The sequence below is a fragment of the Drosophila guanche genome, unplaced genomic scaffold (assembly GCF_900245975.1).
Source record: "Drosophila guanche unplaced genomic scaffold, DGUA_6, whole genome shotgun sequence".
In the NCBI taxonomy this organism is placed as follows: domain Eukaryota; kingdom Metazoa; phylum Arthropoda; class Insecta; order Diptera; family Drosophilidae; genus Drosophila; species Drosophila guanche.
Window position 1 is genome coordinate 3636687 of NW_022995747.1, and position 143863 is coordinate 3780549.

The window sequence follows — 143863 nt, forward strand, 5'->3', positions numbered from 1 at the left end:
GAAAAGAAAGGTGGGCAAACTAAGCAAAATGAAGCAATCACCTTGTTTCTAGTAGACAAAGGTAATTAGCATGAATACGTCATAATTTTTGATGCTTAATAATTATGCCATAAAAAGAAGAAAACAAGAGGCGAGGTCTTACTCATATCGGTTACCTATGCAAATTGTGGAACTCCTATCACAGCGTGACCATCAAGGTGGGGTTTTTGGCTTCTTGGAAGCTGTCGTCAGCTGAAGAACTGATTAACATCGAATGAGGAACGACCAAACGGCCACCACCGGCTCTTTCTCTTGCCTGAACTCTGATTTAAAGCATGCAAATTAGCATAACATTTAAGCAACAGTTCGGGAATGATTTGAATATTGGCTAGTTAGGCGGTCAGCGGAAACAGAGAAAGATTTACATCCATGGAATACTCTATGAGCATGAAAGATGGATGGGTTTACAAGGGAAAATACCAACACTCCACGAATAATTACAGAATTACAGAAATATGATATATTTCCCACGATATAGAGTTCAAACCAAGAGACATGTCTGCAAAGGGAAATATTCAAAAATACTTTAATTGAAACACATTCGTCCCACTATTTGTTTTTACCCAGAGAAACTTCCTTAAATAAATTTTTAAATTCACATTTAGTTATTTTATAAAAAATACCAATTTAAGATATTTCTCGGATGAAAACAAAACCATTTGGTTGGCTATAATTACAGCAAGAACCGGTTTATACCGTTCCAACCACAACCACTGCTCAGGCTCAGGCATTTAAGTGGGAGCGCAAAATATTTCTGGCTAAATCAATCTGCAAACTGGTAGCCCATGCCCAATTGTATCTGCTAGATGCGATCCCCTTGGCCACAGACACAGAGCCAGACCTCAGCACAGACCCAGCTCAAGCGCCCGCCACAGCCGGCGGCGTCGGCACGGCTGAACATTGCCGGCAAAAGCAATTTTTCTCGGTCACTGGCACAGAATTTTTGACAGGGTGTGGGTACAAAACAACACCACAACAAAACCCCAAAAAATACAACAAAATCCAAAAAAATAAAACAAAAGAGGGTAAAAACAACAACAAAACAACAAATACAATACTATAAACAATTACAGCACCAAGGAGGGGAATCTGTGAGGCACGTCTGCGACAAGTTTATAAAAATTCAGATGTTGTCCCGGTCTGTGCCTGGCCTGGGCGAGCTTCTTGCACTGGATTTACTTTTAATGGCCTGCCTTGACCGTATCCCAGTCTCACTCTCAGTCCCAGTTCCCTTACCATCCATAAAAGTCTGTGCCATTTCACTTTGCTTTGCTCTGCTTTGTTTTGTTTTGTGTTTTTTTGGCAATTTCTCAATAACAATTAATTGGGGAAAGAACTTTCTATTAGCCACTGTCAGCGTCACCGCCTTGGTCCTCATCAGCATGCATTTAAGGCGTTGAGCGGTGAAAGTGCTGATATGGTCAGATATAGGGCCAAGTTCCGCATTGTGTGTGGGCCTGGAGTGCTTAGTTCTCGATAAGAACAATTTTTGTGGGGGGTTTCTTGCGGGTTTCTGTCCCGAGTGGATTTCAGCGAAATAAAACATCAAAATTTACTTAACTGTATCTAGAGGGCTCGCTCCTCTGTGACTCTTGTTCAGGCATTCTTTCGATTTAATTTTATTTGTGTGTTTGGAGACGTCTGGAGAGGAAAGATGTCGAGAAAGCCGCTTCTGATGAGTCATTGTCAGCTGTGGACCAAGAAGAGTTCTCTTCTTAGAAATCGTTCGCTTATTTGTACTTTTTATTATATTTTATTCACCGCTCTGTTCTGCTTGTAAAACTGAAATGTTTATAGGCTGCATGAAATGGGGTTACAGTATTTTTGAGGCTTTTGGCCTTACTGTTCTTTGATGACACAAAACGGGGCTGACAGGCAGGCAGACTACCTGAGGATGAGGCGACACAGCAGCCAGACAAAAAATTATCTGCATAAAGATTCCAAAGCTCAAATCTCACAGCTGTCAGAAACAACCAGAAGTTATGGTATTCTTCCTCTAAGCAAGTATCAAAAACCTACCTTGAAATTAAATATTTCATTTCCCTAATGATAGCCAAACAAAAATAGGAAAATGATTTAAGCAGAAAAATCTGTGCAAATTAGCTAGGATAGCGCTAAATAATATTCATAAAAAATAATAACGCTGCTCATCTGTTCGGTCCCAGCACCTCTGTGTGGGGCCCCCACCGGGGGCAGAATTTTCAATTTTCGGAAAGCCAAATTGGAAAATCAGTGGCGGCAACCGACCCGAATCACGGGGAGCATCCACTCCTGCTCTCCATGTTTCTGAGGCGTGGAAATATTGAAAATGCTCGCATTATGATAATTTAATGCGTGTGATTATTGAAAAGCATAATAATATTTTTATGGCTCACACATTTGGCCCAGTGATGGGGGGTGGACGGACTTAGAAGGGAGCTCAGAGAGATGCGAGATGCGATACGGGGCTGCTCTCTGGGCAGTCGAGGGGAAAAGATGTTGCCAATGTCGTTGTCGCATTATTATTGTTATTACCAAGACACATTCTTTTTATCAGCGCAGCGAAAGTGCCAATAATTCGAGGCAATTTATTATTTTAGCATTTGTATATCAAACACTCGCACAGGCACTCATGAGTGCTGCCAGCCGAGTGCTGTCTTGGCCATTTGCGAATGCAAATCACGTGCGAGCATAAACCGGCGGGGCAGCAACAGCAACAGCAACAGCAAAAACAGAACCAGAAGCAGCAAGAAGTTGAGGCTGTCCGCCTGCTGGCGCCGCCTGACACCGACTACGACGACGAAGACACGACGACACCTGCGCTATGCGTCTTGGGCTTGAGATACAGATACAGATACCCATCAGCCTCCACAGCCGACGCCGCCTACCCCCATGATGCTCCATTGAACCTGACACCGATATTGAAATTTCTGCCGACTCTTCTAGGCCAGCTGGAAGTGTGGGCGTTTGCCTGCGCGGGAAGGCTGAGAGGGGGGAAACAAAATCAAGCCAAATTTAAATATTATACGCAGCCAAGGAAGTGGTTCAGCGGAAAGAAACCAAAAGCAAAACCAAAACCAAGCGAATTGTATTCTGTCAAAAGCTTTCACCGTAGAGCTCTCTTGGAATTAATTTCACTCAGATAAATATATATACAATTTTATCTTCATGTTTATGACAAAATCGTCGTGAGGATTTCAATTTCTCCCAATCGAATGGCAGGCGAAAATCAAAGCACGTTCATCGCTGATATGGCAAATTCAGATCCTTAGCCGGGGCTCAGATTGAATTGGCAATTGAAACATTCCCTTTTTTCGAGAGTGGGAAGTGGCAAGTCTTTAAGGGGACTGGAAGCTAATGAGCAGCTCTTGGCCCAGAAACAAAAGCATCCGACGAAATGGAGGCTCATGAATCACCTGTTGCTCAGCCCGATTCGGCGGGGGCCTCTGACAAACGGTTAACAAATACGAGAACTCGTATTTTCCGGCATAAATCAAGCAAATGAGCGAACAAAACAAAAAGCGCAGGGCCCGAACGAATAAAAAACTCAGACGAACAGCTGAGGGCAGCTCCAGTTGGCCAATCGTAAGAGACAGGGCCAAAAAAAGAAGCCGCAGAAGAACTCTTTTGGCCAAAAACCAGAATCAGACTGTGAGTGGCAGAGGGAGAGAGCAGACCGCGCAAATACAATTTTGCAAAGACAAAAGCGGCAGCGGCGTCGACGTCTGGAGAATCTCCCCGCGGCAGAGGTTCGCTTACAATTTATGCGACGTCGGCGGCGACGATGCCAACGCCGAAGCCGACGCTTGCTGGGGCTTTCATTACAGCGCAAATTCTGCCCAGAATCGGCAAAGCTCGCTCGCTCGCTGAGTCGCTGCTGGAGTAGCTGCCGTCGCTGCCACAATGGAACATCATCATGACGTTCATTAGCGGCTGCGGCGGCAGAAGAAATTCAGAATTCAGCTCTGCCACAAGCAAGGGACACGAGGGTATAAAAGAACCCAGCCCCACTGACCATTGCAGCAAATCTTTCTCGATTCGGTTACGCGTGCGCAGTCTGCAGCAGCGCTCAGTGAGAACTATCCTGACGGCAGGATAAACCCCAAAACTAGTGAAGTGTTCCGTTTAGGTCATATCAGCACAAATAACGCGAGTGATAAACAATTCGAAAATACGCCCAATCAAAAAACAATTACCAATTAAAAAAGTGGTGAGTGCCATAAAGAAGTCCCCGCTTGAAATATTTGTACATAAATATAAAATATTAAAAAACCAAATTTCAATGCAAAAATCAACAATTGCAAAATATGACTATACGAGTCATATGCACATATTTATATTCCAATGCAATCAGAGCTAATAAATTCGGTTAAAACCTGATATATAAATCAAGGACTGACAAAGTTATTACCAATAAATATAATAAATAAAATTCATATAGAAAATCAGTTTAAATTGTTGGCCATTGCCCATTGTTTCGAGGTTTTAAATGTTTCAACGAATTCCCAATGCCCCCGAAGTCCCTGAGAGCAATTTTGATTCATTTAGTTCCACTTTAGTTCACTAAAACAAGCCAGACAAATCACAGTTCGGTGAAGGAGGTTGGAAACCTCTTTGCTATTTTTATGTCACTCCAAGGCCTCCATCAATCCAAATGGCCAAGCAGTCCGAAAAGGGACTGGAGCAAACCTCAGCAGAGTCCTCAAGCACTTGACCAAAGCGCTTTATTGTTTAGAAGTGCACAAGACGAGAGTGAATTTTACGCACACGCATTCAAAATTGAAGGTCGCTTTCCAGCCCATCAGCTATCCGAGCTCCCCGGGCACCCACTGTTCCCGCAGCTGTAGCTACAACAATGTAAACTTTAATTGACACCATTGTTCGGGCAACACTTTTTGCTCCATTTAACAGCCATAGATTGCCGCCGAGTGCGCTGACAGGCAAGTGGGAGAAACGCACAGGATAGAAATTCAGAAAGAAACGTAGAAAAGATAACGAGCGGCGACCCAGTAGGGGGATGCGATGGATGACGGGGTTGGGTTCCGTCTGAGGCATGTCAGTGCACAAGTCCATCAGTCACTCGGGGCCGGCGCGACACTTCTGCATGGAGGAGCAGTGGCAGGAGCTGGAGCAGCCATCGCTGACCAGTCATCAATTCCGGGCACGTTGTTCAAATTATTATTATGCGCAAAATCGCAAAAGGATCTCGCACTCCAATCTCTCTGTCTCTCTTACTGTTTCTCTCTCTTTCCCTGACAGTTGTAGTAGTTACTGCTTGGGCCTGCCACTCGAGCACACAATCAAGAAATTTAAATTTGATTCGTTGCGCAAACTGCCCAACATCAACACCAACACCAAGAACAAGCAAAGCGCACTCAAGTGTCAAATGTAGGAAAGATAAACGAAAAAAAAGCATACAAAAAAAGACTTACACACTTGCACTTGAATCGAAGGATTCCCTCCTCCTGCTGCTCCTACTGCTCCTCGGACGCGCTCCTGTTCTGCATTTCAACTTGACTTCTTGTCAGGCTCTTCTGGCTCTCCCTTTTGCCCCCATCCTCTTTGTGCTCACTTTGTCAATTTGCTTGGCATTCTGCTTTAGTTTTCAACGATTGCCATAAATTAAATTGTTTGTCGCAGGACAACATTGACAGCGTCAGTGGCAGCAGTAACCAGTGCCAGTGCCAGTGCCACTACCAGTCCCAGTGGTAGCGTTAAATGCTGACAACTTTTTGCCCAGCGATTTATGTGCGGGCGTGGCTCTAATAGGCGGCTAAGTTCCGTCAATGGATGGTTGTTTTAAGCAAATAACAAAACAATGCATCAAAGTCACTGCACAGTAAAGGAAATCCTAACCTGTAAAATCAAGACCATGCTGTCCACTCTTTTGCACATACTCCAAAGCAAACCAACCCAGAGATATATATCTTTAATAATCTGTAACAATATCACACTTTCTTCACTCTCTTTACTTTCTGTGGGTTCGGCCAACCATCTGCAAAGATAAGAATCGCACAGACAACACCCAAAATTTTGTGAAAATTTGTTAATTTAAATTCCATGCATTAACTTAACAACAACAAGCACCATCACAACAACTATAAATATTAATAATATTTGCACACCCCAAAGAAGAGAACCAGAAAGAAAAGTGAAATGATATCGTTTGTTGGTCATTATGCATTCCGATGGCTATCGCCGGCTCGTCTGCCTTCTGACCAGTTCACTTGCTCGCAAATTATGCTAATTTTATGTGTCAATTATCTGCCAATAAGCAGAGAGAGAAAGAGGGTCTGGACAGGGGGGGTATGTGTGTATATATTTTTTGGGTTACTTGGTCAAATGGGGACGAACCCTGAAGTGGCTGCTGCTCATGTGTAAACATGATTTGTGCCAGTCAAGTGGTCAAGTTCTTTTTATTTTTCTGGCTCTTTTGCCCGTCATTTGCATATTTTGTTTGCTTTATGCAAATCGAGGCGAATTCGGTTAACGATAATAAAGCAGGAACCTTCACAGACAACGCCAAGCAACGCCACAAATTAAGTAAGACCATAAAATGCATTAACTATTGTTCGCAGATCGACCTACTATTCTGGACCACTATGATATCATGGCTCCAGCTAAAAATAGAACAGAGTTTTTTGGCAAATCCATCAATAGTCAATAGAACATTCCGAATACGTGCCAAGTTTCACACATTTCACACTTTGGCACTTGGCATCGAAAGGCTTTCTCTGCCTCAAGGCAGCAAGGCCCGAGCTGGGTCCCATGCCTCCACTCAAGATGCAATTTCAATTAAAGGCAAAACAAACGAACAAACCGTCAAACAAACAATGACACAAGTAAGAAAACAAAGTACAAAAATGTTAGACAAATAAGCAAAACGCTCGAATTAAACAATTCAACTTCAACTTGAACTCCACAAAACTGGAGGCAGCACGCGAACTGCTCGCTCGCTCGCTCGCTCGCTCGCTCAATGATGTAATCGATTAGATGAAGCCATTATCCCAGGCACAGCCCCAGCCCCGACTCCAAACAGGTACTCTCTGTATCTCTGCGAGCACTTTGCTAATGGGCGAAAGTCAAGATCGCAGATGAGAGGCAAACTTCTGGTCATGTAATTCGCATGCGGTCAACTCAGACAACAATTCTTGCCTCATGAATCAGCATTTCCAGCACACAAAGGGAGAAATCAAAATATAAATAAAAAGTGTTACACTTAAATCTGCTTGTGGTCTGCTCGGGTTCGTAAAGTGCTGAAAAGACAAGCAACTCTCTGCTGCCGGCTCTTTGCAGAGCTGAGCAACGTCTTCGGGGCAAAGCCCCAAACTTATGCAACGAGCTGTGGGCAAATCTGCCAGCCAAATTACCATACAATTTACATAAAAGCTTCCGTGTAAAATTTATTTAAAACAAATAAAAAAAGCTACAGCTACAGCAAGAGGGAGAGGAAGAAAGAAAGATTCTGGTGGAGGTAGAGGTAGAGAATGCACAAAATCCTGTGTGGACACTATATCTTGTGCTAGGCGGAAGCCGAGAGAGGTTGTCTTGTCAGGCAGCGCCATAAACATAAACATAAACTGCCGGCAGGGCCCCACCCGTCCCGGCCCGGTCCGGTCCGGACAGACAATTGGCAACAGGTGTAGGCCAAGCTATGTGTGAGCCAAGAAAGTAACAGACCTGGCCCTGGCCCTAGCTCTAGTCTCAGTCTTTGTCTTGTTCTTCTTGTGCCCTTATCTAATAACAGCAACGATTTGACAGCACAAAGAACAGAAACACACAGAGGAAGAGAGAAAGAGTCAAGTGTGAAGCGGATCCCTGAACACGTGCCCCTCCAGTTCCGAACAGGTCTTAGCTTGGCTTTGACAATTTTCGGTTGCCCAAAAGTCGGAAACGGTCTTGGGTTGTCCCCAGTGCCTGATCCCTGGTCCCTATTGCCCAGTTGTCCTGTTCTGTTCTGTTCTGTTCTGTTCTTTTCTGTGCCGTGCTGTGCTGTCCGAGTTGTAGCTCAAGCCGTTGGCTTTCGTCTGTCAATTTTTGTGTTATTGTCCTACGGTGGAGGTTGCTACGTGCAGGGTCCCGTGCCTCTTAAGTCTTGTCATTGTGCAAATTTACAGTTTTTCGCCAAACGTATTGGGTTGAGTAGAGCTGTTTGGGGAAATCTTCGAGATTGTGGCATCAAATTCGACACTAAAAAGACAAACACGATTTGTATTGAGCCCCCCGAAAATGCCCCCCGAGAGGGCCAGACTCAAAATTAGCCGAATGAAAAGGCTGTAAAGTAGCCAGGCAGGGCAGATGATAGCCAATCGGAGTGGGGAGGGATGGCATCCAGCTTCCACTATGGCCATGTGTGACCGAAATAAGCCTAGAGAGGAAATTAAGTAATTATGCACTTGACTTGCCATTTTTACCATTGCCCAAGCCCAGTGTGCATTCCTGGCACTCCATTTAAGCCGGCTCTGGCCAGCCGGCACACATTGTTTCAGTCCCAGTCGCCAGTCGAGTAGTATTCACAGTCGTAGGTTCCTCAGTCCCTGGCCTTATGCAGATACCAATACCAATTTCAGCTTAGGCCAGCTGTCCCCAAAAATGGCCAGTTCAAACACAAGCAGAGGAGCCATTGCAAGCTGCCATTGACGGAGGGAATATTGGCCCATTGGCATCATGTTCGATTTTGCAGACACAGCGTCGTTTTGTCTTTAACTAAATTATAGCTACTACATGGCCAGAGACTCTGGATTCCGAATTGCTGCTTCTCGTGATGCTGCTGCTCCTGATCGGAAGTGGAACTGCAAGTGGAAGCGGATGCGGATGCAGAGGCGGAAGGATGGACAAAACGGGGCAAAATGGCTTAAACTGAAATGTGCCAAAAACTTCAATGCCTGCAACTGACGTGATATCTCCAACCTCAACTTCTGAGCCGGGGTCGGTGCCGAGTCTGGACCGTGCCGGCAGTGAAGTGGATACTGGCTTTGCCTGGCAGTCAATAGTCAACTAAACTGCATCAAACTGCCTGCCAAGAGCGGCTGCTGCTTCCACAGCTCTCTGCCCCAGCCTCTCCCTCGTTCCATCAGTCTCCGTTTTAGTCTGTGTGTTTGGCTGTGTGTTTCGACCGATATCGATATAAGGCATTACCTGCTAAACTGTTTGGCAGCATCACAGGTAGAGCCAGGCCGGTCTGGGTCTGGCTCTAGAAACAGAGACAGAGATAGAGACAGAGCCAGCATGTCAAACAGTTTTGCAATTGTTTCGGAATTGTCTCTCGTGCAAATGCAATTTTCTTCAATTTGATTGGGGCGGAGGACACACGGAACACAGGACACGGGGCAGTTTGCAATGCCAGTTGGCAGTTGGCCTGGCTCAGGTATATGCCATAGGTATTTCGAAGAAGAGTTTAATCTATTACATAAAACAAATTGCAGATTTGCTTGTTGTTGCTGCTTCTTTTCTTTTTGCTTGGCGTTGCCTTTGGAAATGGAAGCATGACATTTAAGTTACTTGATTTTGTCATTAGTTTGTTTGTTACTTGTACGAAAACCCCTCCCTGCAAGGGCCAGGTGGCAATGGTCACATTATTGGCAGGCCGTAGATAAGCCTGATTTTTGTTCTGTCAGAGGCTCCACTTCGATTTATGTCCATTGACATGAGTCACCACAAAATGGATAGCCTGGGACCAGATGCACAGTTTAGAGAGAGGGATTTCGATGCTGTTCTGCTACTAATTTCCGGCACAATGAATACACGAATAAATAAAAAGAATAAAGAAAGGAAATTGCCTTACCTTGGCAGCAAGAAGTGTTGCCACATGGCAGCATGCTTTGCACCATGAGAATAAACATCTGCAAATAATTGAAAATATTTTTATTATTTTTTATATATTTATAAGTTCTTTAATTGAATTTAACTTAAATGAAACCAATTTAAGCCAAATGCCAATGCATTTAATTACCAATTTTCAAACAAAATCAAGCTGCATGGCTTGTGATGTGATTAAACCTTAGCGAGTTTATAAAAAACGGATAAAGAAGTCACATTTGACATGTCACATGTGTACCCTTCAGCCACTTATTTTTATCCGCCATTTTAATATCGCAGGAGTATTCATCAAAATGCACTCCATCAACCAGACAATTACGGGCTCAAAATGCAACAATTTTATTACATAAAGCTTATGGTCAGACTAACAAATATATCAAAGCTAAAAGCCTGGAACATTCGCAAAATACCAGAAAAACAGCTGCAGGGAGCCGGCCGAACTGAACCGAACTGGGGATAGACTCATCCACGATGATCCCATAGAGCTCCCCTTTACCCCCGGTGAACAATGGCCCGATGTTGACATAATAAAACGTACATAACTAGCGCACAAAAAGCAGGAGCAGGACCAGAACGGGTCAGAGGATGGGATTCAGAGGACACAAGGCCGCAGATGCCACAAATTCCGATTTTCACACAAACACAGAAACATATACACACACAGAAACACACAGAAACACCCATATATGGTCAGTAAAAAATGTTATTAAAAAATATATCCCATAAAGAATGAGCGGAAAAGAGATGGAGATGGAAGTCCGGATGGAAGTGAGAGAGAAAGAGAGAAAGAAATCATATAAAAGAGAAATCAATGCAAAACTATGGGATTTAAAAGCGCTTTAAATCGCCCAAGAATATGCAAGACCATGGGTCATAAAATTGCGGTTTCATTACACAAAAACCTCAAGCATGACATGGGAAATGGAGTGAGTTACTTCTCGAGTGAGTATGTGTAGAAAAAAAGGACCAACTAGATAGACAGCTGGAGAAAACTGTGATATTAAATCGACTTTGGCATGTGCCTGACTAGATCTGAGCCAAAAATTATACCAACTAACTTGTCCACCGCATTCCAAGGAGCATCTAAAGAGGAGCTGAAGCAGCCACTCAATACGTTTTATGGCAGAGTAATTCAAAGTTAACGATGTGTAAATACTTAAGGGCTTAAAATGCAAAACCAAAACTCACGAGGAGTACGACAACGAGGCTGACAGCCGAAAACCGCAATTATGAGAACAGAACTGGACTAGAAAGGAGACTCCAGGAGATGGAGTCATGGGGTTGGATTTTGGGTAGGATAGCAAAAACCAATTACTTTACGTAGGTCCGAGTATCTGCTGCCTGTGAGCGAGTGCTGCCTCAGAGCTATGATTTGTCCTTGGGTCCAGAAATGGTAACAAAATTGCAACCTCGTTTGTTGCACAAATGAGCCACATTGTGAACAAAGACAGAGAGACAGGAGATGCGGCCGAGACGAGATACAGACCTGCAGCCACAGAACCACAGATCCAGGACATGGGCAAAGACAATTACCCGCCAGCAATTTGCGTGAATTAACACCAGCCGAAGAGCTTGCGCACAGAAAAGATAACTTTTATAACTTCTTCAGTGCAGAAAAATGCTCACCGTGCTGGACCCGTCTGGACAAGAGTCCCCAGATGCAGCGGCAACAACAAAATGCATATATTTATTATCGCCGCGGCGAGATTGCAACGACCACAGCAAATACGACCTTGAAGAGCACCTGGCCCTGGCTACGTGATGCCCTCTGGGGGAATGTATTGTTGTTCTTCGGCTGTGCTCTGCCATCATCCTCATCCTCATCATCATCATCATGGCATGGCCCATAACTTAGCAAAAACCAAAGCGATTTGCTAAAGTTTTTATTGTCCTGGTCCAGCAAGATGAGCGGCGGCATCAGGTGTGGATGGTGTAAATTGAATTAAACTCAATGCTCGGGCCACTCAGCGGGCATTCATCTTCGACTGGTGGTGTTGCATCAAGTTTGGGTTCGTCCGACCCATCTCAGCGCACTCAGAGATCAAAGGGAATGCCTGAAACACCATAAACTACAAAAAAGATACGATTATGTGTACTATTGTAGGTCCCTAGGGGCGGACATACATATCCCGAGGACCTCTAGGACACGCCCACTCCATTGCTAACCGCGTGATTTAATGAATTTTACAGACACTGATTTATGCCTAATGACTGAGCCTAAATTGTTCTCTTGCCGCTCCGAAATATGTGTACAACGTATGCAAATTAAGCAGCTAAAACAAATGCAAAACTAAATTGCTTGAAATAAAACTGTTTGGCAGATTTAAGCCCCACAGCAGCAAGGCATTGAGGGTACGGGTATGGGGCTGGGGAGTGGCACCAAAGAATGAGAATCACATCAGAAGTGAGCAAAACAGATTTGTCACAAAACCACAACAGCCAGTAAATCAGCATAAAAGGCGAATGCAAGTCAAAACATTTCAGAAATTATGACCCCGGACAAGGGCCCCCGAAAAGGGTCGTCTGCCGCAAGACCAAGCCGCAAACTGAACGAGCCTGGGAACCCAGTCGTTGAAGGGGTTTCGGGATTCGAAATGGAATATGCAGAGAGAACAAGTGTGTGTGAGGAGAGGGGGGCTACTGTGGGGCAATGATAATTGCCCCGTCTGTGGGTGGACTGGATCAACCAAGCGTGCAGCAAAACGAAACAAGAAAAAAGGGCTGGCTTCCGGGGGCCGAATACCAAGATACTCTGGCAAATCGATGATAATTGTAAATATCTAATTGGAAAACGTAGATGGGAGATATTGAAGAGAAATACTTCAGGCATTAGTTGCCATAAATCTCCGCGATAAGTCGTAATACCTTATAAGTTTATCCAAAGTAGAAGCATCCACAAGTTACATACTAAAGCGAGCGAGTAACTGTGAACTTGCAACAGCAGCAGCAACTGAAATTCGTAAATGCAATAATTGCCGCTGCATCTGTGCGTCTGCCTGTTCTATGTATGAATGCATGCAGAAAAGATGCAAATCAGTCAGACATCTGGACACATGACCAGACGACTGACGGCGGCAGCCTCTCCTCTTACCCTCTCGTGAGCATAAATAAGTTGTCTGCTAGGGGCTTTGCCCGGCCCCCCACCTGAATCCAAGCGCCTCCTGCCCTCAGCGAATGCACAATCTAACGAGGGCGTATTCATTACAACAGAAAGGGAGGGATGGCAGGGGCAGACACACGAGTTCTTTCTCATCTTTGCCATACTTGGGGCTCCCAAATGTGTCTGCTGCAAAAACAAAGGGGTGAGAGAACAGAGAGTGAGGCACAAGAGCATAACAAACAGCTTTTTGTTGCTGTATTTGTTGCTGCTGCCTCTGCTGCTGGCTCCTCAGTTGAGCAGACATTAGAGTAGCCCACTGACACTTCCGTTTAGGCTTTGTTTTTATACCCAGTACTTGCAGAGCTAAAGGGCTTGTGGAACTAGTGAACTGCTTTCAACCGCATAAGTGAAGCAAGGAAAGAAATGCTTTAAGGAACTTCCTAAAGCGTATCCTCTAGTCTTTAGTCTATATTTTCTCTCTGATCTTTTCTGTGTTCATGAAACGGTTGCAGCTCATGCCTTAAAAAAGATATGTGTGTGCATGTAGAGAAGGAGCAGGAGCATGCTGCAGAAACAAAGCAATTAAAAGCTTTAACTTAAAGTAGAGAGAGCCTCACATTTTATTTGTTTGCTCTGGGCGAATGTGCTCTCAGAACGTTTGAATGTTTTAAGCACACTTTTCATGGCTTTATTTATTTATGGTTGGCTAGTTTGATGCTTATTAAATAGTTTTGCATTTGAAATTTATTTCAGCACAAGCCCACATCTTTTCTGCAGGGCAATAATTTTTGGCTTTTGCCATCTGAAACACGCACAGGAATACACACATAATTTACAAGCTCTTGACTTTCACACACAATTCATGTTCGTTTCATTTTCATTTATGCATATAAATATTTCTTGGAGTTTTATCTAACATTTCAGACATTTAATTGAGGCAAATTTCATTTAAATGGCAATGCGAAAACGAGTATTCAAAGGGAATTAGTTGATAAATGTTAAACATTCTCTGGTTTTTTATTGTTTATTTATTTGCACATTAAAATGTATTATTAAATGGTTTTGATAAGTCAAGAACCATTCACGAGCAGCTTTCGGGGAGCAGCGCTTTGATTTCTTACAAATTTTCTCGCACAAGTCCTCTCAGATTCAGTGCAAATGACAGGGCGTGTCATGCACTACCCCAAAAACAAAACCTAGACATGCGTGGAGGTTGTCTTTCCTGCTTCTCCACAATGTCTTACAATGTGTGTTCATGCTACTTAAACTTGAGCAAAATGTTCTGTCATTTTGACATCATTACACCCAAACACATGCATTAGTTCTGCTTTAGTCTTATGGAACCCATGGAACGGCGAAGAACGGGTGGGGGTGGGTGAAACTATCATGCTGAAGCCCGAGTATTAGGCGACGTGAGTGAAGAAAAAACAAAGGAAAAAGCGCTGGAAAAATGGGAAAAATAAGCAAAACTAACATACTTTGGTTGGCATAACTGCGGAGTGGAGCTCTGATGTCAGAGCTGCTGGAATAATAGATTCACGCATACTCACTCTGGCCATGACAATGAGAGATGGTTTTGTGTTTGTGTTGCCTGGAAAGTGCAGATCAAATGCAGTTAACTAGCTTGTTGACATCTTCACACACAATTTCCCCGCAAAACGCACAAAGACACACAACCAAATGAATTTTTGTGGGTTATTTTCTTCTTTCAACAGCATTTACCTAAGCAAAAAACTCAGCATCCTAAGCACTTTTCTCAGCACACGACGGGGACACCTGACCAAAGATGAAGATGAGGCAGAGAAAATCCAATATCAGACACCGACCCAAAAAGGCAACATATAATAGAGATATATATATATATATATATCTCTGTATCTGCAGAACACGAATATATTTTTCATAGGTTAAGAAAAATGAAGAAAAATAATGCTGTGGCCAAAAGGATTGCCAGGTACAATTGCTACGTGTGTTTGCAACAAATTGCAGCATAAACACTAGAAGCAGCATCACTCTGCCCCTCTCTCCACCCTTTGCCGGGCGACTGTGCTATATGTGGGGGGGAATGGGCAGAGAGTGGGAGAGTGGCACTCATGCAAAAGTAAACGATTTTTAAATGCAATTCCACAAATGGCCCGACCAGACGAGACCTGGCCCCCATTGTCACAGCAAAGTTGTCAAAACATATTATATGGTCCGGTTAAATTTTAATGTCCGTAGAAGATGCAATTTTTAAAAGCATTTTCATTTTGATTTGCTCTGGGCCCACTTGGCCAATCTTATGGAATTCCCAATGAAATATTTATGCCAGCAGACGAGCAACAGAAAAAACAAACGAAACCCACCCAAAAGACTGTGTCTGCACTCATGTCCCCTGTTCATGCTCGTTCCAATTGAAGCCGAAGCCAGATTTTGACCCTCATCGAGGCACACATGTACCTTTGGTCAGTGATCCTCTTGACTCCAGCCTGCAAATCCCAGATGCTCAAGAAGCTCTTCGAGTGTGGACCAACGCGCACGGACCCTGTGCCCGGGTCCAGTTGCTGCGTGCCACAAGGCAGACAAACTATTTCACCGCACTCGCACTTGCATACTTTTGCGGCCTGCATGCCAAAAGAGTCCTCACCCAGACTCTAAGCATTTGAACAGAGACGCATGCTATAAGAAATACACTGCAAAAAATTTATGAAATACTCTAGGAAAATATTGCTTTCATTTAGGGTCGTGAATACCATAAGAATATAATCTTGATCCAGGATTTTGGGTCCCTTTTTCAACTGTTAAAACTAAGTTCTTTGTGTGTCATTATTTTTCAAGTGTAAAACATTTTCGAGAGTGTCTTTTGAGTGGTGTTTGAGGTCTGGCACATACGCTTAGGTCAACGAAATTTCAGCGAGGAAATTTTAAGGAATTTTCAATGAGCTCTGAGTCGCACTTTAAACTCCTTTAAAATATAGTTCAGAGGTATATATTTCGCTTCCTTTACAGTGCATTCCCGAAGTCACGAGTTCTTTCTATGTTTTTCCCTCAGTATTCTATCTACACCCTCACCATTTAAAAATAATCTCAGTCTCTGGGTAGCTTCGTAGCAATAGCTTCATTGCATACTTTTGCCAACAGAATGTTACAAATATGCTTGGCATACGAACGATGGCATGACTACTCATGCCTGTGGCATGTGGCTGTGTGTCTGCGTATCTGTGTATCGGTATCTCTGGCTGTGGCTGTTACTATATCTGTATATCTTCGTAACTGCCTACCGAAGCCCATTTATTGTTCTTTCCGCACAGACGACAGTCAGCCAGTCAATGAGCACAAACAACACGGAAATGGAACTGGCAAAAAAAAAAGAGAAGATGTTTCCAAAAGCCAAAACAATGCAATAAACGTAATTACAATTGAAACGTCCCTGAGTGGGCGAGCGGGTTGGGGCCAATAACGAGGACAACATGTTTGTCAACTGGCACACCCACCCGTACATTGGAATTTATCAATAATTCCCATACGGACAGCTACGAAGTCCTTTTCTTTGCCAATTACACACGCACACTGCCTGGCCCAGGAGACGGACTTGCACTCCTTTTTTCACAATACCCGCCCAATACCCGTACGTGCTGGTATCTCTTCTCAGTTTGCATTGCTGTCCGGGCTTACTTCATTTCATTGCCCGTAGTAGTTATGGCATCCACAGTGAATCAGTGCTTTTTGTGTACCCACTAGAAGGGAGTCCCTTACTGTGTGTAAGACAGTGGGGCTATCGGGTTTGATAATGTTTATATAAGGGGATAATTTGTAGGTCCATTGACCAACCCATTGGTGGGTTTATCAATATCGAGCATAAATGATTCAATGGGCATTCCGCAGTCAGGACTGCAGCATTCCAACATGCTCAAAGATTTTTGCTTAGATGGAAATATTTAAATCATAAACATTCTCTTGTAATTTGTAAAATGTTCCATAAGTAATGGTCAGCAAAGAGTTTGGCACTCGGATTAGAGATAGGAGATCGGAGTGCTGTAAAAATAACTTCACATGAGAATTCTCAACCAATTTATTTGAATACATAAATGTTTATTTGTATTGTAAAGGAAGTCTTGGCCCACACACAATGTATTGGCATTTGTTCCTTTTTTTTCTCCCAACTCAACCACATTTAAGCCAGCAAATACTTTTTAAAGTTCACTCAAAGATGATTTGGATTTTGTTGGCCTCTGGCGGTATTTACTTTGCTGCATTGATTCTGCAGGAAATTCAATTAAAATTGATGCTGTCAGTGCTACTGCTGCCAATTGTTTGGTGGGATTAGATGGAAACAAAGAAAAGGAGATGGAATCACTGTCGAGTGTCTTCGGCTTAAATCACAGTTGAGGAATCCTCTGGCAGCCACTCGATAACTTAATTCGAAAACGCATTCGCCTTCAGGCGCACTTACAGTTCTCTCTGCGATATTGTTGTTTCGGGAGGGGCTCAGATCGGGGCTTCCTTCAAGGTACTCCAATGTGCCACAACAAAAACAACTAGCAGCTGTTGTCCACAGCATCTGCTGTTACCATTGCAGCCGCCGGCAAGTGACAGGCAAGGATGGCCGGCAAGGACCAGGACCAATCCCACCCAGCGACCGCACAACACCCGGAGGGAACACATCCAACTTTCGGGCAACGGGCCTACGTCCGACCAAGTGAAAACAAGCGTGAACAGATTCCACTCTTACCCCAACAAAAAACAGGATGCAGCACGGCGCATCCTGCGCCTTTGGCTTTTCGGCGGCCCAGCAACTGAAACTGCAACTGCCACTCGAATTTTGAATTACGGCCAGGATGGGCTGGCCGCGTGTTTAGATCCACTTCCTGGTTGCCTTTCGCAAAGTTTGGCGCCGCCACTTCCCTGCCCCGTGTGCAACTTTGCAACTGTACATAAATTTAATTTCATTTTATGAGGCGGCCCAGCAACATCTTTGAGAACTTTACCACACACTATAAAATCTACACGGAGCGAAAATTACTTGTTTCCGATAAGATAATTCGAGAAACAAATGTTTAAAAAATATAAAATAAGGTGCAGATATTTTCGAAGAACTGAAAAAACTGAATTAAGTCTTGCCTCTGGCCCATATTTAAGTTTCAGTGTATGCGCGGCTAATGCAATTTTATTTCTATTTCTGCCATTTTTCATTGCAGCCAGACTTGCCGCTTTCCACTTGCCACTGCCGCTTTTGTGGGCGTCGGGAAACTGTTTCGGTGAGTTAAGTATGAATTATGTTGTTTTAGCGCTGCGTTCCTGAGTTCGAAAACTTATTGAAATATGCCGCAGCAGCAGCAGCAGCACCAGCAGCCGGCCACTACACCAACTCCTGTGTGTCCTTTTAAGCTTAATTGAAAGTTCGGCCCTCACCCAGCCCACGCAGGCCACCAAAAGTTTGGCCAGAACGCACTATGTTCCGACCAGCCAGGTTGTAAATTAGAGACAGCTGGCAACTACATACATATGTATGTTTGTATGTACATGGGAGAGTACACTTTGAGGCGTTTGGAACTGTTAACTGCATTTACAAGGTAGAGATTTTGCATTTACATTCCTGTGGGCTGGCTGAAATTTTAATTTAATTACGAATTTAGATTCAATTTGACTATTAAATAGTTGTCAATCAAAAAAGTTGTGGCTGGCTGACAATATTTTTACATTTGTGTCAGAAAGTTGCCACATGCAAGTCAAGCCCACACAAATGTCACATCAAATCTCACATATACCAACGGAGATTGATGCACACAAAGATAGAGAGACAGTTCTCTGAGAATTGCCCAATCTATACGGAGAAATTCTGCACAGAACTTTTCACGCACAACAAATTTTGCTGGCGGTAAACAAGACATGGAGAAAGCCAGCGGGAAAAATTCAAACAACGCCAGAAATCTTTTGCAGCTGCTCATAAAAATGTCAGACATACACCATCCCACCACATCCTCTGTCCTTACAGACTAGTTGCAGTTGCGTTTGTGAGCAATTTGTTATTCGATTTTTATATGGCCATGCAAAACTTCAACTTCCAGAATGACAGTCACTGCCATGTCAGCGGAGGAAACCCTACTCCATTTTGTCTGTGAAAGAGGAGGGCCGGTGCCTGGGAGTGCTCTGGCTGGCACCACGGAAATGGCTTGAAATTGTCAGCTGCGCAATGATGCACATTAAGTGTCAAGTGCCAAAAGTTGTCGACAACAACAAGAGAATTTTCCTCAACTTCTTTGAAGAGGACGGGGCCCGGGCACTCGCACTGACGCCGCCTGTCATTGTGAACCGGAAAGACATACTCGTACACATTTATTTATTTATTTATTTTCCGTTAACTCTTCGTCTTCGATTTTGTGTGGCTGCAATTTTCAAACGTGCTGCTGTCTCGTCCTCAGCTTTACGTTTCCCATTGTGCACAAACGGAATTTCAAAGGCCATTTGCGGTTAAAAATTCGGTGAGCGCTTGGAGCTGGGAGGGTGAATGAGTGCATGGTGCATCCGATCCTTATAACAATAGTGCAATGAGGGCACGCTGACGCCATATTCAATATTTATTTACGCTTCAATTTCTATTTGAGAGAACGAGAGAGTTCTCCACCCACCCAACAGTACGGAGGATACTCGTATTTCACAGAGTTTTCAGTTCCGGCTCAAGTACGTGCTCCGCTTGATTTGCTGTTCTTTCTCAAGATGTAGAGTAAAAAGGGGAGTGGAGTGGCACATATTTTGACGCATGTTTGTCAAATGTGCAATATGTTTTTATCACTATTTATAACTCCTTTTGTTGTTGTTGTTGCTTACCCAGCAACTTTAGCTGCATTTGAATTATCTATTTGCTGAGCAAATAAAGAGCACAATTTACATCTCAAACTCATGCATTTTCATCAATAATTGAAAAGAGAGTGACAGGCACGGCGTACAGTGAGTGGAAATCCAGTTTCTCCCCGGGGGCAAACACGATGCGAACCTTCCCCCTGCCCTGCCCAAGTGCATCCAATTGGAAAAGTTGTAAAATCAACAAGTCATTGGCAAACAGCGACGGCCCAGACGACAGCGCAAAAACATCTCTGTTAAAATGTTTTGCTTATTTGCATATAAAAATACACAGTCAGCGAGAGAGGCAAAGGGAGAGTGAGTCAGAGAGTGAGAGACAGACAAGTCCGTGCGCAAGCAAACAGTTGCTCCTGGGGGACTGGGAACAAACGGTCTGAGTGGGTGGGCAGGCAATCGTCAGGTGCTGGCTGCCGATGCTGCTCAAGTGCATGAAAGAGTTGCAATGGCTGCCAGCGGTGCAGAAATAACTGTATTTAGAACCGGAAACGGAACTGAGCGGACCCATATGTGTTTCCCTGTGCCCCTGCGAGCGAGCAGAAGCTTTTCTGGAAATTGAAACGGTCGAAATTTTATTTCCCCGGCAGCTGCCAGCCAGCCATTGCGAAATAGGAGACACAACTTCAAAAGGTTTAAAGACCACCCCGGAAACAGCTTCCTGTAGCGTTGTCTATTCGAAAACCAACTTCAAATGAGCTGCTCGAGGATTTGTGTGGTCGTTCTGAAGCTCAATCGACTTCTTTGTTAATTTAATTTCCTCTGCGAACGGCAGACCTTGGCTGAAAATCCAACTGCCATTTTAAACAATCGATTCTAAGCCGAAAAATTACGAATTCAATAAGCCCCACCAAATATAACGTGTACCTAAACATCTGCACACAGTTTAGTTACACCAAATCGAACAATCGCGAATGCTGTATAACAAGCTTAATTTCCACCGGGGATCATGGAACCTGTATCGTGTACCCTGCCCGATATAGAAATGTAAATTAAATCCAGTCCATCTCTCACATTGAAATAACTACAGTGGCAAACGTCTAGCTCATAGGGTACTCCAGCTAGTATCTAACAAACGGAAAACAATATAATAGTTAAAGTTTTTGACAGTTTAAAGCCGAATCTGGCTGTGTGTGGTGGCTGGAAGCGGCCAAAATGGGAGGCAAACTTTTTGTTTGCATGGATTTTTCCATGCGGTGTCTCTCTCTCAGCCGGACGGCGAACATTTTTGCAATTCTCGTGCAAATGATGCCCTCCGGAAGTGCCCGGACACATGGCTCAGAGCGTCCAGAGCGTCGGCGACACACCAGCCCAAAGCACAATTCTGGCAAGGGGGATGGTGGCTGTGGGTGTTGGGGGGTTGGCTGTTGGTGACTTTGCGTAGCGTATCCGCAAAATCAATGTTAAGCTTGTAGCGTGCAAAAGTTAATGCCGCAGTCCGGCCCATTCCGACCACACGGGGCCAACCAGAAGAGCAACTAAAAAGCCAAAGCGGAAAATGGCTTCAAACTCAGATACAAATGCAGGCACGCCCACCCACAAAAAAATGCAAAACATTTCAGAACAATCTGGTGGAGACTGCAAGATACCCAGGATTTCAAATTATTTTCTTGGGTTGCATGAACAAATTCAGATTACCTTTGGCAATGGAGGACATTGGTTAGGAAGGTACACCAGGGGAAGGTACATCTGGGGGTTACCAAGTGACTTCTCTGCCTGCTCTAACCTTAGTTTGTTCGCTATTATTTCAGACACATAAACGCTACACTTCGCCCCGAATATAATCAACGAAACGTAAAAACGCTGCCATATTTATTGTGAAATTTATCTGTGAATGCGTATGTGTGTGAGTGTGTGTGTGTGTGTGTATGTCCAGCAAAAAGAACAATACAATCACTAAGCGCAAGAAAAACAATGAAACTAAAATTATAAATGCAAAAACGATGCTCAGGACGCCATGAAAAGCAAATTAAAATCGAAAAACGAAACAGACTATGAATAGATATTGCCTCCATATGTACTCATATGTACATATGTATGTATGTGTTTGAACATGTATGTTTGTGGCCTGACACTGCCCAGAATAAGGGACTTAAAAAGAAACAAAAATCCGAATTGGTTTGTATGTTTGAATATTGTGCAGCATTTTGGCTATTGTTGCATTTCTGTTGTCATTTTTAAGCCAATTTCCGTTCATTTTGACGCTTCCGGTGCATACACACATACACACGTATGTATGCATTAAATGAAGTTTTTTGTTTAGTTTGGCTTTTGACTTTTGGTTTTTGGTTTTCTTCTGTGGCCGCTGCTGCCGCTTCTGCTGCTGTCGTATGCCACACACCAGAGACCCATGCGCTTTGATCTGACCAGAGAAATGCACATTCAACGGAAGCACAACTGGGGAAGCCACCAATCCAAACTCGAGAGTTGTCAATTGTTTAGAAAAATAAATTACATTTCATTAGAAATTTGATATCTGATAAAAGTCGACGGAATTGTTCATTTTTCGAACACTTGCTAAAGTGTCAACAAAAAGCCTTGAGCCATGAAATATTATGCAATTTTATGTATCATGTTCACCCTTAATTCAAACATTAACCTACATTCCAAATGAAAAACATGTCCAAAGTTAACACACCAAATGGGATTACTTCTTTTAATGGCATGCAATCGCATGCGAAAGTTAAGTGACTTTAATTGGAAAAAGGCAACTCTAATCTTTTACATCAGCTTACATGTTGCATTCATCCTGTCCGCGCTGCCCACTTTGATTAATGCCAGCAGATCGTGGAAGTAAATCCAAGCAATGAACGGCATCATTAAACAAAAACCGAAATACACAAACACAGAGAGCAAAACGTTAAATGGCAGCTCAGCAACAGTTACAATCACACAAAACGAAGCAAATAAAAACGGAGGCAGCCACTTTTTTCGCATCATTTCCACCTCAAAATTGTATAGACAACAGCAAATAACCCATTGCCAGACCAAACATATACGAATTTATTCCGCAAACAGTATGCACAGCAGATAAATATGAAAAAATTAAATTGGTTTTACACGATTGCACATAATAAAATCTAACAAATGCCAGAAAATAAGCAGATGGAGGGTTGCTGCCGATGCTTAAACGATTTGAAGACGTTTATTTATTATTTAAAGAGGGTCAGAAAGTTGCTTTATATTTGTCCATTCCTTTTTGCATGCCAATTATAAGTAATTTGTATCTGCTTATAAATGCTTTGGCTTACATTTTCTTGTCTGTAAAGTTTTTGTCTTTGAATTTCAAGCACATTTACTTAAGCTTCCTTTGACACATATCCTGTCAGGGCACAAACGATTTGATAACAAATTTCCAAACAACTTTCAATTATTTCTTAAAGCCCATCTTTTCTGTGGAAAAATTTCCATCCGTGCACACAGATATGAATCCATATACAGTATTTACTGCTTCACGAGTCCTCCACCAATCCAACCCCCCGCTTGGGGCAATGCAAATAGGTGACACAGGGAAACGGAGGGAGCGGCAGGAGGTCATTCATGTTGTAGGCACAAACAACAAACAGGGCAGGAGGACGTTTGTTAATATTTTGCGTCTCGTTTTCGCCGACAGTCGATGACAGTTGCGCTGGGCAATGTCCACATGGCCGATGAATTGCATAGGTCGCTGAAAACGGCAATATGCGTGGTGTGTGCCAAAGGGGCATCGGACAAACAGTTGTCACGCTGTTTGCCGGATAACCGTTATTATATCGTACTCCCCACGAGTGCGGTGTGTCTATGTATGACTGTGTGTGTGGCAGTGTGGTGTGTACTTATTCCAGGCCCCGTTTGAGCCTCGAATCCATATGACATTATGACGACGCATCATCGAACAGAGCTGGCAACATTTCCGCAGCTTACGAATATGAGTATGATGGGGTGGAGGGGAGCGCCATATAATTCTCGATTTCCCCTAGCACCATGACCCATATCCCGGGACATGCCCGCCGCATCACCGTTCGCTGACCAGGGCGACTTTTTAATATGCTCGATTTGGTGCGTTTTAATTAAAAATTGTGCGCTGGTGTTCCTGTCTATTTTACAGGGCCAGCTGTTTGTATTTCGGGGCAGAATTAAAGAAATTTCATTATTCTGGCAGAGGCAGAGGGTACACAAAACTGCTGCTAGGTCCAATATTTGCACATCCCAAACAGAGATACATGGACACACGGATACGCATACGAACAATTTATTATGCCGCTTTTCGTGTGAAAGTTTCTCCAATTAAAAGCCAAAGCGCAGCATATGCAGGTCACATTGTTGAATATTTACATAAAAGCAGGGAATATTAATAAGGAAAATGAGCTGCAGCTGGAATAATCGCACTTTATTGAGAAAATCGCGCAATAAAAAGGCACTTTGGTAGACAACACCAACAGCGAGCAGTAGAAGCGGAAGGTGCAAAAAGTTTATTCATTTTGGCAGCGAAACAGAAATGGTTTCCAACTTGTGGACACACAGGAAAGTATGGCAGGTTTTATGAACCGAAGCTATAGACACCCTTGCCGAACCAGTCCACGATAACTTGCACATTTTCTTTAAGAAAACAAATACTTTAGTTCCCTCTTTCTCATCAGCAAGCAACAGCAAAGCAAACATAATAACTTTTGTGAGGGCATACAACATACAGTTAGTGCTTGCCCCCCCACATGTTCCATAAATATTATTGCCCCGTATTTCATTTTGATGTTGACTTTTGTCTCACTTCTTCGACAACAATACCGTGGAAAAAATGTTTATTTGGCGTGTTGCAGCAACACAAATAATTGTCGAGCAGCATGTTGCAGCAAGTGTACACATGCGTGTGTATTTTGTGGTTGTTATTTACGACCTGGTCCTAAGCAACTGGTATAAATATTAAGTATACGCAACATTGTCACGTCAAAAACTAATGAATAACTGTGGTAGAAGCTGCCGCCATGCTCTCGATTTATGCTGATGGAAAACTTTAAGCGACAAAGCATCGATAAAAACCAAACGTTATCCAGGGCTCGCCCCTTACCGCTCACCCCTCCAACACACACACACACACACACACACACATTCAAATGGCAACAGCTGGGCGGACAAGGCAGCCTCTATGCATATATCGGGCTTTCTATGTCGTATATATGGCATGTATATCTGTCTATGTCTCTATGCCGTTCATAGCTGTTGAAAAAGTGGGCTTTCCAGGGGAAAGGCTGCTGCTGCAGCTTTTGATATCGCATGGCCTGCATGGCTGTGGCCATGTGCGCGTAAAGTCCATTAACATGAAAGGCAAACAAACAGGAGTCCGAGCCCATGGCATCCCATCCCATCGCGCACTTTTGGACACTCCATAAACAACGATGCATCGCATGAAAAAAAGGCCAACACTAAACAAACCCCACAAAATTCCAGCTGTAGTTGCATTCAAAAAAGTTTCCTACGGTGGTGGAACACAAATTGTGTACCGGAAGTTTGAGCTGAAATGTGATATTTTTCGGTAGAAAGTCCCAAGGAAACCAGTAAACCGAATCCACATCATATTAATTGAAGCATTCCAAGGGGAAACGCCATCTAATAAAGTATTTTCCTCCCCAGATTTGATTATTAATTGCAATTCCGGACTGGGAATGCGAGGCAAACAATGCCAAACCCTAGGACTTGATTAAATCCAAGATACAGTATCTTTTACTCACTTCCTCTCTCTCTCTCTCTATCTCTCTCTATCTTGCAGGAGTCGAATCTGATTGGAGACGAAAGAGCACTGAAGGAGCGAAACAGAAAGGTAAGAGCTGGCTAATTGAATGGTTTCGAGCAAATAGCAAATAGCTAGGCATCCAGACAATTATTGTTGGTAGCATTGGTCAGGTCACGCCTTTAAGCCAATCAACTAAATCAACAAAACGCATACGACATGTATTCCCGACACACATCCGATACACACACACACACACACACACACACACACAGGGAATAGGACCAGGACCAGCACCATGACTACGCTTGTTGACCCACAGCGCCGACACAACACGAAAATTCAAGGCTTAAAATCTATACAAATAAAGGGATTGCGGGGATTGGGTGGTGGCAGCCGACAATTATTACTCGTATGGGAGAATGTTTTTCGGGGCGTTGAGGGGGCAGAATTTTCATTGAATACAATGGTATTAGCTACAATAACAAGATGCGCCACACAATTGAGCAAATATTTAGTGATGGGAAATAATTTCTAATAGGTTTTCCTTCCAATTGAAATCGGATATTATGTGCTCGTGTGATTCTGATTGTGTTTGCGCACTATTTGGGCAGAATTAAACAGAAGCCTGGTCACAAAACTCCACACAAATATTTGTTCTGCCTCTACGGCCGACTGTGGTTCGCCCAGAAGTTTTTAATTAAAGGAGGCCCGTACGAGAGTAGGCCAGAGCTGGGGCTGTAACTAGAGCTGGTTAAGCGATTGCTTAATTATAAAGAGTTTATTGTTTTGCCATTAAACTTGGCTCAGTTGCCTAAGCCATCCCCGGAGACTGGAGACCACTCAATCATTAGTTATGCAAAACACATAACAGCAAGTATGCCGGACCCGTCTTGGTCTCCGGCTTGGAGCGTGCTAATTTGCAATGGTGGAGACCAAGGAAGAACCAAAAATTAAACAAACAAGGATGGAAAGAAACTTGAAGTTTGCTTTGGCAGCTAAGAAATTAAGCTGTTGTTACAAACTGAGCAATCTGGTCTAACCCCCGGAAGAAAAAAAAAGGTTGTGAGTAAATATTCCGTACCACACTACATATCTTCAGCTCCAAGAAAGATTGACACACACAGATACTGGCTTGTAGTCGTAGTCGGCTCTGTATATTCAGGTGCGTGTGTGTTTATTTCACACCTGAAGTGTGATGAAAATATGACAACAGAAGCACATCCCACGAGCAGACAGACAGGTAGGTGCAGAGTGAAAATTGTGCTCCTCTCTTGAACGTGTGACTGTGGGGCATTCGTGCTTGAAGAGTTTTCTTTAGCTCTACACAAACAAACATAACTCGAAGCTCTTCGTCGCCTTTACACATTGCTTTTCACTTTTTGTCTAGCAGTCCTTGCCATCATCATCGTCATCGCCATCGTCGTCGTCGTCGTAGTCCTAGTCGGTTTGTCATCGATATTGTTTCCCTCCTTCCACACGAAGACTCTGATTGAAAATGCAAATTGCAAATACTAGTTGGAGGAGTATTCAGAATTAGGTCGGGGCTACATTTGGTTAGGTTTTTCCCTCATTCAATAATATTTAGCTATACCCATCTATCCCACACGAATAAACACTGCGCCTCCTACGCCTCATGATAATCAACTTAATCGACAGGATTCCATTGCAGGCATCCGAAAATCTGTCAAGTCAGCAAACTTTACTCAACTTTGACCGCATCTCCCCACTTCCCACTCACATTCATAACCATTTGCGCCATCATCCAGGGAGAACCAAGCGTGTATACCTGTACAATAATAGAAGAATGTTCATTTAATGCTGTTTGTGTGGGAGGGTAAATATTTGTGTGGCCTTGACAAATCAGTTTTTCTGGTATTTTTTATAATAAGCGGCATGACAAAACGCCAAAACATTCAGCTACCAGCCCCAGCCCGAGCACAAAAACTCAATTGATTGGGGAGATGAAATTCCTTGGGGCCGGAGGAAGAGTTTGATGGCAAAAAATAGAAGCCGTGCAAAATTCATACACGACCCGGATTGATTTTGGGCATGACAAAAAGCCAGTTGGGACCACACACACAAGGATCTATACATTTATGCTTGGGTATATATCAAACACACTCATGTGGGGGGACAAAGAAAAGAGCAAAATTTGGCTTGCTTTGTGCGCTGCCTTCCTGTTGCGACAACGACACGGCATTTATAAAAATCATACGCACTGTTGTACCAGCAGCACACGGGGGAAAAAATGTTGGCACGACAGGAGCCGAAGCAGAAGCAGCAGCAGCAAATGGAAATATATTCTTATGGCTTGTCGGGCAGCATGTTCGCGAACGATTCTCGCATACATAATGCCAATTTTCGACAAAAACTGTCACCTTTTTGGCGTTTTTGTAGTTGGGCGGCTCATAAAAACGTTGGACTCTATTCGTCAGCCTGAAAGCATGAATAGTTGCGATCATTCTTAGATAGAAGCCTCGTCATTAACAGACCTAATCCACTTGGCTGCTGTGCGACCAACTGTGATAGATTCGCCCAGTTAAACAAATCATTTGAACATTGTCTGGGCTCTGATTTTGCCAGCATAGAAGCAAAACTCAAATTAAAACTCCAATTTATATGCCCGTCGTGGGCGGAGTGGGGAAAGTCGAGCAAGCAATGAGCAAAACTTCTGTCAAAAGAAACTCATTGAAAGCGAATATTAAGTAAATGAAACAATGCATAATGTATGACATCAAAATGTAAGTAGAATGCTGATTTTATATAGAATAACCACCAGAGAGGGAGCTTATCACCATGGAAAAAAGTTATGGCTTAAGTCGCTTGAAATATTTTCAACTTTTTGTTAAATATGAGGAAAATAAACCAAAGCTTGTGGAAACCTTTTCATTTGTAACTAAAAACCGAAATCATCAGAGCTATGAATTGTGTCAAAAACAGACCACTTTAACAAGAACTATTTTCAATATATATTGATGAGTTATAGAGCTGTCAGGAACACCAGCAACTGTGATTCGAATACAAGAAAAATAAACCAGAAAACACCAAATTGTGATGGCGTGAGAAAATCATATAAAATACCTGCTCAAAGTTGAAGGAAGTTGTCATTGGGCAACACTTACGAGACGAGCACACACACTCACACATGAGAGACATACGACAACTTGAAAATGACAATTGGGGGGGCGTGCGTGGAGGCGTTTCCTCAGACAAGACTTTCAATTGCTGCCGGAAAAACTTTTGGCCAATTTAAAACGGCAAAAAGAACGGCAACAATGTCAACGAGAATGAGAGAAAGGTAAACCTTGAAAGAGATCAGGTATTAGTCACGCCCTGACAGATTCCGGCCAAGTTAGTTGGAGTGGAGCCTGCTTGCATGCAGGCGACTCAGAGCGGATCCCTCGTCACTTGGAAACCGGAGCAATTGGCGAATTCGAGAGACTGCCTGTCAATCAGGGACGAGAGCAGCAATGGCCAACAAACCAACTAATTGGTTGAAATGCAAAGCAGAAGGAAAGCAGAAGCCGAAACCAAAATTGGGGCTGCCGAAAAGTTTTACGCTTATTACACACAAAAAAAAAACAAAAAGTACCAGCTAAACAAAGCCAACTGATGTACAAAAAATGGTGTTGAGAAATTCATGATTCATTAGCAAAGCCAGGCCTGGACGGCGCCAAAGACGGGACCGTCCGTCCCGACACAAGTGGGTAACTTTACAGCCAAGTCTATTGCACCGACACCGACACCGACTCTCAGTCAGTGCTCTGGCTAATTTAAATTCTTTTGGCGCCGTCGCCCCCAAAGATGCCACATCTAGACGAGACGCAGCGACGAGGTCCTCCTATTAGGAGTAGTCGGGCATGACAGCTCCTTAAGCGCCTGAGTGATTGACATCAAAAAGGTCTAGGCGGCGCCAGATACGAGTACGAGCACGCGTATAAGTGAGTGTGTCTATGGATGTATTGGGGATATAATTAAAATTTCGCATCATTAGGAATTTGTACATTTGCCCGAACTTTTCGCCAAAGTTTAAGTTGAATGAGCGGGCACTTTTCATATTTATTTCCCCAACTGGTTTATTGAATGAGTGAAGCGAGTATTGGAGCAGATTCTTTAAAATCCCACAAAAGAGAAGTTCCTTAAGACCACTAATGATTCCAGAAGCTTTGTCAGTGCGTTGTTGGCCGGGACAACGCTCGACACTCGCTCAAAGTTAATTTAATGGAAATGATAACAAAATGTTAACAATCGCTCAGAATGTATGTCGTCCAGGACAACAGGCAGAAGGCTGTGCTGTGCTGTGCATTCTCCACAGTTGGGCAATCAAATGTTGTGTGCAATGAGAGCGGATATGCCAGGACTAGAGCTACGCATCCAGCCATTTCCATCTCCATCTGCAGGTCTGACAGCCGTCTTAGGCAACTGCCTAACAAATCTCACTAAATGCCAAGACAAAAGTAAATGAAATTGCACTAAATCTAAAGGGAATTTGTCTTCAAAAAATTTCAACCTTTTGGCCCCAGGCGGAACTGGGTCTTAAGTTTGGGTCTGAACAGGGGTATGGGGATGCATGGGGTAGCATCAAAAAGGTACGAACAGGCCTAGGCCAAAGTGATAAACCGTTTCCACTGACATTGCATATAAATCTGCTACAAAGTTGCGTCTGCCACGGCGGCACGGACAGCTCCAAATCGTGCCGGATTTGTCACGCCAAATCGTTGGAAATGCTTTTGCCTTGTTTATGCGTCTCTCCGCAGCGCACAGCACAGCACACCCCCCTCAGACCCACTGCTATTTTAGTCAAATTTCGCACAACAGCAACAAGAACAGCATTATAGAGGATAGTAGCAGCAGCAGCGTGTCTCTCTGACTGTGTCGTAAATCTTTGAGTAGCTTATCTACAACAAAACTGTGCGCTTTTTTAATTCGCCGGGAAATGTATGCAAAACGGAGCCAGCCGAAAGCCAGAGAAATCAAGAAGAAAAAAAATGCTACAAAATTTTAGAGCAAATCAAGAAGAAACAAAATGTAAAGAAAGTTTAAACTTTTGCATACCCTTATAAGGATCGAGCTGTACATTTATTTAATTATAATTTTTTAATATTCAGTTCCCATGGCAGCCATAGAGGATTGCCATCCGATCGGTTGGAAGCAAAAAGAGGAATCTATGGCAAGCACATCGTAAAGCTCATAATGTCTAACGGCAGCAGGGTATATTAAAATGGTTTTAAATGTGTAGGGAAAATGTTAAATGCTTATTTAAATCGAGGCACATGTTCGACCAGCTAAGAGAAGAGGATATACATATTTTGTTGCTTGTTTTTTGTGAGTTTTCCAAGTCGGGATAACAAATGACGCACACAACTCGCAAAAGATGAGTCTGAAAATTAGGTTAGCAAAGACAATGTTTCTCTTTTGGTTTCAGGATACTTCTTTGACCAACATTCAGATCAAACTTTAAGCCGCTTTGCTTGCGACAACCGGCAAAACAAAAGGCAAAAGACCCTACCCGGTCTCCCATCTCGTGGGCCATTTATCATAAACTGCCAACACAATGCTACAAGCGATGCGGTGCGGTGCGGGGGAGAGCAACCCCGAAATCAAAGATTATGTCCTCAGCTTGATAAACGAGATGCTCCCACCGAACAACATTCTGTTGTTGTGGCATTAACACCTCAGCGGATCCCAAAACAAATTGGGGTTCATTGAAGGGGCACAGAGACATCATCATCAAAGTCAGGCAACTAATTTGCAATTGTTTTAGTTGGTAATTAGGCTGTTGGCAGACACTGAGGTAGCGGGAGAAGTTGGACAAATCAAAACCGAAAAAAAATAAAAGAATTACAAACAAATCTGCACCCAAGATAATTTTAAAAATTTGATGAGACTTTGATGTGCCAAAAATAATTGCATGCAAATTTATTTTAATGCATATTTACCCGCGTAATTGCTGCAAATTTACGTTTCATTTAATCGCTATTGTAGGAGGGACCAGTGGACCAGTAGATCCCAAAACAGACCAAAGCACAACACGAAAAATTAAGCGAAAAATTGAATTGTCGAAGCGGGAAGTACCCTAGGATCATGCTGAAACAAAAGAAAAAGGCATGAAGCGAAGCACCATATAGACTTTATTTTTTAATGTTAGTCCACAAATAAAGGCACATATTTTTATGTTGGATTAATCGCCAATTGGTTTACAAAGCAAAATCTGTCTCTCTACCTTTTCCACTGTGACAAATGGCACCACAAAACGCATATACCCTTAGCTGCTGCTTGGGGTCCTCTGGGCAGTCAAATGGCGACCGTGAAAAAGCGGCAAACAGATTATAACTCCCAACTGACATTTGGGGACTTTATTATTTGGCCATTGAAAAATGCGAGACTATCCGCGGGTTGGGGTTGGCTGGTGCTGGTGGTTGCTGGTTTCTGGTAGAACGGTGGTTCGAGGGGTACCAAAGTGGATTTTAATTTTTCAAAGTTAAACAGCGTCGTCGACCCTTTTTTTTTGAGCCTGCCCGCTTGACTGGACACGATGGAGGGAGGACTCTGGATGCTGAATGGCGGTTGGTGGATGGCGGACAGTGGACTCGCCCCGGACCAGGGCCATGTTTGTATAAATGTCGACGGGATTTGGCCATGCAGCGTTTTATTGTTCACCTTTTCGACTGCGACTGATTGATCCCTTGGGTGGGTCGGCACGCCCGATACTGTTGGCGTTTTGGGACTGGGGCGGAGTATAGGACTGGGCCTGTGTGTAATTAATTTTGCTTTTCGCTTTTTGATTTGTGATTTGTGCATGGCAAAGAGCGGGCGAAAAACCATCAAATTGTCACGTAATTATATTTACGTTAATGATGTTTCGACCCGGCGCGGCACGACCATCGGAAAAGTCAATTAATATTTTGGTGAATGAACAACAATTTAGATTGTTGTGTCGCTGGCGGACTTTAATTAAAATGCTTTGGCCACAATTTGAATGCATGCTGGGATTTTTAATTTTCATTGATGTCGTGACACTCGCTTTTTAGTCTTTCTGTCTGTCTGTCCCTATCCTTCATTATTTCTTTTCTTGGCGTGGCACGCGACTTTAAGATTTCCAGATTTGTCCGATAAACGGCTACCAAATTGACCATTAAATTATATGTTAAAGCCGTAAGTGGTGGCTAATCGTTTTTATAACTGAAGCAAAAACTTGTTTATTTGCATTTGCCAGTGTTCGAGCGACTACTGGGCAAGCAATTAAATGCAAATTTTCAGAACTTGCTCGAGAGATTATGACGACAGCGTTACGGTAATCAGAATAACTGGGGAATCGGTCTCCCCGTGCTTGTTCCAATGAACATGACTGACTCATGGTTGCATTGTTGCACGTGGGAATTGAAGATGTTCAGGAGAGCCCATTCAAAGCTCATATTAAATTAAATTAACAAAACTACAAGCATTTTGCCATAAATGACCAGGAGCGTTTGCCATATTAGAATTCCTGAACTAATCTCGAGGGAATAATTTCATTTTGGAGCATGTCAGTGGCAGACATGCAGCCATTTAATGGCATTACGCATTTTCAATTTCAAAGTGCTACGGCATTCTTCGGACTTGTTCGAGCTGCTGCTGCTGCTGCTGCTGCTGCTACGACGACTGTCCGCTGATATTGTACCTATGTATTATTCGTATGTACCTATGTACATTACATATGCGGACGTGCTGAACCCATTCACACTCGGTCGAACGCGGCAGACGACGAACCTGATAGCCAGCCTGCCTGCTGCCTCACGTGCTGCATATTCATGTCAGGGCTGGGCTCGACTTGACTTAACTTGAGTGGAGTGCCAGTGCCGCCCGTCATTGGAGGTGGGTTGAAAACTACCTGCTGATGATGGTACATTGCTTCAGTATGAATTACTATTAATGGCGTGCAGTATAAATTGAATTTCATTACATGACGACGTCAATTAAAAGCATGTAAAACTCAATCGGCAGTGACGTTTTTAAAATGCAGCCAAGCCATCAGCCATCCATCCGAGACAGGGCCCGGACCGGAGCCCGAGTCAGAGCCAAAACCTGGGCCAGCAGCGTGGCCCCAGGGAGAGGCAGGCAGATGGCAGCGGACAAACAGGAGAAGAGCATTGACGTTGGCTTAATGAGTCGGCAAATGGCTGATAAAAATGCACAGTGAATATGAAAATCGCTGGCGCTGACACTCGTGACGTTGTGACGTGGCGCAAAGTTCTCGAAACTGACAGGAAACATTGATAAAAGTGCCAACTGACATTGCGTAATGATGATGCGACGGGCTCTCGCACTCCCTCTCTCTGGCCCCCGCCTTAATAGCCAGCTCATTAAACCAACCAGGCTGGTTGACGTTCTCGCAAAAAAAAGATGAGATATCATATAAAAAAAAAATAAGATTCAACATATATCATGCATATAGCGAAAGTTTTTTAATCAAACTTACTGCCTGCCATATCTCACATTCGAAATATTAAAAATCTAATTAAAACTTAAACAGAAATGTATTATTTTATGCAGCACACACACATACAGACATATGCATGTATTTTTGCTGTAAAAATTCGTTTAAGCTGAAAGCCCATTAACAATTATGACTTTCCTTTGCCGCCGAAGTAGTTGAAACTTAAAAGGAAGAGCGCGCGCGAGCTGCCATTGACGCAGGCCTTCCGTCTCGCTGCTCCCTCTCTGCCCCGCTGCCTTCCCCTCTCTCAGCTTTGTTATAAGTCGTCGACAGTTTTGTACGGCTGCCGCCCAGCTACCCTTATCCCCCCGACGCGTAGCAACGCTTATGCAACAGCAACAGAGGAAAGGAGAAGCTGCAGCGAAGGCGATGGCGATGGCGATGGCGACGACGGAGACGCTTTGACTTTGCTTCATTTTCAGTTTTACTTTTTAAAGTTTTTAATTCCTTGCATCTTAATGACTTCTCGTAATAAGTTTTCATTTCTCATAATTTCTTGGGTTAATAGAATCTTTGCCGGCGCTTTATGTGTATGGCTGCAGCAATGCTCCCCATGTAGAGCAACTGTATCTGAATTAACAGTGGGTTAGATTGGGGTACAGTCAGGCTGGAAGCAACAATTATGCAGCATATTAGCCAAGGATGTTCAGGTGACAACTGGGCACAGAGTTAGTTTACTCTGATTGACACGAAGCGGGAATGGGTTCATGAACTATAATTTTCTGAGAAAAACTAAAGTTGTGCCACGGGTCAGTACACTCGTGATCGAGTTGATAAAGTTTTGGCAGCTGGAAACGGAAATCTCAGAGTGAAAATACTATGAATTCCCCAAACATTCATGTACAGTCATGCAATCATCTCCAAGTTAACAAATAATCATATAAACAAACTTATTGGACACCAAATCAATATACAGAAACTTCATACATACACTTGGGCAACAACTTCTTCTATCCACTGTGCTCCAAGCTGCTCATAGAAAACTTTTGTCGAAAAAAATATAAGAAAATAACAGAAAACTATAATTATGAAGTTGACACAAAGTCAGCCAGTGGAGCGGCAGCAGTAGCAGAAAAAGAGGCAGCAACAGCCAGTAAAAACGCAGACGACAATAATGACTGGGAGGACATTTGGCCAAGATGAGAGAGCGGAATTGGATAGGAGGCAGGGCAGGGAAATGGGACGTTGGCAGCCATGAATTCTATCAGAGAGGAAGCGAAGCACTAGAAATGCATAAAAGTCGGACTACATAAAGCGCAGCAGGACCACAGCTGACATTTATGTGGAATGTCAGTGCGGGCTTAGAGCAAACTTACCAAGACAGGGGCGTTCAAGCCGCGACAGGAAAAAGAGCGAAGAGCCGTCTTAGAAGTGGGCCCAGACCCAGTCCTCGAGCTGAGTTGAGCACTTGGCTTCTCGCTGCGGCGGTTGTGGCTAATCATAAATTCAAAAGCGGCAAAAGTGCAACAGTAGTAACAATTAACTTATTAAATGGGCTTTGAGAACGAGGGTGAGGGTGAGGACTATGCAGAGCCAAAGGAACACAATGTCCCCCGCCTGGGGAAAGCGCTCTAGCTGACAAAGGATATGAGCATGGAAATTGTGGAAATGAAACCGAACGAGCCGTGAAGATGCCTCCCAGCAGCAGGAGGAACAGGAGTAGCATGAAAAAAAGTGAGCAGCATTGGCAGGGAATGAAACAAGGGAACATTTCCTCATGCATTGCACCTTCCTGCTCGCTTTTCCCCAGCTTCCTGCTTCGCCAGGGTAATTCATTTTACTGTGGCAGAACAGCGAGGGGACCCGACCACCCCATAGTATCTCTCTGATTACTTGAGACGTTTGCTAATTAGCGAAATTGATTTGAATTTTATGGCGCGAAAAATTGCCTCGACTGAATGATATGCGGGGGAGGGAGCGCGGCTCTAATTGAAACTAAATGCCGTGCATTAAATTCACTCGAAGCTGTTAAAAATCAAACTGTTTTGGCTAGCGGAAGGAGCCAGCGAATACTTCAGCAAATATCTCAACACTTCTACCATTTCTCGCCACTCTCTTTGCAGCTGTTGTGACATTTTTTTGGCAAAGCAAAACGCAATGGCGCCAAAGATGCCACCATTTTCGCAGCTCGACAAAATGGCGACAAGGACATCCAGTTGGGTCTGCCGCCTGCTGCTCGTCAGCCTCTGCATTGGCGCCGCTGCCGCACGAGGTAAATATCCATAAACATTTATATAAATTCATTCGATTCCCCACCGCCATAAAGTACCCCACACCCGACCCAGACCACACTCATAGACAGCTCTTACGGGTTTCAAAAAAATATATGTGCACACACACCTACTCGTATGTGGAGTGTTGTGGGTGTATCTGTGTTTGTAGCAGCCACTGCACCTGCGGCCTTTGGCTCTGCAAAAACTAATTATGTATCTGTCAAAATCGAACGAGCACCACAAAAACATTGCTATCCATTTCTCTCTCAGTGTCCACATCCTCCAGCGCATATATATTATCAATTAATATAATGGTTCACTTTAAAAATTCAATTAAATTAATATTTTGTGTGGGCTAAAAAAAAGAAACGCAAAGTGGTACACAATTGGGGTGTGTGGCAAAAGAGCAGCGATTGAAAAAACTAGGTTTAATACGGGAAATAGATTTACAAGAATTAAAAACATTTCGCATAGAGAAGCATTTCGTCAGAAGCAGCAATTTAAAAATCGACTTTAAATATACAATGTTCAAAGTTAATTCGAGACAGCAGCTCAATCGCATAAAACATGTCAAACCCAAAAGAATGGAAAGCTGCGAAATGTAAAAAAATAAAATCGAGTGGGATAACTGACGGACAGCGGCAGACAAACACGTCGCTGACTAAGTTGAACAATTTAAATATCAGTTACAAAATCACACACAAACAATGTCACACCGAGCATTGATGCCACAGACTCTGTCCCTCTGCCCCGAGAGTGTGGTGCATGTGATAGCCAACAACAAAATCCTCCATTGAACCACGCCATACAACCGCGACAAACCCAAAGGGGAGCAGAGGCAGAAAGGAGCGAGATACATTTATCAAAAATAGTATTTCAGTTGGCGTTTGAAAAAATGCAATTGCATTCGATGGGGCAAGGAAAGTAGGGGGGAAAACGAAACGTGATGGCCATAGAGGGTTTAAGGATCAGAATGTGGATGGACGAGGACGAGGACGTAGGAAGAGGCGCGAGCAATCATGCAATCATTTTATTGCAATATTGCGACAATTTTTATTAAAATTTTTAGAATTTTCAATTTATTTAGCACTCGGGCATGGTCCTGATGCTGCTGCTGCTGCTGCTGCTGCTATTGCTGCTGATGCTACTCTCAGAGGCAACATTTTGCTCTTTGATTTGTTGCAGTTGCGTGAAATTGGTCAGCAGATATTGGCCAGACCACGGACGGAATCTGTACGTGATTTGATTTCTCTTTACATACAAAACTCTTTCCGTTTAGTCAGCAATATCAAAGAATTTCAACAATGTTGAGAATTCGAAGGATGCAGAGCATTTTGTTGCACATTTTATGCACATTTAAAGGTTTAAGTTGGAAGTGAATTCAAGATCGATTGACTAGTAATATAATTTAAATTGAACGAATGGGACCGTTCTGGGTATCTATCTTTCCCCATTAAAATATTAGCAACCTTTACCCGCAGTGTATGTCCTTTCCTGTTTATCGGCCAGACAGGAAACCATTTCAGAACACCAAACAAGGCGTGGCGCATGGAAAAGCCCAGCGAAAGAAAAAAGAAATGGCAACGGAAAGGAAAAAATGTTAACCTAGGCCCTGACCCAATGGCTGCTCCCTTTGCAGGTTGCTGGCTTGGTTGGTTGGTTGGTTGGTCTGTCAACACGCTGATAAGTCTGGCTGCCATTCCCAGTTGGCCTGCATCCTGGGCTCAGTCCTGCCCATTCCCTGTCCTGCACTATGTTTCACCGTCTCTGTTCTGACTTGGCTTGCTGCTGTTGACCGAGGCAAATGCTAATTTTATTATGACAAATGCGCAGTCAGGTAAAATGGTAGCAGAAACCTTTGGTTTTCGTTTTTCACCTTGCAATCACAAGTCTAGACAGCCCCAAAACTCACTCCGTGGCCGAATGCAAACTAATTTATAACAAACGCTAATCTAACAACAATCTGTAAGTGCTTCCAGTCATTGGTTCGTTAAACTTGACTTTATAAACGATGCTTCCCCACTTATCCCCACTTGTCCCGACAATCAAGAATCAAGCTACCGTCTTACCTACAACAGCGTATAACTCACGCCCCAGATGGTCGCACTAATTGAAAATGATCACCTGGCTTCCCGTGCCAATTACCTGGAGCAGCCATTAGCCCAGCAGCCTAAGCTTAACCTAAGTAGACATTTTGTTGAACAACACCGACCCGCCCCCAGGGGCAGTCTCCAGAAGAGACTCCCAGCAACAAATTGCCACTGAATGAAGATCTTGCAGCCAGTAGAGCTTGCATCTAGGTATCTGCGCCTGCGTGCAGTCTCTCCATCCGCACCTGGCTCTCCCTCTCCACCACAGATGTCAGCTCTAATCTAAATAAGCGATTTGTCTGTGCATAACTTCTGCCTTGACCAGCTCGCCGGACACAGCAACAGGATGAGGCTAGCATGGTCGTGGTGGTCGTGGTTTTAGATACTCTTTCAGCTATGAAAGATATCTCTTTCCATGAAAGAGTATAGTCCCGTCTGTTAGGGACACAAAAACAAACATCAACTGCAACCCAAGTCGCTTGTGCAGCTGAAAGTTAAATAATAATTTGTATAATTTATAGGTGGAACTCTTTTTGGTGGAAGGAATTTACAAGCAGATAGCTCCTTATGGCCTGGCCAGCATATTTATCGGGTTGAGTTGGGCGTGGAATGTCTCCAGCGAGGACTCGAGCATAAATAATTAACACGTGCATAGTTTGAATTGCAGTTTGTATCTGGTTGCCAGCATTTTTATGGCAAACTGTTGACTCTTTGATTGCTGAGAGTTGAAACTGGAGAGGCTTGGAGACTCTATTCTCATCTCAAGCACTTCCGGAGTGTGCTCGAGTCTGAGATGAATCTTTTGTCTTTCACGCACACACTGGAATGGGAATGGGAATGGGAATGGCGGGGAATTTCTTAGGAAGTTTAACCTGTCCGGTCCGGGCTGTCCGTCTGTCCCATTGTCTGGGCCTGTTTAGGCATTTGCTTTGTAATTGTTAAATTGCTTATTCATGGCTTTGTTTTTCTGCTAAATGAATGTTAATGACCTCGGCGAGTGCTATAAATATTTGATGGGGCCAAAGTGTTGACCGAGAGCTTTCCAAACTCAAATTGAACTTCTGCTCTGCCCAGCTACAAGGCGTGGGCACAATTAGCATGCCAATTGGGATATTGGAAATTGTTGCATTGCACACTGATATTTTGGGATACCCAAATGAATCTGAATGTGCAGCTTTATTCGTCACTGGACATGCGAGCATCTGGCAGATAAGTGGAAGCCAGCAAATATGTGGCCAGTGCTTTGGCTGGAATTTAATTATTATTCCTCGACCGAACTAAGGCCATACAAAAGTTTTGTCTGCCATAACCATAACCAGTACAGTATGCACACCAATGGACAAGAATCCAGCAACGAATCAAGTGACGCCTGCTGTGGTAATTCCATTTGAATCTCCTCTCCCCTGGCTGACTGTTCAAAGAAGTTCAACTCATTGTCAGTTATTAATTTAACAAATGATTATATGCAGATACGTAATTTGGCCTGCTCCCCACCCGCTCCTCCTTTGGCAACAGTTGGCGCATAAACCAGACCACATGTACTGGGGATTGTTTGACCAAAACTAGCCAGAGTTTAGTCAGATTGGTTAGGGTTTGCAAGGAAGTCGTCTGCAATGCAAAATTAGATGAGTTTTAGGTTCCTATTCTGACTATCAACTATCGATCCAAGAGACAATGGAAACATCCCACATTAGAGACTCCTTAACGAGTACTGGACGCTGCCTTTAAAGCCTTTTGCCCCACTGGTTTCCTTGTAGATGTTTCAATCACACTGGTTTCCTTGTAGATGTTGTAATTGTTATTATTCCTCTGGTATTGTTCAAGCTTAATTGAAAATATTGTGAATGTACCGCAGCAGTGCATGTAGCAATGCCTCGACTGGACTGGACTGGGTGCTTCGGGTGTATATATTTTCTTTTGTTCGGGTGTATTTAGCAATAGCCGGGAGCATCTTTGTGCGCCACTCTCTAAATGAAATTAATTGAAGACCCCCGGCAAAACACATACTCTCACTCCCACTCCCACTCCCATTGCCACCAATTTGCAGGGAAAGTTTTGGCCCATACATATACATACATATGTAACTTTTTATGCGCCCAATGACTGGCGGCTATTGTTGCAGTCTTGCGGAGCCTTAGCCAAACAGTTAAGGGGTAATAGAACTGCGCCTGCGGTTGGCCATGGCGTTCCATTTCGATACGATACAACAAAGGCTGGAGCTGGAGCTGCGACTGGCATGGTAAAGTTTTCTCTTCTCACATATGCTCGTGTCGGAGTCGGGCTTGGGGTCCTTTAAGGTACATTTATTGGAAATTTGTTTGAGTTGGTGCAAGTTGAGGGGAGTGCCGCAGCAATTCATTTACCATGCAAAAGTGTCAGCGACAAAAGGAAACCACTTTCTGAGGAAACTGTAACCTAGTTTAATGTCAGCCAAAGATTTCGCTTTTGATTCAATTTTGTTTCGAAATAAAGCCTAATCGAATTTTAGTTTTAATTTGTATGAGTTATGGAGAGGCTCACATTTCATCCCGCAGATCTTTAGTCAAACTTCAAACTTGTCAGACAATTCCAGACAAAACTAAACTAAATACCAAACAAGTCGAAAGTCTTCGGAGACAGACACTAGTGGGGCAGGCATTGACATACAATTTTATGTTGGATTTACGCTTTATAGAAGGAATATTTATATATGTATGCATGTTGGCTGCCAGCACGAAGGCTCTTCTAATGACATTAGCTTTCACGCAATGTGATTAACTGTCCTGGCAAATTGAGCAGCAAACAAAACATCAGGCTGCCCGACACACAATTCATTACACGACTCCTCCTGGCCCAGTCCTTGAGTCCCTGGCACTGTCCTTTCGAGGGTGGGGGCACAAACTACCTGCTAACACGCCATAATCCCATGCCAAGGACATAATATAAGCAGTCGGCAGGCAGAGTCAGGCAACTCCAATGATAATAATGCAGCCCCGAAAGAGGTCAACGCAAAATGAAGTAACTAAGCAAGTCACTGGCTGACCAACAGCACCACATACAGAGTGTGGGAATATCCACGAAGTTAAGTCCGGACTAAGGCGAGCACGTTCCAGTTTCGAGGCAGGAGGCTAAAGACTGACCTTCACCTTTATGGCTTTGTGCGAGAGTTGGGCTAAGAGGTCTTCCCACCTTCTGCCTCCCACGCCATCATCCACTAACTGTATAAAAGCCTTTGGCTCCGCCTTTTGCCACTGCTTTCATCATAATTTCAGTGAGCAGTGGAGCAGTAACAAAATGGCCAACATTGTCACAGCGCGTGTCCTTTTATGAGGCACATTGCTGCTGCCGCTGTAGTTGTATGTATATATGCAATTAAATTAAATATTAAACTTAATTACACCCAGGCAAACTAACACGCCAAGACAGAAGCACTAGAAGAACCAGGCACCAGCAGCAGCAGCAGCAGCACAAAGGAGTAAGACATCGCCAGCTCCTGGGTCTCTGTCAAATATGCCCAGCGCCAGGCCTCAATAATGCACCAAGGAATGTAGGAAATAATGAAAGTCAATTGTCAGTCAGGCCATCGCTAGATTTTTGCGTCTTTAGTCTTGGCTCTGGTGTCCTGGGCGTCCTCAGTGCTTAGTCTTTAGTCCCTTGGCTGCTTGGTTCTGGACAAAAGCCGTTGGCATAGGCAACGACATCGGCCCTAACCGTAATGACAATGTTGCTTTCATTTCGTGTTCTTGTGTTCTGCTAATTGAATTGAATTTAATGTAGTTTAATTGAGACGAACGTGATTGTAACTAAAAGCGTTTTATGCTTAATTTAACGGCATGACGGCAGGCTCTGCTGCCTGCCTCCTTCCAGCTACATGACACGATGAGTGCTGCTGCTTCTAAATAGTTAAAATTCAACTTAATTGCTACAAGTTAAAGGCAATTCCCATCGAGATGGTTCGAGTGATGTGGCAGACCGGAGCGGAGAGGACATTTAAATATTTAAGTTTTTCATGGCAGCTGTCAGCAAGTTTTCTAACAAGTTTATCTACCCCAGCCGCATCGGAATGAATAATGCAAAATGGTAATTGTGGCACACGCTGCGTATGAGTAATGACAGGCCAGTCCACGGCCAGTCCACCAATCGATGCCTTCAAGGACGTTACCAATATTAAAATCTGCTCAAGCGCAGCGCAGCGCGAAATTCAAATGCATCTGCCGCATCGCATTCGAAAGCAGTTTAGCTGAAGGAAAAATGAGTCCAAAAAGAAGGAACGGGAACATAAAGCCGGACAGATGCCAGAATTAGCGAAAGTTTCACTCATCTTTTTTTATTTTGTACTCGTTGCGACTGTCAGAATTACGAAGCAGGAGAAGCAGCAGCAATGGCTCGGAGCTGAAGCTGAAGCTGGAGCTGGAGCAGCTGTCATCTTAGAGAGAGAATGGCTAAAAACTGTCAGGCTGCATAATAAATTGAATTTCCTGTAGTTGGTCATTTTGCACCATGAAAATTCGGGGCAGGGCGGGGCGGGGTGAAACAGAATGACCTGGGCGTGGCAAATACATGCACTTGAAACTGAAATCCGGGCCGGACCGAGCCAACACGTACGTGGTAGAGCATGATGCAGCGGACTAAATGCCACCAGAGGCAAATGAAGTTACGGAGCTGCCAACCAGACGTTGGGGCAGCAGCTAAAAAATCCAAATATCCTATTTACAACTTGCCACTAGAGAGTGAGGGATGCGATTAAAGGATGCGACAACTGGAGCTTGCACAGGACAGATATCAAACTGCCAACTGACATTTGAATTTAACTTTTTTTTTGTAATGGCAATGGCAATCTTTACTGCATCATCTTTTGCCCTGACTCTCAGCTCAGACAAGGTAATTGAATCAAGTCACTAAAAGCGTTACAGGATAATGCGGATGGGAAGCAGAGGGAGAAGGAGATTAATCTTGATCAGCTACAAACAGGTTGTACACATATAGTTTTGTGTGTTCTTTTTTGCTTAAAAATGTCTTGTCTAACGTCGAACAATTTAAAAACAAAACCCCGCTGGCACTACTTTTGAGCAAATTCAACCACAAAATGCCTTCGGCTGCAGGAGGAGGTTTAAGAAGAGAAACTGAATCGAGCACAAAAAATATAATGACGAAACTTTTAATAACTAATTAAGCGACATTTGCCCTGCCTCCTCACAACAACAAAGCAGCCGACCCCGCCCCAAGCGCCAATGAGGAGTCCCCAGTTGGCATTTTGTGTGTCAGCGGCAGAGCCGAAAAACCTCGAAATAACTATTAAAAAAGTACAAGACACAGAAAACGAAACTTAATTACAGTTGGCCATTTAAGGAGATTTGGCAGCCACAGAACAGACCAGCACAGCAACATTTACAATTTATCAAATTAAAATTTAAGTATCGTCCCTCCCGCTACCGAAGTGAAGGAAATTCCCTGACAGTTTGTTGCCATCCAAACCACATAAAAAACAGCCGCTCAATAAATATTTAACTATCAAGAGGAGAACTGAGGGTAGAAGTATGTGGAAATTAAATATTTGTTATACAGTGTCCACGATAATTATGCCTACGTATGCCGAAAAAGAAGTGCCAGCAGAGCAGGCAGCACTGAGGGAAAATTCCGCACACAGGGACGAGTATGTGTAAATGTTATGTTATGCTTTTATAACTAAATTTTCGTAAACCGTAACGTGCTTAAATGTTGAAAATTGAAATTTTAATGCAGCAACCCTAGGCGCAGGGTGGGGCGAGTAGGGGGGTGCGTGGCAATGGCATATCCCAAACTATTTGCGGCCATGCTCTGCGGTCAGATTGTGGCTAACCATGTTACGCCCTGATCCTGTTCCCCCGAGCTGTCTGCACCCATATACCCGCTTTGGAGGTCTCCTAGTCTGGTCGGTAGAGGAGAGTGTGGTATACTGTGGGGTAACGCATAAGTTTGTGGTCGTATTGCCGCGCTCTTCTTGCGTTTCATTTTGCATAAGTTCTAAAGTACACATCATATATAATTAAAATCGTAAAACGGTCAATTTTCCCCAAAACGTTGGAGAGCGACGACAAGGATACGGGATGCTCCTGCGTACAGCCTTCCGTTCCCACACAGCTACCATCTGTGTAATGGGTTTAGCATTTTTGGGCTTTCGTGTACAAATTGAAACTTTATGTTTGTTTGCCTTGGCCACGAGCCATCCAGGCAACCCACCAATCCAGGCCAGTCCAGGCCGTGTGCGGTGAGGCGTTCTATTAAATTAGTTTACTAGATTTTTGGTTCCGCTCTGCAGGGATTGCTGCTGCAATTTAAAATTTAAGCCGTTTTCAGGGAATGCAAACACTCCAAAAATGTCAGAGATCATCTGCCATTAAAGTGGAGTTTTTTTCACACTTTTCGAATTATTAATTATATTTCTCCCCACAGTAGTTTCATGCCTAAAAAATATACAATTTAATTTTATATATTCAAAGATAGAATTCAAATTTCCAAGATAAACCTCATCGTATTGCTTTTGCTTAAAAATATTAATGTTGGTCCTGCTTAGGCACACTCGATATAATTACATTTTATGGCCATTATATTTGGCAATTTTCAAGCGGAATATATGGCTCCGGGCCATTTGAGCCATAAACCAGTGGCCAGGGCCACATGCTCCAATAATAATAATGTGAGAAAGAGGGAGAAAGAAAACAAAATCAAATATATCAGACTGTGACTGATGTAAATTTATGCCTAGACCCGGTCTAATTTTTAGCCAGGCATTTACAATTTTCCCCCCAGCACAACTCGCCCCCCTTCCTCGATTTACATGCCGCAACAGCAATTCGGTCTAGCACACAACACTTACCATACAAAGCCCAAAAAAAAAGGTCGGGAAAAACCACTGTAAAGCTGAATGAAAACATACCGAAAAAACACGCCCCCACACACCCACAATTCATTTTGAAAATGAATTTGTTCCGCTGTAACGGCCATAAATGCATTTAAATTTATTGGAAGCCAGCGCCAGGGCAGGAATAAAAACAAAGCCAACAAAAAAGAGAGAGGACTCTCTCGCACATTGAATGACAATAAATTATCAATTTTATTTTGACAGCGCGAAAAATCCCGCAACGAAAAACGAAAGACGAACACACACAAAATGTCAAACGAAATTGAGCAAAATATGTAGATTTGTGTATGTTCAGCGGAGCATTTACATACATATGTACATACATATTTACTCGTACTCGTAATAATGATTGCAGATGCGAGCATTTCTGACAGGAAGTTTCAGTTCAATGGTTTGTTCCAGCGGGCGATTACAAATTGCCTGTTACAATTTCTATGATACTCGTGTACATAATATGTATGTACATATGTAAAATATAAACTTGTCTGCTGCTCAATCATTAATTGACATTTTTGGGAAGTTAATATATCAATAAAAAGACAAATAATAAATGTTTCCCATATAAATTAATTGGCTTAAAAATAGTATCCGACTCTCATTCAGGAATTCTAAATCCTTAACAGCTATGCCCCCCTCACAAAGTTAGATATATTTACACTGCCAAAAGAACTATCCACAAACTGAAATTTTCCTGCAAAAATCTTTGAATTGTTTCCCACTTCATCTTTCATTTTTCACCCCAGTGTAGCTAATTTAGTTGCACTTCATTGCGCCAGTCCAAAACTTAACTGTTCATCCGTTGACTTTTATTACAGACATTCCATCTTCATCAATCCGTGCGAACTCGCTGACTGAAAACGTGGACGTGGCCTTCTACTGTCCGGGCGAGGGACTGTTTGCCGACGACTATGACTGTCGCATCTACTACCGCTGTGAGCAGCGCTCGGAACAGTATATCCGCCCGTATATGTTGGCCTGTAAGGAGAACACGGTCTTCTCGCGCACCCTTCGCATGTGCCTGCCTCCATCGATGGCCGGGAGGGACGAGTGCGTGGACCAAATGAATGAAATTGACGGGAGCATGGGGGGTCTGGGTGACGGCTCTGATGGGTATGATGGACTCGTCACTGATGGCCAGCATGATGACCATAATGCGCTGCTTAACGCTGCCGTCACACCAGCCGCCAATGAGCTGCGCACCTATGCGACGGCAAATCAGTTGCCCACAAATTATGGCCTGACAGGACTCAATGGTGTATCGGTCATATCCTTCTCGAGTTCCAGCTCATCATCTTTACGCGCCGCGCTATCGGGGGAGGAGGGTGCCGATGAGGTGGTGTGTCGGGATGATGGATTTATGAGTGATCCCAGTGACTGCACCGTGTTTTATCGCTGCATCTCGAATGGCAGGGGCTATAATAAAATCGGTTTTCGCTGCTCGGACGGCACAGCCTGGGACGAGTCGCTGCAGTCGTGCAACCACATGTTTGATGTACGTGCTAATGGCGGGTGCCGCAATCAGGCCCAGACTGAGCCCCAGAACGATGGCTATTATGCAGGCCAAACATCAACACAGTCATCACAGTCCAGCAGCCACCAGAACTCCACGTCGTCCAGCACCCAGCAGTCCAGCTCATCGACATCCTCCAGCTCCTCCTCCTCCTCGCAAAATTCATCCACATCAAGCTCTAGCACAAGCTCCAACCAGGAGTCGTCCACTTCGAGCAGCAATCAGCAATCCTCGAATCAAAGCTCAGGAAACAACCAATCCAACGAAAGCTCTAGCAACAATCAGAACCAAAGCTCAGGCGGTAGTCAAACTAGCCAAAGCTCAGGAAATAACAGCAATGAAAGCTCGAACAATACTCAAAGTTCTGGCAGCAATCAAAGCTCAAACAATAATCAAAGCTCTGGTTCTCAATCCTCCAACAATAATCAAAGTTCTGGTTCTCAATCCTCCAGCAATAATCAAAGTTCTGGCAGTAATCAAGGCTCCTCCAGTGGCTCCAACAGCACATCCAACAAACCTGAAACAACTGAATGTGAGAATGAAATGACCTACATACCGGACAAAAAGGATTGCGCCAAGTTCTACAGATGTCGCCTAGATGTTGATAACAAACTGGAGCAGGTGCCATTCACATGCGGACCCGGAACTGTGTGGAACCAAAAGGACAAAGTCTGCGATCTGCCCACGGAAGACCAAAAGAAGGAATGTAATATACAATCGGGATCTAGCAGTGGCCAACAATCAAGTGGCAGCAATCAAGGTTCCTCATCGAGCGGCAATCAATCGGCGGCCAATTCCAGCTCCTCCTCCAACTCCAACTCTAGCAATAATAATCAATCAGGCAGCAGTCAGGAGAGCACCACCACGTCGGGCAGCAGTCAGCAATCTTCCAGCAATCAGGGCTCATCTAGCAATCAATCTGGCAATCAAGGTTCGTCCAGCAATCAAGGTTCATCTAGCAATCAAGGTTCATCCAGTAACCAAGGCTCCTCGAGCAACCAAGGTTCTTCCAGCAACCAAGGCTCATCCAACAATCAAGGCTCATCAAACAATCAAGGTTCATCCAGTAACCAAGGCTCATCTAGCAACCAAGGCTCATCTAGCAACCAAGGTTCATCCAGTAACCAAGGTTCATCCAGTAACCAAGGTTCATCTAGCAACCAAGGCTCATCCAGTAACCAAGGTTCATCCAGCAACCAAGGCTCATCCGGCAATCAGGAATCATCAACCTCGTCAACCTCTAACAATCAGCAGAGCTCGACATCGTCTTCGAACCAAGGATCGTCATCATCAAACCAAGGATCTTCGTCATCTTCAAACCAGAGCTCTTCTTCATCCACAGAATCCAGCACTCAGGGATCATCCTCTAATCAGAGCTCTTCAGAGTCATCCTCGTCTAACCAAGGCGCTTCCTCATCCAACCAAGGAAATTCATCAACAACAACTCAGAAACCTTTCAAACCCGCAGAAAAGTGCGAAAGTGAGGAAACTTTCCTTGCGGACAAAGAAAATTGTGCGAAATTCTATCGGTGCGTGGACAATGGCAAGGGAGGATTCACAATGGTTTCGTTCACCTGTCCGCCCAACACACTCTGGGACCCAGAGGCCAACAGCTGCAACCATCCCGATCAAATTCAAAGCCAGCCGTTGAAATGCAAAAAAGTCACATCCTCCTCCTCATCATCCAACAGTACAAGTTCTTCCTCCTCTTCAACAACTGGAGGGGGTTCGTCGTCCAACCAAGGCTCGTCCTCTAACACTGGCTCCTCTTCCAACCAGGGATCATCCTCAAACAGTGGTTCCTCGTCCAACCAGGGATCATCATCAAACAGTGGTTCCTCATCGAACCAGGGATCATCCTCTAACACTGGTTCCTCGTCCAACCAGGGATCATCCTCAAACAGTGGCTCCACGTCCAACCAGGGATCGTCATCAACCTCTTCATCCACCAGCAATAATAACAATACGCAGGGCTCATCTTCATCTTCATCGTCCTCAAGTGGTTCTTCATCTAGTGCGACTACCAGTCCTACCCCAGCAAATCCCTCAGAGCCATGCAAGCAAAATGGACAGTTTATTGGGGATAAGACAAACTGTGCCAAGTTCTATCGGTGTGTAGATAACGACAGAGGTGGCTTCACCATGATTCCCTTCACGTGCGGTCCTGGCACAGTGTGGGATGCTGACATACAGAGCTGTAACCATGCTTGGGCAGTGAAGGGCTGCGGTGGCGCCGCTACGTCTTCGTCGACACATAAGCCAGGCACAGGTCCGATTACAAGCTCAACTTCTACAGCCCGACCTTCGACACCACGACCAACATCAAGCCAAACTGGTACCACATCGCGTCCTACGACATCACGTCCTACCACATCCCGACCTACCACATCGAGACCCACATCCCAACCATCTTCATCCTCATCCACCGCTCGACCCACTCCAACAAGTTCCCCCAACACCGATGGACAGTGCAGAGCCGAAGGATTCATGGCCGATCCCAACAACTGTTCCAAGTTCTACCGCTGTGTCAGCAATGGCAAAGGTGGCTTCACCCAGATTCCATTCCAATGTGGAGCTGGAACTGTGTGGGACCAGGACCTTCAGACATGCAACCACAACTTCAACAATTGCAACACCAGCACCGCCACAGAAGTTCAAGAGAAGCCACCGTGTGAGACGACGACAAACAATGGAACGACGACTGTAACATCGACGCCATCGACGACCACAATGAGCACAACAACTCCCTCCACGACCATCACAACAACAGCTCTACCCACCACAACGGAACAGACAACAACGAGTATGTCCCCGCCCAGCACTACCACAGAAGTGCCCAGCACAACCATGACATCAACAACCGGATCGGGATCGACTGGCAGCACAGAAAACAGCGAACCTGTCACCACCACGATGACGCCGTCAACAACCACAATGAAGCCACTGCCAGCTGGCACGGAATGTGAGGGCGAGGGTTATATGGCTGATCCCGAGGATTGCCGAAAGTACTACCGATGCATAAGCGCTGGAAACTCCTACAGAAGGTACAACTTCACATGTCCCAAGGGTACGGGATGGAACGAAGATGTCCAGACATGTGACTACATGGAGAATATTCCGAGGTGCGCGAATCTGCCATCGACCACAACGGAGCCACCAACCACCACGACCACGATCTATACATCCACTACACAATCTGAGACGGAGAGTACGGTGACTGAGAGCGCTAAGGAACCAGAGACCACACCCACAAAGCCAGAAGGTCCCACAACCACTCAAGAGCCCACCACAAAACCGACACCAGAAACAACAACAGCAACTGATAAACCCACCTCAAAGCCGACACCTGAACCGGAAACATCAACAGTAACTGATAAACCCACCTCAAAGCCAACACCTGAACCAGAAACAACAACTATAATAGCCGAAAAACCCACCACAAAGCCGACACCTGAACCAGAAACAACAACAATGGGAGCCGAAAAACCCACCACAAAGCCGACACCAGAACCAAGCACAGAAACAACAAATGTTCCGACTACAACAACGAGTCCAGGGTATACACCCACCACATCCCCAAGCATCGATACAACTACCATGACCCAAGAAACTACCACAACGGACAATCCAGCATCAACTACCAATATGCCAGAGCCAGCACCGAACTACAACTGCACCGCCGAGGGCTTCTTCGCGGACCCCGAAGACTGCAGCCACTACTACCGCTGCGTGGATGGCAGCAAAAATGGCAACTATCAGGTGTACAGCTTCAAGTGCCCCAAGGGCACAGTGTGGGATACGTCCGCAGAGACGTGCAACTACGCGGATCAGGTATCGGGAAATTGCTCCAGCTCTACAACAGGATCCCCCACAACTACTGGCAGACCGACTGAAACAACAGAAAACCCTGGAGAGACCACGGAAACGAGCACTGCACGACCCACCGAGCCAACGACACAAACTCCAAGGCCAGAAACCACAACGTCCAGCACCCCGGTGGACACAACAACAACTGATGCTCCCATTGATACCACAACAACTTCATCTGCGCCACCAACCAGTTCGAATGGCACTGAGCCATGCCCGTCCACAGGGCCGGGACAGGACGTGTACGTTTGCCCCACCGGCTTCCGACGCCATCCGCAGAACTGCGGCATGTTCTATCAGTGCAGCGAGAACGCGGACAGCAACGACCTAAACATTGTTGTGTTCCAGTGCCCCAATGGCACAGTGTACCAGGACAAGTCATGCAGCTGCGGCAAACCTGAGGCGGGAGACACGTGCAGCAAGGGTCAGAAGAGAACTCACCCTAACCTATTTGAAGATCAAACGCGTCGCCAAAATATGGTAAGTCGCTGACATACATACCTATACATACATAATTATATTCATATTTTAATATTTCGTTCTTCACTTACCGTCCGATTAGGTGCAAATCAGCTCCACATCTCCACTTTGTCCCGACGTGGGACACTTTGCCCTGAACGAGGATGAGTGCAGTCAGCTGTTCGTCAAGTGCGGCTACTCTGAGCAGACGGGCCGCATCGAAGGCCAAATTTACCGCTGCCCGCAGGGCTTTGCCTACTGGAATGTGAGTCGCCGCTGCGAGCCAGCCAGGAAGCTGATGAATTGCACGCCCACCACGTACAATGTGGCCGGCAACGTGCCGCTGGAGTGGCTTAACATTGGCAATCGTCGCCGCAGTCTCCGTATTTAAGTAGCACTAGTTTAGTTTTTCGCGAAAGATCCGAATTTGTTTGCTGCGCCAGCGACCGCGTTTTACTATATGTTCAAGCAGTGCAAACTGCGCAGCTGGCGCAGCAAGTGATGGGATCGGATAGAACCGTTAGGTTAAGTCGTAGGAAAATTACAATACATTAAGCTGGGATTAATACAAAAAGTCTGGTGTCGGTATAGTGAGTGATAGGCGAAATCACAGAGTTGTGAATTTACACTTACATTTTTGTAGGCCTTTAAGCATTTCAATAAAATATTTTTTTTAGTTTTCCTCCTAAAGTTGAAAATATGTTCAGAAAGCCATATAAATATACATGCATAAGAGTAAGCAACGCTTAAAATTAATAATAAATTTAAAAGTACATACATTAAAAGAAAATTATTGCAATTTAAATTGTTTTCTTCAATATAATTATTGGGCGCCAATAGCAACACTCAATAGATAGCTATCGCACATCTCTAGAAGTTCTATGGAAGCCTATCGTACACAAGTACTGATATTTTTGTCAAGCAATATGGGCATGGAAATCTGATACCCCTGATGTGTTTGACATGCCAGGCTCAAATCAAATCCAGCAGATATAAGAATATGGATGAAAATCAGGATATTTATACAGAACACATATTTGAATAGGTCTAAAAGTCATTCTTAATGTTTGAAAGCAGCTTGTAACACTGAACGTTTTCATAATTTATATGAAATAGAGTATACAAACTTCATACTGGTTTGTAAAGCTTCAAGTGCACAAATGAACTGACATTTCATGTCCATTCATGTTTCGTTTGACGTTTGCTTTCGTTTTTGCTTTTAACTTTGTTCGACGTTTTCGGTCAAGAGGGACTGCTAAAACTAACCAATCCTTTTAAAATGTATTAATCTATTACGTCAAATTACGTACTTAGTGCTGAATATCCTAGATAATTGGTAATATTAAACAGAACATCAGAACTGAGGAAATCGATTTCCAGACATGGATATTGTTGCGATTTTGTGTCATCGGTATATTTGCAGTATATTTTGAAATTGAGAAGGTATATAAAGGGTATATTCCTGCAGGTCAGGCAGTATATTTGTTAGATAAGTCCGCGGTCACACTGCTTACACTGCTTAGTTTCGTAAACAATTAAAATGTCGCAAACAAAATAGAAAAAATAGGCAACCAAAATAGCAAAATACTCGGCCAAGCATGGAGGTGTTCCAGACTGATTCGCACTATATATTCGTGAAGCGCGACAAGAGTTTGTGGTGGAATCGCAAGACGTCGGAGTTTGCAATCAAAGCGGGTAATGTGATAAAACAAAAACAAAAGACGCAGATGAATAAGTGCTTAAAGTCATTGAACGAATTATGCATTCATTGTTTCATTAACAAGTGCAAATAATGAATTGAAAGCCAGTTAAAGTGGAAAATGCTGACTGGCCGTATGAGTTGTGTTGAGTAAGCAGTGCAGCTGCCTTGTGTCCCGTTGTTCGCTTATCGATGTGAGCAATGGAATGCTCCACATTTTGCTCAATGTCAAGGCTGTTGTGGGGCTGGATGACTCCGTGCACACTCGAGAGGATTCATGGTCGGATGTTTGAGTGGATGATTAAACACGCAAACGGTTCCTGTAATCCGATTATACTACATATACGGTGCTCCTACATGCACATATTCGAGATGCTATTATCTCGTTTATGCCGCTAATGGGTTCGCCGTTTCTAACGCTTTATATTTATCATCCGCTCACTGCGTTCTATTAATACGTTTTCTCCACAATCTTCATCAGAATCGGTGTCTGCCCCTGCCTGTGGCTGCGTCAAGGTTGGGGGCAAACCCACGCCCAACCACTGGCACAGTGCAACCTTTTCATTGGCAGCTTTTCGATGGTTGTTGCGTCTATTAATACCCTATAGAAAATCCATTCAGAACAGTCAATAATGTCAGTGCGAGTGCCGTCGACAGGACTATTCCCCGCTAATTGCTTGTTTATGGTGCAGTAATTACACTTGGATCCATTCCGCTGGCACGCAACTGTCGCGCTCTCTGGTGCCGCGTGCGTGTCGCCTTTAATGCCCGTTTTGATTACACTTCCCAGTGCTTGCAGCAGTTCCTTTGTGTCCTGTCTGTTGGTTTTGTGGATCCCCTACACACAATCCATAAATCCTTGTCAAGGTCAACAGTCTGCGGCCAACAGTCAGTTTTCGTTTGTTTTCCCAAAAATGTTTTGTGGTCTGCCGGCTGCCTTCCCCTTTCAACGAACTTGACATAATTTATTATAGTCCCCAACTATCTTTTGCTATTGATTTTTGGGCTGCCGCAAAAAGTTTTCAAGCTCTCCCAAATTTGTTTCTATTCAGACAATGTCCGGTCATATCTCTGTGTCTGAAAACAAGATAAACCTTAGCCAGAAGATAAGATAGAAGAATTGTCGCACTTTGAGGGAAAGCCAGCAAATTTTAAAGCCCTGCCATAGAGAGGCACTCATCTACAGCACATGGATACCCAAGGATGCGAGTAGGTGACACATGTCAAGTGCACTTTCTCACACACTTTTTTCTCGCTGCTGTTTTTAGCTTGCAGAGTGGGTTGGATGGGCTGTACGAGTAATGAGCAGAGCAGTAGTAACCTCAAGGGTGGACAATGGAAACACGCAAATGTGTACACTCACGTAGCAGTCCCAACCACTTACGAGAGTTCCTTGGGTACGGATATTTACATTGTTCTTCCCTCGTTATTAGTTATTTGCGTGCCACTGTACATGGACAGCAGAAGATTGTCGCACACACAATGAGGGGGCGTAAACGGGGCCCACAGCTAATCAAATATCAATAAAAACTAACGAGCATAAATCGGTCATTGCCATTAGACAGCGACAATTAGATGTAGCTTATTGTTGACACTTAAATTACAAAAGAGGACTCTCTGTCCCCTTTCCCCTTTCTCCTTGTAGGATGGGATCTTAGCTCTGTGGATGATATTGAATGCATTGGAGTCACGCATGGAATTGTGGGCGTCATCTCGCTGCCCAATGTCTACGATCCGCACTTGGTCGTCATCAAGGAGGCGACTGCCGTGGGTGTGCTCTATCCTCCGCATTTGGTGTACAAAATCAAGTCGATCTGCATACTGAGTGCGGAGGAGCCAGACGCTGAGTTGTCCAACTGTACGAAGCATACTAAGTAAGTCCAGAAACCTAATCCACACGCTCGTGCATCTAGTATTCATTTATAATTTGCAGAAGCAACCAGTCTACGCCCACTCACAGTAGCGCTTCAACAGCAGCACAGAATAACAATGCAAGCGCCACGTCGGCTGCTGGGGGCACAGGTACCGGCTCCGGCTCATCGAAGAGCACCAAGCTCTTTGAAGGCATGAATAAAACCTGGGGCGCTGTGAAGAGTGCTGGGAACACCATCAAAAACACCACACAGCAGGCAGCAAACATGGCCACCAAGCAGGTCAAGTCCACAGTGGGCATACGGGAGCCGAAGCACATCGAGCGACGGATTACCGAGGAGCTGCATAAGATATTCGATGACACGGATAGTTTCTACTTCAGTTTCGATTGCGATATTACCAACAATCTACAGCGCCATGAAGCCAAAGTGGAGGAGAGTCAACCGCAGCTCGATGAGCGTTTCTTCTGGAACATGCACATGATTCAGGATATACTCAAAATGAATGTAGGGCAGCTTAAAGACATATTTAAGAATGTATCTCATAGAATTTACTCTTTCCCTTAGGATAAAACATGGATACTGCCCATCATTCAGGGATTTGTGCAGGTAGAGCCGTGTGTAATTGGGAATGAATGCTTCACATTGGCCTTGGTTTCGCGACGCTCACGTCATCGAGCGGGCACACGGTAATAACCATTCAAACGCTCAATCAAAAACAACTGATAACTAATGTATTCCCCCTTTATCCTCTACAGCTACAAGCGACGCGGTGTGGATGAGAAGGGAAACTGTGCCAATTATGTGGAGACCGAGCAAATACTCTCCTTTCGCCACCATCAATTGTCGTTTACGCAGGTGCGCGGTTCCGTACCCATTTATTGGAGTCAACCTGGCTACAAGTATCGCCCACCGGCGCGTCTTGATCGTGGTGTGGCCGAAACACAGCAAGCATTTGAGCTGCATTTCACCAAAGAGCTGGAGACCTATGGCCGAGTGTGCATTGTGAATTTGGTGGAGCAAAGTGGCAAGGAGAAGCTCATTGGAGATGCTTATGCCGATCACGTGATTAAATACAACAACGAGCTCATGATCTATGTGACCTTTGACTTTCACGATTACTGGTAAGAGAACATGTTTGAAGTTGCCTTAAACACTTACTAACGCGCACCTTTTGTTGTTCTGGCAGCCGCGGCATGCGCTTTGAGAATGTCTCGGCCCTGATTGATGCCGTCGGACCTGAGGCTGGCGCCATGGGCTTCCACTGGCGTGATCAGCGCGGCATGATTTGCAATCAGAAGTCTGTGTTTCGTGTGAACTGCATGGATTGCTTGGATCGCACGAATGTGGTGCAAACGGCCATTGGCAAGGCAGTGTTGGAGTCGCAGCTCGTCAAGTTGGGCCTCTCGCCGCCCTACACGCCCATACCCGAGCAGCTCAAGTCACCGTTCATGGTTCTGTGGGCAAACAATGGAGACATTATAAGCAGACAATATGCAGGCACTAATGCCTTGAAGGTATGCATTGATTTGAAAACCACAGAATATATACATTTCAATGCGTTTTTTGGTATGCTTCACAGGGGGACTACACACGGACTGGGGAGCGTAAAATCAGCGGCATGATGAAGGACGGCATGAACTCGGCCAATCGGTGCGTACACAACTCAAATTAAAGCATTATTTTTGTAATTTTTGTTGCTGCCCTTATCTATTACCATTCATCCCCACCCATTACCGTTTTGAACTTGATACCCAATTAAGCCATTTGTGTGTTTTAATGCGAATTGAAGTTGAAATTGAGTCTTGGCCATCAGTATAAATTCGTTGCCCATTTTCGGCAATCAATCAAAGTGAAATTATATGTTCTGCAAACCAGCCGCACATTCATTTTGCATTCAACTAGTTCTCTACTAGATTCAGACTTAATAATGCTGCATGCTTTTTTCCCATTTTCCTAACTAAACAGACATAATATTTGTATGGAACCCTGCCATGGTTTTATGAACCCATATGTACTTGCATAGACCCATAGCTAATGCCGTGCCCACAACTATTCTTCGTAGCTTTTTCATACAAAACTTTTCGGACTCGTTTCGCCAGTGCATCATCGATCTGATGCTGGGCCAACTTAAGCAGGCCGATGAGCTGCAAGAGGATGAAGTGCTGGGCACGATACTGCAAATACTCAAACCCGAGACACGTGCACCGATCAGGGGTTATTATGGTGTGGGCGTGCTGGCACCCGAGCTGAAGTTGCTCGAATCCATCGTCACAACCAGGTGCGAAGCTGCAGATGAAATCGATGGCCAAGCTAACGAAGTCAGGCAGTTCAAGTTACAGTTTTTAGTTGCTCCAATTGTTACAGTATCTTTTTTTATTATTGCACAAAAGGTATTATTCTTCCCATTTATTTTTTTCACATTATCCATCTGCTTTTTATCTCTCTATCATCCGCTCGAGCTTTATTAACCAATTTATCGATCTTTTAGCTATTATTTGGCACGCTTTAAGGACTCTTATCGCCAGGCCACCATCGATCTGATGCTGGGCAATCAAGTCTCTTCGGAATCACTAAGTGCGCTGGGTGGACAAGCCGCTCCGGATGAAAATGATGCCGCCGAGAATGCAGAACATGCCAAAATGCTCGTGGAGGATTGTCGCCGCCTGCTGCTGGGCTCTGCTCAGTATCCCGTTGGTGCCTGGGGTCTCATCGATGCAGATCCAAGGTGGGATGAATCTTCCCAGCCCCAATTATATAATAATGTTTCTTGTTTCTTGTAGTTCTGGCGATGCCAGCGAAACGGAAGTGGACTCCATATTGCTGCTCACCGATGACTGCTACATTGTGGCCGAGTACGACTCTCATTTGGATAAGATTGTGCGCTTTGAGAAGGTGCAGCTGCAACAGCTACGCATCATAGAGCTGGGCATGCATCAGCAATCGAAAATGTTTCAAGGCTCTGCCCCGGCACATCTCTGTTTGCGTCTGAACTACAGCGTCGACGGACAGGAGGGATACTTCCACATGTTCCGCTCGGCCAATCTGCGCTTCTTCAACAATATGGCGTATGTGATCAAGACGCAGGAAGAGCTGGCTGAATCTCTTAGCTCCATTGTGGAGATGTTCCGCATCGCCTTGGACAATGATGGAAATACGGATGTCCACTATATCACGGGCGGCGTGCTGCAGCGGCGGAAGAGCAAAGTGCCCATGCTGGATGTACCCAAGAGCGGGATGCCGCGCAACCTTTCCGAATCTCAGCTTGTGCAAATCAGCTCCAAGGCGCTGTCCAATGTCGCCGGACAGTTCTCGAAATTGGGTCAGACCTTCAAGAAGCCCTCATCGAGCGCCGCACAGCATCAAGGCCATTTGGCAGCCACAATCAATCCTCAAGCAATCGAAGCTGGGCAGGAAGCGGCGGAGAAGGCTGTATTCACACTCGGCGGCAAGCAACGGGCCACGAGCACCAGCAGCACGGATACAGAAGACCACGACAATAGTCTCTACGAACCCGAGGTGGACTCTGATGTTGAGATAGCCCTGGACAAAGGCAACTACAATGAGAATGCCTTCCTACCCTCGGTGGGCATTGTTATGGGCAATCAGAAGGGCGAATCACCGGAGGAAATTCGGCAACTAGAGCAAAAGGACAGCATGTGCAAGACGGCCGAGGATGTGCTCACAATTTCCATTACCTCGGTCACAGATCATGTCAGTCTGCCGACAGGCCTGCTGGAGAATGCTCCACACATACGACCAATTACACCCAATCCTCAGATATGTGTGGAGGCGCACGAAGCATTCGAGGCGCGAGAGGCTAAGCCGCTGTCCAGGTCGGTATTCTACAATTAATTTTTATGCCAGCAGTAGATGTTTCTTGATTTGAGCTTTGTGAATTGTAATCTCGTTTTTAATTTGTTAATTAGCGAAACTGTTTGTACACTCGGAGAAACAAAAGTAGAAAACAGAAACACACAAATATTTCGTTAAAATATTTCACTTTTTAAATACAAACATTGGGAAAGGCAACTCAATTCACTTTGATTTAAATTAATTAAAAATATTTTTGATACGTTTCATTATCGATACGTAAAAAACACATTGAATATATTCAAGTAGGTAATTCATATATTTATTCTGAATGTTAAAGTATTTAATTTAAATTTGTTTTATATTTATTTTAAATGGTTTTTGCCTGCTTTTTTCTCTGGTTGTTGTAATTATTTTTGTATTGTTCATATGTTTATCAACTGCAAACTTTTTTTTACACTATTCAACTCGAAGTATTATTATAAACCTGATATACCGTTTAAATAATATATATCTACATATTGTACGTACCTAAGACTAGCATGTATTATTGTACAAAAATGGAAACATTTGTGCCTGCTCGATACACAACCGCATACCTTGGGGCACTCACTGCCCGCAAAAAGTGCTCAAAATAAACTCGTATTAGCAAAGATAATTTTGTGTGTTTTGTGTGACGCGTTTCTAGTGCTGGGGCCAGGGATCTTAGCCTGCCGTTGGGATTGCCAGCGTCCCACTCCGAGGCCAACAAACTGAAGCAGCTAACCAGTCCCCTGTCGAAGCTGGCCAAGAACATTGGCATGAACCTGGACCCACGCAAGATAGGCACTAAGGTGAGTTCCATAACTTTTTGTACTATTATCAGTCACTAACCTTCTTTTGTAATTATCACTACAGAGCGGCGTTCTCTCACCTGTCAGTCTGTCGGCCGAGAACTCTCCGCCCGAACGGGGCCCCAACTCGCGCGATCATCTGCTGGAGCTGTGGGATGCCGAGAAGTGTAAAACCAAATTGATAGCCCTATAAGCCCATGGCAATAATTCAGTAATACAACACGTTCGACACCTATTAATGTATTAGTGCAAGTGATAAACATATACTTATGATAACGCAGCAAAGATTTGAATTGTTCTACTTGTTGTACGAGGCACTTCCATGCAGAATGCAGAAACAATAATGTTTTCAATATACTTAGATGATGTAGACATTAAAATATATATTTGTGATTGGTATAGCACCGTGCTGTAGTCGTAGGAGTTACATTTTTGTGTGTCTATATTAAAGCTACCCAAAATTGAAGTTTCGCCATACAAATAATCGTCAAATATGCTTTATGCAATTACTCACAATTAGCTACTGTCGAAGACTTTAGGGCACCTTGCTTATGAATGCAAACAGTTATACGTACATTTGGGTTGGTCAACATTATATATAGCACATGCCACATACGAAACCAGAAAGACAAACAAAAGACTTGGCGCATGCTAATTTTTTACACGAAACACAAAACCAATAACCATTTTTTGGATAGTAACTAAACAAAATACATAAACGAAAGTACACTTATTATATTTGTATTAGAAACAATGTATGAGAATTGAGAGGATTTGGGCACTGTCAACGAATAATTCAAAGTGTTATGCAATTTTAGCTGGGGTGCGCGATTATATGTATTCCCTGTAGTGTATTTGTATATAGTGTGTAACAGTAATAGTATTAGCATAACATATGTACTCGCCACCGATTATATTAAATAAATATGTGTTTAAATGCTTAAGTTGAGGCATTGATTGGTTGCTGTATTATATGAAAAATTAACTACCAAAATCCAAAAACAAGACTGCTAAAAGCTCCCTAGAAGCTCTCAAGGAAAGCCAATACTGACTCGCCAGTCGTGGGAATATTCCTGACGTTCCTGACGTACCAACGCAGCCAAAGCGCAACATGTCAGTGTCAAGTGGTGTCCCATAGCTAGATGAGGCTTGTTTACATAAGCGATAAACAAAGAAACAAATGAAGAAAAAATGGCATCCAGCCAGCGTCCCCTGAAAACTCAGCTCTTTGTGGAAATCAAAAATCCATTAAAACGCCATGGAAACGTTGGACCCTGTTGGGAGTCGAGTGTGCTGTCAATCAGCTTATACATACACATACACGAGTGTCTGCTGTGTCTCTATATTGATATTGGACTTTATTTATGCGAACTTTGGACAAGCTAGAAGCCATCCCTGTGCTGGCCCTGCCCCCGGCCCACTCTCATTCTTCCCATCCGGTGTTGAACTTTTGGCATGTCAGCTGATAAGAGCCACACGCTCTTGGGTTCTGGTCCAAGCCTTGATCCAATATCATGCTAATGTGGCCGCACAGTTGCATCAATTGTTTTTCAATCAAAGTGCCATCAATCTTATTGGCTGTTTGTTTAATTAACGCACGAGCCGGGCATTGTCTATCTCACATGTACTGGAAGTGGAAGAGTGGGATGCTCGGGTGGCATCTGTGAAGAAAAAAAGAGCTCAACGTAAAATACGTACGAATATTTCATGCCATGCCAATCCATTTGACCCCCGGTCACGCCTGATTGCCACACATCCGAACCGAACTGAACCGAACCCCTGATGCAGCCAGCTCCTCCTGCCTGTTCTGCCTGTTCTGTGCCATTTTTCTTTCGCATTTCACTTCTTAACTTTGTCCATGTCTTTTGCGTCCATTAAGTGTGTCTGTGCTAAGACTTGGAAATTGTCTTTTGAATGTTTCAATTACACGCCTTCTTAAGCACAGCTTCTCTTTCAAATTGTGCCAGCACCAGCACCAGCACCAGCGCCAGTGCCAGTCACCAGTCAGACTCCAGGACCCCGGAACTGGCTGCTTGCTGGCTTCCATGTTCGGATGGGTGGACGGACGTATGGAGAGAAGTCGGATCGGATCTGGGTTGCCTTTCCTTTCCTTTTCGTATCTTTTCTTTTCCCTGTTCCGTTCTGTGCTGTTCCGTTCGGTTCGGTTTTTATGCGCCAATACTCGTAAAGTGAAATACAGAGATAGTCGAGGAATTTACTGCCTTTAGAGTAGGGCTACATGGTTTATCGTGTGCACACTGTGCATGTGTGCTCGTTCTTTCGCTCGCTCTACTTCTCCCACTTCCTTTGACTTCGTACTCCATCCGTCCATCCGTCCATCCGTCCATCCGTCCACCCGTCAGCCAATTTCGTTAAACACTTTTGCCTTAAACCATTAATTTCCTATACGTTCGACTTGTACGTGCTTGCTGCTGGGCTCCCCGCTCCCAGCTCCCAGCTCCCCCCGAGCTCAATGGAAAGTTAATTTTATTGCTAAAAGCGGGTTAAGTGCTTGACGCACAGCTGAGTGCCTCTATTCTGTACCAAGGAGGTGGTTGGTTGGACTTGCCTGATGGGGCCAGATGGATGATAGAAATCAAATTTGCTTTATTGTATGTATGCTAATTTGGTGTCTGGTCCAGACTATGACATGGTTCAGAGAGATTCGGATGGGGGAATTGGACCAACATTGCATTCAATGATGATGTTGATGATGGGCAACTGATTTCAAACTGAGCCATTAGATGGTGAGATATGGATGCGTACACTTGGAGAAAAATGGTAGAGGAAAAAGAAATGCAACCAAATGGTGGTATTAAATAGAATTAAATAGAAATTTCTGTATGTTTCATGATAGCTATGGGAACTCATTTGGATGTCACTGCGGGATAACCTCATAGGAAGGGTCTCTTAGGCAAATCTATATAAAACCTATTGCAAAACTCATAAATTCCCACATTTTCCTAAATTTGACCCACTCACAGTGCAATGCTGGGGGAAACCCATTGAAATATATATGCTGAAAATTTTAAAACCGAAATAAATGTCCGAAAGTCTTTTGGTGATAATGCGAATAAATCAATCGAAATAGCCGCAAAATCAAATGATGCATGAATAAAATTCGAAAAGCGTTTGGCGTGCCAAACAATATTTTCCAGAGCCGGCATTACCTCGAGGTCAAAGTGCACGTGCATATGCTGCGGCGGTCATTCATGTGTGCGGGAAGTTAACACTTGGGGGGGACACAGAGGGACAGAGAGAGGGAGAGAAAGAGAGAGAGAGCCAACCGACATGACACTTGAAAGCAAATTAAATAGAAAATTGCGTTTTTCCCAAAAGTCATCCCGGAAAATGGTTGTGAAATTTTATACATAATTGAATTTTTGGTCAGGCACAAACAGAGAGATTTGCGAATACACTCGATCTGTGCATACAATTACCTAAACACATAGACAGTTGAGGTCAGCTCGGGTCGGGTCGGTTCGGGTCAGTTCGAGTCGGGTCACCAGGGGGATGGGATGAGATGAGATGAGATGAGAGGCGTGGCCCATTGGCCTGTGGCTGCTGCTGCACCACACGCCAAACAATTGGAAACCGAATGTCATCTTCAATTTCAAATTCAATTATAAAACAAATTGGTTTGAGAGCAAATACAGAACGGCATTGCCATGGGCAAGGAGATGGGTGAGGAGTGTACAGTACTCATCCTCGAGGCGAGATCAAACGGCAAAATCCATTCATCCACTTTGGAATTGTGTCCAGTGTGGAATAAATGTAATGAAATGTTAACAAATGACAACAGGCTGGCAAACAAGTAGCAAAAACCACAAGGGTGGCTGCCCAGGCCCAGGCACAGGCCCAGGCCCAGTCACCGCAGACTTACTTCCGTCTACGTCCCCTAAGTCCTACGAGTCCTTGCTGACCAGTCCTGCGCCCACACAGAGCGACGAGTCAGAGAGAGAGAAAGCCACGCCACGTATCGAATTAGTATGATGAGATTTATTGGCTCAAGTCCCACTTGACCAACGGCCAGACAATTATGGATTAGTCCCATTTGTTCCAGCTTTGTCGAGATTTGATATTTCACATGGTCGCCTGACATTGATGATGCTGATGCCGATGGCGCTGCTCCTGCCGATGGCCATGACGATGACGATGGCGATGGCGATGACGATGATTATTTGGCATAATATGGCACCGATTTTCCAACGACTTTGATTGCGGTCTCTCTATTACCTAAAGGGCATTGGATTACACTACCATCCCATCCGCAATCCACCCCCCAAACAGAGCCAAGTCATGTCCGTGTCCATGTCCGTATCGGTGTCCTGGTCCAACCCACGCATGTCAACGCCAGGGACCGGCCCCCTTCTTTCCTGCCGGTCCTTTGGGGGAATTTGTCAGAGCATCAGAGCAGCGTTAAGGTGCCAATTAAGGGCTTTTTAGTATCAATTACAAAATCGCACGTTTCCACACCTTTCCTTTATCAATGTGCGAGGCCAGCCTTCGTGTGTGTGTGGGCGTCCTCGTGCTGCTGTGATACCAATGCCACTTCCTCTTCCGCTTCCCTTTCCGATGATGCTGATGAGCTTGGGGGCCTTCTCGTATGCCTCTTGTTATGCTGCCGCCACTGACATGTCGGTCAGCATCCTCCACACATGGGTTTTGCTTTATTTTCTCCAACTCCTTGCCACGCAGATGGTTTGGGGGCTGTTCTTGTGAAATTGTTTTGTGGCATTGTTTTTATTCCTTGTATTTTCGCTGGTTTACTGAGCTTCTTTTTTCCTCTTCCTTGTCACTCGTACTTTGACAGCGTCGTTTTGCCAGTGATTTATTGTCCTGTCATTGGTCATTAAAGTTCCGGGTTTGCCGATAGAATAATCGTGAGGTTATTCAACTAACGAGGAGGATATGTGATGGCTTTTTATATACATATTCTGCTTGAGTTTTAGATTTAATATCGGAAGTTAAAATAGTTTCCCAACCCATTGAACTTTTCTTTCAATCATTAATGCACTGAGACTTCTCGTTTTGGTTTCATTTCATTGGAGGCTTAATCATAAGATTAGAGTTAACCCAAGCCTAAAAATACAATTTACTGACACTTAGGAAATGTCTCCACTCTCCGCACTAACCATGCCAGAGGCGTACGGAAATTGGGGTCCATCAAATGCACTTCAAGTGGCTTAAGTGCCATAACTTACCCTCTCGCAGTACTCACCCAATACACAAATCAGTGAAACGATAAATTAGAAGGGGGCACGGCACCGTTAAGCTACCCTTAACAAGGCCCAATGCCCAACGCCTTGACGCAAATCCAAGACAATTGCTTTCCAATCCCGTTGGCTGGCAGACGGAGGAGGACCGGAAAATTGCTGGAAAATCAAAGCGCGACATTCACGCAATTAAGATCCGTCCGCTCCCACTCTGTCCGCTGCATAATCTCAGCTGAGTTTTAGCGAATTTGAATTCGATTTCGGATGCTGTTTTTGGGCTTCGTTTCCTTTCTGGTTTACGCTCCGCACGAGAGGAGCGCTGCTTCTTATGCGCCTGAATTGCTTCAGATTACGCATACAACACATCAACATCAACATCATCATCATCGTGTCGAGTGTGTGTGTGTGTGTGTGTGTGTTTGTATTTGTGTGTGGTGTGAGCCACATTTAATCTGCACCATTGACTCTGCTGCAACAGAGTCTGTCCGACTGACACACCCTTCCATAGCCAACCCTCCTGCTGCTGCTGGTTGGCGCTAGTAAATTTTATGCGAATATTTAGTTTGTCTTCTTTATCAGTGCGGCTTTATCGAGAACTTATTGTGTTTGTTTAATTGAATTTGGATTGCTGCTCGACGCCGGCGACAATTTCGCGTTTGAGTGCGCTCCAAAACCCACTGCCGAAGTGGAGATAAATGGGAACTGCAGGGACAGAGAACCTAAGCGACAGAGAACTCCCCGACTAGGGAGTGGGATGATTATGGAGACTGAGAGCCGGAGAGCCGGAGAGCCGGAGAGCCAGAGCGAGACTGCGAATGACATTCGCATGAGCAGCCAAGTTGGATGTCTAATTGTGAGTGGTAGATAAAGTCGCGACTTAGTTTAGTTCATTTAGTTTTGCCATTTGCTAGTGTCTTCGGCACACAATGCGGGTACGAGTATGCGGCACCCTATCCGATGGCAATTAAAATTTAATAAGTATGCCACGCCCACTGGGACATCTCAAATGCATACATATGCCAGTGCCGGGACAGTGGCAGGGGCACATATAAATTATGGCCAGAAGTTGACATAAACAAGCTCCCAAGAGTCCTTTTGCCAAAGTTATATGACAGATTTGCGCAGGGCATTTTGATGAAGAGTACGCGGGGTGGACAGAGACTTGGCCAGCGGGGAGGGGAGTGGCCGGATACGCTAAAGTGTCGCCAGGGAGCGGGATGGGTGGGTGGTTGTGTGTGTGGGCCGCACATGTGTCTTGAGTCAGACCTGCTCGAGGGGGGTGGATTTTTCTTTGTTGTTTTCCAAGCGAATCACATTTTGATGATTGTCAATGTGACTTTAATACCATTTTTCAGCTTGACACACGCCCTGTAGCCGAGCAGAGCCGGAACAGTGGCCATAGCCAGAGACATAGCCATAGCCCGGGCACGTGCAAAAGGGCTGAGCCAGAGGCAGAGACAGCGACACTGATCGTAATGCTGACATCTGTGGATTAAATTGCAATTTGTGCTCATGTAATATTGAAGCTGAGCAGCTTCCGAGCTAGAGCTCTGCCAGTAGGAAGTGTTACTCGCTTTTTTTTACCATTGTTTGTCCCCGGAAGTTAACCGAACTGCGAGCTGCAACTGGTTCGCTTTCTGTTTTTTGTTGTTCGGCGCTATTAATATTTGAAATTGCGCATGGGCAATAAAACTGTAAACTACCTTTGTGCTGGAAAATTATATTTGCTGTGCTTATGGTCGATTAAAGGCGGAACACTGAGACATATAAAAAGGGTGTGGAGCAGCAACTAGAACATATTGGAACTATTGGTGGAACATCCGCCTTTAAAACATTACATTTAATTGTCATTGCTGGTTACGCCCGTACTCTAATATAGTATTGTTAAAAGCTATATTTGATACAGATTATTGCAGACAACTTCATGGACATAGAACCAAACATTTAGGATTACTTTTGTATCGAATATTTGACATTTTTCGATTTTGTATCTATTAGTTTGTTCAAACTACACCCCGTCAAAATATACCTAAGATTCCAATAGTTACTCCTAGATTTTGAAAGCAAAGTAAAATATTTACGCAAATTGTGAATGCATTGTCCATGCTCTGATGAAAGTTGTTTGTATCAAAAGGCTCTTGGACTTAAATTTGTTTCCATTTTCTGTATTTAAACGAATGTTAACTATGTTTCGAAACATATATTTAACGTTAAAACGTTTTGCCATAAAAGTGTAATACAATCTCATTTGGCAGCCCTAAAATTTTCGCGAATTTGATATCGTTTCTCACACTTGTTTTGCCTACTTGACTGAGCAATTGGCTTACATTTAGTCAGCACGCGTCCTCAATTCATCATCATCATGAGAATAGGCAGCCTCATCCGTTTGGGACCAATCACCTGTCAAGCGGACTTTCCCTTTTTGAAATGCATTGCAAATTCAACGAAATTGAACGTGTGTCCTTGCCCAGTGCCAGCAAAAGGCAACGCGTTGCCTCATCTGTCCAAAATAATTCGCAGTTAATTTCCCAGAAAGCGTAGCGAAATGAGGAACAAAGGCCAGACAGGACAGTACAGCCAAGTTAGAGCCGCACAAACCATCGCCAGGCTGCCAGGCTGCCAGGCTGCCAGGCTGCCAGTTTGCCAGTCGGACGTTTTTATTTGGTGAGAAAACATTTACGCACTAATTTCTGGGCATTTGACTGGGCCACCCGCCGTTGGGCCATCCCATTAGCCCGCCGTGACCAAAACCAGTTGCATGCCAATTGGTTTGCAATTTGGTTCGCTTAGAACGGAAGGCTGATTGAAGGGGGAAGGGCAACAGGAACAGTAGCAGGGGCTACCAGGCAGAAGAGTTTCGAACGGGCAGGCGGTGATGGTTGGCCACAAATAGCGCACGCGTAGCAGTCCGTGGCACGTGGCTCAATTACGCGGTTAAATGCATTCAAATTGAGTTGTTTATACTGTGGGCGTGTGCCTCGGTCAACTGGGGACCCCGGACCGTGGCCCGTCTTCCAGTTCTGCCTCCTCCTGCTGCCGCTTCATACTTATGTGAACGCCGCTGGCAAATCGGTTACAGTTGTTGCCATTGTTTGAGCCCGCAAAGAGCCACGCGGCCACATCGAGCATTGTTCACAAATTTTGAGCAAGTGCCTGGACCCCCTCGCTCTTCCCAGCTTTGTCAGCAACAAACATAAAACTATCAGCATTCGCAGAGGCACAGAGTGGGGAGAGCTAAAGCTTCGCTGGTTGATTATTTATGTCACTGCTACCCTTTACTTTGCCACTTTCTGCGCAAAATCCTCTTAAGTGTGACATTACAAAGCCAGCACATAATTAAAGGAGACGCAACGGCAAATAACTTTTTGGGTGGCAGGAGTCAGACATTTGCACCCGTGTTTTCTTTGGCCCCCAGGAAGTTTTGGCCAAGAAAAACAGCATGAAGAGGGCGAGTGGGGGAGGAGTTTGTCTGTCTCTGTGGCAGACAACAAACTACAGTAATTATAATACGCGAATTGCGGCAGGGCTAAGCAGCCACAAGGAGCCGAGCAGAGCAGCCCCAGCTTGAGAAAGTATCTTTTGATGTTACATTTACAAGGATTAATTTATTTGCATTTGTCTGCTGTAACTTCTGCTTAAGATTCACGCTACATTTGGCTTAAACCATCATCGGGACACTGCCACTACAGTGGCATCAATTTATTTAATTTATACCAAAGCCATGGAACACAATTACGGAGCATCACCTTTCATGTTGGCTCGGTTTCATTTGTTGCGCCAGATTTTTCTCAATCACACACGGGACAGAGCAAGGATCGGCCCCAAGGGACCTCCTCCCCTCACTCGGAAACTAGTCCCCCACAAACACAACTCTGTGGTGGCACTCGAAATGTCCAAAGTCGGAACAAAGAATCGCCCCAGCCACTCGGGCAGGACATTTGCAAATGGCTTTGGTTTTCTCGGGGCTGCTGCTGCTATAATGAGGAAATCTGTTTTAATAAGAACGAGACGAGACGAGAGGAGACGGGGAACTAAGCTTTGGGTTGGCCCTCACTTGGCAGTTTTAAAATGAGCAGCCCGACCACCGGCAACTAATTGTGAGCCCTGTCCTGTCCAGGTCGCAGCATGAGGTGGGCTTAACAAATCGCTGCAGAGCTGGCTGGCTGGCTGGCCTGCTCCCCTTGCCACACCAAAGAATGAATGCGACTCATTCCGGGGATGTTGCTAATGTGCTCGTTAAAGTTTTACGCTGGCAGAAAGTGAGCAAAGGACTTGCAGGATACTGCGCTGCGCGGCGACACCTGCACGAAGTTACACGCATCTGGTCGCTATGACAATGCCCCGCGCATCAATTTGATTTGCCAAAATTGCCAAATAATTATTACTGGTTGCTGTCAACCTCAGAGCGCAATGTCGGGCTCCGATTCTATAAGGATTTCAATGCCGCTCGTTGCCAGGACTGTCGTCGCTAATGTGCTTGCCGTTGCTAATTAGTGTATGGGCTTCAGGACGTTATATCTATTGGTTTTTATGCCATTCACATATTTGTTCTTCATTGTTCGATGTTCGATTTGCTGGCAGCAGCGTGAAATGGGATGGCAACCCGGGATGGTGCCTGGTGCCTGGTTCCGTGTCCCTGGGGCGCAAAACGAACCCTTTTGGGCTGGTTCCGCACGCAATTCAATTTTAAACTAACAACTTAATCCTTTATTCAATTTGAAACCCATTAAAAGGACATTGCTTATCCTTTTAAGTGAATGCAAACAACTTTTAATGTAAATAAGAAAACGAGATCGATGCCAGCTTCTGTAAGGTTTGCCAATCTCTTCGGCAGACACAGAACCTAGACGTAGAAGCCACAGCAGGAAAGGCATTTGCCCCAAAGGGAGATGGAAAATTAAAATGCAATCGGTTACCGGTTCGATTTTGGCCGAACGGCCAATTGACATTTGCAAACCGCACTTAAGAGCTGTCGATGCTCCGTCCTGTCCCTGGCTCTGGCCCTGGAATCCTCTAGCTCTCCCGGTCCGGACTGTGTCTGGAGTCGCACTCGAGAACAAATCGAAGTGTGTGTGTGCGATTGAATTCCATTTGAATATTTCATGCTGCTGTTGTGGTGGCAGAAATTTTAAATCGACTCAAGTCAAGTGTACGGATGCCGAAATCAATCTCACTTTGTGTAGCAACCAAATTAACATACGCCCCTAGCCCTGCCCCTTCCTGAGAGTGCTGGCAGGATGGTGTAAGTGTAAGCCACTTGCCACAGAGTCAGTTGCATTTGCTACTTAGTGTCCCATCCACTCGGCTTTGTCTTTCTGTCTGCTCTGCTGCTGATGCTGATGCTGATTTCGATTCCGATTCTTTTGCTGCCTGTGCTCTGCATTTGCTGCTTAATACCTAGAAGTTTACTTTTTTAAATGTATTTTATATTTGATTCCGGTAACGCACCACCAACAGCCACACACCCCACCTTATGCCTCGTACCCAAGCCTCACTGATGATGAGACACTAAGTAGAGTTTGGGAATTTCACCATGTGCACTCTCACGTAGTATAATTTACCCTCAACGGCCATGAAAAGTGGAAACTTAGCTGCAAGTATTTCATTTCCTTTTCCGTTTTGTATTTTATTCTATTTTTGTTTTACTTTAAGCAGTGCGCCTTTTCTGATTGCCTTTTGTTTTTGCTATTTCGCATTGTTGTTGCCTGTAATGGGGCGTTGCTTTTGGGTGGGGACAGGAAGGCCTCCGGTTGGGTTCGCAGCATGAGCCCAAAGGAATTTGCCGAATGCCAAGTGCTTATACGAGTTGTATCTTGTCTAGGTAGCAATTTTTGAACTAAAAGTTAGCCAGGCAGAGAAAGGGGAATAATGACAGCAACGGGATGTGGTCAGAGCTTACAGAATTGAAAGTTTGACAGAGGAAAGTGGCGAAAAAATGCACTACTCATGGGACTTCCTTCACAAAGAAAACACCATATAATACAGCTCAAAATTTGAAATCTTTATGCTCCTTAAGCCTCAATTGTATTTATATATTTTGTTATAATTTTAGTGATTTTTGGTACTTTTACTTCGGTCCAAACTGTCCTCGTGGAGGCTGTGTAAACAACAATATTTGGACACGTGACAAGTCATCTCCCGGAGAGTCACTCGAGAAGTCCACTTGAGCAGAGTCTCGAATGCGAAGTTGACAGATTTCGGCAGGGGACAAACAGACAAACAATTGGGCAAACAATCGGGGAAGCAAACATCAGCGGGTAGAAATGTCAGCGAGAGTCAACGCTGGACAAACAAATAAATGTAAATAAAGGCATATTACAAAAATATTAAATGAAAATTAGTTGTTGGTCCGTGATCTGACGCTGATTCTGCCTTTCAGCCACTGGCCCCTGCAGAAAACTTGGCAAATGTTCGCCTGCAAAGAGAAAGGTTCCTTTGCAGGCTTATGCCCACTTATCCCTGTCGCAGCTGTAGAATGGTCAGGGGATTGCGGACTGGGGACACAGTTGGCAGGACACTAATAAGCAGCCACTCAATCGGGTCGAGTGCCAGAGCTTTGGCAATTTTCCGAGCCACCTTCTTATCTATAAATGGCCATAAGCCACGGCCCAAAATGTTTGCCTTTTTGTCCTTTTTTTTTGTGGAGAAACATTTCAGCAACATTTTTTTGCTACAGTCTCTCTTTTTTTTGGTTGGTTAGCTTGGCACTTGGTCTATCATTAAGACCCGAATTTCAACACATTTGTGCGCATAATCCCTTAAGGCTCTTTAAACTTTACACACTTTTTAGATGACGACGACGACGATGTCCACCTTTCCAGCCCAAAAAACACGACAAAAAATTGTGCAGAAAAAGAATCAAAGTAAATCCTTTTTTACAGCAACAAAAAAGGAGAAGAGATTCGAAAAGGTTGTAACATCAAGACTAAAAGGCGCAGGCATTATGATGGGTCTTGAGTTTTAATTGAGTGTGTGGCAGGCAGAGTGAGGGAGTGGGAGTGGGAGTGGGAGTGGAAGGACGAATACTCCGGCAAAAGGTTTGTCCCAAACTGTGATAAAACAATTTGCAACGTTCTGCTCGTGTGTGTCTCTGTATTTTGTGCCCAATTAGAGTTGCAGCAGCAGCAGCAGCAGCAGCAGCGGTCACTTGAAGGACGAGAGAGCCTGGGAACTAAGGCAAAAGTTTGCCGACTGTCCGAAACTTTTCCATTCACGCCTCAAGTATGAGTAATTGAATCCCATTCCGACTCCCCTCTCCCATTCCCATCACAAAATGCTAATTATCAGCTTAGGCGCATTTTTCAATTAGGACTGGCCAACTTTTCGCCCCGGCAACAAATTAAATTAATTAATACAAAAAACAATTGCAGGAAGTAGCCAGACACAGCCACTCGCAAGACTGAAGACAGAGGGAAAGACTCTCTGCAATTGGAGCTGCCGGCGCCTTGGGGCAGAGCCAATCGTGACCAATCGAAAGGTGGTATGTAAACGGAAGCGCACTAAATCCAATGATGATGATAAAAGAGATGCCGACACGACTGCGTGACATAATTGTGTCGGCATTTGCCATGCTTTGTGTCCTGTAATAGGACCCGTAATTTACGCCACAGCATGCCAAATCACAAAATTAGTTATGGACTGACTGTCAGTGTCGAAGTCAAAGTCTGTGCTGGGGAGGGTAGGGTAAAACACTGCTCACAAGTCAATTAAACAAATAACTCGGAGACGAGAATTCACCCCGCAGCGATAATATCTCAGTTCTCCCACCATAATCAGCGCCTTCGCAATTGATTTATCAGTCGACAATTTGGCTGGCAAACAAAGCAAGGACCCATAAAATGATCCATCCGCTGGAGGCAGTCCTATGGCAGGGACAGAGGCAGAGTCAGAGTCAGAGGACTCTTATATTGTTGACAGCTCGTCAGCTAATTACACGCCACAATAACTTTAATAACTTTGCAGTCGACTCGTCTCTGGCCCCCGTCTTCTCCCTCTCCTGTCTTGTGTATATATACATATAGATTGTCATTATCAACACTTCGGCAGGCTAAACATTTTAATTAACTCGAGGCAGTCTCTGTTGCTGTTGCTGTTGCTGCTTCTGCGCCTGGAAGTTTATGACTACTTAACCGCTGCTCATTTCACACTTGCCGTGGCAGCACTGCACAGAGAGAGCTTCATTGGAGAGAGCGAGAGACTGCTACCCTCCATGGCATACCCCCTAATCGATTTCAGCTTTCATCGCAAAGTGCCAAACAATGTTTCATAATTTTAACGCTTTGCCCGGCGGCAACGTTTCCTGTCTTGCCTTTCGCCTCATGGTCTGGTCTCCGGGTGCATGGTCTCCATCGTTTTTTCTTGCAATTTATGACGCATAAATAAACTGAATTTCAAACTAGAGGCGCCAGCCGTGTGCCTAGCAAACACAACAAAAAAGTGCTCAAACTCATTAATTTAAACGAGATTTGACGTGAGCTTTGATAAAGCCGCAATTTATATTCGCCAACGTGGTGGGGCAGGGATACCACTACTCTGCCACACTCGTACATAGAAAATGTGTCGGCTGGAATTGGGGGTAGCAATCTGCAATTGCCGGGCTTAGTTTACGAGAACAATGGCCGGTTTAGTGACATGGCGGACAAGAAAAAAAATTATGATTCCATATGCAAAGCTCACACACAGCACTGAGAGAAATGGCAGACAAGCTCAGGATAAGGTTAAAATATAAAGAAAATATAATGAACTTTGGGTTAAAGCTCATTTTGGAGCATGTTTCGGAAATTCTTTCTAATCTATCGGATATGTAAATATTATTTACAGACTCGATAGCTAACTAAAGTCATGTCCAGTAAAAATATAAATATATTCAAGTACTTTAAAGGTGGAAAGCCTAACTAGCATTTCGAAACCTTTTGGATGTTCCCTGGAATTCTTTCAGTTTATTTCTAGCGGAATTTTTCGTTCGTGGCTTAAGTTTTGCTTGTCTCTGTCTCTCAGTGTATGCCTAGCCAGGGGCGGAAAAAATGCTCTCCACTTATGGCCGGAACACAAAAGGCCAAGTTACCAACTATGTGTAGTACTAGCTGGTCAGCGCCATTTTGGATAGCGCACTCCATTTGCAAAAGCAATTAATATTCTCTTTGTTTTTTTTTTCGGCTAAAGCGTTCCCTTGCCCAATGGCACATAAATTTCAACCAAGTTGTCGTGTTCCTGTTAGCGCATCTCGTAATCGAGTCAAGGCGAGAGTGTAGAAAGAGAGAGGCAAAAGGGGTCTGCTCTGTGTATGGGATCTGGAGGAAAGCCAACAATTTGCATGCATTTAAATGATGGGCGACAATGTGGTGGTGGTGTGGCAGGGCGTGCCTAAACTAAACTGATTGTGGTGTGGCCAGAACTAAATAAATATTTACGCACATGTGGCCAAAAAATGTGAAAGAGACACAACAGTGGCAATGGCAGTGGCAGTGGCAGTAGTAGGAACGAAAATGCCAATTTCCAAAGCAAACAAACCAAAGCCAAAAGCAATCAGAGCGAACCGATTCGAGCGACTAAAAGTGAAAATCAATTTGTCAAATCGAACAATTGAAATGGGCACGAAAGGATTACACATGCGACCAGGACGAGAGCTCTGCCCCACTCTCCTGTGTGTGATGTCGAGAGATGTCGAGTGCCTGTCTATATAAATCAAAATATTTCACAACGCAGCGTAAACAAATTTGTTTCAAGAGCTCGCAGCTCAGGTCCACGCCGTCAAAGGGTTCGTTTTCGTTCTATGTTTGTCAAGGATTTGTTTGCCTTTTGTTGGCAATTTGCTTTACGATTCGTTGCATTCGCCATTAGTTGCGCCAATTAGAATAGTTCCCGACACTCTGCCATAGTGCGTTGAGAAATTTGAATTCTGCCACATCATTTAATTTTAAATAATTTAACAAATGACACACTACACCCCTTGCCTTAGCCCCTGTGTATTCAGTACCCCTCTTCATTTTCGGGGGGTGTGGAAATTTGTAAATTATTGCGCTGCATTGCCAGCGGCTCGACACTTCCTCTATGGCAATCACAACCCTAACAGTTGATGTCCCAACCCAACCCATCAGATCTCATGCCTTGCCATCCCATACGATCCGTTCTTCCCGTCCGTGTAACACGCGAATTTGAATAATCTTTTGTTGCTGCCTCGCAGCCAAATGATAAATTATTAAATTAGCTGTGGCAGCAGTTTTGCATGTGTATTGTATCGCCTGCCCTGCCCAGCCCCGTCCTGCCCTGTCCTTGGTGGTGGCTGTGATTTGTGCGTGCCTCAACCGAGAATGCCACAGCCGAGCAGTCAGGCACTCAGGCCTGCAGTGTCAGTGTCTTTTTTGCCTTGGGTAGTTAAATTGAATCGTCTGGGGACAAGTTTCTAATAGAGTAAAAGGCAGTTGAGAATTGTCTCGACTCTCTCTCTCTCTCTCTCTCTCTCTCTCTGCCTGGGTCTGGTGCGGTGGCCCAAGAACATTTTATTTTAAATTGCCGGGCTGGTTTTTGCTAATTTGCCTTTTACATCGAACGACCCCGACCCGACTTACACTTAGCAGAATGCGCCAGAGGAAATTGAGTTGGAGTTGCCATTTTGTTTGCATGCCTAAGTGAGTGCCAGAAGGGAAGATGCGAAATGCACTGAAGAAATAGAAGGAAGTTCTCGGTAGCCACAAAAGTTCTCTAAATTCGAATTGCTTCAACGCATTTTCTTTTAGCTTTTTAGAATAAAATATCTGCTCTTCCAGCTGCAATATTTCTTCGAGTGTATTTCTGTATTTTGTGGGGTCTCTGCACACTTGTGTACCCATTTGCCATGCCAGCAGGACAATTTACAATGTGTTTTGTTCATTATAGAACTATTCCCGTTGACCTCCACGGCCCGCCCTGGAAAACCAGCTCAAGGCGCAAATCAACGCACTCAAATGTGGCCGCTGTCGCCTCTGGCTTTGGTCCTGGCTCCTGCTGATTCTTCCTGCTTCCGTATCTCGCCACACGAAGTTTTTTGAAACAAGGGTAGCTGTGTATACCCCCGACTGGGATGCTGTGGCTTGGTCCTTGTTGAACCTTTTTTTGTGTGTAAGCCCCTTGCCGCTTGCCTGCCCCTTGGGGTTAGCTAATGAATAGTTCCTGTTACCGTTTGCCCAGATTCGAATACGGATTCGGAGTCGGCGGCGAGCAATTTTCAAACACATTTGTTGTGAATTACATTGTTTGTAGTTTGGAGTGTCGACTTGATGCACTTTAATTGATGTCAATATGCAGCGATTTTTCCCTCAGTGTGCCCGAGGGGTGGTGCGGCAGAATGGGTAAACAATTTGGTGGATTGCATTTTGTTTGTTAACAAATATTTACACTTTTTATGCGTGTACGCGATATGAACGTGTATCTGATAAGGGCATCTGGCCATATCGAGCCCGGCTGGATGGGTGTGCACTTGGCAGGGCTCGGAATATGCAAAAGTATTTGCGCATATTAAAAACTAATTTCAAGAGTCAACATGCCAATAAAAACAACAAAGTTCCAGCCGGGAGGGTGAATGTGGATGCCAGCCAGCAGGTACTCAAGACGCACCCCTTTTGCATGGCTTTTGCCAGGGGCGGCAGTTGGGGGAGGTACACCCACAAATTAAGGAAAAGGCACTCGATTCAGACTCCGATTTCCGAGACGACTCCCCCATGGCTGGCGATAATTTAGAAAATATGCTTAGGCGAAAATGTTAAGGGTTGCTTTGCTCTGATTTTGTGATGCCAACCAACCAACCAAAATGCGGGTGGCCCTGGGAAAATGGTGGGGGGTCTGGCTCTGGGGTGGCCTGCACAAACAAAAGCCAAAAGTTATGCCGAAAATGATATTTTTCATTATTAAACACAATAATGTGGTTATTATTTTTATGATTGCGGTGGCCCGACAGCCCACAGCCCACAGCCCGCTCCTGGCGTATTCCTTGGGGAAGGACGGGCCCCGGAACTCTGCTGCATTCATTCAGTTAGTTTGTTTATGTTGGGCTTGTGGTCTTTGGGGATTTGGGCACGCTTAATTTTAAGTGCCCCGTCGAAATGGTTGAAACGGCAACAGAAACAAAGCAAAAGCGCAGCATGTAATGAAATATTATGCCTTGACCAAGGAGTAAAAGCTGCGGCAGTTTACTCTCTTATTTGCCAGACGAACAGCCAAAAACACAAAGAAAAACATTTGCGACAAATGGTTTTTCTGGTAATTAAAGAGGGGGACAATCGAATGGAATGGTACGTAACGGAGCTGTTCTATTTTAAAGTATTCTTTACAACAAATCATAGCACGCTCCCTAGACTTCCCCTCGCCGCATGGCGTAGAATTATGATCCATAACAGCAGCCGCAGATGGAGATTCGATTCTCACGCCTAAGGCCAAAGCGACGGAGAACGACTCTAATAAGGCAATTAATCAATATAATTACCAGCGATTAATCATAAATCCTAGGCTGAGTTTTCCCAGCCAAACGCGTTGCCACCGTTGACAGTTTTGGGCGTTTAGCAGAAACTTTAAAAAACTAAATTGGGAACTCGAGGCAAATAAATCAATCGAGACACGGGCCCCGCCAGGATATGCTCACTGAACTGTGAGTGTAGAGCAGAAGCAAAGGCAAATCCATCAATCGCCTCCTCTAGAAAAAAAAAACTGTCAAAGCCACAAAGCAACATCTAACAAATTCCTGTAAATCCTTGCCGACCGTCGACTCCTTCCTCCATTCGAGAGAGATTTTTTCGGCTGCTGAGAGGGGAGAGTGAAGCTGCTGCTTAAAAATTAAACAATCTTTTTGAAGGTTGCTCCGACGACACCCTTTCAATGCTTGTCATACGCTTAGCATCTCATTGACCCGTGGCAGTCTAAGAACCCAGCCCCAGCCGCAGCCGCAGTCGGAGAAAGGCAGCCCATCTCATAGTGTCAGCTAATCAGTTTAAAACGCTGTCATGCCGCACTCTCACCCTCTCAATGTCCGTGGAAATGGGTCTTCCTTGCTGTCTCTCCGTCTGCGTGCCTGTCTGTGGGTTGCGGCACATTTTAATTTGTAATACGAGTCGAAATTGGGTGTAACTTAGACACGCAGCCATGGGATTCGGGTGTAGATTACTCCCAACAATGTACATCCATATGTAGGTGGCTGCTGTCCGGATGAAGTGACTCTCTGAAACTGCCACCTGGGGGTCTGAATTGGAGTAGCTGGAGAAGCGGATCAAACCACAAACAGACACATGTGTGAAAGTGTGACTAAGGACTCGCTGTGGGAAAATGTGGCGTCTGAGAAAATGCCAAATGAAGGACATAGTTATAGTCGTGAATAATCAGACAAGTGTCCTGTGATATATGAGATCGGGAAAAACCTATCCAGACTCAATTTCGATTTCATTTCGATTCTGCAATGCTCAAGATTCCCACTCACCTGTCGTTCCATCAGAACTGTTGTGGCCCAAAACGAGTGTGCAACTAAAATTAGCATTTAAATTTATGCAAATTAAACAAGCAGCTCCCACTTGTAGCCCAGTCCTGCGCTCTGGCGTGCACCAGCATTTGCTCACATGTCTCACATGTCTGCAGCTGAATAATTTAGCGACTTACATTTGCAGAAATTAACGCACACCAACTTATTCACAGATACACAAGCGAGAGTTTGCACATACTCGTAAATGTATATGTGGGTGCAAATAGGATTTGTGCGACTAATTGCAAAGTACTTAAGCAAAAGCTTCAAACAAATGTAAAAGCACCAAATGTTTAATAATTTATTTAGCGAGCAAATGCAGTGGCCAAGAACCAAAGAAATTCCGAGTAAAAGCAGCAGAAAGAAGTCCAGTAAAGGAAGCAGAAAGAATTCCTGGAAATGTTTTCGCTTATGCAACTTTTCACAGAGTGTCTTTGTCTATGGTAATAGACATAAAGGGATTTTCCGGGGGTATTCGCTTGCTGTTCTGTTCCCTTTGTGCACCGCTGTCGCTGTCAGCTCGCAGTCAGTCGCAGTCAATCCGCATTGAGCATCGAGCTGGCAGCGGCCATGCATGGATTTCTGTTTCAATTATACGCATCTTGGCTCAGACCTGGGACGTGGACAGGCAATTGCGGTGCTGTTCCGCTTCTGGCGATTATAATATCAATGGGTGAGGTGTGCGCGCGTGAGTTTATTCATTTGCTTGTCACTGTTTTGACAACCTCTTCCTCCGACCACCCAGAAAAAGATCTGGCCCCGCTCGCTTGGCATTGTATCACACAAATCGGATTAAGAAATTTCGTATTCGCATTCGTTTGCCACATAATTGAATGGCCGGGCGAGTGACTGACTGAATGAGTGTTTGGGTGGTGTGCTCAGAGTGTGTGTGAGTGCTTGAGCCGCTCATGGCAAATGAGAAGCAAATTTAAAATTTTACACTTGACTTAGCATTGTTGTCCTGCCATTTCACACGCCTCTGTTCTGTGTCCTCTGCATCCGTATCTGTATCTGTGTCTCTGTGTCTCTGCTGCTCTGCGATAAATTGTTTTATCCCTCGCACCCTCGTGAGTACAATGGATATTCGGCAATGTGATTTAAGGATACGCTTTGGTTTATTTTGAAAATGTTTATTTTTCACTTGACATTTATGCAATTTTTGGTTTGCTCTGCTTTTGATTTTGCTTGCCACTTAAACGCTACAAGTAATATTATAATTTAATTCTAGATATGGCATTCGAGGTTCTCTAAGCGCTAGCATATCATATCATATCATATCATATCGTATCTATGGTTTATGTTTATTTTTCAAACGAACTATGTACAGCAAAAATACAACTAAAAACTAATGTACTAGAGACACTAAAACACACACTTAAAGCAGTTCGACATTTACAAGATTTATCTGTTCGTTCCCCCGCCACTGGGGGTCCTCGTCGCCTCGGGCGGCTTCCCTCGCTTTTCGAAGAGTTGCAACAAACGCTGTTGCATCTTGCAATTTTATGAGTGCGAGTGGCTCAGATGGTGGGCGCCCAGAGGATGGAAGTAGGGTCCATAGGGTGGATATGGCACAGCGTGCGGATACAGCAAACTGCTCGCATAGGCACCGGGTCCATAGGAGCCGCCCGCTGGTGGCGGTATTGTCGGACTGTTGACATCCATGCCCGGATTCTGTTTCTTCCACTTGGTGCGACGATTCTGGAACCAGATTTTCACCTGAGCAAGCAAATTTCAATAGAAAATTTAACGATCTGTGGATATGTTTGATTATGTCCAAGGGGAACGGAACGGCTGCTCACCTGTGTCTCAGTCAGGCTCAAGCTGAGTGCTAGATTCAGTCGCTCGCAGACGCTCAAGTACCGCGTGGTCTTAAATTTGTTCTCCAGCGACACGAGCTGCTCGTAGGTGAAGGCGGTGCGGGCACGTCGTGGCTTGGAGCCGCCACTGCCGCCGCCACCACCACCACCGCTGCCAGACTTGCCATCGCCGTTGCGGCTGCCGCCCTTCTTGGAGTCCGTCTCGCTGCTGGGATCATCAATGTCGCTGCCATCATCGCACATATCATCCTGATCCATGTCATTAAGATCCTGAGCTGCAATGCAGAGAGAGTGGGAAAGAATGATAATTTTTGCATAAGTCAACAGACCTCGAACGAGTGGCCATCCATCAAGGATGGCCAGTGTCCACGATTGGCAAACGGATATGAAATCAATCACCTCTGAGCCACCACCGCATCATTGTTGAATTAATTGGAATTTTTCGGCGCACATGTGAATGGCTGATGGACCGGGCAGTAGCTTGGGATTGGATCAGAGTTGATTGCAATCGATACGGCAATCAAAATTCAATTAAGGCAGCGCCCACACTGACCAACTGGCGAGCACTGTGGATGTTGCCACATAGCGTAATTCTCTTATGGAATCTCTTGACTGCACCTTTAAGAAACCAAACCCAACCCAGACAACGGATCATGCTTAAGGCCATTAAAACTTTGCTTGTTAACAAATTTCGCTGCGGGGAGAAAAGCGATTGGGGGCAACATGAAACGGCAACCCCTTGAGCAAGTCAGGCGATAAAAAGGGTCGAGAAAAGTGTCAACCCTCCATCAAAGATGTTTTTCGTCTGCATGGAAAATGCATGGCCCTGCCCCGGTAATTGGTCAACATGATTGGCCATGTTTGCATGAAATTAGATGGGGCAGAGAGTGTAGGCAGATGCGCCTAAAAGCGCACCACAGACAGTGCGCCAATTAAACCGAAAATTTACGTGAACGCTTCATTTAATATTTAACGAATTTTCAGCGGCCAGCGACAGACAGACAGACAGACAGACAGACAGTCAGACAGCCAGACAGACGGTGCCCCATTATCGCTGGTAATGGGCTGTGGAGTGTTTGCAGCCACTTTGATATGCATTAATGGCACATTAGATGCCCGTCAGCCGCCGCCGCATCGTCCTGGCAGCCTGCCTCATCAATACCTAACCGAATGTGAGTCGACGACTGGCCCTGACCACAATGGGTTTGAGTCAATTGAATTACCAGCATCAAAAACACACACACACACACACAAAACGAAAGGGGAACCAGCCAACGGACTGACTGGCAGTCGGAGGCTTAATGCGCTGGCAAACAGAGCGCGGAAAAGTCGAAGGGGCGAGAGCCACTGGCCACAGCTGGTTAATAAGCGTTGCAACCGCAAGCGGGTAGGAGGTGGGAGCGCCTAATTACGATGGCCATTCAACTGAACGCTGCAACATGGCGAATGCGTAATGCCTGGTAGGGCGGGGTGAGGGCATGCAGAGCCATTTGGCCAGACAGGCAAAAGTTCAATATTTACAGCTGACTGTGAGCCGACGTTTAATTATACTGAAAGGATTATGCATATTTACGGCAAGTAAGCCAGAATCTGCCAGTGTGTGAGTCTCTGTGTGTGTGTGTGTGGATGTAATTGAGAGTCGACTCTCAACTTTGGCCAAGAATAATTCAAAGTTTCCACAACTTGCGAGTCTTGGGTCGTCGTTTAGTCAATGGCCCCTCATAAAGGGCTGATGCTGATGCTGATGCTGATCATCATTATATGGCAGAATCGTGTGGCCTCTGTTCTGCCTCTGCCTCTGCCTCTGCCTCTGCTTATCTGCCATTGCCGAAAATGACTGCAGTTAATTATAATTACTGGCAGAAGCACTTCATAAGCAATTTTGAAGATATGATGGAGCCGAAAGAGAGAGACACAAAGGCTCATATGCACAGATGGAATGCTCGATGGAGCAATTTTGAGCAGACATCGAGTGGAATGGTGTGTGGCGTTACAGCCATACAATTTAAACTTAATTATGAAATCCGAGTGTTAATTACCACAAACTGGCGCATAATTTACCCACCCATCCACCCACCAGCAAAATGGCTTATAAATTTGGAAGTTCTTTGTGGCACTGGCAATCATTGTAATCGCATCCCGTCTGGCCAATGCGACCCCTGGGAGCGTTTGTCGTCTCATTTTGCCATTTTCATAAAATAATAAATGAGTTGCTGATGGACGAAAAATACTCGTAAAAGCGAGTGCCGAGCTCCACCACCCAGGCCCGTGCCCTCGAGAAATTGTCGCACAGCCAACCTTCCTTTCGACAGACACACACACACACACACACACTCACACACACGGAGAGAGCGAGTGCTCCCCCGAGTGCCAACACTAATACATATGCAGGGGAGAGCAAGCGAGAGCGAGAGAGAGAGAGAGAGCACGCTTGCCAAATGGAGTGCTGCAAAAAGAATAAAAGTTTCTCGCAGCCATTTTACATTTTTGTGTGTGTGTCGGGGGTTGGTTGCTGTTGCTCCATCCGTTGCCCGCCCACATTTAAATGTTGGCACAGAACCAGTTTATATCCCGCCTTCCCCCCTCTTAGCAACTTACTTAGTTATCGCATGTTTTTTCATATGACTTTTGGGGAGCATTTTCGGCGCTGGTCTGGCTATCTGGATTATGCAGGCAACACGCTGCCACTGCCATGTACGAATTTGTATCTGTATCTACACGGGGAAGTTGTGTTATTTTTGTTGCTCTCTCTCGCTCTCTCTCTCTCTCAGTTATTGCCTAGTTTTGTGTTTGTGTTGGGTTTATGCTTCACTTTTGTTTTGCAATTTAAATGAAATGCAAATTGCTGCCTCTGCCTCTGCGCCTAAAACGGAATGAATGGCGCCTTGGAGAATTGCATGCATGCCGCTTGTATGCGTAATATTTATGAATTATTAACCAGCGCGTTCTGCTGCTGCATTTGCGAAGCTGAGAGGGCGAGGTGGGGTTACGATGTATGTGCCATAAAATCTAATTAGTCGCAATGACAAAAGGCCGCATAATTACGCTAATCCGAAGCCAAGCGAGAGAAGCAGAGTCGCATTAGCACCTCCTCCCAATAGGCCATCAAATCAGAGCCAAGCCAAACGTGGGGGGGGCAGCAGCGCCATTGAAGCGCCTAATGAATGTGCGGTAATTAAGTACCTTGCTAATTAATGACTACAGCAACACCAACATCAACCAACCAACAGTCGTTGAGTACAAGCACGCAAACAGTGCGTATGCGTGATGTACAGATACACAGACACACACACACACACAGAGACAGAATGTAAAGCCCTGTCCGGGGTTGACTGTAAACTTGGGCCAGGCCCGACAATAAACTGCCAGCAACAGCCATGGCGGCGGCTACATAATTATTTCCAACATCATTATCGTGGCAATGTCTACCCTGCCCTGCGCTGTGTCTGCCAGTCTGTCTGCCTGTCTATTTTCCGCCATTCGTATGTTTGCTTACAAGCGGACCAGCCACTTCCTGGCTGGTGCTGCTGCTGGTGCTGAGGCCATTCAGACGCTTTTATTAGCAGTTATGTTCGGAGCGGAGCCCTCGGAGGGGCCACCATTGATGAAGTTAATTGTGTTTTATTAACACAAACACAAATGCACAAACAGAAAAGCCGACAGCACGTACAGCAGGACAGACCAGAATTGGTCGATAATGAGGTTGGTGCTGGCTGTGCGCCATTTTCTGTGTGCTATAATTTTGTACATAAGCGCTTAACGAAGGGCTGCCATCAAATGAGTGCGAGTGTGAGTGAGAGTGAGTGCGTATGCTGGTGTGTTAATGGCACTTTGAAGTGAGTAAATTAATTGGCAGTCTACATATACGCGTACATATATTCACCCCATCCCTTTCAATGTTGGCCAAAGGCAAACAGCCAAAGCGAGCGTCAAAGGAGATCACAGGGAATGGGTTATGGGAACGATCAACCATTTTTTTTCGCTCAAGTTGCTGCAGAATTTCAATTATTTTCCCCCTAACCACAAGCCATTACCAATTAAGTCAACGATTCAGAGAACCCAATTCATAATCAGATCCAAACAAACCGCTCCGTCAATTTCAAAACTTGAGCTTAAGCTCCATCAACCCCATCCACCCGCAGCGATTTATCTTTTTCTACGTTTTTGGCGCTTTGGCAAAAGCTAAGGGCCGCCCGCCCGCCCCAACCCCCCACAACAACTTCAATCAAATTTGCAAATTTTTATTTGAGCAATTTCTTTGCAGCAAGCCGAGCATGAAAATCAATTAATTTTCAGCAAAAATTTTAGCCAGAAACCAGAAGGAAAAACAGCAGACGAAAAAAAAATCATTGGGAAAGCTGGAACCTGATCCTCAGCAAGACAAACATTCGAGGAGAGTGAGAGAGAGGGTGAGAGAGGAGGGGAGGAGGGGGTGGAAGCAAAAAAGGAAAATGTAACTTTTACCCAAAATGCAATGGCTTTTCCCCAATTAAAACATCAATCAATCAATTAAAAGCAATTCTATTGAAAATCCTTATTGGATATGAGTGCATATCCTTTTCTGGTCTAAACAAGTTTGTGTGCACCTCCTGCTGTTGTTTTTTTGCATTGGTTCTCTGGTATTTGCGCATTTGTTTGCCATTGAATATACGAAAAATATAAATGCTTTCATGGGCAGGCACAGGAGCTCTGGGAGCCCTGGCACATGGTACGTGACTGGCAACAGAAAAATCTCTCCAGTGCTTCAAAATGGTGGCACCCTTGCGGATGGTGTGTGTGGGTGTGGACGCAGGCAAAAGCAAAAGCAAATTCAAAATCAAAACATACCTAAAAACGATACAAGCAGCAGTATAAATACAACATGCCACTACCCACCATGGGGTGGCTACCTCCCCCATCGAGAGGCAGAAAGTAATTTTTCAATGGAAGAGCAAAACCCAAATGTTTGCAGGTGGTTTGCTCTCTCGTTTTTATCTCTGTGTCTGGCACTGTCTGTTTGTGTGTATTCCCAGAGACACTCAGGAGATATCGTGTTTTTATCGGATGTGCCTTGAATTCCAAGTGATTTTCAATCAAATCTGGCAACGATTACTTTGTGACTTCCTCAGTGATTTGAGATTTACTGACTCACTCCCACAGGCTAAACATAGTATAAATAAGAAACTCACCAGACATATCCTCGCTTTGATCATCGTCTAATCTCTCGTGCATCTCCTCATCACGATCGTAGCTCCATTGCCGTGGATGTCCGAAAGGATGGCCAGAGGCTGGCATTTTGTTGCCCGTAAACTTGTTGGGATCCAGTATGTTCTCCACTGAGAATGCCAGCCGCTTGGTGGCCGCCTCGCGATCACTGGAGGCACTTGTCGAGGCAGAGTTGGCACTTACTGTGGCATTTGTGGTCACTGAACGTGTCAGATCTACAGGGCAGACCTGGAAGACATATTGGAAATAGATAATATTATATTTGGGTACTGGAAAATCAAGGAAATTGTTTAAATTTACATCTCTGCTGTTCTACTGATCAAAAATATCAATGTTAAAAAAGTATAATAAATCATTTCAAGTAATAAATTGTAGAAAATTGAGTAAATGTTTTTGATTTTAAATCGCTAAACAACCCTAGAAATAAAATCACTATAATTAAAATATTTACACACCTACTTAATGCTTTAATTCAGGTTAATTCTATTTAATTTTACACTTTTTGTATCAAGAGCCAATTGCTGATTTTTCGGTATACACAAAAATATAACTTAAATTCCTAATTCAAGGAACTGTTTCCCTTTTCCCCACACTTACCGACGGCGTGCTGTGTGATCCATCGTTGCTGTCCTCATCGTTGCCGTCCACATTGAGTTCTTCGCTGGTGTCGCTGCGCGCATAATTTGCAGCCGCTATTTGGCGTGAGGTGGCAGCCGCAGCTGCTGCCGCTGCCGCCAGTCCGCCCAGCTGTATTCGGAAGCCATAGTCGCTGAGATCCCGGCCAGCCGGTGAGACGGAGTTCGACGTGGAGCTGGAGGCGGTGGCTGCTGCCGCGGATGTGCTCGGAGCTGGGGCCTGGTTGGAGCGAGCGGCCACAGCGGCCACCAGCTTAATGCGCTCCAAATCCATGTCGCTGGCGGACAGGGGACTCACCGGATGCGGACCGCTGCTTAAGAGGATCTGTGCTGGTGCTGGTTGAATCTGTTGCTGCTGCTGTTGTGGCTGGCTGGAATTTGCGGGAGGATTGGCTGCGAGTGGTCCTGCGAGTGGGGAGCTCGTCGGCTGCTCGGAATGTGTGGCTGGTGAAGTGGGCGGCGACAGTGGCGATGTGGCCGGCGAGGGCGGGCCAGTGGTGCTGCTGGTGGCACTGGGCGCTCTCAGATGGAAAACTCCAGCGCCAGGATGTGCATGCGGATGCGAGTGCGGATGTGGCTGCTGCTGCTGCTGCTGCTGCTGCTGGTGATGGTGATGATGATGATGGTGGTGCATGTGCTGCTGGGCCGCTGCCGCTGCCAGGAACTGTGGATTCTGCAGCAGATGCGGATGCTGTTGCAGCAGTGCTGCGTGTGGATGCTGCAGTGGCTCCGGTCGCGCCAACTGTCGCACGGCACTCAGTTCCAGCAGCTTTCGCTGTTGAGCGGGCGAGGAGAAGTTGTTGATCACAACGTTGGGTGCTCCCAAAGCTGGCGGTGACTGCGATCGACGCAATGCACTGCCATTTATGTTGTTATTGTTATTGTTGTGGTTTGTCAGGCTGTTGTTGTTGTTGTTGTTGTGGTTGGGTTTATCCTTGTCAGCGGGACAACCCTCCTGCGTGGGACTGAGGCGACTGATCAGACTGCCGGACTCGCTGCTCATCTGCTTGAGTCGCTCGATGGAGTAGCGCAGCTCCTGCTCCTGCTGCTTGGCCACCGCCTGCTGTCCAGTGCCGGCGCTGATGATAAACTTTGGTATCTTTGGGGGCGTAGAAGTGGCTATTCCTCCGCCTGCACCTGCCTCCACGTTGCCCAGCTCCGGCGAGGTGTTTGACTTGGGTGAATCCGGATTGGAGTTGGGACTCATTAGGCCACCGACGGCCGTTGGCTGATTGTCGCTGTTGGCCTTTTGCGCCGGCGACTGCAACATGACCATGTTGATGCTGCGAGATGATTGCGTTACTCAATACACTTGCTGACACTTGGAGTTCAATACACTGTTCAAAATCACTGCACGATTCACACGATATGTTGTTGCGCGTTGTGTGTCTTGTCCGCTTGATGGCAGCCAATCGACTGTCCACTGAGGCCGGCGCGTATCTCCCAATATCTGGCGATGCTATCCTATCCGCTTATCCTGAGCGTAATCCGGGGAGCGAACGCGACGACAACTCACACTGCACAGAGCGAGAGCCTGGACCGTAATGAGGGTTGCTCTGGTGTCGGGTTGATAATCCAGCAGATGCGTGGCCCTGCCGCTGCCTCCGTTGAGTGTGTCCCTGTGGCAAGTCAACTGCTAAATGGGGAAGCACACACACAAATCTGTTTTCGGTTGGTGGTGGGCTATTTCGAGTAGTGCCTCTCTCACTCAGTCTCGCTTTCTCTCTCTCTCTCTCTCTCTCTCTCTCTCTCTTTCTCTCTGGCAGCACTACACGCCCCCATTGAGTGGGTTCTGGTTCATTTTTTTGAGTGGGATTGACTCCTCCTTTTCCGTACGGGCAGGCGGGTGGTCGGTCGTGCTAGCATCTCTAATCTCTACTAGCATCTAATGATTTAATTTGCCTTGCACTCGTTAGCAAATGTAATGGTCTGTTCCGAGTCTAAGCCACAGCCAGCCAGCCGAAGAGAGAGAGCCGTAGAGCAGTGGAGCAGCAGAGCGTCGAGTGGGTGGGTTGGGTACGGCACTCTTTCGGCTCTGCTCTTCTCTCTGTTTTACATAGTTCTCCACTCAACTGTAATAGCTGTAAACCCGAGGAGAACAAAGGCGGACATATCTGGGACTCCCTCTGGACGTGAGGATGTGAGTAATTGTCAAATTATTTAGCGCAAAATTTGTTTGTTTATGCGCTCGGCCGCTTCCGAAATGGATCCCAACTTGTTTCTGTTTCTTTTTTTTCATACATTTTATTTGCTCTCTGTATGTTGCTACTTTTTCTTTTCCATTTTCCATTTTCCATTTCCTTCCTCGGTCGCTTATGCCTGGGTGGTTCCTAGTCATATATGCATGAATGCTTTGTGCCTTTATGGCAGAGGATTGACGTTGGACGGAGGACAGAGAATGGGTGGCAGCTTACACTCTGCCAGATTTTCTTCAGCTTAATTGAATTTTTAAATTTGCTTGCTCCTCTAATTATGTTGCTAATTAGATGGTTTATTTATTTGCTGTTTCTTTCTTCTTATTTTCATCTTGGAACTGAACCATTGTTGGATCCGTTACCCCCTCCATTCACCCTCCACTATCCACTTGACTTGACGACACTTCTTTCTATGTAAAACGGGCAAGTGCTCGAGGGAGACTGCACTCTACTTGGCTCTCGCTCTCTCTCACTCTCACTCTCACTTGCTTTCCCTCTCTCTGCGCTTGCTCGCTCTCGCCAAAAGATTCTTTTAAATTGAACAAAAATTTATATGCGCTTTGGCACAGGCGATTTAATATCGCATCCAATTTGCGGTTTATACGCATCGCAGCAGTGGCCTTCAGTGGTGTTGGTTTGGGTGCTGGGTTGGTTGGAGGGTTGGTTGTCCAAAGGGGGATAGGCTCTTTTGCTCTGCTCCTGTTCTGGACTGAGGACTGAGGACGGAGGACCCAGGCAGGGTTTGAGCGCACAATGGGGCGTATAAGTGACATCGTTAAGTGGACGCAGGACGGACTGGGGCCGAGGATGCTGCTTAATGAACTCCAACGGCAGCACAGAGAAAGGGAAGATGGAGTTTTGGATGGGTGGGCAAGCGGATGCCAATGTGGGAGCAGCTAGATATGCTCTCCCCGCTCTCTCCCCTCTATCCGGTAACTTCTTCTAGCTTCTGCAGCTCGTTTTATTGTTCGCCTCGTCACTCGTTAGCACTGCTCGTGCCCGCTCTTCTATAATTAACCGCAAAACGAGTGGGAGGGGAGAGGGGAGAACTGGAACGAGATACTTAATGAGCAGCTTGTTATGCCGTTTTTCGTTTTAATTAGTTTTAAGATGAACGCCCGACCGCCACGCCGGCCACCAACACCAATCCAATGCGCCAGCCACTCATTTTAATTGGCCCCCCATTGATGGAAGGAATTACATAGTTACATACATTATGTACATAAGAATATGTATGGCATGCATGTGGCATCACTGAGAGAATAATCTCAGCTGCACGTATATCAGAGTATATTTACACCCGCGTAGAACTTTCACTTGCCAGTTTCTCTCAGTGTGGGTAAGTGCTTAACTCTTTTACATGCAAAATTAAATGATGCGCATACGCACGGTAAAACCGCAAATTATTTTAATTGCTTGTCTCGTCATTATTCATTATTTAAGTGCGCTCAAACAGCCCCAGCGAACTGCATATACGGAATACGTTAGTATGTATACACAGACGTAGACATATGCATGTGTATGTAAAGCAATACATGGCTGGCTGTATGTGTGAGTGGGGCAGGAAAATTGGCAGCTCGCCAGACACACACACACACACACACACAACCAAAGGGCCCCACACAAAAGCCGCTGTTTACATAGACATCAAACTTTTTACGCTGCGGAAAAGCGGAAAATTGCTCTGCCTGTCGCATGTGTAATGCCCTCTCGCTCTCACTCTCTGTCTCTCTGGTGTTCTGATGTACTTACTCTTCCATTTAATTAGTGAAAATAAGTATTAAATGAGCAGCTCTTGTTAAAATAAATAGTGCATGCAATGGCGGCAGTTGCTCCACCCCATGCCCGTTACATCCCCGCCCTAGCATTTGCCTTTCAACAGGCTTCGCAAGATTTACAACTAATTAAAAGCCAAACACAGTACACAGACTGAGCCAATCGATGGGCATATCGAAAATCCGCTGACCTCGCGACAAATGCAATTAAAACTACAAGTGCGCGGCCATCTGCATAATTATGCGTTAATTAAATTATTCCCAATTTATATTCTACCATTTATTTCTGCTCTGTCGAGCTTTTGTCCGCCCTAAACCCATGTGCCGCACTGTCCGTGGTATTTGTATATTTAATGAAGTGCGAGCGGTAGGGCCGCCTCGCATGGAGGAGACCGACCTCGACACACTCCCCTTCTCGCTCCTGCCAGAGCAGCGCCCCTCTCTTCGCCTCTCGCTCTCTCTGTTTATTCGGCCATTTTGTTGTTTGCACTCCACTTGCCGTAAGCCACCCACGTTAATTTGTTTGACTAATTAAACTAATGAGCGTTCAAAGTTAATACATAAATTAGTCAGCCAGCTGGGTGGAGCTGAGCAGAGCAGACAGCTGCTGCATTGCCTAAACTCATTATCCAATTTTGCCGGCAAATCGCTTTTTCGCTAAGCTCAAATTTGAATAATTCAGTGATTGGGTTTCAGTCATTCATTCTGTGATTTCTACGGGTATTTTGCAAAATGAGCGTCTAATAATACGAGACTTATTATCGTACAAATTATTAATTTTTTGATGTATATTTTTATATATTTTGTGTAGTTCCCTGACTGCTGGAAAGTGTGTTTGGGGGCGCAATCCACCTTCTGTTTTGCTATAAAGTGGTGTTTTCAGTTGTGTCATACCTATGTCTCGGTATGATTTTGACTTTATTGATTCTTGATCTCCGCTGCACTTTACTGCAGCACGAAGCGATCGCGCATACGTTGCAAGTAGGCATGACGCATATAGGCGCTGGCTAGTCCCTTGATGCCCAGGAACGTTATGCCGCCCAGGAAGATGCCCATGTATCTATTTCCTATATTTCCGTACAGCGTGCGTCCCAGCAGCACTGCAAAGCTGGGCAGACTGAGCGCCACAACGAAGCTGGCCGCGGCTGTGCGCGCTTCCTCGCTGAAAATTACTTGAGCTCCCAGCTGCAAGTTGATGTCCTCAGGACCATTTTCTTCAGGCAGTTCATCGAAGTAGTTGTCGCCAAGCGGGGCGCCGGGCAGTGGCTCACCCTCCTCATCCAGATCCTCTGGCTGCAAGTCTTGGTGCCGGCTGCGGAAGATGTGTAGAAAACGCAGAAATGGTCTGTCCACTCTGATATGGCGAATAAGCAGAAGTCCCGCAGGAATTGTTGGCAGGGCGATTGACGCTAGCGTGGTCTGCTCTTGCAGTAACGTGAGAGTCTCGTTATAGCCATAAATCTGTATCATTGTCAGAGCCCCGAATGTCACCGTCGAGAAAAACAGAACGGTCGAAAGTGCAGCCATGGCCACGCTGGGACACACCATATTCAATATGTCGTCAATCCAGACTAGAAACGCATCGAATCGACAAAGCGGCGGCATCCAAATGAGGTACTTCGTGAGGCACTTAGGGCACGCGATCGGCTTCTTCGGATGTTGCGACTGCAACTCATCGATCCAGCGGTTCAGGCAGCGGTGATGCACCCACTTGTTGCTGCCGCTGCAGCGGCACGGATGCACCCAGTGCGTATGCTGCGACGGCTCCACGTCGCCCTCCAGGCAAATCCAGCACATTCGCTCCTCGTCAAGTTCGTCCATTTTCCTGCATTTCTTTTTAATTGTTCTACTTTTTAGTTGATAAATTTGTTTGGAAAGTTTTGATTTTACGATTTGTCTGTCGAAAAATGAATGAATTTGGCTAATAATTACAATGCCTAAATGTTTACAAGTGACATTTATCTCAACACCTGCCAGTCCGTTAATCTTCTGGAATTTCCCCAATCGAATCTGTGTTGGGCAAATCTGCTTTAAAAATGTGCAACTAAAAGCCCATTAGTACTGCACGGTGTGCCCATTCGTGCGAGCCGTGTTGTTGTTGCCACAAATTAAATATGCTGCGCTAATTCCTCCATCAATTTGCAGCTCATTTCATATGCCAACCCATTTCGCAGGCCATCATCGACACCAGCGCACGTGGTCTGGCCAAAATGCCGACGGGCAGAGACGGCCAAGTGTCCGGAGGGGCCAGGAGCGTGGCCGAAACTAGTTTGCATTCAGCTTGTGCACGTAATTAGAAAATTTCAATGGCTATATGTACCGCCTATGGGCCGAACCCGGAGACCGGCACAGCCGGAGAGAGCTGGATAGCTGGAAGGCAGCGCGTTGCTGGTGAAATGAAAACAAAAACAGAAACGTGCTAATTGCAAATTAATTATGCACGATATTGAATTTGCACTAAACGCAAAAGCGGAAACGGAAATGCCAGCAAGAATAAGAACACAAGCCAGCAAGAGAGAGAGAGCGAGAGATAGAAGGCGAGAAAAACTCGCGTAAACGTGATTTGCATGGAAAATGCAATTAGATTTTGGGCAAATGAAGTGGACCAAGGGCTGGGGCCACCTCTAATGGACGACACGATTAAGCGTGCACAACGGAAACAGAAACAGAAACAGCAACAGCAACAACAAAAGAGGAAGCGAAAGTGGAAACGAAGGCAATGGGCAATGGCTGAAGCAGCTTTTCCGCTGTCACTGCTTCCAGCAGCAGCAGCAGCAGCCGAGCAGCAGCAACCGAGCAGCATCAGCGTATAAACAGCTAAAGTGTTAATTGCCATAAATGCTTGTCATTGTAGCGGTAAACGGCAGTAGATATTTGCCACGTCGCCACTGCGCCAGCGCCCAAACACCCAACCAACCAGCCACCCAGCCACCCATCCACCCATGCTCTCACGAGGAGAGACAGAAAGAGCGTTTAGGCAGCGACAGAAACAGCGACACATCTCAGAGCACTGAGCACAGAGCACTTGCACTCAAATGAATGAAATGAACTGCTAAATTATGCACGCGATTTAACCCTCATTTCGGCAGCCACAACTTAATGCGTAGCTTCACTCCACTGCTCCCCTCCCAGACCCTAGGAACGCCACCCACGCTCTCTCTCTCACTCACTCGCTCTCTTCTCACTCACTGCGCAGCGAACGTCTCTCTGGACACGCCCCTTGGTGCACAGCCAATGAGCAGAAACTCACTCAAAATTCAAGAATTGCTCCTTGACGTTTTCAACATGGCCGCCAGAGAGAAAACACTCAACAGAAGAGCAACACAGAGAGTGAGACAGAGCGATGGAGATGGATACTTTCACTCAACAGAGAAGCAAGGGAAAGAGTGGGATACACTATATGTATGTAAATATATATATATGGATTCGGGGATTTCCCCTGCAGCTTTTTGCTTTTTGGTCCCTTTTGCAGACTTTTTGCACCTTTTATTTTGTCATTTGTGTGTAATTTCGAAAAATGTTGGCGACATTATGACGCCCGTCACAAGTTGGGCTGGGTCGCACGCTTAAGTGTCCTCTAGGGTACTTACTTCGTTAGCAGAAGTTTCTCTCGGCTCGTCCTCTCTCTCTCTCTCTCTCTCTCTCTCTCTCTCTCTCTCTCTCTCTCTCTCTCTCTCCTCTTCTTTGTTGTTGCTGCCACAGTCCTTGTCCCTGGTCCTTCCCCCACCACTAGCTGTCTCCTCTCCCTGTGTCGTTGCGGTGGCGGTGACGGTGGCGGTGTCGGTGGCGTACTACTGTGCTTGTCGTTTTGCGGATATGTCTCTTATTTTCATAACTGTAAATTGCTTTAGATATTAAGTCTGCTGTACACAGTGCTCTGAGTGTGGATTGCCTTATGCCAGCATGGGTGTGGGTGAGCGCTGTATGGGGGGTGGAACTGCATTTCTAGTGGATTGCCTTGTGCTGGCTTGTTGTCCAGCAGGACATTCCCTGGCCAGAACAGAACGCTATGCTCGCATGACACTATGTGTAGGAGCAGCGATTAAAATATACACTTTGAAAGCTGCAGTCATTAGCCGTAACAATTGCCTTTCCCCAAACGAACAACTTTTGTCTTTTTGGCAAAGCAATTAAAAGTGAACATCAGATATGCATGCATAGATTTTAACGGAAATTAAAGCTATGTATTTTTGCTGTGAATTTCGGAAGTAGTTTTATAGTAGGAAAGGAGGTAAAGCTAGGAATAATAATGATTGCAATCATTTCAGACATTTTTTGCATAAAAATATATGTCATTTCTAGTTTTAGTGAAAATTAAGCTATTCACAAATAAACTGTTTCTATTACAAGTCGAATAGTTCGAAGAATAACACCAGGGGGTGGCTGCAGCGTTAACAAAACTTAGGAAGGGTTGAAAGGTCAAATATCTTTTCCATTGTAAAGAAATCTTGGGGTTGTTATATACATTTTAAAATGTATTAAGTTGTAATTCACTCAATTTATTTATCAAAAATATGTTTCATATGTATATTGAACATTTTCCCGCCCTCATGCAGACCACATTGCCAAATCGTTGAAGTTGAATAACAAAATAAAGATTTTAATATGCGCCAAATTGAGACATAAATTAAAGTCACATAATTCTCATTAAAAGGCCGTAAACGAGGCGCACAGGCAGACCTGCAGACCAGACCACAACAGAAGAGAGCAGAACAAAGAAAAGTCTTATGGTCTGGCCAGTAATAAAAGTATATGTACTACCAGTTTGTTGTATATCAAGACATTATTTCCCGCTGACTCTTGGCATGCAGATCAAAGAGCACATAGTTTTGCCCATAATTTAATAGTTTCGAAATACAGAAATTAAGTTCCAAAGCTGACTGCTTAAGCAAATCAAATTAAACTAAGCGGAACACCAAGTGGCCAGCCACTCACACACACAAATGCTAATTGGCAGAGTCTTATTAAAATCAGAGGCTGACAGAGACAGAGACAGAGACAGAGAAAGAGTAAAAGAGAGGGAGAGCCACCCAAGTTGGCGGCGGCTGCGGCACTCATTGCGGCGCTAAGTGGGCGGCGTTCGCTTTTCCCTAACAAACTAAAGGGGAATGGAATGATTTTCCATCTCCTCCGAGGCTGTTCTGTTCTGTTCTGTTCTGTAGGTCTGCGCGCGCAATTTAAGTTGAAATTTATGCGCAGAGTCCGACAGAAAGGGCATTAAAAATGGAAGAAATGCGCAGCTCAATGTGTTAAACGGCACATGTTATTTAAAACAGTTTTTAATGTTTTTATTATTTCGAAACACATTTTTTGCCAGCTTTATTTTGGCACCGGCTCCGGCCATTTGTCTTCGGTGGAGCGTGGAATATTTCTGGCATAAAGAAATTTGTTAATTTCGATATTTGCCTTTGTGTTTGTGATATTAATGATTATAAATATATTCAGCGGCAAAACAAAATCATAAGCCACACAATGCCACCATTCTCTCTGTGTGTGTGTGTGTGTGTGTGGTGTGTGTGTGTGTGTCTGTGTTGTACAATACACGTGCATGAAATATTTAGCAACGCTCACACGAGCTTAGATTGCATAATGCATATTTTATGAATGTTTTCGAGCTTTTCTCCCCCCTCGTTTTGCGCTTTGTTCTTTCTGTGCCAAGTCAGGTCGGGTCGCACAAAAAGTGTGCAAAATAAAAATAAAGTGCGCTGGAAAAAAAGGCCAAGCAGAGCACGAAGGGCCCTACCGAACGAAACCCATTTTTAAAGGCACTGCGGCAACAAAAGCAGCGCCTGGCAGCCCCTCCACTAAGGACAAACATCCAGGACATGCTGCAAAAATGGTTCTTCGGTTGCTTTGGCTTTTGCCACTACACAGTGAGTTGCGTTTTGCTGGCATTGTTGCCATACGGACAGGATTTTTTGGATTTGCAGCATTTCCAATGTTTGGCTTGCTGGCTGACTAACTGACTACGTTCGTGCACCTACACGGTGAGAAAAAGAGCCAGAACAAAGTGCTAAATTGAGTGATTGATAAGCCGATCTGTGGCTGGAAAGAGACCAAAAAGAGACTAACTACAAGAACCAAGTTCAAAGTTAAGTCTTCCATGGTCATTTATTGATAGAAGAAGTCAGTAAAAAAGGTTCAAGAATATCCAAATGGTTGATGGATTCCGAGCTATAGAACATGGAATTCCTAGCCCCATATCTTTTTCCTTCTCTTCCTCCGTTAATTTTCACCAGTTTTGATACATTTTTTTCGTCAGTGTACATCGGAAGCATCTCTGTTTGTGTGGTTTGTGTGATGTCAATCCATCATTTGCCTTAACACCATGATTTGATTTGTTTATTTGGCGAGAGCAATATTAAGAGAAATGAAACACAATTGCCTTTCCTCTACTGCTGCTCTGATTGCCATGAATAAATAATTTTCAAATCAGACACTGGCCGAATCCGAGTTATAGGGGTTGAATGCCTGATTACACTGTCAATTGCGTGAATAGTTTTGCTATCTAAAAATAACATGAGGAAGAATCTTGAATCAAAATTAAAGGTAAGATTTATTACAATGCTTTTTAACTTACAGCTTGGAGTTAAGTGCACTTTCTTGTCACATCGCACACCTGAGCTTCTTCCGTTGGCCATTGAAGTGACAATTTATGGCCAGCAGTTTTTTGGTCTAATAAACTGGAGAACAACAGAGAACTTCCTTTTTAATAAGCTCATAAAGTAACAGGCACTTAAAACATGTTGTTCACAGCATCCAGAAAGAGCTGCCAAATAAGCCGTGAACGAGTTCCGCCTTTTGGCTTCGCCTCCGATGTCAGTGGCACATAAACGTCAGTGCCACATCATCATCAGCTTGGTCCTCAGATGGTCCGACCCAGAGCCACCCCTAGAACCCCATTGACGTTGCCCTGCTGTCTGTTTATAGAAATTAAATGACTTCAGACAAAAAATATGAAACATAAACTCAAGTCAACACTTCTAATATTGAACAACAACGACACAATGAGTCTCGTCGTTCCGCTCACCCCCAAAAACCCCTCTCTCAGCCAAACAAACATAAATCCCGCGGCCACAGTTGGGGGAGGAAGATCTTCTCCTCGGGCTTTTTAACACTTTCGTTTCGGGACGACAATGCGACAGCGGAGATGGCGGGTTGGGGTTGTTAACATATTTTTAGTGTGATTTTAAAAATTTAAATTGTCGTAATCGTAAATTAATTTCATGGCACATAAAAATGCAACATGCCGAAACAGAACCGCAGAGACAATGTCTTTTCGGTTCGTGTGGGATTTGGTTTTGCCATCCTCGACTTGTTGTCGCTACATCTTGCTGATTTGCCCAAATGATACTTTGTTTTATAACACAATATATTCGAAATACGTTCTTCCTTTTCTCTCTTTTATTTTTATTGTATTTTGAGTGTGCTCAGTTGGCGACTGCCGCCAGGCAATTGCAATTTCGATACATAAAATAAATATTGAAATTTCGGGGCTCATTGCTGCTGACTAATTTTGAATAGAAAAGCAAATTATTTAAATTGAAACTCATGTAATATTTAGAGAATGCATTAAAGAGTCATAAAAGCATTATGTGCAACAGATTCGTATCTTAATTAAATGGCAAATTCATGTTGCCTCAACTGCACACGAGTCGCCTGCTTGCCATATTTGTGTCAACGCCTCATAATCATTATGGCCAGCGAAAACGGCGAAAATGCGTCGCCAAATGAATAAACTTTTTATAAATACACATCAAGTGCAATTAGAGGCAGGCCGAGGCAGGAAATGCCAGCATGTGCCATTCGGTAATTGTTTCCTCCGATGTGACAGGCCGTCCGAGGTGTGAAGATCCACTTATTGAACTTGGGAGATCTCTTCCATCTCTCCCATCTTCATTCTTTACTAAATCCAAGCTCTCTGAGGCTTATGCTGCCCCCAAAGCAATATATTTATGATAAATTAATGCAGTAAATGCAACTTGTAAATCTGTCACGCGTCCCAGTAAATCATCCTGCATAAGTAATATGCAGTTTATCCAAGGGACAGCACACATACAAAATACGAACACGCGCAGCCAGCTACGCCCCGCCACTGAACATCTCCGCTCACATTTGTCACACTTGAGGAGGGAGCGGTGGAGATACTCCCATAAGTATCTGCATTCAACAGATGCTCATGCCAGCAGCCAGTCAGCCAGCCAGAGGATGGGGGGGAGTGTGAAATTATGTGCTCGGCAGCAAGGAGGCAGGGCCGCGGCTAATCTATGACAGAAAACATGTAACCGGAGTGCGGGCACCCGAAAATAACCCAACATTTGATTTCGGAGACCTCTTTGCAGCTCTTTATATTGTAATATTCCCAGAGGAAAGTGTTGGGAGGCACTAAAGGGCTTTTGGGTCGCAACCCCACGCCCAATTAAAGCCACAATCAACGTTTTACAATATATTTAGTTGTTCTAATTAATTATGTTGCGTGGCCGCCATGTGCGCCAACTACAATTCGACTCCCAGTCTCTGTCTCAGTCCCATTTCCATTCCGTCGGCTCCTTAAGGGGCGGCACTTTCTTTTTATGAGTGCTCCGCTGCCGGCGAATAAGTGAAGCGTGAACTAATTGAAATTTGTTGCGCTGACATGTTCTACAATATCTGCTTGCAACTGCGTCGGAGAGCGAGAGAGATAGGGACACGAAGGGCGCTGGGTAGCCAGCCTCAGGCCTCTGTCACTCTGTTTCCCTTGTCGATCGTCTCCAGCTCATTAGTGGGCTTCCCGTTGTAGTTATTGTCTAATTTTAATTAATTTATCACATACATAAAATGGCGCAACTTCAGATATTTTACCCCCCCAACCCCACAAATCACTCACACGCCTCGTTGAATGCCCCCAAAAACCAGAGTAGAGATCCCGGGCCACCAGCACCAGCTCCCCATAGAATTGTCTGGGCATAAATTTCCACTCCAGATTCTTGGCATTGCTCTCGACAATCAAAACCAAATTTATGACAAGCTCTTGTCTGCATCTGGTGTTTTGACATTGTCAAACAGATACAGCAACAACGGGAGAACAAGAACAAACAGATACTCCAATAAACATTTGATTGGATCATTTAAATTCTTCAGCAGGTACTACCGGAAATAGTCATTTGACAACGCGCTTTATTCGATCGTGCAAGTAAAAATTGTAAGAAAATAGATTGATGATAAGAAAGTATAGAATGGAAAGTATAGAATGACTGGTGATCTTCAGTGTCCAGGAATAGTTTTACTTAAGTAGTTAGTATTCCATTCCCTACGGTTGTGTATATCCGCCAAGAGCCACACACAAAGCCTACCCAGCATTAACGAAACGGAACCATCGCTGAATTCTGTAACCGAGCATAAAATTTGCGTGCGGCGCTTTGGGGTCGGCTCCGTCTTTGATCCTGTCAAAGAGGCGAAAATAAATTGCTCAATTATGAAATATTAACGGCACACGAGGAACCGAGTCCGAGCCAGAGTCTCAGGCGCAAGTTAATTACTCATTTGTTGATTGTCGACTGTGGTTAATGAAGTATCCAACTAATTACATCTCAAGGCGAGCCAGAGAACACACTCTCCAAGGAATATTCGTGTTCGTATTGAAAAGTGCCGCCTGCGGAAATTGAAAATGCACGCGCTGCCTTCACATGGGCCTCCAGCATCTTTGGACCACAAGTATCGTTATGGATATAGCCTATGGCAGCCAGCTGCCGACTTGGGGCTGGCTGGTGGTGGCAGCAATTTATTACCTTTCCCTTTGACATCTTGACACAATGTGGCCATCTCCCTCGCTCCCCCATAGCCGCCCCATCTCTATCTTTAGGGGCGCTGAGATTACTCGAATTCATCTTTTGACAGTGGAAACTCACCGCAAAGGCGACTAATTAGATTATTTGTCAGTTCCCCTATTGAATGGCATTACTTCTGGGACTTGTACATATATTTTTCTACTAGTTCACTTCTGAAATGTTTCGAATTAGTTGCGATTGTGGCTTAACCGGAGAAGGCAGGCGTTGAAGGCGACATGCTAATTAGATGTTTAATCATTTGGATTGGCCATCATTTTGGGTAATTGGATTGTGCGCAAGCCAATTGACCATCTTCTTGTGTTTAAATGACAAACTTATATATCTGCTATTTATGGAAAGAACAGGTTAAGTAAGCGGAATTGACTCATCATTGTGAATATTACTTTTGTTTCCTATAATTTAAAGAATAATACATAAAGGTATAAATAATATATTTAACAACGATTTGTAATTAACTTTATTGCCGATTTTGAAAACAGTCTGAGTGTCGCCATCCAGTGTTGGTAAAATTAGAAGGTTCTGAGTGCCGCCATCCAGCTTTGGTAACTAAGTTTCTTCTTTCTCTGCCGTTGGTTTGCGGTTACTTGTAGTCTTGGGCGCCACCTACCAACTGAACTGAGAAGGTTGGAAGAACGGAAACCCATAGCGCACTTTTGGTTGTAGTTTTAGTGTAAAGTTCGTGTAATTTCCAACAGATGGCGCATGGTCTTGTAAAATAAAGTTTGTAGTCTCAATGGGTTTTGGTAATTCTAAATTGGCCTAAGATTTGTTATATTTCTGTGTATACAATGGATAAGCTAGTGAAGCTTTCAATTATTTTGCCAGTTCTGTGCCAGAATATTGATTCTATGACCTCTGTTGATGTTGATGAAACTATATACCCAATTGACAGTTAGGCAGCCGTTCTCGCACTCGCACCCGAATATGTTGCACTCAAGCGAGGCACGGCAGCAGTCGGCGCTCACTTTGAAGGACAGGGCCTGCTGGCATACAATGGCTAGCAGGAAAACGATGGAGTGCTTCATGGCTGTTTCTACATTCCAATAATTCACCTCAGTCCATTATTTAGACGTGATGGCGACAAATAAACTTAGATAGCGGGGATGATATATGTAAATATGTACAATACTTTATGTATAGGAGACTTTTTTCGGCTTTGTGAATCATTTCGGAATCTTATTGTGGCAATATTTGCTTGTTGGGATAATGGGGGAAATTAACGATAACAAATGCAATAAAATAAATATCCACGAGTATGTCAATATTTATTGAGAAAAATACGTCAATTATTATTCTTAATCAGCATCGTGTGTAATTTTCCTAAATGTGTTAAAATATGAGGAATCTGGAATTAATTTAAATTTAACCATTATATTTTTATTTTTGTGCATACAATTGATTAGGATTTAAAGGATTATAATATAAACGCGTTTATGTAAATATGTCCATGGATAGATTAGCATATTTTGATTTAAATTATGTATTCCACCTCTGGCCCAGAACCTTAATGTTATGACCTTTGTTGTTGTTGATGAAACTGTTTAGATAATCGCCAGTCAGGCAGCCGTTCTTGCAGGCGCAGCCGAATATGTTGCAGGACCCACGCCCACAGAAGGTGCCCACCTGGGCTCGGCCATCGGCGCAGATTGTAATGGTGCAACTGTCCGATTTTCCATGTCCACCTACGCTCCCGCAGGCCTGTCCGCCATCAACTGTGTAGGTGATTGTCAGCGAGGCGCGGCAGCAATCGGCGCTCACTTCGCTGGCCAAAGCTAGTAGGCATCCAATGCCCAGAAGTAATACGATTGATGGTTTCATGGCTAACTCTAGACTTCAAGTGTTGTATGATCTTCACCTGTGTCCGGTATTTATACCAGCGCAAAATAAACTCAGATAACGGCAGCATTACTGCGGCTTTGTGAAATGTAATTGTGCCAACATTTGCTTCTTGAGGTAATAGAGAAAATTACCGATAACAAATGCAATAAAATAAATATAGACGAGGATGTCAATATTTCTTGAGAAAAAGGCTTTCATGGCTTATCGTGTGTCATTTCCTACATGTGCAAATTATAGATATACATATGTACAATAATATGTATACTCTGAGTGTTGCGACAATTTAGACAATTTAAAATGAGAACTTTACTGGTACCCCCGGAAAGAAAACTACCATGGATTTTAGGAAATCAATTCTATTCTTTATATATTTAATGTTCATTCATTCTTCCAGAATTTCCGAACATTCAGCCATTGAAGTAGCATTCAACAACTCGTATTCCCACCAGCGATTTCTATTCAGCTTTGAGTTTGAACAGTCAGTTTGAATTGCACTGTCCGTACTGAAATTGCTGCGGGCCAACGAGATTCACAGTCAAACGAAAGGAAATTCCAGTTTAAGTTTTTCACCAGGCGCACAGCGGCACACAGCACGCATGTTACATTCCTAAGCCAAACCACTCCAAAAAGCGAAAGTATTTGCATGTGTTGGTGTGCCAGTGTGTGTCTGTGTGAGGGGTGTGTTCGCTTGACATTGTCACATATTGCTTTAGGGGTGGGTTTTGTGCCATTGACGTGGCTGCGATGGTACCCAGTACTGGCAGAGTACTTTGGGCTATTGGAAATTAATCAGAAGATGTACAAATTAACGACCTCAGCATCTGTTTATTCTAAATCCGAGTATTCAAAGGATTCAGCTTGAAATTAAATTACAGATATCCAATGGCTTATACCTAGTTATAAATATTTCTTTAATTGCCTACAAGGAATAATTTTTCTGAGCTTGTACCGGGTATCACATTGTCGAGACACTCATGGGAGTATCTCTCCACTGCATACATCGACTACGCCCAAGTGGGTGGGCCACAGCCCACATCAAACCACTGCGTCATACAGAGCGTTTCAATTAGCGAGTGCGGGCATTGGGTGGGTCCAAAACTGTACCGAACGGTACCCGACTGGTTCTTTGTGTTTTTTGCCAAGAACCCGGGCAAGAACCTCTGCAGCAGCAGCACCAGCAGCAGCAGCACATTAAAAGCGACAGCTACGGACACGTGTCCATCAGCGGTTTTAACCCTTCTTAAGGTAACGCCCAAGGATGACCAGGCGAACAGGACTGTCGGCAGGCAAACACTGCTAGATGCGCACCCACTGCGCATGTCACTGACGGCAGGCGGTCCGCTCCGCAAACTAGGGCGTATCTACGGGGCGGAGTATAACCGTACTGTCGCACGGCCGATTGCCTGCTGCCCGCCCACCAGCTGGGCCGGGTTTGACGTTACCACTGACGTGGCTGGGCCTGCGTCGAGGCCATTACATAACGCTAACAGGCGAGAGCAGTGCGGCTGGCACACCCAAAACCGGTTAACATTTACGTCGTAACTAGGAGCAACCTTAGTGTATCAGGCGCCCAGAACAGCCCAACAAAGGGCGAATTACTACGTCTTTACATTGCTGATACTGCCACTGCTGCCGATGTGGTGGTGGTGGTTTCCTCCTCTCTCCTTTCGACTAGGGGTTGGTTCATCAAGTGTGTGCGACGACTCGGCCTCAAGGTCGCCGCTCACACCATAACTACTCTGCTCTCTCTCTCTCTCTCTCTTGCATGCAGGAGCACGGGCTGGAGCAGGAGCAGGAGCGCACTTCTGGGCACGCTTACGCTTACGCTGCCGTGTCTTGTCTCGTTCTTGTATGCGTGCCACAGCATCGCACACTGAGGCATCCCCTGCTGCATGTGTAGGCCGAAGACACGTGTATTGTCCGTCACATACTCGTACACATTCTTTCGTGGTAGATTTCGCACCAGGCGAACATAATGTGCGCCAGTGTTCCTGAGGGTTCGCATCTCAGCATAATTTCCCGACACGCACAGTTGCCCATGTGTGTGCGGGGCTAATGGAATTAGTGTGCGTGTTCGGGATACGCACACATATGCGCGCATGTGTGTGTGTGTTGCGTGATTATTTTTTTTTGCAAGGGGGTGGACTGGGCTGAGGGTTGCTTGGTTGGGTTCCCTTAGAACTGGGAAAGCTTAACTGAAACGCTTTTTGGGCGAAACAAAAGCTCTGCGAGGTTCGTGGCAAGGATAATATAAATCACAGCTAAATAAAGGATTCGTCTAATCAATGATCGTTAAAAAAATATGATGATATTCGTACATTTTCGAAAAATTTAAAATTTAAAAAATTCCATTCAATTGCATTACAAATAAATTCAAAATTGATTTTACCATAACATATCTTTGTAAGTGTATTTCTGATTCCATCAGGATACTTTCAAAACCACCAACTGCCTCCTGTCAAGAGAGCTCTGACTTCAATTTACAGAATTATTTTGATTCATAGGCTGAACAATTTCTCTACTCTTCTACTTTATAGAATATATCACTCTCTGTTTGCCTTCCAGTGTGTTCTTGTATCTCAATTACTTTTAAACAACCTAATTTCCACTTCGATTAGGGCCATTCCGGTTGCTTGCCTTATCAAGCTCAATAATATTAGCCATTTGTTAAATTGTTTGCACGATAAGCGTCCGAAACATCAACTTTTCAATGCCAAACAGCACAGAACCGAACAGAACAAGGCAAACAAGGACAATTGTGTGCCGGCCAACACTTTAAACAAAGAGGGCAGGCCGAAATAGAAAGGAGAGCCAAGGCAGGGTCCTGGACAATGACAATGACAATGATGATGATGGCACTTGTCATTGTGTGTGATGTTGCTACTTAAAATTGCTTTTATATACATCCACTTCCACACTCACATATATTTGTATGGCTGTATCTGCCACTGAGAATCGCACAAAGCACAAAGCGAGAACAGCGGGAAGACAACTTCATAGGTAGCTGCTTGCCAGCTACCAAGTTGTCATTGCGTGTTTGCAACAAACTGGCGACAAAGCTTATCTCAGATGGACACACACAAAGAGTCACAGTCGGAGTCAGCCCAGCCACTCTTTGAGTCGGAGAATGACAAAAGGGATGGACTCCAAGGCAGTCGAATGGAGGATGGAAGAGATGAGATCTCGCAGACCACTCGAACAGCTGGTTCCATTTGATAGTTTCGTAATTAAACCCGGCAAGTGGCTCTTAAGTGACCAGGAGGAAGATCTGTCTGCTGTCGCTCTTCCACTGCAAGTCATAAATTTGATTGTCGTTTGCACAAGGCTGCGTCGCGTCTATCACGGCATGCCAGCGGCCCAGCCCAGCCCAGCTCTGCCCTGCCCATCCTTGACTCCGGCCATGGTTTGTCGCTTATCTAAAGTCAAAACAATTTTCATATATTTTCCAGCCAACAGCCAGTTACACGACTAGCTTTTCATTGTCCACCGACATGCCATTCCGCAATTAGCATTGGCGTACTCGCAACTAATTTGCGCTGCGGGAGCCTCGTTCTGTCCAGTCCTGTCCAGTCCCGCCTGCACCCACATGTTAATTAACAGCTAGCCCGGCCAGAGCGCCCATCATTTGTACTTAAGTTGAATTTTATTTTGTGAACAATTATGCTAATTTGTTAAATAAATAGGCGCACGCACTGCGAAGTAATGCTTGGAAAATGGTCGCCTCACCGCTCAAGTTAAGTTTAATGGCGACTTTTTTTATTTTATTACCAGCTCGAAGACACAGCCAGTCCAGACATGGCCAATGGCTATTCCAATTAAGTTTGCGTTTGCCATTTAATTACTCTAATATGCCAGCCAGTCAGTCAGTCAGTCAGTCAGTCAGAGAGCCAACCAACCAACGGAATCAACCACCTCCGCCCACGAATGATTTTCCCGTGTATTTTCGTGCGCGTGCCGAGCATGAAAATTAGTTTGTACATTTCCTTGTTTCCTTCCCTGTGCGGACGGGCAGCCAGGCCACACCTCGAATTGATGGCGCCATTTGTTTTGAGCCGCCATTGCTACCAAGTTATCAAAGCTCTTTGACACCCACATTCATTTGTCAAGCCGTCGCCCCAATCTGAATCTGTGCCACAGCGAAATGGAATGAAAAACGAAATCCAAGAGCAGCGGCAGGGGCAGTAACACCAACAACAAGTTGCCTACTTGGCGGCACATTTAATTAGTTTTAACCTCACACATTGGTATGCAAAGCAAGGGCACAACTTCGGCATGATTAAAAACTTTTCTGTTGAGGAATTGGATGGCTGTCAGTTGGCAGCCAATATCAAATCATAAGTATGATAATATTCGTTGACCAAAAAACCACCCAAGAACCAATCAGAGTTTTTATCAACTGGAATCCGGCGAAATTGACTGACAAAAAAGGGAGCAATAGCAGCAAAGGATAGGAGTGATGCTGATGCCAGCAATGTCCTCGACCCATACTAAAGTCAAAGCAGCGCAGAAAAACAAAACAAACAAGAGCAAAAGAAGAAAAAACAAAAAAAAAACTTAAATGGAAAGGAACACACGCCGTCTAGAGCGATGCTGACAGGGAAATGTGAAAAGCAGCAAACAGCATCAAAAGTTGTGCTTCCTTTTCCAGTCTAGTCCGGCGCCTTTCATCTTTTGGCTGCCACCCTGTCACCCTCCTCCACTTTGCGGAGGAGAAGCCAATTTTTGATTGCAAAATTTTGCACCAAAGGCAAAACACATGCATAGGAGAAGGAGCAGCAATACAGGGTACGGGACACAGGATACAACATACAAACGAAAGATGTTAATGCTAATTTAAATATTTTTCGTGACATGGCGTTCACTTTGAGTGTGCCACAGCTTTGGTCGTTGTTTGTCTAATTTGTGTACACACAACACAGCTACAGTTTTCGCCCACATATGCACACAAATGCTTAGTCTCTCCATCTAGTAAGTGTAGTTGCCCCCCGTGCCCATGCGTCGGCCTCTTTGGCCGGAAGCGACAAGTAATTTTTGCTTGGCAAAATAAATTGCACAGTCTTCTCTGACTTTCTGCTGCTCATGAGTGCTTTTGTGTGTGTGCGCTTGTGCTGGTGTAATTTTTTTTTCGTTCATTGGCCAGAATTTACTGCTTAAGTTTATGTCACTTTATAAGTTTGTTGGAATCACATTAGTGCCTTGCCAAACAAGGCCTAATTCTATTGAAAATTCCATAGAATGCGGTCATGCGACTGCATTGGCATCTTCTCATCACAAGGAAACATCCATTAGAGAACAGGGGAATTCGAGTGGAAGTTAAAATCAGGATCTGCTACACCATTCTATATATATTAAAATTCTAAGCGATACATTAAAACCTTTAGAACTAATCATAAATAAATTAGCTCTCCTTTCATGACAGGTGCGTGTAAAAGATTATCTGACACAGAGTAAATGTGGCACAAATGTAATATAATTTTAATTTTTTTCCAAAGTGCTGCTTTGCATTTCAAATGAGCTGAAAGAGGAGCAAGAAAAAAGGGACAGAAAGAAGCTGGGAGGACTATGAGCTTATTTTCCAAGCCATCAACTGGCGGCGGACATGAATGAGGTCTCCAAGCTGCGTGCAACGACTGACAAAACAAATAAACTTGCTCCCGCTTCATATGCTGTCCCTGTACCTGTCCCTAAACGGGAGCTGAGGAGGGACAGGATAGGACTCACACATTTGGTATGCATAAGCAGTCTTTGCATACCTTACCCAGCCTCTCACATTATCCAAGGCAAGGAGACATTTTTCCATATTTTACACAACAAAAGCAATGCCAGACGCAACTTTTACCTCAACTTGCTGTGACATTTTCTCTCTCATATCTCTCTTTCATTCCCGCACACTGGGAGCTTGTGTGCCGCTCTCTTTCGTCTAACAACCGACCGCAATTTCAAATTTAATTCGCCATTTTCAGCAGGCAGTCAGCCCAAGTAACCACCCACCCAGCTGCCCAGACCTACATCCTGCCCATCCGCCCACTCAACGCCATCTTGTGGCTTTCTTTGCTTTTATATGCTGTAGTTGTCTGTGGTTTCCTTTTTGCTTTTTATTACGTTTGCTCTGCCGGCAACCCCCCTCCACCCTCCACCTCGCAGCCACTGCCATGCCGTTGTGGAAATATGGAAATTCCCGAAGACATTTTACTTTGCAATTTCCTTACGAGTCGTTAAACATTTCCCAGCCAGAACCAGCCAGGAGTAGCTCCACAACAACAACAGCAAGCGCCGGCAAAAGTTAACAAAACTAATTTAAAAATTCAAATTTGCTTTCCGTTTTTTATATGCATCACAAACTGTGCATTTATATGGCTGGGTAAGTGTGTGTCTGCATGAGTGTATCTGTGTATCTGTGTGTGTGGTTGTATCTGGAGATGTGTGCAGCAGGGCGGAGGGGGCAGTCTGACATTTTGTGGCCTGGTAATTTGTATTCTTGTGGCTTTATTGTTGATCTTCTTGTTACATTTGAGTTGCTTTTTTCTTCTTTTCTGTTCGATATTCGAGGGATAGGATGGCTATTTTTTCGTGTGTTTGCGTGTGTGGAAAATTCGAAATAATTTATATGCAGGCCAAAAAATGTGTGCAAAATAAATTTTATATTAAATGTGCCATTCAATATCCCCATCCATATATTTATATTCGAATTGTTAATGGAAAGTCGTACGCCACAAACTTAATTATGCTGGAAATTTATGCAAAACATTTGGCAAATCTCTAAAGCCGAGCACTCAAACGACACAAAACTCCACTCTCGGTGCCGCAAAAACCTGTGATCATCGTTGAATTTATGCAAATTTCAGCTCATTAATATCAATCAAATGATTGATAGCAACAGCAATAGCAATAGCAGCAACCCAACCGAGCCGCACCCAGCCACGAACCCATCCCCTCTGAGCTATTAATAAATCCTTTGACAATTGTTACATTAATGTCAATAAGCTGCACGCAGAGCATTTACATTTGTTCGAGTATCTGTATCTGTATCTCGTTTGGGCCGCACCCCTTTTCTGTCACAACATTTGTTTGACTCGTGCCACTCACTCTAAATGATGATGATCCCTATCTGGGTGTGGGTTTATGTGGCTGCCCAACCACAACAAACACACACAACACAACCTTCTCCGCAATCTGTCAAAGTTTAGATACATTCCGACTGTCTCATCAATCAATTTCATTTAACCAATTGTCACTCAACCATTTTATTTGGTTTGCCAATTTCGAAAAGGATAAAAACAGTTTTCGAAACGTGTCTAATTTCTGGCTTCCATAACCACTACTAAAAAATAATTTAAATCAAATCAAATGATTTGCAGGGACACCGCGGAGAAGGTTAATTACAATATATTATTGAGGGGCCAGGCAGCAGGCGGCCGGTTGTAAATGTGGATTTAACACAATGTTGACACTATTAGAGGCCAATTTCTATTCATAGCAGGCAATATACTTACATACATTACGTACACGAAAGCTTGCGGCAATGCCCACAAATTTGCAACAAATTAAAGGCCAATTAACTCATCAGCCGCCGCTGTCCTGTTCTGTCCTGTCCGCTCTTCTGTCCCGACAGGACCCAATGTCCTAACGAGCCGCTGACTGCACACGCAATTGCAATTATCAAATTAGACCTGGGCGGGGCCGTGGCAGTCAAACAATTCTAGATACAAATAATAATAAATTCGACTTGGAAATGCAAGCACACACACACACACAAATACGAGTATGTGTATAGATGCACGCATAATTATAATTGAAGCACTCGGAGTGCACTCGAGGCCTGGGGCCAGTGTCGGGCCAATATAATTAAGTTGTTGACCTGACCCGACTTGACCCGTCGCATCGGACAACTGACAGGCGCATAGGCCTGCAACTCTGTGTCTGTGTTTGTGTGTGGGGGGGCAGCTTAATTAATATGTTTGCCCACGAAGATGTAACTGAATGTGTCCTGGACCTGGGTGTGTCATCCCCTCCTCCACATATTATCCTCCTTGATTGTCTGTTCCTCAAAATGCATTTAATTTTCCACTGATATGGATCCTCCCTGCACTTTCAATGCGCCTGCTCTCTCCGCTCGTCATAGCTTATTAAACACACAGTTCGGGTCGGGACGGTCCGTCAAACAACGACAGCGACAACCCCGTGTGCCCGTCTGGCCCATTTACCTGAGTGTTATCTCGAGCACGCGCCATGAAAATTTTCCAAAAATTTTCAACATATTTCTGTGGTTTCCCTGACGTTTTTATAGTCTCTCCTCAAATTGCTCTAATTCGTTAAGTTATAAAACTGGCTGCCAGTTTGGCACTCCGTCAAAAGTTTTCGAAGTCATTTACTTTTATTGCCAGCCACCGGTCGGTTGGTCGGTCTGTCGGTCAATGAACCAACAGTTTCGAAAGGACTCACACACGTACACAAGAAAGGACGACACATGCGTGTTAATCTCTAATTTGCTAGACGATCACCGCCATAGTGTACGGCCATAGGTATAGCCAGCCCCTGCCGCTGTGCCTCTCTCCATCAGGCTCGTACATATTCATGGGCTGACGCAGCAGGACAGTTGAGAGAGAGTGGAGAGAGAGGAGAACCTTGTATCATTCGTATCCTTTTAATTGCCAAAACTCGCCGTGTTTCGAATTTCGGTATCTAAAGTTGTTTTTCTCATTTTAATGGCGCTATTTTCATTAGGCAAATGTATGTTTCGGGCCTTTTTCCTTTATTTTTTCCCGAATTTTTTGAGCATTTTGGTTGTTTGTTGCTGGTAGATCCCCGTAGATGTGTGCCGCTCATTAGCATATAAAATGTATTGACGGGCGGTGGAGGGGGGACGAAAGGAATTGTCCTTTATGCGAGAGCCAGAGTGACTGTGTGTGTTTGCGTATACAATCCACATTTATTGCATATTCATCATTTTAATTGCTTGTTTTCATACTAAATGACTCGATAAGGCTTTTAGGGTTATTAGGAGGAGATGCGACCCATGTCCTGCGGTTGCAAGGATGGACCTGCCAAGGCCTAGGCACTGGAGGTGCCTGCCAAAGTCAAGCAAATGAAATGGAATACGAGTGCCAGTGCCAAACAGAGTTTAAAAAGGAACAAACAAAAAAACCAATTCACGTAGAAAAGTGCAAAGTACACGATGGTGGCGCCAAATGAGCGGGGGAGCTGGGGTCGGGACGGGTGCAGCAGGAGTCCGGATATGATTACTTTTTCTTTTGTTTCCCAGTTGTCTGAGGGGCGTCGACGGTGCTGGGAAATCAAGAAGCATGGCTGGGAAAGAACAAAGAAATTACTTTGCCAACGAGTGAACGGATATGAATAAAAAAGTGATCAATGCAATGAAAATGATTGTCTGCCCATTCAAGCGCTCCCTTCCACACGCTTCACAATTGAGCGCTCAAAGTACGAAGAACGCCAGCTGAAATCAAAGATGAAAGTTCCAAGAGGTTGCAACACTTTAATAATGGGGAAAAAAACAAAACATTTGTCAAACAAGAATTCCATTGGGAAGGTCTCACTTCCAGCACTGTAGATGGATACACTTGGCTAAGCGCATCTTGATTACTTGGAGCAACCACAGGAGGAACAGGGACACCGGCACGGCTTGCAACCACATCCACACGTCTTGACGCTGCCGCAGCCGCAGGATCTGCACTCGGGCTTGCCAAATTCACAATTGACTGGCTCCTCCGGCTCACAGGGAGAGAAGGCTTGCGTCAGGCAAATGGCCATTGCAATCAGGACAAATAACTTGAGATTAAACATGATGATAGGCAGACGAAATGGGAACTGTTGACTAGGCCACTCCTGGTGGCTCATTATATAGAGAACATGGAGCTAAAAAGTTGTATTTGAGCAGATGGTTGTGTGTGGAGTTTCGTTTATTTTTACTGATTCATTTTTATGTAAATATTTTTATTTCGATTCCAGATGCATTCTGGAAATACTTATTGATTATGCATTTGACCTTTTGAACACCTTCAAGGTAACATTGACTTAAATTTAAAAACGCCAAACCCTTGTATGTACCCCCACGGATATGACCATTCCCCTTATCATGACCCGTCTGCTAAAAAGTAATCATTATATTTCCGCCTCAAATTCTGGCTCTTCCTTAGGCTCTTCATCCGCCTCTTGATCAGGCCTAACTTCAGGTTCTTCTTTCTTCCTCCGGCTCTTATCCGGATCTTCGTCTGGCTTGTCTTCAGGCTCTTCCTTAGGCTCTTCCTCTACCTCTGGCTCCGGATATGGCACCGGCTATGGCTCCGGCTCTGGCTCTGGCCTTGGCTCTGTAACGCCTTCTGGCTCTGGCTCAGATTCATCTCGAATCAGGGTATTTCCATGCCAATCCTGCAGAACAGCTAATGCAAAAAACAATAATTTAATTTTTAACATTTTATGGTAAAAAACACAAACTTGATTGAACTTGATTATGATTGTGACTGTCTCCAAACAGCTTTTACTTTTCATATTAAGCGAAATTTACTGTTTGTCCAGATGTGCATATAATGTTGACATGAACGCGCACCCAAAAGTGCAGGCGGCCACATGTTTGACTAACCTTGAGTAACCGAAAAATATTATAAGGGAAAGTCCAAGAGCTGACTTGGGACAGCTCAAAAAAGGCGCAAGTACAATTTTAGGAATTTTAATTATGCGAGAGATAAGTGAAATATCAGAGTTCACCCAAATGTAGTCATAGCCCAACTTTTACCTAGTAAGTATTCTGGAAAATGATAAAGTAGAATTGGTAAGTGCAATGCTTTCTTTTTATATTTATATTATTGTAACAAAATCGACCATAAGGTTTTTGATGAAGAGAAATAAGATAACAAAAGAGTAAAAGATTCATCCATGTTGCCTCGCAGTTTTTGCTCTCCTTGGGCCTTCCTTTCTAGTAGATTCCCAAAGTGTAGCTGATGTATGCTGTAAAATAAATATATTTAAAATCATTACCGAGAAGTTTCATTGCAAGTCTATTTAAACTTACGCTTTGAATTTTCAGCGGAATATTTGTGAAGTGCACATAGACTCTTGAACTTTTGATTGACGAGGCTTCCAGGCTTGCCATTGCAGCCGCATGGAGCCGGTTTCGGGAATTTGGCCACCACGGGAAGTCCAATAAGACATTTCTTAGGAATAAAACTTCTGCACAACTTCTCCGAAACGATGACAAGAGCTATCGATGGATTTAGAAAAGGTTATTTCTGGCAATGATACAAAATATGCACTAGAACCTACGCGTTTTTCCGGCCTTCTCCCTTCGTGTGTTCTCCTCCTTCAATAGGCAATCGTTCTGGAATACACGACAAATGCAGTCCTCCAGGGCCCAGGTGTAGGCTCTTAGATAGAGATTACAATTGCTGAAAGGCTCCACTGGCTGTGGCTTGGGCTTAATTATTATTGTGGCCTGCACCACGCACAGGACTGCAGCAACCAGAACGATCGACCTTAGCATCTTTTGTTAATAAATTTTAGCAACTGTCTCTGGTAATGGCTTCGGTACAGCTTTTTATACATAGGCCGTGTAAATGTTTATTTATTCAGATGTGCCTTAAGTCTCAGTGGATCTATTTATTGCTAAAGTAAAATTCTGTTTGATTAGCCAACAATATTAACAGCTCAGTTCAAAATATATTTAGATAACCTTGAGGATGACATTCAGACTTTGCCAGATCCATTTTGTGAATTTTGTATACTTAGTTATATGACACATCTGCATCTGACTAACCGGTTCAACTGGATTGAATAAACCCTCAACATATCCCTTTTAGAATTCATGAAAAACCACATAAAATATAACCGAAAACCACATAAAATTGTGGCAATAAATACGTGCGTCCCTTATGGAGGTCCTTGTGGTTGTTCCTGCCTGACAATTACACGCAGTTGTCATTAGCTCATTAGGCGAGTCGGAAGTCGAGGAGTCGAGAAGCCAAACGGCGGAAAAGGCAGATAAAACAAAAGGCAACAACTCAATTAACCCTTTTTCCGCCAAACCCCAAATGGGTGGATTATGATGATGCTGCTGCTGCTTAGTATATAATAATACGAGTATAATAAAATAATAAACGAAAAGTGTCATCAGTGAGACACTGACAGGGGGGCAGTGAGGTGAGAGAGAAGAGCTTGAGGAGGGCTCAAATCCTGACGGATTTCGTATGTAATTACTTCAATTAAACCATCTGTGACAATTGCCGCAGCCGAACATGAAATTCAACTTTACTTTCGAAATTCCCAATTGAGTTGAGGCGCATTATCCTGGCAAGTAGCAGAAGCAGCAGCAGCCACAGGAGCTGAAGCACAAGCACACATTTATTTCTCTCCCCTTCTCTGTCAGTGTCTCTTTATAAGTAGATATATATACATTTATATATGTGTCTCCAACCCCCAAGAGCGTAAAGAACTCAACGCGTATTTTTACCTTTGCCTTTGGCTTTACCTTTGCCACGTTATTGTTGGCTGCCTGCCTGCCTGCCTCCTCTGTTAATGGGGTGACATTTATGGCACTTTATCAACTCGAAAGTCAATAATGCCAGCCAAGTATCTTAAATGTGGCTTAAAACATACAAACCCAAGGGGGGGAAGCAACGTAAACGTGAAACGGCAAAAGAAATGGAAAAGGAAAAGGAAAAGAAAAAGAAAATTGCAATGCGATAAAAATAAAATTTTAAAATTTATGCCGCTTATTGTCAATTCTTGGAGCTGACTGGAATCGTAACTTAAGACTTTGGGGGAGGGACACCGCCGGCTAATGCTTTCCATCTCCGTCAGGGAAAAATTGAGAGACGGGTAGAGGCGGGAGTACTTGAGGGAACGTGATGGAAACCCCCCGGAGTTTGTTATGACAACTGAGAGACATTTGAATCGAGCCAAAGACTGGGGAAACTCTAGCAGGGCATTAGTCGAATGGATCCCCCAGGATTAGCCAATGAGAGTGGATCTGTCGCGACGCCCTCTAAGAGTCTCAGCAGAGCCACTTGCCCCTCTGGCCCCTCTGCTGACAGTTGGTGGCTGTGTCCCGGCGTAGGGAATTCGCGCTAGCAGAGAAAACTTTCGGAGTAATTAGGAGTATAATATGCGATCCAAGTCAGCGACTCAGCCACTGGCTTTTGGGCGCTGACAACTTGATTACGTTTCAACAACATTGTAAAAGTTAATTGCCAGCGCAGCCTTAAAGCCTGATGAGCATTTATCACCCTACCACACCAGAACATGCCACACAGTCCTCGCGTGTTATGCAAAAAACAAAACGAGAAACGCGAAAAAATACAAGAAAAAAAGTGAGGCATTCGTTAGGTCCGACACGGTGCCACACAGCTGAGGAGGAGGTCAATTCGGCTGCGAAGCGTCTTGTTACCACATTTTTCAATTATAGCACATTTCCTGCCAGTGGCCTCCTTCTTGCCTGCCCTTTCACGTGTGCCTTTGCCACGAGGGGCTGTGGCGCTGATGAAGAATTATTTCATTTTAATTTGCAGGCCACTGGCGAATATTTACCAAAAAATAAACAACAATGTTGTTGTAATGCGCAGGTGTCGGCACTCGCGCTCTCTCTTGCTGTCTTATCGTTGTCTTATCAGAGTAATGCGGACAAAGAGACAAACCGTCAAATTCTTTCTCTAATGAAGCCAGCAGCAGTTCAAAGTTCAAGCCGGCACAGCTAATTAGTTACCGCCACAAGCAAATGCGCCACTTCATTAAAATAAGTGCCCGACTCAAACAAAAAATAGGGAACACAAAAGTCAAAGAAAGAATAGGCAGCTACACTGAGACCAAAATATGAGAAGAATTTACTGAAGAATTTGCAATACACACAGAGAAAAATGGCATAGGTATCAGAGTATATATTGTTCTATGCGAATTACAGGGATTTTTTCCCTTGTTGCATTATTATTCGCTCTTTCGGAACCAAAAACTTCCTAGAACATATTTTCCTGTCTCTAATTTCCCTCAGTGTAGAAAGAAGCCTTGCTAGTCTCTAGTCGGAAAGGTCGTTTAGTCCGGCCAACAAAAATTTATTGTTAAAAGCCGCTAATGAATTATTTACTGGCCATTTGGCTGTCCTTTATGCTGATGCCTTGACAGGAATTGGCTGTCCGGAAGGGCGGCCCAGTGGCAGCCGTGTGTGGGGATGTACATGTAAGCGAGTGTGGAGTGGAGTGGGACTGCGGTGGAGTCCTGTTCTGTCCTGTCCACGCATAACTCAACCAGTTCACACCCTTAATTAACTGCCTGTCCGCTTGTGCGTGTGCGTGAGTGCGTGGCTGTGTGTTGCTGGCCAACTTGGCTTTGGCTTTTAGCCAAAATGTTGCGTGTGGTGTGTGGCTTTAGCGGTGGAAAGAGTTGCTTAATCAAAATTATGTTTATTAAGCATTTAAAAAAAAGCGTGACAAAGTTAGTTCCGGCCTACAGTTAAGGAGAGATTGTGTTAACCAGTACGAGCTCACCTTGACCCCGTTTTAACTGTCTGATTACTAAATGGAGACAATTAACAATTGAAGTAACATTAATAGGGATTTAATTTAAAGTGCGGACTACCAAAAGGGAAAGCATCGAAGGAAATTGTTGTTGGTAGATCGGTTACAAATTTCTAACAAAAAGTTTCACCATTTTGGTACCCATTTTAATTTCTCAATCTCTCCCCGTGTTTTCATATTCTTTCCCCCACGAATCAGTGTCCCAGCCAGCGATTGTGATCACTGGCATCCATCAATCAAGTGCATTTGAATAACATTTTTAATCACTCCGAATTACACGGGAGAGCGCACATGATGAATTGCATATTATGGCGGATAATATCAGCTACAGCTTCAGTCATATTTGTATGTGTACAACTCCATGTTGGAGGGGGAATAAGTGATGTGGGAGCACAAACGCATTCACTTGACAATCACTTTTGTTTTATTGCGATTTGCCAGCCCTTCTGAATAACGACACCCAGCCACAACAGCAGCAATGGAAGTGGCAGTGGATGTGGCAGGCAAAGCTGCAAAATTTCCACTTGGGATAACTTGTGAGCAATTGCAATGCTGCTGGAGCTACAGCCATAGCCATGGCCCAGACATTGAGGCTGAGGCTGAGGCTGAGGCGGAAGACAATGAGCTGTGGCAACCAAATTGTTGTGGTGCAAAAATGCGGGCATATGTGTGTGGCAGACAGAGGCAATCGACGCCAGAAAGGAGCAACTGCAGCAACAAACAACGAAACGATTTACCAAGAAAATGAAAATTTATTGTCAGTAAATGAAAGAAAGCTCACGACAAGCATTCAGGCCCGGCCCCGTTTCAGTTCAGTTCAGTTCAGCCCAGCCAGTAGTCGCAGCAGCAGCAGCAGCAGCAGCAGCTCCAGTTAGTTAGCAGCCAGGAGCTGGAAGCTGGGAGCTGAAGCAATCAAGGTGTTTCTTTGTTGTCCCAAAGGGAACTATCCGCATTGCGTCTTTCTTATGCATGCCCCAAGCATAGAGAGAGGGAGTGCAACAATTGCAGTTGTCTGGCAGCCTCCTGGCATTGTCATAGGAATCGCTTTCGATTTGTAGCAGCTCAATGGCTGTCTGTGGGGAAGCCACAAGCCCCAATGCCCATGCCCAGACTTAGTCTCAACTCCCACACTGATTCAGCCTGTGGCTTAGAAGTGAGCAGCCCTAATGGCGATGATGTTTGGCCAAAAATGATAATGGCCAAAACATTTAATGCACGTTATTGCCGAACCAACAAAAAGCAATTTGACGTTACGCGCTGCCAGGATTTGTGCTGGCCTCAGTACCTCAGAGCCTGACATCGAGCTAATGCAGTGAAATATTTATTGAAATTGTATGCTCCCTGGGGGCCAATGCGGCTTCGTCTGCTGCTATTAGGAGGGGGAATGGAATGGTCCTGAAACTTGTGCCAGTGCTCTAGATATTCTCTTGCTGGTGGTGGCTGTAGGCTGGAGATTGGAGACTGGAAGGAGGTGCAATTTACGAGTCTCCGTTTGGCACTTTCAGCATTATTGCTTGGCCAAATGTTTGGCCTCGACGCATAAATATCCCAGGCCCGAGTAGGAGGCAAAGTTTTTCACACGGCCCTCGAAAGGGACCGCCCCTCGACCCCCACCACCCACTTACTTATAAATTACTCACATTAATGCAATTAACAACAACAAGGGAGAGGACTAAAAAGGTCTCAATTACGCTTCGTACTCACCTGAAAGAAGCCTATCCAACTGTTCATCGATCCATCCATCCATTCAGCCAGCGAGCCAGTCAAAACTCCACTCTCACGGTGCGTGCTTCACTTGAGTGGCACTTCAGAGGGCGAAAAACATATTTAGCCGCGATGCAACCCGTGATATGGGGTAAATATTTGTGGCAATTATGCAAGCGGAAGTCGGTGCGGATATGGATACTTGTAGAGCCTGGCCAGGGCACTGGCTTTGGCCCTGCTGCCACGTGCCGCAAATGCATGGCAACATAATTATCGCACGCTCGTGAGCGCGTGGCAAGTACGGTGCAGGATCTGATCAGGGGCTGGGCCCAGCATTTTCCACTTGAGTTTTTCCGCCTCTAACTCTCGGCAGCCCTACAAATTGTTGCCATACAATAAGTGGGCGTAGCCCGGCCTCGGGCTTCAATGCTCTAACTGATTGCACTTGGCCCAGCGATGACAGCAAACAACATCATCATCCATCCACAACAACAGCAACAACAACGATGGACACGCGTCGAGACGTGTCAAAAAGCCGTTGATTATAGACTTACTGGCTCCTAATGGCTGTCCTTGTTGGGTTTTAAGCCCTTAATGGCCACTTGATGGTTAAGGTAACGCATCAACAGTGGGGGGAGGAGTTGTTGTCTGTTGCTCGTCTTACGCCTGGGCACATCCTTTTATGAAATGAAAGCAGGGAACGGTACAGAATGGTACTGTACAATTGGATTAACACACTCCCAATAATCAATGAGAAAATGCTATGAAGGCGGGGATGATATGTATTTTCTTTAATTAAAATTGATCCGCGTCTAAATAAGCCAGGGAAGAGCCAGTCCACACATCAAACGAAATTTGTAATCAAAACCCGCTGCATAAAAAGAGCGCTGAAAACTATGACGCACGCTGAAAAATGTCATTAAAAATTGCATTTCATACACGTTGTGCTGTCCTGACATCGATCCTATTTCTCTTCCTCACTCTGTGTGTCTCTCGGCATAGAAAAATGCGCCGAAATACTGGCGATGCAAATTATTATTGGTCCCCCAAGCACACAAAAAATATTTCAAATTTGGGAACGGATAGCAGCGAAAAAAAACATACACACTCACACACACACGGAAATAAAAGAAAGTATGGAAAAGCATTCTCGAATTTCCCTGGCCTGGCATCGGACATCGGGCATGTCAACGAACCGGCAGCCAAATGAATATGGAATACTCTGAATGAGTGGCAGATTTCCTAAATAATTTGTGAGCGCACTCCAATGGCTGGACGGTGGGGGGCAGTGCGGCAGCGGGGTGCTGTTTTATCATCTTGTAACGTGTATCCATTTCGAGTCTATCAAAAAAGCATTCACCTGGCGCTTCCCCCATACTGGGGCGACTCTTGATCCTGCGGCTGTATGTACATACATAAATCAAATCCATTTCCTGGCCTCTGCCATGTACCCAGTCTCCAAATCTGTGGACCCAGCAGCGTTTTGGCCAATTCTTTTGCCTTGGCCTGCCGCAGGCTCATATTATGGCATTTGTTGGCCTTTTTTGTGTGCCAGCTTCGGCTCCTCCACTGCTCTTCTTTTTTTTGTTGTTGTGGAGCAAGCTGTCAGCGAAAATGTTGAAAAATGGCAAAATACCATTGATGAAAGTAAGCTGCTTGCTGGGATTTGCATTGGCACCAAAAAAAAAACCACAAAAAGTGGATGGAGGAGGATGTAGGAGGACCAGAACATGAAGCCAACCATGACGCATTGCAGTGCGCCACCAAAAATCTAAGCAAGGCCGCAAAAAAAGGCACACAAATCAGATGTGAGTTGTTCCGGCCAGCAGCAAAAAAAAAAAAATGAAAAGGGGGGAGCATTAGCAAGCTGGTTCGGGCGTGTCGGTGTTGGGATTTTCCCAAAGTGAAAAGCTGTGTTAGCATTTTTTTCTGCCGCCTCTCACAGAAGATTCTGTGGCTGCTGGGTGCCGGGATGCCTTCTGCTGATTAATTGAGGAATGTGCCTGCCAGCCATATGACATTCAAAGGCATTGCCAGCCAACGCGATTCGGCCACGAAAAATCAGTGGCATAAGTCCCTGAAAACTACAAAAACGACCAAAAAGAACTACCTGCAGAGCTGCAAGCTAATTAAAACTAATATACACGGCGTATGCGTATTGTTTAAGAACTGACGGGGAATTATTTCCGCAAGAACAAGCAATAAAAACAATGGACATTTTTCTGTAAGTAAACAATAAGTGAAGGTTGCTTGTGGTAAAGCGAGGCTGTTAATACTCTTAATAATTCATTGGAAGGTGATCCTTTTGGCACACATTTTCATTACTTTTTATTCCCAAGAAAGTGCTTCAGCACACATGAAATAATATCTGAAAAATAATGCGATTGGTGGATCCTTTTATGGATACATACTTTTCTCGCTTGTTCTTCCAGCTTCAAGTCATGACTATGCTACCCTTAGTGAGTGTATCTACTACAACCATAAAACAATTGTCTAGGCCACTCTCTGGGCAAATGAATTACGAAAGCGCAGGGCAAGAAAATGACAACAGAAGTCGGGCCAAAGGCAACGGGGGGAAAATCTGTGCCTGTGCCTGGGCCTGTTCTTTTCCTGCTTTCTGTTTTGGTTTTTTTTTAGCTGGGTGTACTTTTTGTGTCCGCTTTCAGCCGTGCCGTTCCTGTTGTACGGCATTATGCGGCAACTGCATTGTTTATAGAGAGAGCCTCGGGGCTACCTGCCCGACAACTTTGTGCATTTTTTAATGGATCTCGTCGCAGACAAAAAGCCAGAACATGGCGCATTGAAGTGAAGAATTCGCACTCGCGGTCTTAAACGCGTGCGGGAGTGCATGCTGGTGGGGGGGATGGGACATGGGTGTCTGTCAAGGCTGTTATTTGTTTGACGAAATGCTGTTACCAGGAAGGACTCACCTCTCCCAGTCTCCACCAGCAATGGGGTCTGTTGTCAATTTGGCCAAAGTGGTTTTTCAGTTGCTTTAGCGTGAAAAAAGGCGCACAATTCATGAGCAGGTTGGAATTGTGACTGAGATCTGACGTGACTGTGGAGGAGCGGAGCTCGTCTTTGACAAATTGCACTTGTGCGGCGTTTTAATCACTTAGGCAACAACGCCTACATTGGCCCTATCTAGGCGTCTCATTCTATTTACTTAATGACAGCGAAAAGTGGCAGCCGAGCCGAGCCTCGGCGCCTTGAGGCTCTCGCACGGCTCAGCGCCGTGCAGCAAGTGCTCGACGCATTTGTCATTTGCCTTCAAGCACTATGCTCGTCCCTCATCCTCCAGCTATGGCCTTGCTCTCCTTGTAGGTAGTTTCATTAGACTAAAATGCTCAGCACGTGTGTGTGTGTGTCAGAGCTTTTGTTTAAGGGATTTTGCCTTTTCAGAAAAATCTGCATTTGCCGGCTCCATTGAAGCGCAAACAATTGAATGGCTCCGGCTACGGACGCGGACCAAGAAAAGCCATGGCCTGGCCCAGCTGTTCTCTTTTGCTCTTGTGCCATTGTCCCTTTGTTTAAGCCGTGCGCCAAAAGGCGCGCAAAAATATCTTTTGATTTGTTTGCCCATTTTCAACTTTTTTGAGGCCCGAACGACGACGCACACACCACACCAGTCACGCCGAAAAAAAAATAAAAGACGCACACTTTTGATAGCTTTTATTTATGATTATGTGGGAGGCGAGCCGAGGGCGTGGCACGGACACGGGCACTGCCTGTCATCAATCAAAAAGTGCGCAAAATCAAAATGTCATTGGGTGAATAAATGTTGGCGAGGGGGGGTGAGAGAGAGTGAGAAAGAGTGAAGACTCCCAGCCAGGCAAGCAAATCAAATCCTTTGACTGCTGTTGTGCGGGAGTATCCCTGGGATGCGAAGCGGATAAAGCGCCCTTCTGCCGCTTAAGGGACAGGCAGGTGCAGACATTCACAATACAACGCAGATTGGTGAATATCTGCGGCCCTGATAAAGATCTGTAGAGCACAGGAAATAATAGCAACAGTCCGATTTTGAGGGTGAACCTCAGATGGAACTTGGGGGATCGATTATTCCATGTTTTTCTCTGCGTGTAAATTAAGCTAATGCCACATCCCACTCTCTCCAACCAACAATTTGACCACAAGTTTCCCTTGCATTAAAGTTTCGGGGAAATTAATCATTCCCGAGACATTCATTGACAAATACAAATTAATTACTTTCCAATTTAGAGTGGTAAGCAAAGTCATGAATGGTATGGAATGTCTGTGATTTATCAGACAGCTGCCTGGGTTGGGTGACCAGCAAATTAATTGGAACCCCACCCAGTCCCAGTCCCAGTCCCAGTCCGAGCAGGATAAACCAGTCAGGCGGGGGAAGGTGCACTTTAAAATGAAATTTATTACGAGTGCAACCAGGTGGGGGGGTGCAGGAACAGCAGAGACATTGGCAACCACAGGAATTATAACAATTTTACACGTTATAGCGACATAAGTCAGCCTGCGGATGTGGCAACATATGTCGCTAACTGCCACTGGGGTGGCGCTCATCCATCCTTCCGCCCGTCCGTCCGTGCGCCGGTTTTCCGGCTCATCCACCACCACCAGCAAGAGACCAACAAACCAACAAACCAACAAACCGCCCACGCAATCAAATAATTCTGAATCATTAGGTTTTTTACGACGGGGTGACTGCTTGTCCTTCGCTGCTTCTTTTGCCATTCCCACTCGGTTGCAGGTTTCTATTGAGACATTTAGCTCAACTGGATGTTCATTATAATCCACTCTGAGCTTTCTCCTGGCCCCTGCTTGGCCACTGCATGTTGCATGTAAGTCTGATATTCCCCGGGGCCAACCTGCGTGCCCGCTCTCTACCCACTGCTCTATTATTAAATGCACTTTTAATCTTGGTCGCAGCTCTCCTCGTCCTCATCCTCGCGCGCTCTCTCTGATGTTCGCTTTCAATGATTTTTCCATTTTGCACCCTCAAATGGCGAACGATTATCACCCTTAAATGGTACTTTACACACACAAAGAATGCCAGGCATTGAATAGAATTGAACCGGTACCCAGACCCAGACCCACTCTCAGACCCGCACTGAAATCAGTTGAACTGCTCGACGAGGCAGATTGGTCCCGAACGCAGAAACAAAGTATGTGATGGGTTGGGATGGGTTCTCTGTGTGTGTGCTTTTATAGTCATGCTGATATCATATGAAAACATTGGGTTGGCACTGCCAGGGCGAGTGTGTATATCCCTCGGATTAGTATGCGATGTTTGCTTAACTTTACGTCGTGATTTCTCATTGCACTTCGCCAGGGTGTGGTCGGTCGGGCAATAAGATGGGAATTAGGGAAATGGCTGTTGGGAAATGGATTATTGTAATAAGAATTTAGAGCAGTTCCCCGACAGAAAGGCATGTCCTAGTTTTCAGGAACCTTCAGCATAGTTCCACATACCATTTGTGTTGGTTTTTATGAACGATTTGGGACTTTGACTTGGGCCTCTTAACAGCCTGTCATCTTGCGTTTGCTGAGATATGACAAACTTCGGTGATGCCATTAAGTGGCAAATTACTCACTACTCGTCGTCTGGCAGCGGCTCTCCTGGTGTCGATTAAATGAACTCGGCCCAATCAGGCAACCCCAAAACAAAAGCAGCAGCAGTCCTCACCACCCCGAGGAGACGTCGCATTCCCTGCCGAGCAGGCACAATTACACGCCACAAAATTCTGCCTGATGGCCATACATAGATGGATGGGATAAATGGGTCTACAAAACAGGGGGGTAAAACACACTCACACTCACACACACACTCCCCTGCTGTCATGTATGGACTGGCACTCACTGGCTCCTGTGGGGTACTCTTAAAGAGCACATAATTGGTCTGTAATCTATTTTTGACAGATTGAATTTCGCTTTTATCTTGATTTTGTTTTGACTGACTCGGTTGCCAGTGCCTTGCTGCTTTTTTCCGTACATCTAATTGGGTTGTATTCGAGAGCTTGCCTTCACCACCACCCAACCCAGACAACCCAGACGAACCCAAACCCATCCCGAACCATTTACAGGTTGTTTTGGGGGGGTTGGCATTGGCATTAGATCAGATCGGGCATTGTCCTGAGTATTTGCTAAATGGTTGTTGGGTTTTTTCTCCATAGTTTAATATGATAAGTGGGTTGGCTTGTCTTGGGCTCAGATTCGGACCGACTGCGCTTGGGGAATCGATTTGGGTTCAGTCTCTCTTTGGGTTCATGTTCATGTTCCTGATTTAGCTTTTGGGTTGCCAATGTCCCGATGTCTGCAATTGGTTAAATGCCAATTTGGGCGTTTCAAAATTAGTAATTTAAAACCGCAAAAGATTTGGGCAGTCCGATAAACAGTCCTCTGTCAAAAGCTGGGCCGAGTGAGTGTTGGCATCCCAACAAACGGCAAACGGAAACTGTTTGGAATTATTCATGACACAGTGTCAAGTGTTTTGCATTTCTGGTAATAAATTACATTAAGTTATCAGATGGGCCCCCGAGGGACTTATCCCAAAGAACTTTCATAATTTAACTGTCAACAAAAACGAACAAAAAATAAAATGAAATCGGATAAGAGAAGGACCATAGCCTTTGGTTTATGCAATCTTCAATTTCACACTTGGACGCGCCTAAGGCTTGCCTCCAGATTTGTTGAGTAGGGGATTCAGCCAGCACCTATTACATACATACATATGTACATCATTACATAGTTCATACATATAAACGTGTATATTTAGGGCCTGTTTGTTGTGTAATTACACTCTGCATGCGAACTCATTTACGATTCGACACCGCCCCTCAACCCTTACAAAAGTCAATTCATGAAAATTGTTCAGCATGTCGCATAACCTGTAATTTTCACACCATTTCCGCCGCTCGCTGAAAGCTGTTGCTGCCATTTATTCATTTGCAATTCATTCCATTTGCCATTCACTCCATTCAATAGCCAGCCCAACTGGGAGAGCTGGTCCTGGCCGAACTGGGCGTCATCTGAACGTGTGCTTGCGGCAGTTTCGTATAAATATGTTATTCTCTCGATCTGGAGTGGGTCGGGGGGATCTCCATGGGGTAGCCATTACGGGCGTGCTATGATACCCACTTGCCGTTAACCAGAAGCGGGCGAGCGGCCCGATTGGAAGCGTCAACAAACAGTAACAACAAATGAACCAAACGAGCGCAAACTTTGTTCAATTTTTTGCAATTAAAATGATTTTGTTCGCATGACACCCAACCGGGCAGTGCAGGGCAGGGCAGTTGGACAGGATATTTCAGTAGGAGTTTGGGATGTAATTGTAATGAAGCCCTTCCGGTGGCTGTCAGGGCAACAGCGAATGAGTTTACTGGTACTCGTCCCAGTAGCAGCGGGCTCTAAGGTATCATCGATGGAATGGTCGAATATCAGGAAGAATTATTGTTGGTCGTGGATAATAGCTGGAGTATGAAGTTACTAAAGAAAGTCTGTTTCAAGCAATATTTGTCGTGTATTTACTAAACTAATAAATAGATAAATCGATGGCCATTTCGATGGAGGTGACACATTTTTTGAAGGCTAACAACTTCTTCAGCGATAGGTAAGAAAATTAACAACAAATTTCAACTCTACTTTTAAGATTTTGCTAATGCTTAAACCTCTTTTTTTCTCAGTGTACTTCACAAAGCAGCAGCCATCGCTCCACGTGTATTTGGCCGCAGGCTAAATGACATTAAATAACATAACAGGCCGTCAACAATGACAACAGCAGGAGTTGCTGGGCTCAGAGCCAGAGGTGGAAATGGTGCTGTGCTGTGCTGTGATTTGAAAAGCGTTTTACAATCATTTACACACTGTATCCTGTACACATCCTGGCTGTGGCAGCCAGGCAGGAGTGCACTGCCACAACTCGTTGCTGTGTCTGCCATTGTTGACTTCCTGTTACGCAGTGCAATGCACAAGGATCGGGATTTGTCACGGCCTACATAATTTGTAGGTACACTGAGCCGAGGGGCAACGAGAGTGCGACGACACACAATGGAGCGGGCATCAAATAACCAAACAGCGCAGTACAAAATTTTATTGTTATTCAATTGGATTCGAATTTAGCTAAAAGCGGTCCAAGGGGTTCGGCTCTGCCCTCTGCTCTCAGCCGGTTGCATGTAAGTGTGTGACAATTGACGCCTTGCAAACAGGAGCTTCCGGTTGAGTCCTCCTCCGTTGATACTCGTGCAGGCTCGTAGGATCTGTAATTTGATCGGCGAAAGGCACGTAATTAGCCTGCGACTTTCCTTCAGTTTTGCACTTTTCAACTTCAATTTGGCTCTGCATGTGTGAGTGCGTATCTGTGTGTGTTTGTAATACGAGTGCGCTGTTATGGGAACACTGTTTGTGTGTTATTGCATTAATTTACAACAATATGGCGCGTAATGAGATGGAATTTGATTATGGCATTGTGAATGCGTACACGAATGGGAATTGCAATTGGAAACTAATGCCATTCCCGGTCCGGTAAGTGCCTGTGTGCTGTAATTACTAGTTAAACGGCTTAGTTTCATCTTGCAACTGCAGTATTATTTCGCACTATTCCGTCGGCGGGGGCCCATAAAACATCCGTCGTTACACAACTGTCGGTTGATTAAAGCACCTAAAATCGCACATAAAAGCGGTACGCTTCGCAATAAAAACAACAGCATCGAAAAAACTGCCACGTTGATGAGCCTATTATAGTTGACGGCAATTGCAGGAGGGGTGGCAAAAAACATCCCATCCAACAGCACTCAAATGGACTTGTCATAAAGATACAAACAAACATTCGCACAAAACACACAGACCGCAACTGCTAAAAAATAAAGTCCATAAAAAAAGGACGCACGGGCTGACCATGCGAGGACAGATAAAATAAATGTGCTAAATGGATAATAAAGTACAAAGAGCGACAGGCATAATGTCCGAAACAGAACAAAAAAAACAACAGCAATTCTCCTGCGAGTGGGTCCTTTTTTAAGCGTAATTTTACTTTTGTCTGCCCATTGTACTTAATTGAACTGTCAGCCAAAAATAGATAAATATAAAGCCAAAAGGACACTCGACAAAGGAGGGATACACACACACACACTCAACAGTCGATCCCATTTTCTGTGAGTACTTAGAGCTGCCAAAAAATCAGCTTTACTGTACCGAGTACACTGACAGCCCTCATTGAAACTTAGGATAGAGGAAAGTGGATGAGAGTGGGGCAACTTTGAGCTAAGCTGCGCCACTTCATGCCCAAAAAGGCTGCAATTAAAATAAGTACCCAGCCGCTTGGCTTTGCCAACTGCAGCGACAGGCTCCTCTGCATAACCGGAGGAGCAAAAACTGTTACCCAAACACTCTTATATAGCCAGTGAAAAGGGGGTACGAGAATGTACATACGAGCGGTATATGTATTGTATATAAGCACATTGTGTTCGCAAGCTAATTAAGAAATTACTGCAGGCAAAACAGCATATGCCAAAAAGCGCTATGGCAGCCCCAGTCCACCCTCAGCAACTCCCCCAAATTGGGCATGCCCCTCCACATCCAAATCCACTGCGCACAGGGGTCTCTGTTATTTGCAAAAAGCCACTTCACATATGAGAACGAAAAATGAAATTAACAAAAAGACCGAAAAAAGGCCAGAAATAAAAGAAAAAGATAAATGAAAAGCCAATGCAAAAAGTAGACAACTCAAGTCGAACAGGCAATGAGCTTTCGCATAGGTTTTTAGCTTTATGAATCATCTGTAGAGATAATAAAAATATTATTTTAATCAAAAGTTCACTGATTAAATATCATTTGGAATGTTTACTACATTCCGTAATATTAAATATATCTCCAGACACCATAAATGTCTCTAGTTAATATTTGTAAAGCATTTATAAATACTCCAGATTCCAACTAGCTCTCACAACTAACATGCCCTATATAAAAATGTTACTCTTTATGTACGAAAAAAAGTGCTCGCTCTCATAATCCAACAGCAGTGGCCACACAAACACACCCACAAACACAAACGACTCCCCAATCCGCCCAAACAATTCACTTTACATATGAGCAAATGTGGCCCAAAAGGACCAACAAAATATTCAAGAGAGAGAGATAGAAGAGGCTACATTTATGAAAAGCAGCCCAAAAGCAGCCAACCAAAGTGCTCGTTGTCTGGTGAAACCTGCCGAGGGCTCAAGCCAGCCCAAGCCAGTCTGGAGCCAGGCAATTTTTATAATTTTGCTACAATTTTGAGGCATTTTATGAAATGAATTGAAATATTTTGCTCTCGTCTTTTTTTCGGGTCCCGGCCTGCTTCCTTTAGCCAAGAAAAGCCATCAAATCCATTCATGCGCTTAAATAAAATGCTCAAGCACTTGACTGCATCCATACAAAAATGTTGCTTCAGCGCAGGCCAGTCGCAGGACTCACAGAAGGGGGGGAATGTCAAATAAAAGGTTGCCTAATTTGTTCAGTTGGCTTGTCGGAAGAAAAAATGACAGAAATAAAAATAGGAAGGCAAAACCCCTTTTCAAACATACATATAACAGAGGGTCAGGGACAATGAGAACTGTCCCATTGTGAGGAAATTCATTTTGGAGCCAGCAGTGGAAGGGATTCCTCAATTGTTAGGCCTGTCTAATACCCGAGAGGAGCTTTACATGAATCTAATCTGGAATTGTCGATATTAGATTGCAAGCAGTCAATCCTTAAAGTCAGCCTATGGCCAATGGTTTAGCCACAAATAAACAATCGCTTGGCTGTGAAATAAGCGCATTAAACAGACATAAATGGATGTGATTAGTACTTGGTATAAATATTCATTCAAACAATAAAAACAAATCGATTTTAACGCCCGCCATTTATGCGCAGTCGTGTGAAATGCCACACTCCGCACAATCGCCTATAATTATGTACATATGTACAGCCACAGAACAATGTTGTGTGTGGAGTCTGCAGCCTCACAATTATGGGAGCCTCTGTGTGTGGGAAGGTGTTTGGTAATTCCAGCTTCCCGCCCCGCCATCACTTGCTGGGCATAACGAAAAGCATTTTATGCATTTTTATTGCCAGCTATTCTCAGTGCACAATTTGCAATTTATTTTTTGCAATTTAACACGCGATGCGAAACTGCAAGCGCGATTCGTGAAAACGGCCCAAAGGACCTATGGGCAAGGAAATGGGGAGCTCGACGGCGACTAAATTGCAACAAACTGCACAATAAATGGCAACTTAAAACGCCTGCCCCAACAACGAACGCTCAAACGAACGCTATGTGTATATCGACTGGAAAACACTCTGTAATCAGAATCACACATTCAAAACTTGCCCAAATTTCACCAATATTGTGTCAAGAAAAGAAAGAAAAATCTAATTAAAAATCTCATAAATTTGTTAGGGCTCCCCTCCACTTGTTACATGCTCTCACACATCTCTGTAATACCCCAGAAATTTTCGACTACGAGGTACAATTACATACCGGCAAGAATAAAAAGCCCCAACAACATGCATCGCAGCAATTGTTGCAAGAGTTGTTGCAGGCATTGTTATTCACGAGTTCACATACTCGTACGTATATTTTGTGGTACATATTTCCATCTAGATATACTCGTATTCACATGGTTGTTACACCCACGTTTATTTGCGTTGGCAATTAAACGAAAATAACCGTTTTCCGCCGCTTTAATGGCAACCAGCAAAAAGGCAAAATGGCGGGGATAAATCTATGGAACAACATTTATAACAAATGCCAGCAAATTGCAATACAACACAAACGTGTAGATGCACACAAAGATACAGATACGCGGAAGATCCGATACAGACACACTCGATGTGTATGTGGACAGATGCTTGAGAGGGGTCGAATAGATTCAAACAAAGGGTTAACTTTAATGTGAAGCTGATGAATATCAGTGAGTTGTTATCCGTGTCGAAATACGATGATTAATGAGTAGCTTAACAAATTTAAATTAAAAGTCTTGCGCGTGTTTTGTTCTATATGTTTATATAATTTATTAATATTTTGTTCATATGTATAATTTGTTATATGTATATTTATAAGCATTTCATGTGTGTGTTTTTGTTTGAGTTTTGGTTTGGTTTCTGTTTTGTTTGGATTATCTTAAAATTCGATTAAAATTAGTAATAATTTAACTAATTATTTGGTAGCTGCCTGACACATCCCCTCCTCCGTATTCTCTCGCATTTACGAATAACACTTAACTAGCAATCATGGTTGACTTTGGCCAGAGAACCGAAGAGGGAAGGCTCAGCATATCGAGCTGCCCTTGCACTTGACCAGCAAATTTATGGATTTCAAAGCAGAAACAAATCGGGTTCAGAACGGGCCACTCACCCACCTATATTATGTAAGGTATATTTATATATGATCTATGTACATGGTGGATGGGGCCTTGGCTACGCTACGTAAAAGCAAAACGCACGAACAATTTACAAGCCTAAATCTTATTGAGCAAGAGACATTTACAGGGCATAGGAGCATAGTAGAGTAGTTGTGCGGGATTAGCCCCCACCGGCAAGTAAGTATCTAAGTATTTACAAGAGATTTTAGGAACAAACTATCAAACACTTTTTATAGATTTCGTTAGGAGTGGGGTCATGGGTGTGGGGAATGTCAAGCGGGACTGGAGCCAGCCTCTGCTTGGATTGCGTTGAAACCAATTGGTGTGGACTTCGGCCACGGTTATTCGACCCCGGCTCGGCTCTTCTCAGTAAGCCTTTTGGTTTATCGATTTATCCGCATCGCCTGAAGCAGCAGCGGAAGAGCCTGTGGAAGTGGCATCCATCGACATTGACTGAGTTGAGCTGGTGGCCAGACTCTCGTTGCGTTCCAGGCAATTGCCGCTCTTTGTGCACATCTCCGCCAGAGGCAGAGGCATAGCCAGAGACAGAGACAATGGCAGAGTCAATGGAGTCGATGACCGCATGGGAGTCGTTTCGTGAATCGTTTCGGCTTCGTGCTCCTCATCGGCCTCCACATCGATGGCGGCATCGTCCTCGTCCAAGGCCAGACGCTCCTTCTCCTCATCCGAATCGGCGTCCATCGAGCAGTGTCGCAGCAGGAGCGGTGCGGGCGTGCGCGGCGGCATCGGGGGCATTGCTAACCCCATTGATGTGGGCGTTGGCGGCTTCATTAGCGACATGGGCGCCGCCAGGCACCCCACGCCCTATACCAGCGACGACAGCGGCGGCCGCGGGGGGCTGGTGTTGCGTGCAGCGGCCGCTGCATAATACTGCATCGGGTGGTGGTGTGGCGGCGGTGGCGGAACGAAGCCAGCTGTTGTTCCATCATGGTAGAGCACCGGCACACGCACCAGCCGCTGGGCAGCATGCGCCATGTTGGCCATATTGGCGGCCTCCAGCTCGGCGGCCAGCTGACGCTTCCATTTGTTGCGACGATTCTGAAACCAGATCTTCACCTGGGTCTCCGTGAGGCGCAGCGAGGCGGCCAGACCAGCGCGCTCCGACGAGCTGAGGTACCGCTTCATGTCGAAAGTGGACTCCAGCTGAAAGACCTGCGCCCGCGAGAACACGGTCCTCGTCTTCTTCTTGCGCTTCGAGCCATTGCCATCGCCGTGCGGCGAGGAGCTATCCGAGGGTCCATCCGTGCCGTCATCCTCCTCGATGATCTCCTCGCCATCGTCGTCCGACTCATTGGAGCTGGTGGGCAGCATGTACCCGGAGTGGGACCCCGCCAGATGGTGCGAATGGTGCGCCAGGCCACTGCTGCCACTGTTGCTGCTGGTGGGCGTGCTGGGCTGATGTGGATGCTGTTGTGAGTGCTGCTGTGGATGCTGTTGCTGCTGCTGCTGCTGCTGCTGCTGTTGCTGTTGCTGTTGCTGCTGCTGCTGTTGATGCTGCTGATGGGGCTGGTAGAGTGGATGGTGGTGCGGCACACCCACTCCAGGCGGGGGCGACTTGCTGCTGGCTTGGCTCGAGCCATTCGTGTTGGCAGTGCTGCTGCTGTTGTTGTTGTTGCTGCTGCTCTGGTTGGGGCTCATGGAGGTGGGCGATGGGGCATTCTCAGTGGTGTTTGTGGAGGAGCTGTCTGCAAAGGAGAGAAAAAGCAGAGAGAGAGAGAGAGAACGGGGGGTTAGTTGAGAGCGCACATTGGGGAGAGCAGAAATTGTATTAGTTGATTTGTCAGTCTCTGGTCTCGGGTGTGGGGGTCTCTGTGGGGTGGTGGATGGTGTGCCACACGAAGGGTGACGACTGGCTTCGGCTAAGGGTTGTTCCAAGATGTTGTCTCTGTGGGTGTGTGTGTGTGTGTGTGTGTGTGTATCTGTGTGGCTGCACAGATTTAAGCTGCAACACTTAACCTCACACTTGTCTTTCCATTTTTGTTGCTTCTTTCTATTTTTGTTCGTGTCATTTGTTATTGCTGCTGCTGCTGCTGCCTGCTGCCTGCCTGTACGCAAAGCGCAGACGCGGAGAGCGCCACGCTACACATATCCGGTCCTTTCTTTTCTATGTGTGTGTGTGTGTGCCTGTCTGCTCGCTAAATTACCATTTAAAATGGCTGTCAGTCGGCTTGGCCGATTTTTTTTTATCGAAGCTTTTAGTATTGATCTCATTTGAAAAGTTTAAATTGCTGTAATTTGCCTTGAATGGATTCCAAACCGGGCACACAGCAGACACTAAAGCTAAACTTTACTTCAGCTTGAGCTTAGCGGAAGACACAGACGAAGTCAGTGCGAGGCGAGAGTGGAGAGAGGAGTGACAGTGGCAATGAAGGTGATGAACTTAAGGCCAATTTACATGAACAAATGTAATTGCAGTGACTCTTAATGCCAAAAGGGCCAATTAAATGTACTTAAACTGCTGCTGCTACTTTTGTTGCAGTTGCCTTTTGTAGTTTCAGTTGCAAGTTGCAGTTTGCACTTTGCTAGACAAGGAGTAGCCACACACAGACACACAGACAGCAACAAAACATGTCAGACGCTTTGTCCGTAACTCGATACTCGATTACAAATTGCAATTAATTGAAAATAGCGATTAATGCAGTCGTATCCGTGGGTAGGCAGATGTTGCCAACGCCATGGGACTCAACATTCCTAAACGGGCTTCCCATGAAGCAACAGCACTGAGAGAAAAACAGGCAGAAAGCTTCAAGCTTCAAATATGTTTGGAATTTATTGAATATTGGCAATTCTGTTACCGAAAACTGAGAGTACATTTTGGCTGCTCGACTGTGAGATTATCTGCTGCTTGCTAGAGTCAACATTTTTTTCTCAGTGTACGTTTTTCTTTGGCTTAAGACATCTTACATAGCCCACTGCTGGGCGCAACATTCCTGAAAGCATTAGACCAGTCGGTCGGTCGCCTGGCGTTGGCTATGCACAAATTAAGTTGAATCGAATGCAACGGAATACTTTGAAGAATGTCTGACACAGCACATTCCTGACGAAAAGCAAAAATTGCCAAAGACTGGCTAAGGGTAGACGGGTTGGGGGCACCAGCTAAGCCGCTGTGGCATGTGGCAATTGCCTCAGTGTTCAGTTCGCTTCAGTGGGTTCCAAGTGGTTCCTAACTCCATTAGCTAGTATTTTTTTAATCAACTTACCATGAGTGGGACTGTGAAACGGCAGGCGCTGTGGGGCCCAGGGCCAACCGGGCGGACAAAGAGCTGCATAGCGCCCGGCCAGAGCTCCCCATTGCGAGATGAAGCCAAGTCTGTAATGAAAGAAAAGATGTTGGTTGGTTGGTTGGTTGGTTAATAATGCCATCAATTATGCATTCTAATGATTGCGGAAAATCAGAGCAGAAATGCGGGCTACACTGCGCTCTTGAGCCATTAGGCGAGCATTTACCGGAGCATTTGCCGACGGCCAAAAAGTTGTTCGGGCTAAGAAAGTTGAAGAATCAAAGTTTGTCGGCTCGTCTGAAGTGGATAGGAGGAGGTCGACGGGCAGAGAACGACCCTTAAATGGCGACGACCAACCCCATAACTGGCAACAGCTGCTGCAAATTTGGCTCACCCAATCCCTCCCCCTGTCTATGTGTGTGTGTGTGTAACCTTGTTAACTTTCTGGCTTAAAAGCATCTTTATAAATACGTTTTATTTATTTATGTTGGCATCGACCCAGAAGTTCGCCTCAAGACGAACGAAACATTTTCTCGTTATAATGTCTTCTAGATTCGTTTATGGGAAAGTTCCATTTGGGGGGCGGGTTTTTTGCGCCTACCCTGACAGGGGAGTGAATCAAAGTTAACATGTCAAACCATTTCAGGCAGAAGCCAGTGTCTTAAGTGAATGCTTCTGTGATTGATATATCGCTCGGTTGTAGCCGAATGAATTCGGTTTGTGTCTTAAGCTTCCCACGCACTCAATGAACTTTGGTGTTTAGCCTGCAAATGCAATTCTCACCAGTCTAAAATGCCAACAGCAGCAGCTGCCACACTATGCTACCCTTTTCTCTGGTCTTGGGCTTGGGCTTGGGTTTTTGTTTTCAGTCTCGCATTCTCTCGGGCTAAGCTCCCACCCATTACCCACTGACCAGCTCTCGCCAATGCAAACTTTGACCGTTTGGGCAAGTGACCCGTGCACAGACTGTGATTTCTTTTTGAGGCGGCAACCCAACCCCACTCAGCCAGACAATGCAACCAAGGGGAGGCAACTCGAGTGTGTGTGTGTGTGACATTAACATTTAGTTGACCTCTTTCGTTGCGGCCAAGGGTGCATCAGGTGTGGAAATCAATAGCCAGAGCAACCACTCTCTCGCACTCTTTCCCTTCAGCACTGTTTTTCTCTTCTCTCTCTTCTACAGTAATGATTTTCAATTAAGTTTACTTTCAGCCCAGGGAAAATTATGAACCGCCCCCCAACTGCTGCCCCAATCCGAGAGAAGACGCTTCAAGGGCTTCCCCCAAGTTGGCAGCTCAAATCACTTCTAATGGGCTTCATGTTTACAGCGTCAATTGAGAGAAAGCCGCTTTGCCTTTCGGCTAGTTTGGCGGAAGCCAGAAGCCAGACCCCAAACAAGCAGCAAGAGGAAACAAAATGCTGCTCAAGTTACTCATCTGCCCAGGCTGGGAACGGGAATGGGTCTGGGTCTGGGCGTGGGCCTGCGCCGGAGGCAGCGACAAGAGACAAAAGAAATTACCTCAATTACTGGGCTAATTTTTAGGCACAGCAAAAGCGAAAAACAACATAAAAAATCAGAAACAGAAGCTTGTAGCTATTTGCTTAACTAATTACAGAAATCAAATGGAGAGCTCCACGACTCCTCCTCGAGTAATGAAATAAATACGGAATAAATATGCCCGCGGCCACCACGGACAGCCCGGCGACCTCCGTTCGGGTGTCACTCTGCGGCGGAAGTGGACGGCCATGTTTTAAATTGAAGTTGCGGGGGCGGCCACAGCCCCCCACAGCCCCCCACTTCCGACACCCCTAATGCCTGAGAGCTGTCAGAACTGTGGGGTGTAGGGCGGACTGGAGCAACTGCCTGTTGTGATGCATTTGCTGTTATTTAGCTTTTAATGAATTGTTTGCGGTTCTCGCTTTGGGCTCCCAGCCCTCAGCTGTCATAATTCTTCGTCTTTGGGCAACCTTTTGTCCGAAGGGATAAAAGTGTGCTATGCAATTGAGTTGTTCAACATGGCGTTCAACATGGGTCCATCAGGGTCCTTCCCCATCTCGGTTTTCGGGGGTTTTGTCAACATTTTGCCAAGAAGCTTTGATGTGCGGACTGTGCTGAGTGTGAGGTTTCCCATTGTGAGCAGAGATCTGAGCAAAGTTCAAAGTGATTTTGCTGAATGGCTTGAGTTAAGGCTCAAGTGTGGATTCCAAGTAAATTGTGGCAATAACTGAAATTAACTAATTCATAGCACAACCAAATCTACGCCAGAGTTAACCCGCATCAGGGCTGGACGGGGCACACAATCCCCGAAAGCGAATTACAGAAATTAATTTAAATAAATAAATTTAAATGGAACTGCACAAGAGAGTGATCTCTATGCCCGACGGGTACTGGAAAACCGCTTAGGAATCATTCATGCATAGCAGATTTGCGCACTCTAATTGGTCCCTCCCGTGCGGGATTCCCAGCCCAGCCGAATGAATGCGTCCATAATGGGAGTATATGAGTGGAGTATTCACATCGTTGACATTTCGAACGGGTGTCAGCGGTGCGGGCTGTGTGCTGAGAGAGGTACTCGACCTGGCCGCAAAAGTAGGCAAAATATTGAACACTTGAATGAACCAATAGCATGGGGCAGGGGCAGGGGCAGGGGCAATGCTTTTGTCATTAAACAGGATTAGTGTGCAAATATCGCCCAATATTCGTATGCCTGGAGAGCGGCTTAGGCTTTAGGCCCATAGTCTGAGCTACTTGCCAATACAACACCAAAAATATATATATGAAAAATGGTGACATTTGTGAAGAGCTCGAAATTAGTTTCAGTTTTTTGTTGCGGTTATTGTCTGCCAACGCCATGGGAAGCCCAAGCAAATGACACGCGACCCGAGCGACGTGGAACAGAGGGAAAGTCAAACCACAGACAGATCTAGATCTGATGAGAGAACTGGGAAATATGTTTTTTTTTTTTTTTGATTAAGGCACAGCCATAGAAATATCATCTAGATAAGGCTGCAATGCGTAAGGGAATCAAACGGCAGTCACCACTAAATGCCACAGTAAGATAATCCCCTCTGCGTCAGATACGAGCATATAGATAGGATTGGTTAGGTCCTGATTCCCGTTTCCTTTCCCCATTCCCATTCCCATTACGATTGCCATTGCAATTGGATTGTAATTACTTTGTTGAGTGGTATGTCTGTCTCTCTCTGTGTGTGTGTGTGTGTGTGTGTAATTATAATGTCATCGTCTGCTTTTTGCGTCATCCTTGGAGAAAAGAACAATGCCAGAGGGTGAGGGGCACCCTTTCCGTTTGGTTGTGTTTGGTCCGTTGGTCCTTTTGTTTCCAGTCTACTCACAAGCATATCAGGTTACACCTCTTCTTGAATGCTTTTCCCCGCCCCTGCATTCGCTTCGCTTTTGGCAGAAGCTAAAGCGTAATTAAGTAAACGCAATTGCAGCAGTGAGAGAGAGCTACCAAAAAAAAAATGAAGCATTCCCGGACTAATTAAAAACTTAAGCGCAACTGTCAAAATATATACTCCAGACACGAGGTGAAAGTCTCTGCATAAACCATTAAACGATCATTCAGCAATATTTCTGTGAACGGCATTAATCATTCCCTGCATAAAGTTCGATGATCAAGCCAGATAAGCCAGCCAGTCAGTCAGTCACATAGGCAGCCACACGTCAGCTGTGTAAGCGCCAAGCGCAGCAGGAGTCAACACTTGGACGAGGGCGAGATCGGATCCTTAATTGGGGTAAGCGGAGAAAGAGCACGGGCTACAGGGACAGGGACAGCGGCTACCCTCGACCAACCTGACTTTGCCTTATCGTGGAGATCAGCGGCGCGAGCACGCGTAAATGAAATGAAAATGATCATTATTAAAAAACGCAGAAAGACCTAAACGAGAGGGAGTCCTACTGCGCGTTCGAAGTCCCCTCAGTTTTTTGTGTTCTTTTTTTTTTGAATTCAACACATGCCTTAATCGAGCTGCCACGAAATTCGATCTCTCATTTGGTATGCAACATTTTGAAAGCCGACTAAGTGGGGTTAAAATGCCAAGGTATACATATACATTTATTCCTTTTTTTTTTTCAATAAACTGCAGTTTATGTAGCCCCAAACAGCTGGGCCTGAGTTTGTAGGTCACTTTCATTTGCTGAGGGTTCATTCATTGGGAGGAAACATATTTTGCATATGATACCGGAGCATTGTCAGTCTGTCAATCAGTCAGGCAGTCAGTAAAATTTCATTCACAAAAGTTGTGCATTGAATTTCACTTTTGGGCAAATGTTATGTAACACGATATGCTGGCACCGTAAATCGATGTCTGACCGGTTAAGCGCCTTTCTGTATAAATTCGGGGTCAGCTAATGGCGATTGCAACTGAATTTGAATCGAGATTCGAATCTCTGGCCAACAATAGACGGACTCTACCAGCCATTTGCATCCTTCACTTAAAATCTCGTATAACTCTTACTCAACATATTTTATGATTTATCAGATTTATCGAGGGCATCCCATCGCATCCTCCGGCCTACTTATTTTGTGTCTTTCCTGCGAAGAGATTTGTGTCACCTTTTGTCTGGCAACTGCCACTGTCCTACCCAGACGATTATACAAAATTGGCCCAACCAAAATTGAAGGAACAAGTGAAATTGTAGCCTCATTGAGGGAGCGTTTGACTTTTTGGTTTCAGGTTGGTTCAGAGCATCCTAATCTGGGTCTGTGTCTGGCATTCAGTTCTGAGCCTAAGTAGCCGTTTCAAAATTCTTTTCTCAAACCTACCTGGAGAGCATGGCTGCGTCCTGTGGTCCACCAGGACCCGGGTGTGGCAGTTGCGGGATCGGCGTTATTAGAGTGGAGGCGCCGTTTTTCTTGGCCGGCTCGCTGCGGCTCAGGATGCTGGAGATGGAGAAGCTGGTGAAGCCGTTCGATCCCGTGGTGGCCTTGTTCCCGTTACTGCTCCCATTGCTGTCGTTGCTGTTGGCGCCAATGGAGGCCGCTGCTGCCGCCGCCACCGCTGCCGCCGCCGCCGAGGCGCAAGTGTTGTTGTGGTTCAGTGTCTTGCTGTTGTTGTTATTCAGGCTGTGGCCCTGCAGCTCCTCGCAGCCATTGCGCTCCGGAGACTTGGGCGGCGGACTGAGACGCTCCCCATGCTGCTGCATGTGCTGGTGTGCGGTGGGGGTCAGGGCGTGCTGGAGCAGTGCGGGATGTGTGGCCACGTGTCCGGAGTGTAGATGTCCGAAACTGTGAAGCGCATGATGCAGTGCCACCGGGTGGCCGCCCAGCGTGCTCAAATGATGCTGCAGATGGTGGTGCAGCACCGCCGGCGGCACAGCGCCTCCATTGGGACTGTGATGATAGTGGCCCGCTGGGGCCGCTGACGAGGATGTGGGCGTGCCGGCGGCTGTGTTGGGCGTGGAGCGGTGCGTTGGTGTGGCCGGTGGCGTGCTACCGTCGGCGGAGCGGGCCGGCGAACGGGCCATCGGACTATCCCGGCCGTTGCTCATTCCGGCGGCACCCAAAGGACTCGGCTCGGGACTGGACACCACACTGATATCGACTTCAGCCTCGGAGGAAGACATGACACTTGTTTTTTGTTTTATTTTGCTTTGTTGCTAACTTAGTTCTTATTTTATTCGAGCACAATCAATATCTTGCAGCAGTCTATAAGTTCACTGAATGCTGTGGGCCAAGTGCCACGAAAATCTGTTGTTGATGGAAAACGGAACGGAGATTTTCCGCAGGCGAACGCAACCGAGAGAGAGGAGGACACGTCTGCACCGTTTGATCAACGTTTCGCATTTAAATTCAAATGTTTCTGTTAACAGACGCAAAAGTCCTCTGCAGGGTCTCAGGTCTCAGTCGTCCTCCATGTCCTCTGCCTGCCTCAGTCTCTATGTGTATTGGTGGTGTGTATGTGTGTGTGGGAAAGCGATCGCTTAGTATTTTTATTGTTTCAGTCTCTAGATTTTTAACCCCCGGTCTCGTGTCCGTGTCCGTGTTTGTGTCCGGAGAGCCTCTGCCTGCTGCTGCGTCGCGTCGCTCGACTGAAACTGAAACCCACTGAGGTGGTTGGTTGGCTGCCAGCTCTGGAAATTCTTTTGGTCTTTGCGCTAAATGGTTTTTCACCAGTTTACAGCACACCAACACACACACAGAGAGAGAGTGAGAGAGAGCAAAGCTAAAGTGCGTGCAGAGAGCGTGGATATACCTGTGTTTGCCTCAGAGGGAGGGTGTGTCCCACTCTCTTTCTCACTCTCTCTTTCTCTCGCACTCTCTCAGTGCCTCTCTTTCTGGCAGCAGGGTGGATTGCTGCTGCTGTTTCCATTCCACTTGCAGTTGGGAACTTCTTTTCGTTTATTTCGACAATTGCACTGCAACCGCATCGACAGACACTTTTTCTGTGGCAGGAGCAAAAAGCTTGAAAATTGCCGACAAGGAGCAGAGGAGCACGAAAAGCGGCAGCAGCAGCAGCAGCAGCAGCAGCAAGTAAAAGGAGCAAAAGTAGAAGGCATAGAAGCAGCAGAAGAAAAGTTTATATCCGAGCCAGGGAAACACTTGGCATTTGGAACATGCCTAAAGTGAGGGCGCACTCGGCTCGACTTTCGACTATACTCGTACACACAGCGTGGGTGTTGGTGTGGGTGTGTGTGTGTGTCTGTCTATTGAAATGCCAATATAAAATCAATCAATTGCCACCTAACAGAGGTCAAGTGCTGCTCTGTGGCGCCATTGAAATTTTCCTGTTGCCGCCACGCAGCAGCAGATGGTAACTTTTTTGACCAGAAGTGTTGGGGAATACATGTCTCAATTGATTGCAACTTTGCGGTTAACTGTTTGAGTGGATGCATTTATTTTGCTAAAAGCGAATATTTAACTGAAAGAATGGCAAGAGTGTGGATCAAGTGATGTGTTTGGGTGATTTGGGTATTTGGAAAGGCCATAAATCAATAAAAATCAATCATATAGAACTGTCTTAACCAGTTCAGACATATATTAGTCTATCAATTTTATGAAGGTCAATATAAAATCAAGAGAATAAAGACAGTGATTGAATAATATAAATAAAACATGAATATATTCTTCTAAAATCCCATTAGCCTATTCCAAAATTGCCTAAAAAAATTAACTTACATCTTCATTTCTTTGCTTTCTTCATTCTTTTCAGATTTTACATAGGAGGAGGATATGAGGATATTAAAATATCGAATACTTATGAGAATCTGCACACATTCCATCTCACAATACGATACCAAATAATCGTTACATGAATGAATCTCGGGTTATTTTATTTTATTTTAATTACTGCCCTTCCCATTTAGTTATGACCCAAAACGATTTCTCACACAAGTGGAATAGTCTCTTCCACAGCCGGACATCTTCGAAGCTTCATGCCCTACTGTGTTCCATTCCACGACGTTCCGCTCTATGCGGAGCAACCCTCCCTCGAGCATACAGGCGGCCATTTTTACAACTGAGCGCTGCAAAAACGAAGTAGAGCGGCAATGAGATGAAAACTTTGCAGACAAAGAGAGCGCATCCGTGATAGAGTGAGATGGAGATCGAGAGAGAGAGCGAGAGAGTCAAATTCAATTTTTAAATGCTTTCGCTTTTTATGAGACAACCACGAAGCATTCAAAGAGTGTTGCAAACAATTTGCCCGAAACAAAAAAAAGCATTAGGCGAGTTAATTACACGGAGAGAGACACCGAAAGAGCGAGCAAGTCTCTACCCCTCCCTGTCTCTCTCTCTCTCGCTCTCACTCTGCTTCTCTGCGAAGGCGTGGCCAAGTCAGGCCAATGAGAGAGTCCGATTTGGACAGTTTCTGGCGCTGGAGAAACTTGTGGAAGAACACTCAGCGACGGCAAAAACGAATCGAAACCAAAACGAGATAAAAGTGGAAACATTTCTAGCTCAGACAGCGATGCCGAAATATGCGTAGAAATTCATGCGCAATTACATTTATCCTGTTTAGAAGATTGCTTTTGCCAAAGTGCGTCTCCTCCAAGTGACGACACGGCAGCGCAACCCCTATGCCCTATGCCCCCTACACACCATACCCTACACTCTTTTGTGCTTGTGGGTGGCATATGGACGTGCCAGTATAAGTCTGATAAGTGCAAATATTTTACCGAATTTCCCACTGTGCATTGCTTGGGTTTTGATACGTTTTCGTGTAAGTATTTAGATGGAAAAGGGGGGTGGCGCACACAAACAGCCACGAGATTTGATGGAGGTGAGACAACGTCGACTGGTTCAAATAGTTTCCGACACTTGGGCATTGTCCCACTTTCATTTCGAAACCAATCCTCCCATGGAAATTGCGTTGCTGTTTGTCTCCTTTCCCCCCCGGCGAACTTCAGCTTTGCATTGATTGCATTCATTTTGGGAAAATTAGAAAGGCCAACAGGCCCTCAGGAACCCCACAAACAGCAACACACACACACAGCTAAAACAACTAGAGAGAACCCATTAATCTCAATCCCTGACCACTGGCCGGGGCAAGCCACAAAAATTCCAAAAGCTCTTTTGCTTGGAACATTTAAAAGAAATAACAAACTGCTCAACTGTCGGACAAAACGATTTCTACAACAAATTGCACTGCAATAAAAGCAATGCAGAGAGACAGAGAGTGAGAGAGAAGACAGACTGAGAGAGAAGCCGAAAGAGAAGGAGAGAAAGTAAAAGAGCCATAAGCAATGCAGACAACTTTGTGTGTGTGTGTTTGAGCGTGTCTGTGCATGCACAGTTGGTGGGGGAGAGAGAGAGAGGAGCTCTAATTGACGTACGAGCAAAGTGGGAGTTGCAATTTTCATTGACTCCACTTTAGTTTTCCGAGCCACAGCACCTCGGAGTGTACACACAAGCGGAGACTCACACTAACACAGATTGGATGACGAGCGAAGAGAGAGAGAGAGAGAGAGAGAGAGAGAGACGAGAGATGGAGAAGAAGAGCTTGCTTGCTCGACTTAACTGCAATTAATTTGGCAATTGAAGCTGCTCGAACAAAAACTAACATTATTTCGGCACCCACCCGAGACACACTCCATTTTCATTTCGGAATTTGGAAATTTTAGTAGTTTCGATTTTCAAACAGAGACGCCACACACACACACACACACACACAACACACACACATTAGGCAAATGGCCGGTGAGTCCTTTGTTTGTTTTGGTAGCATTTAGGATAATAGGCGAAAAGCATTCCGAAACAATAAACGTGGAGTGGACATGGCAGGGCACAGAATGAGAGAATGAATGAATGGACTGGACTGGAATGGTTAAAAGCAAATGGAGTTGTAGTCCACTCCTCCTACACACTACATACCCACAGCATACCATACCAAAGCATTCCCGCCACCCATCACATCATTATTATCCTTTTGGCTATTTGCGGCTATTAGTCAGCTAAATTTGTGTGACGCGCTATTCCTTCGCTTTTGGGGCTTGGCTTTTGTCTTCTTTCAGAACGCAGAACAATGGCGAGCATGGAAATATGATAGCGCACAGAAGTGGAGCGCGGAACACACGCAAACCCCAAAAACACATCGAAACATTCAACACCCGCACCCAGGCCCATGCCCATGCCCAACGCAACGCAACGGAACACAGACCATAACCAGAAGCCACCCCAAAGGCACCCGCCCACCTACGACCAACCCCACAGTGCTCGTAAATAACGCTTTAGACTTTGATTTAAATAAATTGTATTGCGAACGGTAATATTTTATGATTTCAACAGTTCAACAGTTTCCGTTTCCGTTGCGTTTCGATTTTCTTTTGCTTTTTCCTCCTACCCATTGGAGCCTCTATCCCCCTTCGTGGGATATGTGTAAATATCCCTTTCTGGCCGACCTGATTCTACGAGACTCTAGTATGCACCAACACAGAGCATAGAAGAGCTGAGAAATCAATTGAAATCTAAGCATCAAATATTTAATAGGAAAAGGAGAAACTTTTGCCAGAATATAATTCCCTTTCGGTGTGCACGCATTTCTAATTAAACAGACAAGTGCAGAACAGCACAAAAGCATTTACGGTTTTGATTTTAAACAATTATTTTGTATTATTCACAATCAAGAATACGGAACGGTACAATCGAGCTGGACCATTCGACCAAACAAAGGGACCGCCAACAGTATAAAATTACCAATTTGCAGCAGACTCGGGTTTGAGGCGGGGAAATCTGTTGATGAGGAGACACAGAGAAACTCATAAGAGAGAGACAGAGAGAGAGAGAGAGAGAGAGAGAAAAACGATTGTTGAACGAATTGAATCCTTTTGGCTGGCAATACCCTTGGAAATCAATGGCCAAGAAGAAGGACCAGCCACCGGCCGAGTCGGGGGAGGCAAGTATCTGATGTGGCTCTGTGGTTAGCGTTGGGAAATTGACAGATAAATTATTGTTTAAATTTGCTTGTCGAAAGGAGTAGGAGAGCATTAATATTTGTGTAGTTAAATAATGTAAATCGAAATCAAAGAAAGCCTGAAAAATATGCAAAAATTCAAATTTGAATAGGAAAAACTTTGGTCAAAATCTGTTTGAATGTACAAAATGGATAAAAATTAAATATGCAAGGAGAAGCCATCTTGGCAGTTAGATTGTACCTCTCGTATCTCTGTTCATGTTTCCCTTCAAATGGGAAACCCTTCCATCAGGTTTCACTCCCCACCCTTAGCAGATCCTGGTTGCCCCTGGCTTTTGTGTGCCTCCTAATTTTGCAACTGAATGGCTTTGCCGGCAAAAGGATCGCCGAGGACCCACTTGAAAGACGATCGCGGATTAATGCGATTAACTTACAGTTGATTTCAGCAACAAAATAAAGAAAAAATCTGCTGAATGGGCGCGGCATCCGAATGAAATGA

The 143863-nt window shown here is 44.9% G+C and overlaps 8 protein-coding genes across 11 annotated transcripts; 2 read left to right on the top strand and 6 right to left on the bottom strand.

Annotated features, from left to right (window-relative positions):
* Positions 1 to 4067: 4067 nt before the first annotated feature.
* Positions 4068 to 51385, top strand: LOC117582810 (sericin 1). Of its 2 annotated transcripts, XM_034270843.1 has the most exons (7): positions 4069 to 4228; positions 18115 to 18174; positions 25515 to 25565; positions 36018 to 36166; positions 45953 to 47578; positions 47849 to 50994; positions 51077 to 51385. In XM_034270843.1, exons 4-7 carry the CDS (start codon positions 36052 to 36054, stop codon positions 51362 to 51364), a joined length of 5175 nt encoding a protein of 1724 aa, XP_034126734.1. In that variant the 5' UTR covers positions 4069 to 4228; positions 18115 to 18174; positions 25515 to 25565; positions 36018 to 36051; the 3' UTR covers positions 51365 to 51385. The 2 variants fall into 2 exon arrangements, with proteins under 2 accessions (XP_034126733.1, XP_034126734.1); XM_034270842.1 differs by having other exon boundaries at positions 4068 to 4228; positions 45953 to 50994.
* A 1091-nt stretch (positions 51386 to 52476) lies between these two features.
* Positions 52477 to 60089, top strand: LOC117582811 (phosphatidylinositide phosphatase SAC2). Of its 3 annotated transcripts, XM_034270844.1 has the most exons (12): positions 52479 to 52668; positions 54318 to 54546; positions 54606 to 55050; positions 55111 to 55232; positions 55302 to 55667; positions 55733 to 56060; positions 56126 to 56196; positions 56609 to 56824; positions 57035 to 57271; positions 57327 to 58379; positions 59045 to 59189; positions 59254 to 60089. In XM_034270844.1, the coding sequence occupies exons 1-12, from the start codon at positions 52572 to 52574 to the stop codon at positions 59380 to 59382; spliced, it is 3438 nt and encodes a 1145-aa protein (XP_034126735.1). In that variant the 5' UTR covers positions 52479 to 52571; the 3' UTR covers positions 59383 to 60089. The 3 variants fall into 3 exon arrangements, with proteins under 3 accessions (XP_034126737.1, XP_034126735.1, XP_034126736.1); XM_034270845.1 differs by lacking the exon at positions 56609 to 56824 and having other exon boundaries at positions 52480 to 52668; positions 59254 to 59382; XM_034270846.1 differs by lacking the exons at positions 57327 to 58379; positions 59045 to 59189; positions 59254 to 60089 and having other exon boundaries at positions 52477 to 52668; positions 56609 to 56936; positions 57035 to 57189.
* Positions 60090 to 79031: 18942 nt separating this feature from the next.
* LOC117583423 (homeobox protein slou) lies at positions 79032 to 87151 on the bottom strand. The gene is made up of 4 exons (XM_034271720.1): positions 85505 to 87151; positions 84871 to 85135; positions 79685 to 79977; positions 79032 to 79601 (listed from the first exon to the last, which is right to left on the bottom strand). Exons 1-4 carry the CDS (start codon positions 86816 to 86818, stop codon positions 79386 to 79388), a joined length of 2088 nt encoding a protein of 695 aa, XP_034127611.1. The 5' UTR covers positions 86819 to 87151; the 3' UTR covers positions 79032 to 79385.
* A 3161-nt stretch (positions 87152 to 90312) lies between these two features.
* LOC117583424 (E3 ubiquitin-protein ligase MARCHF5-like) lies at positions 90313 to 91424 on the bottom strand. The gene has a single exon (XM_034271721.1). The coding sequence runs from the start codon at positions 91331 to 91333 to the stop codon at positions 90458 to 90460; it is 876 nt and encodes a 291-aa protein (XP_034127612.1). The 5' UTR covers positions 91334 to 91424; the 3' UTR covers positions 90313 to 90457.
* A 9270-nt stretch (positions 91425 to 100694) lies between these two features.
* Positions 100695 to 101190, bottom strand: LOC117582943 (protein Diedel-like). The gene has a single exon (XM_034271050.1). It carries the CDS (start codon positions 101155 to 101157, stop codon positions 100816 to 100818), a length of 342 nt encoding a protein of 113 aa, XP_034126941.1. The 5' UTR covers positions 101158 to 101190; the 3' UTR covers positions 100695 to 100815.
* Positions 101191 to 110651: 9461 nt separating this feature from the next.
* Positions 110652 to 111011, bottom strand: LOC117583112. Its single transcript, XM_034271296.1, has one exon. The coding sequence runs from the start codon at positions 110977 to 110979 to the stop codon at positions 110776 to 110778; it is 204 nt and encodes a 67-aa protein (XP_034127187.1). The 5' UTR covers positions 110980 to 111011; the 3' UTR covers positions 110652 to 110775.
* Positions 111012 to 111965: 954 nt separating this feature from the next.
* LOC117583106 (salivary glue protein Sgs-5) lies at positions 111966 to 112710 on the bottom strand. Its single transcript, XM_034271288.1, has 3 exons — positions 112456 to 112710; positions 112205 to 112393; positions 111966 to 112140 (listed from the first exon to the last, which is right to left on the bottom strand). Exons 1-3 carry the CDS (start codon positions 112670 to 112672, stop codon positions 112109 to 112111), a joined length of 438 nt encoding a protein of 145 aa, XP_034127179.1. The 5' UTR covers positions 112673 to 112710; the 3' UTR covers positions 111966 to 112108.
* A 16749-nt stretch (positions 112711 to 129459) lies between these two features.
* LOC117583477 (homeobox protein Hmx) lies at positions 129460 to 139030 on the bottom strand. Its single transcript, XM_034271786.1, is given in 3 exon segments — positions 129460 to 131457; positions 132973 to 133082; positions 137781 to 139030. Coding segments are annotated over 3 exon segments (2250 nt in total). The 5' UTR covers positions 138581 to 139030; the 3' UTR covers positions 129460 to 130117.
* Positions 139031 to 143863: the final 4833 nt, after the last annotated feature.

Bases quoted from the DNA above. Each gene is read 5' to 3' on its own strand.
- LOC117582810 (XM_034270842.1), top strand. From the start codon at position 36,052: ATGGCGCCAAAGATGCCACCATTTTCGCAGCTCGACAAAATGGCGACA. The intron at 36,167-45,952 runs GTAAATATCCAT...CTTTTATTACAG, and splicing joins TGGCGCCGCTGCCGCACGAG to ACATTCCATCTTCATCAATC. The intron at 50,995-51,076 runs GTAAGTCGCTGA...CCGTCCGATTAG, and splicing joins AAACGCGTCGCCAAAATATG to GTGCAAATCAGCTCCACATC.
- LOC117582811 (XM_034270844.1), top strand. From the start codon at position 52,572: ATGGAGGTGTTCCAGACTGATTCGCACTATATATTCGTGAAGCGCGAC. The intron at 52,669-54,317 runs GTAATGTGATAA...TTCTCCTTGTAG, and splicing joins GGAGTTTGCAATCAAAGCGG to GATGGGATCTTAGCTCTGTG. The intron at 55,051-55,110 runs GTAGGGCAGCTT...TCTTTCCCTTAG, and splicing joins AGGATATACTCAAAATGAAT to GATAAAACATGGATACTGCC.
- LOC117583423 (XM_034271720.1), bottom strand. From the start codon at position 86,818: ATGGTCATGTTGCAGTCGCCGGCGCAAAAGGCCAACAGCGACAATCAG. The intron at 85,136-85,504 runs GTAAGTGTGGGG...TATGTCTTCCAG, and splicing joins GATCACACAGCACGCCGTCG to GTCTGCCCTGTAGATCTGAC. The intron at 79,978-84,870 runs GTGAGTTTCTTA...TCTGCATTGCAG, and splicing joins TCAAAGCGAGGATATGTCTG to CTCAGGATCTTAATGACATG.
- LOC117583424 (XM_034271721.1), bottom strand. From the start codon at position 91,333: ATGGACGAACTTGACGAGGAGCGAATGTGCTGGATTTGCCTGGAGGGC.
- LOC117582943 (XM_034271050.1), bottom strand. From the start codon at position 101,157: ATGAAACCATCAATCGTATTACTTCTGGGCATTGGATGCCTACTAGCT.
- LOC117583112 (XM_034271296.1), bottom strand. From the start codon at position 110,979: ATGTTTAATCTCAAGTTATTTGTCCTGATTGCAATGGCCATTTGCCTG.
- LOC117583106 (XM_034271288.1), bottom strand. From the start codon at position 112,672: ATGCTAAGGTCGATCGTTCTGGTTGCTGCAGTCCTGTGCGTGGTGCAG. The intron at 112,394-112,455 runs GTAGGTTCTAGT...ATCCATCGATAG, and splicing joins GGAGAAGGCCGGAAAAACGC to CTCTTGTCATCGTTTCGGAG. The intron at 112,141-112,204 runs GTAAGTTTAAAT...TTTATTTTACAG, and splicing joins TTCCGCTGAAAATTCAAAGC to CATACATCAGCTACACTTTG.